This window comes from Acromyrmex echinatior, chromosome 3, assembly GCF_024713525.1.
Source record: "Acromyrmex echinatior isolate Ae372 chromosome 3, ASM2471352v2, whole genome shotgun sequence".
Taxonomy (NCBI): Eukaryota; Metazoa; Arthropoda; class Insecta; order Hymenoptera; family Formicidae; genus Acromyrmex; species Acromyrmex echinatior.
Genome location: NC_141854.1, coordinates 19,147,066 through 19,270,406, shown reverse-complemented (window position 1 = coordinate 19,270,406; position 123,341 = coordinate 19,147,066). Strand labels below are relative to the sequence as shown.

General features: G+C 35.1%; 1 protein-coding gene across 3 annotated transcripts; it reads left to right on the top strand.

Annotated features, from left to right (window-relative positions):
* Positions 1-2,757: 2,757 nt before the first annotated feature.
* On the top strand, positions 2,758-89,308 carry LOC105148914 (transcription factor hamlet). 3 transcript variants are annotated; one of them, XM_011060964.2, is made up of 8 exons: positions 2,758-5,579; positions 56,534-56,893; positions 57,275-57,471; positions 73,696-73,827; positions 75,935-76,061; positions 82,322-82,421; positions 85,087-85,243; positions 85,325-89,308. In XM_011060964.2, the coding sequence occupies exons 1-8, from the start codon at positions 5,543-5,545 to the stop codon at positions 87,335-87,337; spliced, it is 3,123 nt and encodes a 1,040-aa protein (XP_011059266.1). In that variant the 5' UTR covers positions 2,758-5,542; the 3' UTR covers positions 87,338-89,308. The 3 variants fall into 3 exon arrangements, with proteins under 3 accessions (XP_011059266.1, XP_011059276.1, XP_011059257.1); XM_011060974.2 differs by lacking the exon at positions 2,758-5,579 and adding an exon at positions 50,616-51,261 and having other exon boundaries at positions 85,340-89,308; XM_011060955.2 differs by lacking the exon at positions 2,758-5,579 and adding an exon at positions 50,616-51,261.
* The last annotated feature ends 34,033 nt before the right edge of the window (positions 89,309-123,341 follow it).

The window sequence follows — 123,341 nt, the reverse complement described above, 5'->3', positions numbered from 1 at the left end:
TATTTGACAAAGTTATCAACTTACAGACAATCTTTATTACCTTCTTGTCATTCACTCGATCATATTATCCATTAAATATACGGACAGTTTATAAATATGGATATTTAATGTCACCATGCGCTACCGCACGTTGATATCTATCAGTGATCAAGACTTACTCCCGTTTCTACGCCACTGACAAGCGCGTATTCAATTCGCGCATAGAACGTACGCGCTCTCGCCGCACGCAGATACGCACACTCGGCTGCGATCGCACATGTGCGTGAGCTGACCCTCACCAACACTAACAGCCAACACCTGCCTCTCGTCGGCGAGAATGCATAACGCAACCAGCACGCACACGTAATACTATATCCATTTGAATATGGATGCCTTATGAAGTCACACGTATCCTCCTCCCACCTGGTCCACCCTCTGCCGTTCTTTCCTCTCTCTTTTTTATGCCTTTTCTCTCTCTCTCTCTCTCTCTCTCTCTCTCTCTCTCCGTGTTCGGTCGTGTTTTTTACCATGCACGAGCGCGGGTGGAGCACGTGCAACGGGAAACAAAGAGCGCCTCGCGAAGAAAAGAGGTGACGCGAGAGGTGACCGAGAGAAAGAGAAGGTTTATGGGGTGAAGAGAAAAATGATGTTGCAGGAGGAAGAGCGCGGAGACCGGATGAGAGCATGTGAAATGGTCTCCGACAGTTGAGTGAAAGAATAGACGACGAACTGGAGCGAAAGTGAAAATACGCAGAGATTGTTGATGAATAACGAGAAGATTTGGCTAAAGATTGAAAACTTGGCTGAAAAGTAATTGCGATAATGCAGTCCTATTGCGATTTCTTGGTGACTTTAGAATTATTCATAATGCGCTACCTTAATAAGGTAAAGGTAGCGCATTAATGTAAAGGTAGCATTAAATTATTTCTCATATAATTAGAAAATATATTTGATACAAATTTAAATTTAAGAGAAGCGGGATTTATGACTCGTTAAATGAATCACAATGAAACGGCGATCCAAGCAATGTTCGAACGGGTGGCCTCGATTAATCCGACGCGAATCACCGATCAAGGATCTAAGAAGCGAGTCCAACCGCACGTAATAAATATCATTTGTCTCGCTTCCGATTCTGCGCTGGATGGAACGTTTGTCCATAACGAACGGCTGAGTATTCGAGTCCGATACGTACGTACGTCTCCTTGCATAATCGATCACTTTCGTAAAAGTATCTGTGCGATTGTTCGATTCATACAAATTCAATCATAGCTCGTATTGTCGCGCGCACTTGTATCGATAGAAAATCCAAATTCTTTTGCACCATATCGCGAAGATGGGAATACTCATGGAAATCTCATTTGGTGCTATTCGATCGAATCTCAATGTGTTTGCAATCGTTCATAATTTTTCCGGCAGAATCCTGCGCGGAAATAGAATCGGCGTGAACGAACCGCACGATTGGATCCTTTGATCTAGCAGCAACGAGTCGCGGCGATAACCGTAACCCCTGGAGGCTGTTGCTCGTATTCGTCGTTTCTACAACGACGTGGGATACGGTAGCGTTCGGCAGTCTTTTATGATTTTCCAGGATGAAAATAAACGCGCGACGCGACGCCGACGGACGGTCCGCGTCGCGGTTCGCCGCGATATTTCTGCATCACGCGCGCGCGCGCCGTCATTCGAGAGCCAAGAACTTCGGGCGAGCCGTCGACAATAAGCGTAGTTGCCGTGAGTTGCAGCCAGTTCTCGTTAAAATAACGAGTCCTTACGATTCGAGAAGCTCGTACAGCGCTCATACGCGCGTAATTATAACGATGCACATTTCGGTTATTCTTGTTTCTTTAAGTCTCGGTAAGTTTCGGTAAGTCGACGCCATTTTTGCCATACGTTTAAGTATTCATAAATAGAAGCACCGCGATAAATCTGTATTTTATCGAAAAACCGGTCTACATATATGTGTAATATTTGTGATATTATAATATTGCGCTATGAAGTATACTATAGGGTTCGCGACTCAAAATACTATGGTCAAGATCGTGAAAAATTAAGTAAAAATGTGATTTGTAAATTTTTATTTTCAGTTGTAAATTTTTGAGATAACAAGGGTTTAAATATGACCAACAGACTACCTTTAGATGGCCACGTGTCTGTAAGTCGCGCGTGCAGTAGTATTAATGGCGCACTTCATCAGCGTGTTCATTAATGACACAGGTGACTATTTAAACGCAGTCTATAATTAGCCATATTTTAACCCTTATATTTCGGAAACTGTTAAAATAAAAATTTCGTTTTCACTTAAATTTTTGAAAATGTTCTTGCTAAGTATTTTGAGTCACGAATTTTGAAACACCCTGTATAAATAATAATACTGCTATTATTGTTAAAAGAGAAAATTTTAGAAAATTATAAAAACAAACTTTTCTTCTTCGAGAAAAGTTACAAATTTATATAAACAACGTTTCTCGAAACTTATATGTGACTTCTGGGTCAGTCGAAATAAACGTAATTTCTCTAAACGACGATTTCACCCTCACCTAAAGCAGTTGTTTTCTTGAAATCCGCGGCGAACGCAAATCCAAACGCGCCAGCTCGGAGGGATAAAGCAGGAGGAAATGAAAAAAAGCTGGATGAGAAGCAGCCGATCCTGGGTCGAAAAGGACGAAGGAGCAGGGCGGAGCTGCGCCCGGAAGGGTGCGCGGGCGCGTTTCGCGCCGAACGACCGTGGGGTCGGAGGTCGCATTCAGGTGCGACGAAGACGGAGAGGAGGGAACGCTTAGTCGAGCAAACGCACCCAGAAATGCAAAGTCGAAGTGCTGGCGTGAAGCGAGTTACCCGCCGGAGTTCGACGTCGTCGCGGCGTGACTTCACCCCGGGTGGTAGTCTCCCCGATCTCCTTTCCGCCTGTTTAAATGTCAAACTGTTTCGCGAATCGCGCCGTTAAGAGATAAGTCATTTAACCGGCAAGGGTGGCTGACGCATAATTCGAAATCAATGAGAAATCGACGCGCGAGGATCGCTCAACAACTGACCAGGTGTGCTGTATATTATACGAATACCAGTGCTGCATTCGCGCTGTAAACAATAAATGCAACGTTTCGGGCATCGACTGGAATATCAATCGATATACTCCCCGCTGCCACGTGTTCACCGACAGCGTGGTTGTAGCTATCTTTGGGATGTAACCACGTGTAAATTAGCAACTGCGAGAATGACTTCGATATTGGGACATAAACGGCTACAAACAAAATTGCAAAGTATCGTACATCTATATATCTCGTTTGATTCTCATTTTTTTAATTCTTAGATTATCCGATTATCTAAGTCATCTAAGGTATGATTTTAAAGATATGTGTTAAATGATACTGCTACTTTATACAATTATTATACAAGTTTTATTTTCAAAGTGTCACATTATTACTGAAATATTTGCTCGAAATGATGATTAATAAAGTTACTAATTGAAATACAATTTGAAATTAATATTAATCAAAACTTTTATTATTGCTGTATATTAATATTTGGTATAAAATTATGTTATAAGCAATCTTTATTGAACGATTTTCACACGTAAACTGCATATGCTATGAATTTTTCACATGTTCAAAAGATGCAATATGCAATAAGAGAAAACTGTGATATGTGATGTCGTATAATAATGAAAGTTTTTCATTTGTATCGTGGATAGTAAAAGAAAAACTGTAAATTGTTAGCAAAAATTATAACCAAAAACTTATAAAATAATTATATAAACAATCCATATACTGTGTTTTATGAGAAAAAAACAATTATTCCATGTTGCCAAATTGTTAATAGAATTTCTTTCACGGACGTGGTAATTTGAAACAAGAATATTCGCAAGCTACGCGATAGCTCTTTATCGAACAAGAATGTTTATAATCTGTGCACGTGGGGAATACTTCGTATCGGAGCGGTACAGACTACACGTCAGCAATCGGCAGCGATAGCGGCTGGACACGAAGGCGATCAGTAATCAGCATCGTCAGCAAATGAGAGAGCAGCCTGCGAACACCTGTTCTCGAACGGATGCTGCGTTCGAGCAGAGAGATACGAACGTAAAAAGAGATGCGAACGAAATTAGATACTACACGAATATCGGGAAATTGAGCTATACGATATACGATACTTTTATCACATAGTACAGACGTAGTACTTTCGTAAAATTGAGTCTATAGTGGAAGACATGACGCAGGTATCTTTATCATGCGATATCTACGAATCAGCAGATCAAATTGGACTGGTTACATCAAATTTTTCCATCGCATGACGCAAACAATAAAAGTAAGAGTGATCTTTACGTTGCTACTTTCTTCACAAAATATTAGAATTCAGATAACAATAATTGATTAGATTTATTATAGGTTTCAAATATATCAGGAATTACATTGATTTCAAATAACACATTAAATTTCATTGATGGGGGGGTCAGAGTCTTAAATTAAGAAGCGTCTTAAATTAATAGCAGTTATGAAAGACATGAATGAAAAGCTGTATACGTAAAAATGAAATTTCCGTGAGAAATATCGATCGAGAACGCGATACTCGTTATTGACGAGTACGCGGGACGTAATCAAACGGCCTCCGGCATCTTCCGCCTCTGACGAGAGTGCATAAGCGACCAAGAGAGAGGCAGGTAGGACAGAAGCCCAGGAGCAAAGAGGCGAGAGGTCGCGAGAGCTGCCGTGTGCACGATTCGCACCGCGGAGGAGAGACAGCCGCTGATCATTGGTGGACAGCGAAGCCGGGTCGCCTAGGTGGTGGGGAAGCCACCAGGTCGACTCTGCAGGTGGGGAAGGCCAGGAGAAGGCGGAGGAGGAGGCGTCGTCGACGCCGCCGCGGCGGTGGTAGTGTCGTGGACAGTGGTAGTGGTAGCGACATGAAGAGGAGGCAGAAGAGGGCGGAAGAGCAGGAGGTGTAACGACGGAGGTGGTGTAAGGAGAGGAGAACAGGCAAACGGCGGGGGCGGCAGGGTGAGGGAGAAGGCGGTGGAGGAGGCCTCGCGGGGGAGCTCGGCTGCGGAGAGAGGGAGAGCGTCGCGAGGGTGGAGGACAAGGTGGTGGAGAAGGAGGAGACGCGAAGGACAGGAGAAGCCTCCTCCGCGCACTGTCGGAGGACAGATCCGACGTGCGTCAGGATCCCAGTCGGACGGACGGACCGACCGCCCGACCTCTCTCTCACCGCCGTCGGATAAGCGGAGGAAGCGGAGGAAGAGGACGCGACCGGTCGCGGTCCGTACCGGAAGCTGACCGTAGCACGGACTACCCTCTTTCACGCTACCGTCGTCCGATATGCATCCGGTACGTGTTTCACCGTTGTGAATACGTTTTCTCGATCGAGCTTTCGGCTTTCGCCGCGATCGGCCGAGAGTGAAGTTGCCACAGTCGCGTGTCACAACAATTGACAATTCGAAAAGGGAGGGGGTGGACAGCGTAAATTGATCGACAGGATAATAAATCGGTGCATAAACTCGCATGGCTCGGAGGACCGTTAGCGACGTTCTTACAATTAGTGTTTTGTTTTCGAGTTCGCCACCCGTCGTGCAGCGATGAGATCCAAGCCGGTGGCGAGGAGACTAGCACAGGGTGAGTAGAATGATTTTCAATTATCATTTTATTAACGACAAGTAAATACAACAGATGTTTTATATTTGCCTCGAAAAAATATCTAAAGGAGATAGAAGATATATTAATTATAATCTCTTATCTTTTACTTTTTTTTAAATTCTATTTTCGAGAAATAATTAAACATATCTTTTGTAAATTTTATAATATTCTTTTACGTAAAATTTTTGAGAATCTGATATTCACGCAACATCATGATTATTTATATATTTTTCATTTTTTAAAGAAATTCTTGATATTTCAATGACATAAGTAAATAAATATCTGAAAGATTTTAAATAAATGTTTAATAGCACTGTATATAAATAGAGAACAAAATAATGTAATTTTTGTAACATTTTTCTTCGATCATTCTCTAGATTTAAAAAATAATCTACCGATATATATATTATAATATATTATGTACTATTTTGTACAGAGCTTTATAATTTTAATTACATGCAGGAAATGCGGATGAGAAAATGCATGCGCAGAGATTATAATTACTGTTTAAATTGCTTGATGAATAGGAGCATTTAGAACGCTTTCAAGAAATATGTCGCGGTTTTTTAATTTCTCATATAAACTTTATACGCCACAAATAGTACATGACACATTTTCTCATTACGAGTAAACAATAATTATGAAATATTTTAAAAATAACGATACAATATTTTTCTTTTTTTAACATGCAGTTCTGATATTGTAATTTTAATAAACTATTCGTTTTGTGTGTGTGTGTGTGTGTGTGTTTGGAAACTGCTTTCTTACAATATATTTACAATTGTTTAATGCAAAACATATATTCTTCTTCTAAAGAAATGCGTCCATTTGATTAAATATTTCCAAGAATATTTCTCTTCCGTTATAATAAACCACATGCATAAGATTCTTATAATACATTTTTTTCGTTTATTAATATTCATCTCCTTGTTTCATATTATTTTATTTTAATTAATTATTAATTGTTAATTGTTATTATACACTTTTTGTTAGGTTTCATCAATATTTATCTCAATTATTTCTTTATATTATTTATTATTACAGAAACATTTATATCGGTTAAATTATCAAAAGTATTATTAAAATTAATCAATTCTTAAATTAGATATACATCTATCTTAAAGAATCGAGAATAGAAGGAATGCGTTTACTTAAAGGATTGTTGCAAAGACGAGTCCAATTTAAATAAGTATTTATCAATTTTCATTAGCAATTCGATGCAATTGCCTGCGAATCTTCATGATCAATAACGGGAATCAGAAATGAAACTCGATTCCATCGCGCTCCTGGAAACTGCTATACTAGAACGGAAGACATTACGAGTCTTTCCGCGGAACTTATTTAACGAGGCAATAAAAGCATACCATGGCATGAGTACTATATAAAACTCATTTTCGAGACTCCGCCGTTGCAAAACGGCTTGTGTCTTAGCCAAGTCGAAGCTTCGCGATATTACCTGCGATCGTTTGACAGATTTTATTTTTGACAAACCGGTCGCGTGACAAACGCTGCGTATACAATGCTTTTAATCTTTTTACGCCGATAATTGCAATTAGCTTTCTCCTAACCGTTTTAAACACCTACCAAAGAAAGCATCGTAATAACTTTTGTATGATTGATACACGCTTCTACTTTCAATCGTGCCGATTAGAAACTGTAAGTCCTATGAATTACCTCATCACTTATTGATTTTATCGAAAAATTAACAAGTCGCACATAAATCGAATTGATATGGTCTACACGAAAAGGATGATTTTGTCAAAGCATCTAAAAATAATTTTGTTGACTTTTAAAATAATCCTTAATATTATATACGATGATTTTTCCGGTTCTTTATTACACATGAGGGTCATTCGTGGGTTAATTTTTATCACTTCAAATATACATAAATTATTAAATGATTGTTACATATATACTTTAATATCTTTAGAAAGTTATAAAGTTATAAAGTATTTCAATAAATTGCAGGGTTTTGGCAAACGTTACTTTTCAGTTACTTTGTCGTTACTTTCTATAATAAACAATTTAATGTTGCATTTTTTATAACGCTAAGGTTGTGCTAAGGTTAGAAAAGTCATTTTGAAAAGTAATTTGTCATCATTATGCGTTACTTACTAAAAAAAGTAATAACATTACTCGTTACAAGTAATGTGAGTAAAAAAGTAACGCGTTACAAATTAATGGAAAAAGGAGTTATTTTTTTCAAGGAATAACTTTTTCAACCCGTTACAAGTTAACGTGTTACTACCAACCCTGAAAAATTATAATATATATAAATGTTATAACTAATCACTTGATATATATATATTATCACTCCTACTTTTTCAAAGAAAAAAAGTGCAAGACACGAATGATCATGTATACTAAGAATGAAATTATGATGTTTAAACTGGTTGCTAGAATATCAAAATTTTTGCAGCATTCTTCATTATGCTTGAAATTTCTACATAATTATTTCGATGGTCTAACAAAATTATTTTCACAGATTTAGCTAAATTTTTAGATATTTCAGCAAAATCTTCTCCTTATGATTCTCGCCCGAAAAGTGATAGCTTTCGTATGGTGACTTTCGGCAGAAAACGATGAAGGAATATAAAATTTCGATGAGGAGGTTTGTTGTTGTTCATCTAGTCTTATCCCCCGTGTAATAATGGCTATTCGAGAGATCGGGGACGCGACCAACCGATTGGTCGCTCGCAAGATCGACCGCGACGCAAATTTCCGATAACGACGTCGCGAACGACAAGCGTGTCATTGTCCCTGATGCCCCCGATGGTGACACAACGAGGACAGTGTGGAAGAAGAGTAGGCGGTCCTCGCGCTGGCGCACCAGCGCAATGTCGGTATCATTCCTTCTTTTCCTGTCTTGTCTCTGCTCGTCCTCTCGCCTCATTCCACCACCTCGCCAACGGAAGTCCCGCCCATCGCTGGGTGACACAATGTTTGCAATTCCTCCGTTTTCTCATCTTACGCGACGATTTTTAGTGAATAAAATCTCGACCGTAACACACAATCGCGCAAACGATAGACTTTTACTATGAAAGCATTATTGATTCGCGACCTGCATTTAATTTGGCAACGTTGTATCAATTTTGAGAATTTAATTAAAAATCTTGCTATTACTTTCGGAAAAATGAAATTTTGGAAAGAAGTAAATATTGGATCAGCGAGCTTGTCCGACAAAAATGCGAATCAATCTCTCTTTGTTCGCTGATTAACAATGCAGCATCGTTTGGTCTATAAAAGATTCCCGCGTCAACATGCCGACATTAATTTATTGTTATATCGTGAATGGCGCAGAATAAATTTTCAACGAATGGTTATAACGAGATTCACTGGTATTTTCTCTCAACACGACGGAAGGACAATGACAGTGCAATGCATAAAGACGGAAACATCAAGCCTGCTTCTAGCATGAACCGTTGACTTGCATTTATTTCTGGCATGTTGCTGCGCGGAATTTATTATTAACCTCGCTTCTGGCTCTCTTAGGGCGACTAGGTGTAAGAAACGGAAAGTAGGAATGAACTTTTACTAAATTGATCAGTTATTTTTATTACATAAAAACGTAAAATATATTATTTATTAAATTATTATGCTTTATATCTTTTACTATTAGTTATAAATTTTTAAAAATATATTGTCATCTCCTTATCGATTTAGGACATTATTTTTAAAAACATCTACTTTCATTTAACATAGTTTTGTGATTAAATGTTTATAATGTTTCACTAATAAACAGCAACGCAGTTTGCAATACACTGTCGTTTTCGGCAGCTAGCTGTGCATACACGTGAGTTAGTCTATAAGAGCAAAAGCGTTTACGTTATAATAAACTCCCTTCCCACGGCTCGACGATTCACTGTAAAGGTACGTGCTTTCAACGGATCTCATAATCTATAAGACCTAAAATCCGTTAACGCTTGACTCACAAGTCGGCGAAACAATAGCCCAACCATCGAATCCTCCGTTGCATCGAGAGCGATTTTATTAAGGGCGGTATTGTGAGAGAAAAAAAAGAAGTGAGATATGAAGATTTATTCATAAATACAAACATTGAAAATTAATGAATAAATAAATAAAATAATTTTTAGTGACATGTAAAATTGGCTCTATTTTACTTAAATACGTGTATAAAAGTGAGTACATTGAGTTGCTCTAACACACATTTTGATCAACTTTTTGTTTTTCAACAAGTAATGTGTTTCTTTCTACACTGAAAAGAATATTATACATACAGAAATATATAATATATAGAATTTTTTACACTGAAAAAAAATATAAAATAAATGTAAGATTAATGCCTAATTTCTTCACTTTCAGTTTAAGTTGCGGATAACCTTATCCAAGAGATATCTCTTGGATAAAGTTATCTAGAGGTGAAAAAATTGGATATAAAAAGCTCTATTACTCATCAATGTTAAGGAATTAAGAACTTTATTTTTTTAAAAATTTCACAAATTTTTAAACAATTTACAACATTTTTACTTTCTTTACAAAGAACCTTTGTAAAGCATTGTAAAGCAATTTTTTTTACATTAAATATTATCAATTAATTTTACTTTCTGAACATATAAATGGTAATTTTTATATATTTTATTTCGTAAAATAAACGAAGAAAGTTGTAAATTATTTAAATTTCTAAAGTTTTTTCAAAAATAAAGTTTTTGATTTCTCAAAATCTATGGATGATGAAACTTTTTTAGCCTTATTTTTTTTTTGCAGCTAAAAATAAATACATAAGAATTACCATTTAAATGTTGAGAAACAGAAATATATTTTGTAACACAGTATATTATAGATATATCTTAGATATTAAATAAAAAAGATGTTACAATTTTCGTAAACAGAAATATTTCGCAAAAGAAAAATTATATATATATAATTTTTGTTTTATTATATTTTATTGTTATTTTTATCTTGTTTATTTTTTCTTTAGTATAATAACTATTAAAAAGGAAGGTACACAACAAAAACTTGAGATTTATCTCGTTCAAGATCGAATCTCTCTCTCTCTCTCTAAAATGCGCGCGACGTATTGTACTCGCAAGACAAACGGGAAATCCATGAAACTGATAGGAAGCGGAAAGAAGAGGACCCTCTCTCCAGACCGCAAGAATAATCGTGGAATCCACCTACCTACCGCGGGTTTGAAAGACGCATCATCCCATTGAGAGTCGCATCTAACCGCGGCACCGGAAGTCGTATCCGAGAGGAGACAAAGCCAAAGAAACACAACGCACGGAATATACGTGGGAGGAGTAGGGGGTGGGAGTTCTGTTTCATCGCCGCTTTTGTCTCGCATCCTGAGAGAGAACACGATTGAATGAGAAGTATGAATAGATCGGATGATCCTAAGGTAGGTCAGTCCATTCTCGTTCTGCGGGAGACTCCAGCTACCATAGATCCCACCTCTTCTTCTTCTTGTTCTTCTTACTATCCTCGCTGCTTCTACTTCAGACAGATTCAATTAAGAATGGTTTCTTTCTTAAAACATGCGAAATAATCGATATCGTTGAATTGCGATTTCTCTATCTTAATTATATCTGCGAGTTGATAAAGAACAAATCTAGTAAAGTTAATGTATACTAATCATAGAGATAGTTCACTAATTAATCGGTGATTAATTTTTCAGAAGAAATTTCAACTTTAATTAATTGATAATTTCGATTTATAATTTTAGAATAATATCACAAATCGCTGTTAATCAGCTTATATGTTACGCTATGAAATTCTATAGATTTATGAAAGAGCTGTTGTATATTTCTAGGCTTTACTAATGTTAATAATTTTATTTAACAAGAAGATTATATAGAGATCTCTGTTTAATGATCAAATTACAATACTAGTAACACACATTGTGACAATATTTAAACTATTTACTGTAGCATACCTACATTTTTGTGTGTAGAAATGTATATAATAGTAATTTACAGTCATGTGAGCGAATTATTTTGAATCTTGAGATTGTCTCGCGCATCGAACGAAGCGATGGGACAATTGATCGGTTGATCAGTTGGTCATGGTCGTGCGATATCTTCTCTTTTTCCATTACAACGGACGAACTTTTACGGCGTATTATATCGACGTATGCGACGAACATATCGAAGACAAAGCGATCACGGAGAGACGAATGAAAATGAATCAGAGAAGCTGAATAGAGGATCTAAAAACTTGAAGTTCAAGCATCAAGTCTCTAACTGTGGACCACCCAATTTTGTTTGCAATATAAGATCGCCTAAAAATATTACACCATGCTAATAAAGCAAAATGTTCTCCAAAATTTTTTTATTTATTGTTAGTTTTACTCCTCCTATCGGAGGCGCTCGTTGATTTCTGATCTTTGAAATTCGCAAGAGATCGTCCGTCTTGGGACAATGGCGTAACCATCGTACAAGTCTGATGCTGAACAAACTTTAGGGTCCACGTAGCATGATTAAGAATTACGGCGCGATATATCATTTATGCCAGATCACAGATTGTCTCCCGTTTCGTTTCGCTGGTACGGCTTTTAATTGGCAACTGCGTGTATGCTATAGCCTCAGCTAAATACTTTATCGCGGTTCGCGTTGTGTCGTATGTGACAGGCACGTCAAGCAGCTCATGCACTCACGTTTTACGACATGACCTGATGTTAATAATACTTAAGCGAACTACTAACGGGAATGGCCGATCGAGAGTCGATCGCCTCGTAAAGCCGAGTATAATGAGATGATGCTGCCAAGCCGATAATTTTTGTTATTTATCGAAAACATTTTTCAAGCGGAATATTTTTGTATAAATTTTGATAGATAATTGTGGAATGAAATGACAATATTGAACGGGGCAATAATGAAATATATATTACGATTGAATAAATTCAAAGATTCCTTAAAGAAAAAAAATTATATTTAAATTTATGTTTAAATTACACAGAAACTAATTTCTTTACAAATTTACTGACATTTTCTCTTGAAAAAAGTAAATAACATTTACTTTTCTAATTTTTCAATGTTAGATATATCTACAATTTTTTTTATGAAAGTTAATACTTAAAAAAGTTAATACTATTTAAAAATCTAAATATCACCATATAGGGAATTAATTAAAACAGTATTAACCCTTTGGAGCTGATGTAATATATACTGACGTATGATCTTTTTATACATAATTTGTATAAAAAAGAATAAATGTTAAATATATTTTAATAATTAATAATCTGCATACGAAACATAAAGATTGAATTTTTTGACATTTTTAACAAAGAGATTTATAATGAGACAGTCCAATAATGAGACCGTACATCTTCTGAGGAATTAAGATACTTTTAAAAATAAATAAATAAATAAATAAAAATATATAAAAACAATTAACAATATAATTAAATGATTTAATTATTTTTTTTTTCATATTAATCAATATTATAATTGAGTAAGTTCTCAGTATCTCGAAGAGAAATTAAATGTCGTAGATAAAATTGATGCTGTAAACAGAAGCCATCCATTGAGTGTTCGTTAAATCGTGCAATGGTATCGATATCAAACTCTAATTCGACGTGACGTCACTTCTGAAAGAGTAGCTTAAACATTCATTGGCGAGCCGGACGTGATCAATTCCAGCGACGTAAGCTGGAATACCAACACAAATGCTTCCTCGAAAAGGCGAGCGTAGTTATGCAGAATCCGATAACAGAAACTTGGAACAATCATTTCTACTCCGCGAATTCTTTTTTACACTTTCTTTTAAATCTCCTCCTTCTTCAAACTGCTCGTCAATATTTTCACGAGTTCACGTCGGTTTTCTTTCCTTCCGCGCATTCATCGTCACCAATTAACGTTCGTTTTGCTTGCGTCTGTCATTTGTTTGCCATTTCCGGTAGGGAATGCAATCAGTCCGGCTGGAAACAAATGCAGCCAATCAGGCATGACGGACAAATACGCACGGAGGCGGCCAGATCTCTATACGTAGTGCAAACGCTTTCAACACTGACGTCGATAATCGATCGTGCGACGTGGTAGTATTTTCAAAGCGGTATGCTGTGTATACAATCGTAGTGTCTAGTCTAGCAACGTAAATTTGTTTTATAACGAGAGAAGGAATTAATAACAAAATGAATTAAAAGAGCATGTAAGAATCAACGGGCGGAACTTGTTGCGCAAAAAAATATAAAATATATAAGAAGTTCGATATGATAAAGTTTCGATTACAGAATAATAAATACGTTAAACTTCACAATATTACGTACGTTGAGAATACCCTGATCATATTTTTCTTAAAATTTATTTATTATTCGTTATGTTTAATAAAGTATGTTTATATACTATATATATAAAATTATACATAAAATTATACATCAAGAGAGAAGGATTTTTATTTTTAGTCAAAACAGAATTTTTGTATTTAATAATGTTTATATGTAAATTTATAAAAATTTACATTTTTTAATTCAATAAACAACTTCGGATTTTACGCTATCGTAAAACGATATCATAAAATGAATCTGAAACTAACATCATAAATTACATTAATCGTTAGTTTAATAAATAATGCTAATATTAATAAGCATTTTGAAATACTACAAAGAATTTATTGCAAAAAATAAATCTTATCTGGAATTAAATCTTCATTTTATGCTTGAGTCTTCAATTCAAAATCTTTGATTGAAAATAGGAATACTTTTTTATTTAATTTCTTATTGATCTAAAATTTCACTTACAATCGTTTATACATATTTATTATATGCATAATAATGACAGCATAGTTATAATAATAGTTTTTTTTTACAGTTGCGTAAATATAAGATATTTTGATTTGTGTTCTTCTTTACATTACAGTCATATTTGCTTAGATTTGAATTCTCTGGGCGATATTAATTCAACATAACGAGCGTTGCTATTGGGAGCACGTTGGTGATAAAACGCCATTGTTGCTCGCAAGTTTGCAATTAAACAATTAATCATCAATTAGACATTCTTGCATCTTTTTCCTTTATGACAACTGATTGTTTGATAAACATACGTTGCCTTGCGAATTGCCTCACGTCTTATTCTTAGAAATGTGATTATTTTAGAAAAAGTGTAGAAAACAATTAAGAGACGAATGCATTAAAAATGTAAATTAAGTCGTGATTTTTTATATGAAAGTTGCATGAATTGCTGGCCATTTTTTTTTTAAATAATTGACAGATTCAAAATACGTTGATTTAAATGAAAAAATTATTTTTTGAATATTGATAAGCACAATTATAGAATATTTTAAATAACCATATACATTTTATTACAATAAAATAATTAATTCGACGAATAATTAACTATTGTTTGCTATAAACAAAATTGTCTTTATGTTGTCATATTAAATTGTAGCATATATTAAGTTCATATAAAGAGACATCTTATAATTTCTTATGTACATATTTAATAAATAAATGCACTATTTAGGATCACTTTTTGAAATAATAGTTTGCGCGTAGCCCCTGGATACATGCTTCACTTCGCACTATTGAGTCATAAAATTGCTCGAGTGGTAAAGTAGGCGCTTCCGTCTCGTCGCCCTATAAACACATAAATAATAAAATTAGCTTATTTTTATATATAAATTTAATTTATTTAATTTAATTAATTTGATCTCTAAATATATCGAAAACGTCGATATTTTATATTTAAAAAACAAAATGTTTAACGTAATGTTTACAAATAGAAATAATTATAGAAGTAAACAAATTAATAAATGTTAATGCAAGGTTTAATTTAAGAGGCGATTAGAGCTTATAATTTTTCTTTTTACGCAATTTAAGAAATAAAGAAAAGAAAAAATAAATGAAATAGGCAAAAATAGAAGAATATATGAATAAGTTTTTTAGCGGACAAAAACCGGTGTTAATTCATTGCGTTGTAACTCATAAAGTGGTACCACTCGGATCGGGACTGCAGAAGTGTTGACTGCGCCAGCTTCTGAGGCGATAATGGCGTCGATAATGACTGTAGAATTAGCATCGACGAAGCCGATGGCACGCTTTAGCCATGTCGCGGTAATGGATGCGCATAATGCGTCGTGTCAGCGTGCATTATTGTTGACGAGGTTATTAAATCTCGGAATCCCCCTTTATCTCGCCCGATTCCCGGTACGCCTCTCGCACGGTGAGGACCATGAAGAGTGCCGCGAAGAAACGAGTCTCGGGCGAAGGACAACGGAAAGAAGAAAGAGCCGAACAAAACCGTGGCGGATGAGCACGCGTGTCCACGCATGAGCCGCCAATCGTTAAAGACGATCCTCGTCGTTTTGTCTTACACTCGAACGATATCTCTCCTATATCCGTCTGTCTTTAGAAATATCAAATGAAGAGGTCCATTCTTTGATAACTTTTATCTTCGTGGCTCTTGATCAACATATCTCGAATAAATTTGGAATAGCACTTATAGAAAAATTCTCCATGTTAAAAGACAATGTAAAGATGGACTGTAATTTATAATGAAAATTATTACAACCACACGCACAATCATCTTTAGACAATCATTTTTTTAATTGAATGTGTACGATTCATCTTACATATACAGGGTGTACACAATAAACCTTCGGTATTTTGAAATTATAAGAGATAAAAATGAATACAGATATATATTTCTAAATACTTTTTTCATAAGAAGTGACTTTTGTAAAATTTTCCTTTGCAAAAAATTACTAAATTTCCACATGAGCATCTTTAGAGCATGAAAAATATCGAGCAAGTATTTCATTTCACGCCAAGTGCACTGAAATATGTTACGGTGGTCACAATTTTATTGCGCAAAACATTCACGTTCGGTACCTTGATGGAGTAAACTATGTCCTTCATATATCTCCAGAAGAAAAAATTCAAGAGATATCAGGAGAACAAATGGCCAGAGGATGAGTCTTTCTCGCTTGATTCAACGATCTGGAAAAGTCACTAAAAGTGCTCTGGTAAAACTTTGATAATTTCTTGTAAAAAAACTTTTTGTTATTCTTTGCAAAAGTAAATATGTATATGTGTTTGTATTTCCAACTATTTCAAAATACCGGAGGTTTATCGCGTACATTCAGTACATACAATGTAATGTTTTATCTTTTTTACATATCAATAGAGAATTAATTGAGATGTATTCTTAATAGCTCTGTCTCATTGAGATATTCATAATAATTTTTTTTTTTCATTACATGAAATGGTAATATTATGCTTATTTATTCCTAACCTGTTTATGCATTTATAAATTCATACGCGTTTATCGGCGGATTGACATCTGATCGGACGATAAAAGCATTTGACGAAACGGGAGTAGAAGGCGAACGTATAGAAAAGCGTTGTAAATGTACGAGTATCTTCAAGTTATAGAAGGGAGACTCGAGCACCCTTTGGAGTGGCTCGCGTGTCTGGCGTAGCTTTACGAGTCTCATTTCCCGCGACGTCATTCCGCCACGACCACCACTATACTTATACCCATCAACGTTGCCGTCGCCTACAACCGACGGCGATCTCGCTGAACTGGGCCAGAATTCCGGAGATCGCGATCGAACCAACGCGACGCCTCAATCGATTTTATTGAAAAATGACAAACAAATGCGCACATACGTGAACGTCAGTCTTTCGTGTATATTTCAACAATGCATCCTACGTGTCCGCTAAGTTAACAGCAATTCTCTCTCTCTCGGAATATTTTTAAGTAAATTCATGCTTGCTTGGAATTTTGAGCAGGAAGAGAGAGCATATCTAGCGACAATAAAATCGGTCGACCGTTGTGTCGTGTAATTTAATAAGTCCGGTTTTTGTGCCTCTATCGATCGACAGTATTATCCAAGACGCGCGTAAGATTTTCCCGATGACAATCGGGCCCGCGAACGTGTACTCGGCTCTCGTGCAACATAAAAGTGTCCCTACGGAATACGCGGACCCGGACGGGGTGCCGCTCGTGCCACGGCGGACTCGCTCGTGGTGGTCGGGACCAAGAAGTAGGTAGTCGATGTAGGAATGACATGAGCGGTTATCTCAGTGGCCACGCGATATTGTCATCAGGGGTGAGAGGGCGTAAAGGTAGTTACCGCAAGGGCGGGAAAAGGAGAGGGCGAGCGTGAGAGAGAGAGAGAGAGAGGGGTGGTAAAGAGAACGCGGTGAAAGGAACGAAGGTGGAAAGGAGAGAAAGAGAGAGAGGGCACGATAAGATCATCTTACCACCCTCCGGCATAAGTCGACAGTGGCCTTTCCCTGCCCTGACCAACTCCCTCCGTGACTCGACGGAGACCATTTCGACGATAGCGCACACACCACTTCACTCGACCGGCGTGTTATCTCGCACGCGAATTAGCTCTACAGATTTTCTCCTTTTTTTTTTCTTTCTCCTTCTTTCACTCCCCTCCCCATCTCTCTCTCACTCTCACCCCGCGTCTTCGACGAACTCGCCCCTGCGCTGCCACTTCTCGTCGACGACGTTGCGACAACGTCGAAGAAGGAGGAAAAGTTCTCGCGCGCGCTTCATGCAATCCACCCGCATACAACGCCAGCCTCCTCCCTCTTCCAGCACGTCTATCGCATTAGCGCACTGCCACGTTGTCGGCTGCACCGCGCTGCACCTGCATTGCATGGTGCGAGGCTTGTGATTTACGCGCTGCCTTGGGAGAATCGCGGCGTACCGGCGCATGATGCCGTTTATTGGAAACCGCAGTGCCTTTCTTTTAACCGCGATTCTTACCCTTTTGCTAAATCACGTAACGCGACTGAATTAACATCGGCTTGAACAAAAGTAATAGTCATTTAAATGTCCTACCTTAGATATCAGCGCTCTACGTTACCGTTTCTTATAAAATATAAAATTTTCTAGATACTTAACGATAAAATTGCAGAATTTAATGAATTGTGAAAAAATTATCGTGGCAATTGCAAGTTACTGATTCAATAGATTGAATGAAATATTTATAAATACTTTAGGTGATTGATTCAGTTCATAAGATAAAAAAAAATAAAAAAAAAACGTCTCAATTCCCAAATTTAAATATTTTCATTGATAATCGATTTTTTTATCAGCGTTTACTGTGGATTAACGATGTGTTTGGAAGAATGATGTTCATGTTGTCGGATAAAATCTCGAATTTTAACTTTGGTTGAAAAAAAAATCATTGGTGCAGGGTCGTACGTAGATCGTGTTTAGACAAGTTTGAAAGATTTATCGATAGCGACGCGATTTTACGATCAGTTCAGCAGCGGTATGTAACAGTTGTTTAGGTATCGTGACGTCCGAGGTATCGCCTTTACAGTTTTGGAAACGTAAACAGAGACATGAAAAGCATTTAACTCTCTTGCAACTAATATTATCTAAAAATGTAGTAAAAGGTGTAAGAACGTTTATATACAAAAAAGCACGAAATAAATTCGATGAATAAATTCAGAAAGTAAAAACAATTTAATATTTTCTTACCTTTACGAAGAAGATTTGATATAGGTACTTGATAATAATACATATAATTTTAATATATTATATATAATATTATATATATAATCTTAATATATTATACAAATAAAAAAATATTTTAATATATGCTATTAATAGTTCAAGAACTTTCTTCTCATCATGACACTTCAGTAGTCTATGAGAGATATGTCAGATCTTAAGAGCCCTTTTGATCTAATATTCAGTATGCTTGTGTACTATCTCGAGTACTAACTTCATTAACTTACAAGGTATTACAGAAATCAAGAAGTGGATGTTGAGACTCAACAAAGACCTCTTTCTCCATTACTCTCTTTAATTAATAATATAATAGTTACACATAAATAATTATCTTTTTACGAATTAATACATACTTTAAATATTACGCTTCATCCCTTTCACAGTAAGTACTGTATTTTTCACATCGTCGAGTTTATAAATAAAGTTCAATAGATATAATTACAAAAATAATAGTAACTTTAAAACAATATGGAAATGAATTGTTAGATGATAGAATGTATTTCTTTTTTAAATCCAATTATTGCTAATAACATCGAAAACTTAGGATCCTTTAACGTCCGAATATTTTGTCTCTGATATCCCGATAGTTCGGAACTTCACGCATCACATAATATTTAAAACGGTTTAGGATGACAAAGAAACGAACAAGCACGTGGCCACGAGAAATATGTTGCCGTTTCGAGGCACGTACACCACTGTTGCGTCTATTTTATCCTTGTGGAGCTCCGCGCAAGAGGGTAATGCTCTTCTAAAGCGTTAGAGATACGCGAGCACCGTGAAATTTGATTTCGAGTGTAGTTCGTCGATTTTTATGTATATCTGCATCGAGTGAAAACGTTTACGATTCAGCAATTCTATTCGCACGTGTTGCGACACAATCGCGTAGTTGCGTAACATTATAACGTAATTATATAATCGCGTGCGCATGTTCTTATAAAATATCGATTACGTAAATGGAAACTTGTACGAGAAAAATATTTTCTTTTGAAAGACGAAAGAGAGAAAATTATAAATTTGTTTTGTGTATTTGTTTATACGTTTTATATAATCCGCCGCTGTCGAGAATTTACATTACTTTGAACGACTGCTTGGTCTGGTGTCGCGTTCTGCTTCCGATGACAGCAAACGTGTGAAATTATATGTATATATATATATATATATATGTATACATCCTTCCGTCTTCCGTATATATTACAATAATGCACCAGTCACATTGGATGACTCTTGTTTCTGCGAAACATTTACGTATATACTCTCTCAACTATTATTCCTACCTGTCATGTCTTTACATGACAACCGAACGGAAATCGATATGCGTGGCAAATCGAAACAAGTTCGGAACAGGTTCAAACGTCTCTCTTTACAATCTCAAATATTCACGCACATGCATATATTTTTATATTTCTTTTGAGTCTTACGTCTTGCTCAAACTTGCTTAACCTTAGAACGCTAATATTTATGTACATGTGAGCGAGATCATTGAGCGCTAAACTATGTCCTTAATGGTCTAATCTGCTAAAAGTTTATAGGAGACAAGATTTTTAAAATTCTGTCATATCATAGTTTGATATAGTTTAAATAAATCTTTTGGTCAATGTTATAATAGAGAGTGAGATAAGTGATTTCAATTTTTAAAAACACACACACAGTTTTGTGTTATTTTTTATTTAAGTATTAGGAGATGACATTGGATTATATATCATTTTTATATTAAAGAGATAGTGCATATTCTTTCTTTCTTTATAAATTAATAATTAAATTATTTATAAAGATTCAGATTGTAAATATTTTGCCATTAAAAGAGTATAAAGTGTATGAAAATTTGATTACATTAAGTGAGAGTGACTTATTTTCTTGTACGTAAAATTGATGTATCGATAGTTATTATAGATATTACTATATCACTAAATATCGAAAGTGTTCTGAGGTTAAAAATATATTACATATATTTTGTAATAAAATGGAAAAATTATTAAAAAATTACAGATTTTTTAAATATTATTATATAATATTATATTTGAAAGTATAATAATATAAAAAGTTTGGCGGAGATTTAGAATCTGGATAAAAAATTATTTTAATAAAAAATCGATATGTTTTTTAAAAAAGAATTAAGATGAAAATGAGAATCTTTTCATTTGAACTTCTTGTAGAGGCCATATATTTGATGTTTAAATTTGTTTTGTCATTAAATCGAACGTTTTCACAATATGACATTTTGTATCGATGAATATATTAGACAACATCATAATATATATATTATAGTTGAAAATGAATTATGAGTCGTATGCATCGAAACTATATTTTATAAATTGCAAAATATCTATTTTATTAAAAAAAAAATCATTCGAAAAGATTACATTTATATGTATGTTACATATATATATATGTATATATATATATATATATATATATATATATATATATAAATGTTGCTGTCATGAAAGATAATAATCATCAAGTAACATATTCATCATTTCAATTTGATTCCTAATTTACGGTTGCATTGCAGGTGTGCGTTGTGGGAAAAAATTATTACTGTATATGTAATCATAATCACAAGCATATACAAATGTAGGAAGGCCAACAGGGGAGGATTAGAATTCGCATAGCGGCCGTAAAGATATCCAGTTTATCGCTTGGTCGACCACTAAACGCCGTTCAATTGTCTCGAGTCATAAAACAAATGGTTCTTCGTGAATTCTTACACGAACACGGCCGCCCCATATGGATCATGTCTGCAAGATTTGATCGATCATGATTGCGAATTGTAAAGAGAGAATATTAACCTTTCACAATCATAAAGTTCATACATTTTGAATGTTATTTGTAACGATTGCATTGCTTTGATAAAAAATGTACATACATATATATATATACACATATATGTGTGTGTGCTTTTCATGGTGCGAGAGTGTTATATTATTTTAAATATTTTTAATTGAATTTGAAGACAAATTTTTCTACTAATTTTAATAACTATGATTGAAATATCATTTGATTCGAATTCGTCTCACGATTCTGTTCACACGCCCGAGAACTGGCCATTCTTGAAGAGAAAGAAACGTTCGTCGTTTATTTCTAGGAAAAAAAAGAGTATCCCGTCGCGTTATCGAGTAACTAATACAAAGGAGGTGGTTTATTATCTTCCGAGCGGATTCCGCCGGACGCGGTCTCGAATGTCTTTTCTAAGCACTCTTCTCTTTCCATTTCTGAGTCCTATTCTCTTCTCAATAGCGGTCTCCTTATCTTTACGGAGATTCGCGCGATTCACTCTATTGAATTGAATCCCGCTATGGGAATCGTGATCGCCGGTCTCTCGCAGTTTCACGTACGCATGTTGTGTGAAAAGCATCCGTATGGATGCGCTTTGCTTATTCGCGATTCGTTTTTATGTACCACGGACATCTTCCGATTTATTTAGACTTTTAAACCACTGTACTGCATTTATCGATAAACATTCGGACGTTGATGTATCTTATTTGATTGATTTAGCAACAATTCTATTAATTTAGCAACAATTCTATTGATTTAGCAACATATACAACGCACACATTTGCTTACATGGAAAAAAACAATTTTACTGAAATATCTAAAAATTTTGCTATACAAAAATATAGTATAGATACAGAATTATGGATTAACAGATACGTATTATGGAATTATTTGATAATGGATTTCGTTCGGAATTGTTCAATTATTCCTTAGAGTTTCATTGTTTTCTTGGGAAAGTGACATAACTCCGATCGAAATCCATTCCAAACAGTTCCATAATACATACAGTCAGAATTATCAAAATAATTACGTAGGCTATGAGCTAGTTATTCGAATGTCAAAATTTTTTGTTTAGCATTGCTTATTATATTTGAGTTTCTCACATAATTATTTGGATTCAACAAAATTGTTTTTAAATCTGTATTTGTAATAATTATATAAAGCTTTAAATATATTTCAGCAAAACTGAACACTTTTCCTAAGTATAGTTTTTATTGCTGAGATTTGTTCAATTTTCAAAGAATATTTCATTGAATCCTTTTTTTGCGAGTTCTCGAGTTTTTATCAATTTCACGTATTTCTAAGGCAACAAACTGTCCCTGTCACGTATCTTTCGTATACCCTAAAACGCGTGCACGCACGATATATTCGCCTACGCGTAGCTCCGAAATATTTATGCGCTTCTCCACACGTGCACGCGCGTGTCCGTTCCTGGTAACGCATCTGTGCGCGTGCACGTTGCTTTCATGCCGTTTGTTCTCCGCTTGGGAACGAGCGGCCTGAGACAAAAACTCGCGGTTCGAAAGAGCGAGAGAGAAAGAGCAGAAATGCAGGGAAAAAGGAAGAGAAAGCAGAAGAAGAAGAAGAGCAAGAATCGGCTGGTGGCGCGAATCGAGTTTAGGACTGTGTCAAATGACACTGACCAGGACACGACCGCCGCGGTGATGGTCCCGGGAATACTTTTACCATTACCGACATTTCCTTTCTTCTCCACGGTGAAGTCTCGTATGAGCTCGGGATGGAACTTCCGAGGAGATTCACAAAGGTCACAGGTCACTCGGGGATGAAGGGAGCACCGTGAGCTGAGAGACCGGCGGCGAATTACACGCTTGCGCGTATATCTTATGCTTCGTGATCTTGTTTCAAAATATTCTTCGGAATTTTTACCCTCGGGAATACTCGTATTGGCAGATAATGAAAGAATACGTGAGATAGCTTCGCCAAGTAGAAAAATTTAGCTTTAATGAAACTTCGTGGAAAGAACGATTTTGCTGAAGTATTTCAAAATTTAGCTAGATACAAATCTGAAAATAATTTTGTTGGATCATCAGAATAATTGTGTTTAAACGTTAATGACAGTGCTGTAAAAAGTTTTAACATTCTAGCAAAGCGTTTAAGCGTCCTGTATATTTATTTTTATAATCTTAATAATATTATTTTCAGATCTGTATATCTAGTTAAATTTTTAAATACTTTAGCCAAACCGTTTTTTCTTTAGCTTTAAAATTTTTAAGAATATACAATAAAATATTTAGATATTACCAAAAATCTTTAGTTATAGGATCATCGAAATCTATTCTTATATATAATATCTATTTTTTTTATAATATATCTTTTCACATTTTGTAACTGTAATTTAATCTTAAAATTTTACACCTCCCTTGAGCATCTATTAATGATACACAAGTGAGAATTGGGATTTGACATTTTTAATTGCAAGTCTCTCTTGAGGATTAAAACAGAAATTTCTTTAAAACTACTCTTTTCTGAGGTATAATTTTCTCACAAATCCAATAGTATCATTCAAATTTAATGAAAAAGCATATTTAACGTAGGGGGAATAAATTTATCGCGGCAACTGTTTATGCGAAACTGTTAGCAAATTGAAAATTTTCGTGGTGCGATTCTCACTAGTGTATAGTTTGAAGGTTAAGTTTAAGTTTCAATGACTCTTTATATTGATTATTCTTTTATATAGATATTCTAAATACGATTTCGATTTTATTTCCGATATAATCGCGAGTATTCATATCAAACAAAGAGGAAACTTCAAATTATTACACGCTTTGCAATAACATTCATCCATTTTATCGATTAAATATCATCGTTTTGGTATTTTGTTTTATTGTCGCTTTTAAATAATGAGTTTTTTTTTAAATGTTTGTTTCACCAATCACGATGCCTAATCACGAGGATTACTTTTTTGAAATTAATTCGAGAAAATAAAAATTTATCTGATAAATATTTGGATAAATTGCATAAATTAAGTTTAAATTATATTTCTTTGTTCTACGTTTCTATCTACCGATGTGTCTGTTCGAATTAACAACTGCGCACAGTTGGAAATGTCAAGGAACGCAAGACATATGTACTGATCCTCCCAGGACACATGCAGATTCTTACGTAATCGTAAACCTCCGAGGATGTGGGCGGGATGTTCTTGCGTGACCGACGATCGTGTTTTGAGGCATTGCTTCGTCGGGTCTCGGCTAATCGACCGCGACATTCGAACAGATGTTAACATCTTCTGCGTGCAACTGTCCAACTGCTCTTCTCTGATTTTATTTGAGCATCGTTAGCAGCTTCCAGAAACTATAAAAGTAGTAATAGATTTTTATCACGTCCGCATAGTAACATATATACAGTATATAGTTACGCATATATTATTCCCTCAATCATTAATTTCTTATAAATTAACTTAATAATAATTTCTCTTATTAATAAACTTAATTATTGCTGCAAAGTTTATATATCAATTTGTAAAAATAATGACAATGACCGTTATTCGAATATCATCCTGCGATGAAAGAATCAATCTTTCATCGCAGAGTAATAGTTTCATATTATGTCACACGACACTGTCAAACTCGTACGTGAATGGCGTAGAGCGGGCGGACATGTGTGAAATTAGCTTAATCTTCGAGCTCGGATGACAATGGTGATACAAACGCAGTGCGTGTACGACACGTATCGTCCCGTGCACAGGGTGACAAATCTCACCCAGTCGACACCCCTGTCCCGCTGCTGTCTCCCCGTGTAAATACATTAGAGGATGATCCTCCCATTGGCGTAGATGGTTTCGCAAGATTTAATATTTATAATAATTTATTATTGAATTGCAATCATTCATAAAATCTAAATATAATTTTAATATAAATTTTTTATACTTAATCTTTCTTGCGCTCTCTCTCTCTCTCTCTCATGTTGCAATTAAAAAGAAAAATCAATATTAATATAATACGCAATATTTGATCAGTAAATAATAACATTTATTTGAAATATTAAAAAATCTTAAAATTAACTTTGTAAAATTCGACTTCTATAAATGAAAATCATATTTTCATATCTTAATAATATAATACATCTTAACACCTTAACAGTATCGTGTATTTATTGTATGTATACATAAATAAACATTTATTATTCTGAAAGATTTTTTATTCATTTCAAATATTCTGTTCTAAATTATTATTTTTTCTTACATTCTCATCTTATGCTTTACTAATTAATAAATGCAAGAATTACAAAAAAAGAAAAACCTCGTCAAAGCTTGTCCAGGCAGAAATAACCGCGATATATATTCGCGATTGATTCCGACGCCATTGACGAGCAGATATCGGCGGTGCAGTAATTTAACAATGAGCCAGCTGGCGCGTGCTGCAGGGAAGGTTGCGACCCCTAATGTAGTTATATAGTGTACTTTCCAACACGGACGCACACTGACACTCATAGCATGCACTCACACACTCGTAGAATTTCACGCGGCACGGCCGACAATGAGCGGGGATGCCTCAGCCCTTTTGTCACGGTGGTTCCCGCGTCAATGCACACCGAGTCTCTCTCCTACTTTTCGATCTCCCTGTCTCTTTTCCGTTCCTTTACGTCTTCCGGGTTCCATCTCTATCGGGCTAGGTCCCGCGCCACAAACTATCCCTATTTATCGGGTCTAATTCGGATCATCGGCGTTTTCTGATGAACGCAATATTTTACGTTTATCTTCTGACTTACGCGGAAATCTCAATTAATTTTATAAAATTTTTCTATAAAAATTTTTCTTCCGTACAATATTTCAGAAACTACTTTGTACAGTACATTTTGAGGTACGAAATATGATACCCCGACGCTAAGAAATACCAATGGATAAGTCCGAGAGAAAAGATGCGATCTTAAAAAGGGCGCGTTCTGTGCAGTTGCTTTCCGATGCCGATTTTATTTCGATATTATATGTATTTGTGATCTTACCGTGGATATTGCTAGAGAAGTATGAATAATTGTCGTCGAACAATTCCACTGTATGTCTCGCCCTCCCCCTGGCTTATTTCGTCGCCCCTTCGCGTTGCACGAGCGAGAGCCGCTTCCTACACCCGCTCCGAGCGTTATGATTAAGTAATAAAACATTTAGAAGCCCCCTTGCCAAACTGAAAAACATCCCCCGATTCCGACTCTCCCGTGTACGTCTCCATTCGATCGACCGGCGTGCAACTTCGAGCGCACGCAGACTGCGTACGCGTGTGTGCACGCGGTAAAGGGCGTGACGACAGATGCAACGGAACATATCTACCCCCCTCTTGGCTGGGCGTTTCTTTCTGTCCCTCTGTATACTCCTCTGTCCTCTTCTTTCTCTGCTGGCGATCGCAGATAACGTCCGCGTTGGGAGCGGTTTGGGTCCAGATCACGATCGCGTAATTCTTGTGATCATTGCGCGACGATCGCGAATGGCACCCTTACCCCTACTTGCACGCATTGTTTATTGGAAAGCTAACTTCCGGTCCGAGATGAGAGATAAACTTTTAGATCGGATATTAAACAGCCGATTCGGGATAGAAATAAAGAGCGATGAATATTATTAATCGTGACGTTGTGGAAACATCGATATATGTACTTATAAGACATTTTAATGTTTGTATACATTATAATTTTATGTATTTTTTGTTGCTCTTGATACGTTAAAAGAAAAGAAATAGCCGTTAAAGCTGAATGCATATCTCCAGCTATATTTTAGTAGATTTCTGAAACAAATTATATTTATTTTTACAAGAAAAATACTAATTGCAATTGAATTAAATTTTTCATATTATTGTAATTATAATTATGATAAAATTGATTCTTTTTTATTGATATTATATAGGTATTATATTTTATCGATATCATGTAAGTGCTTATTTTCTAATCTGAATTTTTTTATCCGTTCAACATAAAGATCCTATTAAGATCCTGAAAATTACCAACCTATTTTCTTTCAATTGTTTTTTTTTTTTTTTTATTATTATTTCGTCGTCGGACGAGCATTATTGGCCCGACACGAGCGGCTGTCGTTGCGTGTGTCGAGACAATGGCATGAGTTACCGGATGCTCGTGCTTCCAAGCTTGATTTATTGGTCCCTCGAAGCTCGCGGATTGCCCGTAATTCCAGTTATTTCGTTCTAATCCGAAAGTTCGTTCCTGTCCAGCCATCAAGCTTCACCCTTTGCCTCCTAATCTTAACTCTTTTGATTCCTCATCTTAACTTTGGACTTCGCTTTCGATTTTTCTTGCACATATAACATTTCTGTTCTTCCAAAATAAGAGTTATTTTTTATAACAAACCGAGATATTTTTTATAACAAAATGTTGGATTTAGAATATATAGAATAGCCTTAATATTTTCTGCTGTTAGTAAACGAAAGAAATAATGCAATTATTTTATCAATAGACAAAATCGTTATTATCAATAATTTAAAGTACATTTATGGATATAATATAGCAGTGACTAAAAAACGTATTTGCAAGGAAAGACCGTTTTTTCTAACATTAAGTCCCCCTGATATCGTGTTCTTTCTTCGTTATGAAGACTCTCTTTCTTCTCCCATTGATCACAGCAAAGACGCTTGGTCGTAGGCGGATCTTTGCTCCTAACGTTACGCGTGTCTAACTACGTCAAAGATCGAATACAATAGCGTATGGTTACCAACATCTGACCTCGCGTACAATGTCGTCATTAGAATATGAATGCAGCTATACAGTTTGCGTGTCGTAACGGCACGCGACGCATTTCCATGCAGTCGGCTTGTGATTCCGCGTTATCTTGACTCTTGCTTCTGTCCTTCCATATTACACAAATAATATTAAAATTCTTAATCGTATATCTGTACTGTAGATAACTTTAATTATAAATAAAAGCAAAAATTATTTAATTTTATAACCCTGTATGTTTAAGTTATTTTTTTATATCTACTGAATTTTAGAATATCTAATCTATATAGTATGTTGTTATATATTTTCTCAATATTGTTTTACTGTTATTTCTATTTCATGTAATTAATTATTATATGAACTATGAAATATGAGACTAATCAAAAATTAAATCACACACTATTAATGCAATTTCAATTAAGTTGTATCAAATATTGAAATTTTATTTCGTTTTATGACACGAAAATTATCACTAATCCACCAAGACACACGCTGATAGGATGGGAAAAATAAACATGCCGATAGGTTTTTTTCGGCACATGGAAAAGAATGCAATTAAGGAAACGACAGATAGTAGCGTGATCGGTGTGGCGCCGTGCTGTCACTTCCGGCGCGGACGATAGGCTGACGCATAATTTCCGGTCCGAGACCCGAGGATCCATCGATCAAACACTAGAACTCGAAAAGGCTCGTCCGAATATTTCAGAGATACTGTCTGTGCCGCGTTCCACCCGAGAATTTTGCATTCTTAATTTGCAAATGATGAATTTGTATGGACAGTATCTATCTATTAATCGGAGGTATGAATCTCTACTTTGACTTATGCATTTTGATAATGTCTTGTTCTGCATATAATGTTCGATAAATAATGGAACAATATAGAAAAGAAAAATGAATAAGACTGAATAGAAATTATCAAAAAGAGAGAAACTTTTGTTTATTACTTAGCAATTATATTTATAAATTAATTTTTTTTAATAATTTAATTAATATAATTAAATATAATGCACTATTGATTTATAATTTTTAGAAATAAATAAAACACTATTAAAATATATTTTCGAACATAATTGTTAAAATTTACTTATAAAGGAGAAAAAATTTTTGTATCAAAATTGTTTTATAAAACACGTTTTCTGTACTAAGTCCTAAAGTTTAATAATGCCGATTGTTACATAGCGCTTCTACAAACGAGCATTTTATATGACGACTTTATTGATTTAGGGATGTGATATATGAGCAAAGAGCGGGAAAGGAGAGCCTCTCTATTCCCTTACAAAATATTTCACTAAGTTATCACAACCGCCGAGGTGGTACTTCCTTTGCCGGTGCATCTCCCCGACTAGACTGTTCCAGGCGGTAATTATTTGGAACCCTTTGATGGACGTCCAGAACCACGCTAGTTACGTTCTCAGGTTGCTTCATAAAGCATTGAGACATTCATTGGCCCGGGTTCCTTCTGTGTCACCGAAGAGACGAACTCGCCTCTCAAATTCGAAGCTTCATTTCACGCCTACTTGCCGAACAGCCGTCTCTTTAGGATCACTTCTAGCATTTTTACTTATGTATTTTCTATAAATCGTTTAACTGTGTGCGTGAGAAATATAATTTTGATTTTAATTGTTCTAAACAAAAATATCAGCAGAATATTTTCAAGTGAAAATTAATTAGAACAAAGAGGAAATAGGCGAAAAACATTATTCTAAAATTAATGAAAAAAATTTTTTTAATAAAATATAAAAATAAAATTAAAAAAATTATCTTCCAGTAATATATATATATATATATATTAGGTGTTGGAATTAATTCGTAGCGTTTTTTAATGAAAGAATGTTATTTATTTCACATGAGCATTAAAAAATACATTAATGAAAGTACTTCCCATCACTTGTAAAACGCTACGAATTAATTCCAACACCTAATATATAAAATAAAATTAAGACATGAATGCCTTGTTAATGCTTATAATTAAAATAAAAAAATCTTGAAAAATGTATGAAAATAATATAGACTTATTAAAGTAAAAAAGATTTAACAGAGAAATTTTAATTAATTTTATGAATGTAATAATAAGGTATTAATCATAATATACTGATCTTAATATTGTAATTTAATTGTTATTTGCAACCGTGTTTTTAGTTATTGACCACTATCTTGATATCAATTATATATGCAGAAATAACAATGTCCACATTACCGCCAGTTATTGATAGCGAAACGTGGCAGATAATGTAAGCCCCTAATGAATAGTATTCAGATAAATGTACAGTCGTCTGCGTCATTTATCCTCCCACAGTACTGGCGTCCCGAATATTTCCTATCTACAGGAAGGAGGAAGTCTATATCACAGAATGTCGATATTTTTTATAGAAGGGAGAGAGAGAAAGAGAGAACACGAAGCAAAGAAATAGTCCCAAAAATAGGGCAAAACTTTCATGTGTCTTATTGCATGATATTCTGATTATTTTATAAATATATTTTCTCAGAAAGGATATCTAATAACGAGACAAAAAAATTTTTTAATGTACTTAATTTTATCTTATGCAGCAGATTTAGGAATTTTCCTTTTAAGAATAAAATATTTCTGTCTTGATAATAAATAACCATTATCTTTATATCGATTATATTTCATGATGGATTGAAGAATAATAGCATTAAATATTTTCTATGAATATATATATATATATATATATATATTTATATATATATAAATTATGAAAAATATTAAAATTAATTATGCATGACACATTAATTATGCATATATATTATTTTTAATAGAAATTATTAAAAAAATACATATAAATATATTTGCGTGTTATTACCATTATTATCAGGCAGCATAGATATTGTTATCAATTAATAAAATAATATGCTAATACTCAGAGGATAATTTAATTTTCATTTATTTAAATTTGTTTATAACTCTAAATGTGCGGTCAACGGGGGAATACTAAATCTCATTAATGGTTTATCTTATTAGCGGTGCGCGATCAATAATGCAATCTCTATTTCTCCGATTAAAGTATTAAACAGCGCTGTGGGAAATTCATTGTCGCTATCGGTCACTGATATTTTGGGATAAGAATATCGTTCGAAATATGTTTGAATCGACACATATATTGCTTCAATTCTATCTAAGTCACGTATGTTCGATTTAGCCACTCGCGCACGTCAGACGTGCATCGAATTCCGCTTTCATCAAAACAAATTTTCCGTATACAACCTGTGCATTCTCAACATAGTGCCAGTTTCAAATTGGATTGCGGACATTTATTAATTCGTGCATCTGCGATCGCGCTATTATTGCGAACCTCATCTGTTATCACTTTTACGCATTAAAATCCTTCAATGAAATCTATTACAAAGTATATAAATCGATCTTTTTGTCCTTTGATTAATAATTTACAGTTTTTTTTCGTCGCGAAGCCTTGCGATATCATTAGACAATAACATTTCATTAGCTAAATAATCACCACTATGGGCGGTGGATGTAGGATCCCAAATGTCATTGCGATTGTGTCATCTTCCTCTTTATCTCTTCCTGTATAAACAAGGGCTATGAATATCTCGAAAGGCTTCTCGGAGCGGCTTGCCTTTATCTCGTCGATTGTTTAGGCTGCTGAAGCCTCTTGTGACACGTTTAGGTGCATCACAGTCAGGCTGATCTCACGCTACACAGGTGGTCTAACGATTAAAAGGCGCCTGTGACACAGGACGCCTGTCTACCTTCTGGCAAAGAATATCTTGCAAATAACCGCATAGCAAACAATACGTATTGTAATAACAATAAACATTAATTTGTAGAGTTTTGCGCGAAAAAATGTAAATATTAAAATAATAAGAGTAGACAATAAAAAATTATATAAGACAAATATGTAAATGTAATAATTTAATACTGTATATGTAATATTGTAATTTAATATTTTTAATGCAATTATGAATATTTTAAATATTTACTAATAAAATTACATATACCTATATATTTTTTAACGTATTATATATTACTTTTATGTCCGCATTTAATTGATGGATTAATTTCTGTAAACAGAATTCTATACATTCTACTGTAAAATAATTCATTTAATATATCTCTACTTAAATTTCAATAAACAAAGAAAGGAATTGTAAAGTATAGAATTTTTACGCAAGCGAATCATATCAACTACTCGATTACTGAACATTGAACAGTGATTTTGTCTGACGTAATCTTTATTTTTGTTAGTATCATTCGGATGCAATTTTAATCACATTATCGAGTGACACGTAAAAACGACTTATCCGATTTAGCATTAACAGATAAAATTAAATGAATAAAATTGAAGTGGATATATCGGACACGTGGCGCGCGAGAAAAAAATAAGGCGTGCAATACTGTCATTTTCTTCGCTATCATATCGCACTCATTAGCTGCCATTTACCATACCGTTCCTCTCTGGCAAGTTGCGGTTAGCAGCCGCGCTGCCGCGATACAATTTATCTTTAGAACTTAGATTCTTCCCCGACAAAGTTTTTATAGCGACCATCATATTATAATTTTCAAAGCACATTTTACACGATACATTTTATATAGAGCGAATTAATTACATGTAACATTAGGTATATAATTTATAAATTGTGCATTTGTGTTACGCATTGATGATTAAATTCATAAATTGCCGTTTACAAATATTTTCCTGTTATTAAATCTGTTATTAAATCATTTACCGTAAATTATTAACTTCTGTTACATTATTATTTGAAATATTTAGGAAAATGAATAAAAAAATGTTTTTGTGAGACTAATTTGAAAAAACAAAGAAAAATAGATGTTATTTTATCTATAAAAATGTATATGATTGTTTGAAAATGTAGAGTTATCTAAGAATTAAATTATAATATACATATTTCATGAAATGTTTTGTGAATATTTTCTCTCTTTTTTTTTCTTTTTCTCTGTTTCTCATACAATGTACAATATATACTATGTACATATAATATTATGTACAATTATATAAATACATATAAAAGTTAGGAGTTTCGTGAGTCATTCTAGTGATAAAGAAGGGTAGTTAAATAGATAGAAGCAGATATCACAAAAGTCTTGTTGGTAGATTTGATTACCATCGAAAACAGATTCGGTTGATTCAGTAAACATCGAGGCGTCATGCTGTTATTGCACATTCGTGAGTCAGACTTTTGTAGTGGATTTAAATAATAATGTAGTAAATGTGTGCACTGATATATAAAAATTATGGATATATAATACGATCTTCAATTTTCAGTCTTCTGCGGAGGTAATTGTGAGTAATCTACAATTTTAAAAACAATGACTTGAATAAAAAATGGAATTTAATCCATAAAAAGTACTTTATTATTATATTATTTTATGAAAAAGAATAATGGTAAGGGGCGGGGGGGCTCTTTATATCTGCCTTACGCTTTAAATTTTAATATTAGATCAGATTTTAATTTTTAAAAATTGAATAAAAATTATTAATAATAAAGTTTTTATTATAAAAATATTGATTTTGTTATATTTTTGTGAATGTAATCTGTCTTATAGATACGTACTTTGATTAACATAATGAAGGATATTAAGAGTTCAAAGTAGCCCGAAAGTTTGTATAAGACAGTCTTAAGATTCACAGTAATTTGCAAACTTGATAACGAGCAAGTCGCATCGGTCTTTCCTCTTCTGTGATTACTGCCGGTAGGCCGTAGAATAATAGCAGAGAGATCGAAACCGACAGAAAACACGGGCCGTAATTCGTGTCGTTTCTTGTTCGGCGAACTTTACGAAGTGCCCATTTGCCTTATCGACTCTCACCCTCTCAAGCTTTCTTTCTACGTCTCTCATTCTCGGACTTTTTCACTCTGCTTCTGTCGGCGCTGCGAGTTGTCCTTGCTATAGAAAGAACAACTTCTGGCACGCAATCTTGAGCAACGTACTACATAACTCGTATGCTTCCGTTCCGCATTTCGATGAAGAAAAGGAAAAAATCGTAAACGATATCTTGAGAGTATCTTGAGAGAAAGCAGGATATAATTCAATAAACATTGACAGGTTATTATTAAAAATTTACATATTCTCTCTCTCTCTCTCTCTCTCTCTCTCTCTCTCTCTCTCTGTCCTATTTTTGTATATAAATGAGTTGTGTATATTGTACAAATAAAATTTCGTAATAGTTTATTGTCAAGTAAATAACTTATCTTGTTATTAATAATATTTTATCCATTTTTTAGTAAGATTGATTTCTTAATTTATTATTGTTTAATTAGAAAATATATAAATTAATATAATTAGATATAAAACCTAAAATTAAAAAGAATTTGACAATTAAAACATGATATATATAACTGTCATGCAATATATTATATTAAAAATGGAATATCCAAAATACAATGCAAAATGTTAAAAAGCGAATATTTTCTATTGAAAATAAGACGTTTGTAATTTTAACGACAGTTATCTGATGAATCTAATGATGTTCGTCTCGGTCTCGACAAGACAGTCTCCTCAATCTTGTTGATAGGATCGCATGTCCGTCACGATTGATAAGATAAGTGCGAAAGGTTCGAATCAGGAAGTGAGAGAGCAAATATCTATCATTTCTACGTAATTAAAGATGTGCCACGAAACTTGGTAAATAAATTGCGCGCAACTTAAAAACAACTTGAAGAGCTCTATAATTAACTTTGCGAAAAATAATTGCTACTTAGATTATCAAATATATTTCTAATTATTATATATCATAAGTCTGTAAATTCTATGATTTAAACTAAAAGAAAATTATATATTACATAGATTTTACGAAATTTGTTATGTCTAGGAAAAGTCTCGCAAATATTTTTGATAATATTTGTATTTTTTGTATATCTTACAATATCAGATAATTTAATGCGTGGAAGATTAAAATGATCTTCATAAATATAATAACAAAAATTTATAATTAAGAAATCAACTTTTTCAAGATGATTTATTAACAAACAATTCATGTCATGCAGCCAAATTTATATAGAATACACTGACATTATCAAATGCGATAATATACGATATAATCATATTGTGATAATATTGCAATTGAAATTATGGAAATTTATAATTCTCGAGAACTCTATTTATGCTTAAAATCTTCTTTTTTTCATGTAGGCTAATTATCTACTTTTATTTGATGTACAATTATATCATAACATTTACGAATCATAATGTTCTATAATTGTATTCATTAGTTTTGCGTGTTATTTTGTATATTATACTTTAATATACAAAATGGGAATTTTAAAGATCTTCCTATATTGTTTGTTAATAATAATAAAAAATTATTATTATCTCATTATTATTGTTTATTAAGATTAAAGTTTGTAAATGTAGTGCATTATTTTATTCTGAAATTACATTATATTGAATAAGTGATAAGCATCTTATTCTCTCTCAGAACTGGATCACAATACTTACTGATTAATTTTTGTGAGTGGATTTAAAATAAGGGATAAAGCTCTTTCCATTTATTTATATCGTTTACATATCGATCGATTTTCAGTTATTGTTTATATTTTTAATATTATAGATTAGATAAAAAATGTTTGCGGTACTTATTGCAGTGATCCATGATTCTCTAATAAAAAAACCGCTTAATTGTAAAGAAAAAAGAAAAAAGTTCTGGATGATAAATCATAATTTTCGGTCGAAAGGGTTAATCAACGCGAGCAAATGAGAATCGAACGATGTGCATCTCTTCGCACTTTTATGAAAAGAAGGAACGAGTAAACGAGGTCTTACAGCGAGGCTGCCCTCAAGGATCTCCGAGATACTTTAGGGACTGGCGTTGGTGACGTCGGGGGGAGAAAAATGAGTGAAATCCATTAGAGGGGAGATTCTGTGGCTCTGACCTGTGCCGATCTGCGCTTACATTCACGACGTTACACATTCACACGCGGGCGTGTCACACGAATTCTCCGTCGGTGTTCGAAGCGCGACAAAGTAGAAATCCCTCGCTGTCGTGGTGTTCCAGTCGCTGTGTCACGTGCATCGTTAATGCACTTTTCAGCTTATGCCCGCTGCTGACGCGCGATATGCGCGTTAATTAGCAAGATGCTTGTCTGCAAAAATGTAAACTCGTATATAATTGGCACAATAATGTAATTCTTGTCGGTACAAATTTTAATATTGCATTTTAATTTTTCCCATTTTTCTCTACGACTCATTCGAATACTTATCTTCTAAAAAGTAAAAGGAATTATTATTGTTATTTTTCTTTTATTTTCGAATTTTTCTATGTTTATTTTTTATTTTAAGTACATGAAAAAATTTGAGAATTTCTTTGATAAAATTTTCTAAATAAATTAATATTTTATAAATCTTTAATAAATTTGAAACAAATAAATAAATCTTTATATAATTCATTTTACTTAGTACTTCTTAGGTTTGCTGAATGATTAGATAGATTGAATGTACATTTAGTAATATTATTTACGAGTTACCAGCGACAGATGCTAATTATAATTCGTACAACGATTATATCCCCAGAACAAATTTTAGCAATACGTACTTGCAACAAAGATCGCTGCATACATTCGTAGCATTCGGCAGAATGACTATACGATTATAATTATTCATGGGTCGCGTGCTGTGCCAATCATTTCAATATCATTCTCTTGATAGCAATTCCTTTTTGTTTGGACATGTGGTACGTGCTGCCGACACGAGATGATGTGGTCCGATCTAGGACTTCCTGAACCACGGTGGATCACCGTTTCTACCCCTACCGCTACCTCTATTTCCAACTACTCTTCTCTTCTCCTTTTTTTCAAAGAACCGATCGTCGAGCCGTTTTGTCCCAGTAATGCGACGATTGTTGGCGCGAGCCTTGAAACAAAAACGCGGCCGTACCATCTGTCGGATCGAAAGAGGCGGACGCACGTGTATGCGTGAGAAAGAGAGACGGGCGAGCTGCGGGAATAAAAGAAAAGAGCATCCGTAAATGCGACTGAGGGATTGTTTTCTAGTGGCTCGTCGTTTAGCCCCCGCCATGACCCACCCTTCGCGACGAGGGCCACCTCCCTTCCCCTTCCAAAGGGTCGTCGATAACACCGTTTAGGATTTCGATCTTTGATCCTTTGTTGCCTTCCATGTATCAAGGGCTTCGTTTCTAAAAAGCAAACTTCTCGAATGTGTTAAATCATTAATCGAGCACACAATATTTAATCGGTAATATTTGAACAGAAATAATGAAATACATAACAAATTGGTATATAAAATAAATAGTATTAAACTAATAAATTAATGAAATAAAATTAAAATATGTAAAAATTCTATGTTTAATAATTTTTAATAAGAAAATATAGATGTTCTTGAGAACATAATTAAAATTAGCAAATAAGATTCTATGTCAAGTTTAATCTGTAGTGACAAAAACACGCGTGAATTTCTCGATACTGTACGAGCCGCCAATTTTGCGATAGCGAAGTAATTTACGATCAGAAGCACGACTTGATGAAGTTCGCGGCAAGCTGCGGTTTGAAATATATGGGACACCCAGTAGGTGGTCGATCTGTGCCTAACACGCACCCCGCATAACGCGTAAATGCGGTGTAGTAGCAGGGTCGTGGATTCTAGCAATTACACGCCCTCAAGTACCCTTAGAGACGGAGCCCCATTAGGACGAGAGTCGAGGGATGTTTTAGCACGGCTCGATTTTCGAATTCGTGTGGAGTACTTAAGTCCTTGCGATACTTCCAGACCGCCATTTTGATTCTTCCTAAACAATGTCTTCCAATATTCTTCGGTATGCTTCTTTTTTTAAATTTTTGTATCACTAGAGACAGGCAAAACTTAAATATTTTTAGTATCTCTTAACATATATTTATAATATATTTTTAATATTACTTAAAATAATTTACATTTGAATTAAATTTATTAATTTATTAATTTAAATTTGAAATGTTTAAATAACATATGTACATGTAATTTTAACTATTTAAATCGTTTTATGGAACGTAAATACAAATTACTAAGCTAAGTAATACTTTTTATGTACATGTAATATTTATTAAAGATTAATAAAAAGTTCTTGAACTCTTTTTATGTATAATTTTAAATTATATTCTTTCGTCGAAGAATAAATGTATACAATAACGTTGACAATGATAACAACAATTATATAAAATTGTTTGATTTATGTTTGATAAAATTGATTGCAAATTTTTTGCTGATGGTTTACTTTCGATTACGATGTAGCAAGAGTCTGTTGCGGAAAAACATCCATTACGACCGGTCATGTACGTGTCCTTAGATTGCTGTAACGGCAATACAGCGGCAAGAAGCTGCCATCCAAGCTTCTTTATATCGTGTTGTCTTACGTAGGTAGCGAGCAAAACCGGGAAACCCTCTCTGAGTGCTTCGCTATGTAAGCCATTTCGCCGAGCGGTGGGTATCGGACATTGGCATCGTTATATCCAGGTACACGTTCATGGTATTCGGTATATATAGATATATTATATCACGGTCATGGCTGGAAACGATTAATCCTTCACGTCGAGACGTCATTGCCATCTTCGGTCCTTTAATCGGAAGTCTCCACGACGAAATATATGGCGATGACATAACTTGATATCACAGTACACGGACTTGGGTGCTTTAACTTATTAAAGTAAATTCATTATCAACGTACGTACTTTATGCAAAGCTTCATCTATTTTTATTTATAAAAAAGTAATTTTTTAAATAATTAGAAAGAAAGGTAAAATTAATATTTTCTCATGCTTTGTTATCTTCATTAAACTTCGCGATTCAACCTTCAAAACGTTCGTCACAGCTCGATGTCTGCACCACAGAGAAAACAACTATGAGACGAATTTTCATGCATTTCCCTCAAATGTTTAGCGGCGGCTCTTGTCGTGGCTGTAAATTCATTTCGAGCATTACAAAACGAAGAGGCGGAGTAAAATGTGTCAGTTGCGAGGTGCGCCCGGGTAACGAAAACAACGAAAATAAGTACGTTCCTCGCGTTCAACATGTTCGTTACCCGCGTCGCAGCAGGTACGTCTGTTACAGCGGAATTGATTTTGCAAAGGATGAAAATGTTTTTCGAAGAACGAGGCTGAATGCCGTGTCGGACTGAACGCGAATTGGTATATGATGTCGTGCCATTGTCGATGCCATTGTCGATGGCACGATAATCAGTTTTTTAGCGCCGCTGCCATTTAGCGTCGATCGCGAGTCCCGCTCGTAACGCGACAGGAGTCGTCAGAATGACAGAGCTTGATCAAAGGACCAAGCCAGGCGTTTGATGTCTGATGCACGCGCTCCCGTTTCAACGGTCAGCAGCCGCCGGCTGAATTCAAATTCGCGATCGAACTTCGGATTTCGATAGGACACCAGTCGAATCGTACCGCAGGTTTTAACGGATATTTCGAGATCCTTTGATATTTCATATTTTTCCAGATCGATGTCGGTTGTATGACATGGTAATGAAATTTTCGAAAAACAACGAAAAGCTCTGCAATTGAAGTAACACTCGAAACATTATTGGGAATATATCCATTGTAATTTATTCAATTTCAAAATATTTCCTCTCTTATTTCGATGTGTATGTATATGTAAACGCATATCTTTCCAATTCAGGAATAATTCAAAGAAGGGTCGTAAACAATTTTCGCACTTTACTTTCTTCCAGATTCTAATAGAGCGAACGATTCGAATTTGATGACCATTTATTTTGCAACGGCAACGAAATTGGATCTTCCGCCGCCCTCATCGCGATTCTCTAATTTTTTATCCTTGCCATTTCAATTCCCATCAGTTATTTATGATTTTCTTATTATTGTTCTTCCTTCTTGCGAAGAATGTCGCGACTATCAAAATCGAATTAGAACAAAGGGGAAAAGAAGAGTCTGTTGCGCACCCTCTATCCTAACAATTTCGAGTGAAATATAGATTCCCGCTTATTGGCTGCGAGATTTTTTGAAAGCGTCGTGTTGCAATTTCTCACGCCTCGCAGATTGATTCTCCCCGCCTTCAATTGAGACTTTCAAGAAGTGCGACGGGTTAACCGCAAACAATGTCTTCGAAATGACGCGTGAGCCCTTGAGAGAAAATAAGAGGAAGGTCCTGCTTTGAAAACCGTCGAGGTTTTATGACATTTCCTCTATTTTTTGCACAGTGCCGCAATTTAGAAAAGGGTGCATCGACTTTTCGACGCCGGGATAAGTGTTTTTTTCAGATACGGCATGATTCTACTCTTTTCTTCAAATGATCTCACCGAACGGTATTCGATTAGTCTTCAACTTGTTACGTGATGTAGCGTATATAAATCAAACGTAACGATTTTTTAGGAAAACCCAGCAAGCTTTGCTTTTAATCTTCAATCGAATTTAAATGTGATTACATTTCCAAGTATGTCTTTTTTACACATTAGAATACACATTAATAAAATTAAATATAAAAGTAAATATTAATAAAATAATTACACGAATAAAATTTTTCTCAACCATTTTATTAATCAAACACCCAACGAACTATTTAAGAATTTGTTTTGAATATTATTAGAATTTTATTCTATTTTACGTATAAGCTTTTATTTTTCTTTTTTGCTCAATAAATAATTTAATATTGTAACGCGTTTGTTCTTAAGAGACATGATTAAATTCTGCCAGAATTCGGCGAGACGATCTTTATGAAATTTCAATTACAGTTCCATCGATGTCACCGCAGGGTTCCTTTAACCCTCAGCCCTCCAACTTCACGCCTTTCAGTCTCCTCCCTTCTTACTCTCTCACCGAAAATCATAGGATGCAACCCGTAGGTTACGAGACGAGTGCGATGTTCCCGAGATGAGAAACATCTTACTACCTTCGGCGCCTTTTCAGCCCACCCTTGAAGGTCCCAAAGGGTGACGAGCTTCCCCTAAAATCCTCGCGAGGTATACTGTCCATCGATTACTCTTCCACAATTGCGGATATTTCGACGGAGAGGTGCCGTTAGATCGAAGATATTCGATTCCCAGATGGCTGTCGTACCTTCACCCCCCTTTCGCTTTTATCCCCCTTTTCTCTGTTACGCCAATCGAAGCCGCTGTCGGACGTAGCCTCTTTCTCGTTCTCCTCTTTGAATAGAATCACGGAGCTATTCTTCCAAGCATTGTGAACGGAGTCGGAGGTAGTCTATTCGTATGTGATGAAACGACGATTGCCGGAGATATCTGGCCTCTTATCTCTGCCATTGCGAATCCGTTTGTTAGCGAGTGATGATCTCGCTGATTTAACGCGAGGATTCGATCAAATCTTTATCCATCCGTTAGCCAGCAGAATAGACATGTGAGAAAATTGTGAGATAAATGAAATCCCTTTTAGTGTTTTTTTATTTATCACAGATTTATTGGACAATGTTTTTCAACAGAAACACAATTGCCAGACTTGGCAATTATAATCTTACAATACTTTTCTGAAATCATTTCATGAACCATTAATTTCGCTATAAAGAACATATTAAATCTAAATATATATTTGTTCTAAGAACTTCGTAATTGAATGCTATCGGATTTCAGTCTACGGATAAATAATGATCGCGGCGTTAGGTTGAGTGATAACGATCTCGACTATGCGATTCGGAGACGGACGTACAATCGAACCTACATTCTCTGGCCGGATAAGGAGAGCGTGATGATCGTCCGCGGAACGGCAGCCCTCGCGAGCTGTTTCTCGTATTTCCATTTCGTCGTCACTGCGGGGATGAAATGGGGGTGTAAACGGTCAGATCATATCTACTCGGTCGAGAAGTGGCCAAGCCGCCCTTCGGCCGTAATTCTCCTCGCTTGAAGGGATTCCCCCCGCGGGAAAAGTCGCGCATCGAGACGAGGATTTAAACTTTCGAATTCGCTTTATCTCGCGGTGGCCCGATCTGCCCGAATCCGAGGAGTGCGGGCATCGCAAACTCGAGAGATGCGGTGGTAAATGCCGAAGGGACGGTCAAGCGGCGCGCCATTGTCGGCCCCTTGTTTACGAGCCGGGCGTGAGATTCCGCCGTATAGATTCGATTCTTTTCGCGACGATTTATTCGACCAAGGACCTTCGCGCATATACACGCGAGGATTAACTCCGGCCGATATCCGGGGCCACGAGATTGGATTACTCGCCTGCGCGTTTTTCCCGCGCCGGCGTTCACGACCGGTGATGTATTCTTCTGGGGGTGGAAATAAAAGAGTGACTTTTCACGGCACTTGTGAAAGACGATCCGAGACGAACGAATTTCCTGCCTCTTTAAAAAAATTGTTACTCGAAGCTTTTGATCTCTCAGTTAGTCCGTTGCTGCGTTGATAATTAATTTTTGCTACCGTTAAACGAAAAAATATCCTTGTAAACAGCTATGAAAACCCATGAAATATATAAATAATTAATTTTTCACATGCCTATGAAAATTTTAAGGATTAGGAAAATTATCTTTTCTTAATGAAAAGTAACCTTCCGTACTAATTCACATTTTAATAATTTCATCATTTCTAATTTATATTCTTAGGTATTTAAAAATTTGCTGCATATTATTGTCACATTTAAAAACATCATTTATTAGGTCAAGTGGATTAATGTTTATAGTTTCACTAAAATCTGTAAAAATCGAGTGTGAAGGAAGAAGAGAAACACGCGAACTTCAATTTTCCTTTAATTACGATGTTGCGGAACATAGATTATGACGTTTGTTCGCGCTCAAAAACATCTGTTCCCTTTCCTTCCTCGGACGAGTTCTACCCTTGCATAGTTTGCCCCCGCTAAGGACCGATATCCGCAGGGGTTTCACCCTGCTTCTCTGCGCGCGAGAAAACGTTGATCGTCGAGAATTCGTCAAGAGCGTGCGCCTCGTTTAAACAGCCCGAAGGATAGGATGCTAGCTAATTAGAAATTAATCGTCCTTATTGACTTTGTGACCACTTTGCAGATAAATTTCATGTTTCTAACCGCTAAATCAATTAAATCTCAATTAATTTTTACTTTTATATATATATATATAAAATTCAAATGTGAATCAAATTTTATTTATATCCATATATCCATATATAGATATATAGCCATATATCTATAATATTATATGTAAGTACTTTATAATATTATATTTAATAATTTTTATGAGATATAATAATTTTTATGAAGTATAATATATTTTATATTTTTATAAGATATAATATCATATACATATTATATGTATGTACATATATCACGTACAATATCATATATGTACATGTAATACATTTTTATAAAATTATAATATTTATAAAAGAAATATAGATACATTTACATGATTTTGTTAACAATATAAGTTTCAATTTTTCAATTTTAAGTTAGTCAGATGAGAACTATATTTTTTATTTAATATTATGATATTTCTACGAAAAAATTACGAAGTAACGAAGTAATGTGTATGTTTTGGTAATTGAAGAGAAATGAAGGCTTGCTACGTGGCGAAAAAAATCCTCATCAGCGGCACGACCTTAATTACTATGAGCCGCCTTACCAGGGGCTTGATTAAAAACGTTGCCAACTTTTTTGCCTGAAGTTACGACGGCGAATCCGCGCCGTCATCTTTTTAAGCTTTCGCTCGGACATAAGAACAGATGAATGAGTGGTCGACCGGGGTGGACAAACCGGGACCGCCGGGAGATTCAAATTTAATGACGGACACGAGATAAAATTAATTTAACGGCGAGTTGCGGCTGTGAACTACCCGGGGGCTGTGTGCTGAAGCCTTGATCACAATGGCGCAATGGCCTGGCCGGTGGGCACAGCAAACTCCGCACACCAACGCTGCCTCGGCATCGTCGTCACCACGTTGTATGCCAGCAGCATTACCATCGTCAGCACCACTACCACCGCACGCTTCACCACCATCAACATCACCGGGGCGCGCGCGGGTAGGCCACGCTCGAACCAAAACATAATTAGCCTGCATTGTTAATGCATCAATATTTGCACGCTGTCCTGCCTTCCAGCCGCGGTGCACGAGCTCCGCGCTTTCCAATAAGCTCGCACTTTGTTACACCCGATATTACGCGAGTATATCGCTGTTGATTACCGGTCGATTTTTCCTTCTCTTGTTCTACCTCCTCCCCCTGCCCCCTCCCCTCCCCCCTCTCTCTCTTCTCCATCTCTCTTTCTCCCGCTCGCTCGTTCGCCCATTTCGGTGGACGCTTACCTGGACATACGTTAACCGGTGTGCACCGCCACCCCGCTTGCGCGTGGTAAACTCGATGCACAAACCCACCTGAATTAATCGCGGCGTAGTTGCGAACTGACGAATCGCGTGCTACTCAGGATTAATTCATAAGCGAATTTTCGTTTGCCACGGAAAGATATATACTAAGCGGCCAGTGTAATTTGCAGCATTAACTGCAAGTGTTTCTAATGTAACATTATAAGAATCAACTGTATATACGATGATAGTTATACTTTGTTTGCAACAGCGTTTAAAGTGTAACAAAATAAATTGGATGAAAGTTATCTGAGTAAATAATGGATAACTTTTGTTATTTGTAGTATTTATGAAAACATGAAAAATATTATTTTTCACAATAAATATCAAAGCCATATTTGGCGTTAAATTTAAGGAATTTAGACTCAACATTGATACTTGTGAGTTTTGAGCTAGAAAAGTATGGAGTCTGTAACTTTTTAAGACGCATACAAGACATTCTGCGAAGCCAGCAGAAGCGATGAAACGAGGGCGTTACACGGGTGAAAGAGGGCTCGACATATACCGGATTTTCCCTACTTCACTGACTTCCGGTTGCTCGCGTGCCGCAATTCTATCGTCTGCATCTGGATCTTTCCTTCTGCCGATCTTGGCCGCGTAACCTAATTTTCCATAATACAAATCTTTCTCTTCAATTAATTACGTCATTATTAAGTGATTGATAGCTTATTATCCTGTGAAGAATTTGTCAATATCTACTAACTACGACTAATCGGTTTATTAATTCACTTCAATAGCTGTCTAATAAATATTTTTTAACCAAATCACGTACGTGTAATACAAGAATTTTAAATAAAATACGATTCTTTCGTTCTATTGAACGTCATGAATTGATACAGCCCGGCAATAGAAAATATATACGAATCATACAGCATTTTTATAGTAAAATTTAATCTTTATATTAATCTTCATAATAAAATTTCACAAATTTTTGAAACAAAGTATAAAATCATATTAATATAAATATTTAATATTCTGTGTATAGAATTTTTCTTTAAGTTAGTTTTTTTAAGTATCATTTTTTGCTATTGTTCACAAAGAGATCTAAATGTTGATCAATCTGGAAAAGAAAGCTTCTATAAAAATCATTGCGCTCTATCTCGAAACGATCTTCATTCGACTCTGAAAATCGTTAAGTCGACTGAATCTCTCTAGGGGGTTGACGACGACAAGCTGCTGAATCTATCGAGACGGGGGGCGTTCCGCGCGCGAACAGGAGGAGCCCCGCGGTACAGGGTCTTCCGTTAGTTCATCGTCTTCCGGTGACTTCCGGTGGCCTCTAACGAGGGACAATGCTCCTGGTGCATGCTGTGCACGCGGCGCACAACAATCGCGTCTCAAGTTCCTCCAGGCGGGAGGGCGGTACTGCCAGTCTCACTTTCCTCGTCTCCGCTTCCCATTCTTTCTTCTTCTCGACTACTTATGCCACGTAACGTGGTCCTCAATGACACATTAGAAGCCAGCACTCCAAAAGGCGAGGCGTCGTGTGCGTGTACAACACTGATGAGACGAAAGAGAAAGAAAATGTGAGAGAGAGAGAGAGAAAGAGCGATACGATTCTCCGACTCGAACACAAATTATAGACTCCCCGATCGACCGTTGACTCGGCAACTCGTAGATTCGCCATTCGCTATTTTGGCCACTCAAAATATATGGGCTTATGGCTATGTACTTGTACTCGTTGTTCGCGAGCATGGCAATGGCATTCACGGACACGCATGTCTTTCGAATCTCGATCCTTTTCAGCGGATCGCGCGCCTGGCCCGGCCTCGACTCTCATTCTGCTCGCTCGATGTCTTTGTAGGGAGACGCGTCACTCGCTTCGGGATATATCAACGAGTCGACCACGTGAATTTACAGGAGGCCACTCGAGCGCGAGACAATTGTTTGGTCGCCTCGAGGATTGACTTCTTTCTCTCTTTTTGCTTCTGCAATGAGCTACTTCTCCTTCTTTTCTTCTTTTTTTGTCTCGATCAACCAACTTCATCCCTGCGCGACCGTTAACGGTCGACTCAGACGTCTCGTCGTCAAGCAGGCTACTCTCTATCTCGACAGATTCCCAATCGAACTATGGAAGCGCATAATGAGATATTGTATACTTCAAGTGTCATGTAAAAATCAATCTTAAATATTGTATTTAGACAAGGTATTGGAATTTCTTCAATTTAATTCTCCATTCCGTACAATTTGTTTTCTAATAAAATAATATCATTCATATAAAATTATTTTTTAAAAGTCTACGATAAAGATTTAAATGTATATGATTAGAATGTGTTCGAACAAGAATAAAAGTCTTGAACTTTAACAAATGTTAAAGCAAATAAAGCAAAACGTCAACAGTGAATCTAAAACAGTATCTTATATGATAACTATAAACGCAATAATTATAGTAATTATATAGCACTTAGTAATTTAATTATGAAAAAGACAGATTTTATATATATTTTGCAATGCTGACTGTTCATTAAAATATACAATCCAAACGTGTCGTAAACGGCGAGGGAAAAGCGTCTCTCTATCTGTCGCTCCATCCTTTGACAGTGGCAGTGGGCGACACGCCCGCAAAATTGCTTCTCCGGCATGGAAGCTGGGCTGCCGCACGAGAGAGAGACAATTTTTCGGGGGTTGCGAAAAATATTAATAACTCCGGTGTTGCACAGTAAAGGACGAAGGGCTTCCCGAGTAAGGGATGGCATATTCGAGGGGGAGGTCGTGAGCGGCGGGTGAGGTGTGGGGGTGGCAGTAGACCGGGGGCAGCGACGAGGGGGTGGCAAGTGTTTCTGTCAGTTTAATAGCTTCGCGCCTACCTACCTCCTCATCCCTCCTCTCTCGCCCGATCCTCCCTCTTTACTCGCACAAACTCACCCTGCACGCGTACACTTTGCCGTCGACATTACAGCATCGTCACTCCACGTGTCAGAAGTTGCGCCAGACGTAGGAGGTCTGCTTAGATCTGATAACCCTTTGATATTCCCGTTATTTATTGCCCCCTCGTAGTTAGTCGCCGTCGGCATCGTTGGCGACGTCGTCACATGCGTGAGAATCGATCGATCTTCAGGTTACCTGAACCCCCGCGTCAACTGGATAATATCGACGGTTATGATATTCGATGATTATTGGAAATAAATGAGACGTGAGGAATTTTACATGAATTTAATCGGTTAAAAATAATCTTAGACTTCGACTTTAGCCGTAACGTGTGACTAATATGTTTGTAGATAATATTATGAAGTATGAGTAAAATCAACATATCCCCCTCCCCCTCCCCCAAACATCTAGAATTACAGGTCTTGTAGTTTTACGAAATAGGACTCTCTGAAAGATTGAAAAACGAATAAATGACACATCGATAGAACGTGAGAGAATACATGATTATAGCGGCCGATATTTTTGCAACAATCATGAAATTAAGCGGCATTACGTGTTTTCGCAGAAATGTGTTTTATGCAGGTAATAATAAATATCTAATTATTATTAAAGCTAGAGTGTAATAACATTTAATTTTGTGTAATAATATATAAATATTTTAATTATAAATATATATGTGCAAAATTTCTAAATAGTACACACTATATAACATAGAAATAATGCATTACAAACAAACGTTATATAAACATGTTACATAAATGTTTCAGAAATGCCGATTTTTACTATTTAATTATATTTACGTTATTATTTACAATAATTATATCGACGTGTATAATTAAATTGTTTAGCTGTACTTCTAATAAATTTATTTTATATGTTTTTATTATTTAAATTTTAAATTTTATATATGCGTTTTGCTAGTTTAATATCGTATTTGAAAATTTTATTATTTCAATTTTTTTGATTATGTATATAAAGAGTCCGTATAAGATAATAGTTTCAGAAATTCGCGAAGAAAAGCGTGGCATTTCCGTTTTATTAAATGGTACGATTTTCTTATCGCGCTGAAACGAAGGTGCGCGCAGTAGGTGATATCAACATCCAACGTTAGAGACATTTTTATACCGGTGTAAATCAAGCCCCTCCAAATATTGCGCGAAGGACAAAGTCGACGCCGAATGAACGAAGGGTACCAGCGTTACCGGCCATAAAGAATGATATAACTGCACGCGACACATGTCTTCCCGGGTGCGAAACACAGTCATATCGTCGTTACTGCCTCCTTTTTCCACGCGCGCCTTCGCCGGCCAGAGAAATGAAGATTTGTTTCGCCGTCTTTCGGCTCCGTTATATATTCCTGCGCGGCTTTATCCGCGGTCGTCCCGATTTTATGGCGTTCACGCGTAGGATTTAAATCATCGTGCTCGCTCGCCTCGGAAATAAACCAGGCAGGGAAATGTGCACTAATAACTCTCGATTATCTTCATGTTTCTTAAAGTCAAGGATGACAATCCCAAAAAAGAAAGAAACGCAAATAGAAACTGATTGTAGTAAGATGGGAAAGGAGGACGTAGATAAAAATCAAATAAGTTACTTTTATATAAATACATTTTTAATAAAATTATTTTAATATTATAAAATATACGTTTATTTCTCTATATTGTATTTGCTTCCTTTTTCTGATATTATATTACATGTATATATTCTTTGGTTTTGATTTTTCTGAGATGAAAGAAGAAACAAGATTTCGTTACGTGGAATATTTTTATAGGTCACCTATAAATAAAAAATTTAGAAAAAATTGGATTCATGAGAGAATGCAACTGAAAAAGTCTGCTTCAACCGTTTTTCTATAACTGTAACGATTTTTGGGGAAATCTCAAGTCTCTTTTCTTAACTAAGACGTTACATATAGGAAGATATTTTTTCCATCAGAAAGTGAAGCGCAACAATATACGAGATTGGCGTTTTCGATACTCTTATACTCTTTCGATTGACTTTGAAGTTGAATCGATGGACAAATCGCGGCAAATTGTGGAGTGTAGTTGAAAAAAATGGAGAATTGACTGGAAGATTTGACAGCGACTTTTCGCAGTGAAAAAGTGGCCGCCCTTGTCCAATAAGGACTTTGGTGGCTGTCCCGCTGACCTCGTCTCTGCGTGGGGTCTTTTCTTCCCTGCGTCTTCATAGAAATGCTTTTCGATAGAGATTTTTTGCGATAAAAAAATCTTAGTGCGTTGACATTTTACCGCTGACTACTAATGAAGTCTTGCATTACTCTGCGCTTATTCGTGAATTGTTAGTAAGAAAAACTGTTGATGTAGGAAATATAGTACAACATATTTGGGTATTCGTTAAATTTGAAAGCAGGAAGAGATTTAAATGGCCGACTGTATAAATATCTTTGTCAATATCTAAATTGTTATAGTTTATAAAAATTCTTAAAATTTAAATTTTATACATGTAAAAACAGTTTTTTATAAAAGTAAAATACTTTTGTAATTATTTTATATTTTAAAAATTGATATATGATATAATAATTTTTATACACTTTTTTTAATAATTTTTAAATTTCATTTTTCTGAAATTTGTCTTTATGATTTAATGTAACGTACAGCTTAAGCTGACAAATAATCTAATAAAGTAAAAGAATGTTTTAATTTATTATATCAAAAAATATTTTAATTTATTATATTTCGTTAAATTCCTTGTTTATTAGTGACATTTATAAATTAAAGAAATTAATAATTAATTATTGACATTAATTAATAATACATTAATAATACATTAATTTTATAAAAATAAAAAAATGCGGTTTACACACACACACACACACACACACACACACACACACACACACACATTCTTTAGAGACATCTCTCTTTATTAAAATTGATTCCCGGCTTTTGAATCTTCGGAGAAAGAATCCCATGTTTTTTCGACTTTGACATTCAGCTACCACGAAATCTCTCGTTATCAGCGTCACGTTACGTTACCCCCTCCCCTGTTACCCCCTCTTCAGACATTCTCTCAGACAGTCGCATTACGCTCCACCGCCGAAGCACCACATTCCTCTCGCTCGCTCTCCCGAGGGATGCTGTAGTCGCCTTGGTGGGGACCCCGACGCGATAGGGGTGGCTCCGCCCGTGAACCAACCAGAGGTCCCGCTGGAAACGACCCGCCACACCCCGTGAATCGTCCCTGGGATCCCAAGAGAACCCTCGTCGTGCCATCCTCTTCTCAACAGATTTTGGATCCTCTAGTCCGCCAAGGGCCAGCTGACACGGAGCAGCGCTCTTTCCGTTGTCCGTTTCTTCCATCAGTCGCTCGTCCGAAAAGGTTCGCGCTACGCGGGCTACCCCCCGCGATCGCATCCACCCCTCCGGTGGCCTCGGGTTCTGATCGGAGTATCGGTCGCGTATCTCAACCGATCGATCGCTCGATCATGAAGACAGTCGGCCCGTCGCGCGCCGACGGATTTCCATTGACGTTGCTCGTCATTTTCGTGATGTTGACGTGATATCTCGTCGATGACGTGAAGGGAAACTCTTGTGATACTGATGTGTCGAAAGTGATCCGAATCCTCATCTCGTCCAGAATCATTTGGAAGATCTAGGATTCCGGATCCGGATCTGAGACAAATTACCGATGAACGGTCTTGATCTGTCTCGATCCGCCGTGGATTGCAAGATGAACGGTAAGTCAAACAGATTGCGTTGTGTATGTGTGTGTGTATGTGTGTGACGATGGATCAATATTTAAAAATATCCACGATGATTATATAATTGAATTTTTGTGATTGTGACGATTTGTGTCAACACGCAGAACGAAATGCATGAATTGATTGAAAGTTCTTGATATGCTGCATCTGTACGGAAATAACAATGACAGACGTAAGAATAATCTTGATCCAAAATGTTATTAAAGATAATTTTTTATTAACGTGAATACAGAAATAAATTTATGTCAATTTTTTAATTTTATGTCAAATCGATATTTAGATAATCGATTCGATTATGTCTCACCACCAGCCTATTTTCATAAATTGACATAACATAAATAAATTGATTTTATAATTGTTTATGTCATTCTTGTTTATTAAAGTTGATTATTAAATCAATCTCAAAATAAGATTAGTGTAACCAGCTGTTAAAGCGTAAACATCGTTACACAGTTGAATAATATTCGTTATGAGAGTTCGATGCTCTTACAAAGTACAGACGAAGTTGTTGACGAAAAGTACCCTTCCGTTTGTTTTATTACATGCAAATATCGGCAAGGAAGCTTAACCGCAGCTTGTCCGGAAGCCAGACTCTGCAGATTCGATCTTCTGTCCAATTTGGCCTGCCTTGGCCTGCTAATTCTGTGACATGCTGATAATCTTATCGACGTCTCACGATATTGTTCCTGGCCACAGGATCCGACTACGTCGTTTTTTTTAATTAACCCCAATCGCCAATCTGCTTCTCATGGTAGGGAGATCTGATACTGTCAGCGAGATTGGTCATTAATCGTACTATCTGCAATGGAGCTTTCGGAAATACCGGCGTTGCCTCTCGCCACTTCGTGTTCCATAACATGGTACATTAAAAAACGTCAGTGTTCTCTAGAGGATCCCCGTATCACCAGGATGTCCTGTGCGGTCAGTGCTAACGCGGTCTGCACAAGTGCGAACGTAACTCGCGGTGCAATCGCTCTTCCGACATCTCTCTAGTCGCCAATTTGTTTAATTATCTTTTCCGGAAGTCACACTTGCGTTTCTTGAACCTCGTGGTAATCTCCGCGCGTGTCCCGCTTCTTTACCCTCGAGATCCATTACTCTAGATTTTGTTTTGCTCAACGATAATCATTTTTAAATATCTTATGAGAATTGATTGACACTTCAAAATGCATTACATTATGTTTAAATTATATAAAAGGCATTATATACCCCACAAAATAAGAAATTATGTAATTATATAAATAAAATTACAAAGAAATTAATTTTGACTATTATATGTAATAGTAAATACTAAAAAGTAAATACTAATAATAGTAAATACTAATAAATAAAATGCCAATTTAGTAAATACTGTTCAATGATTATTTTTTAACAAAGAAGAATATATGTAAGAGTATATTTTGATATTTATAAACTTTGTTTTATTTTATTTGTTTAGTTTCTTGTATCAAATATCTATTTGCTTGACAATGTTTGGATATTTACATTTGGCTTCGTGTATCTACTTAATGGGTAGATTAATCGATCATTGAGTGATCGTTTGTTAAACCCTTCGATCGTGAAACGTTAACTGCCTATATATTTGGCGCATGCAACTACCCAGCAATCAATAGACGAATTCACGAAGTATCGCACACGCGCATCAATCATCGATCACAATAGACTCGTGCGATGCAAAAGAGTCATTTGCTTTATAACTCGCTAACTACTTCATCGCCATTGGCAAACATATATTATTATTTTCACAGTAAATATCATGTGACACACAATAGCAATTGATAGAATGATTTTCATTAGCTGCCTATCCACCATTGCCAATAATATTCTAATTATTGTTTACTGGTTATAAAACTCATAATGACCCTGTAAGATTCTACATATAAGTTTGTAATAAAATAAAACCTGATTCTTTTATATTAGGAACATAAAAAGAGATTGCTTTTTCATGTTAAAAAAGAAAATTTTTTTAAATAAAAAATAATTTTATTATAAAGATTGGTAATTCCATATTCTTCAGAATTAAAGCTGTAGAGATAAATGGAAGTTCCGTATACGTCTGCGGAGGAATTAATTTATAAATTAATATAAAAAAAGAGATTCTTCCCACGATTAATTCTAGGTGTAAGCCGCGCTAAAGCGGTACTACGTTCTAATCATCTTCAGAGCCTCTCGAGCCGCTATCATCAGGGATAATGTCACGCATGGTTCAACAAGTACACTCGTATTTCTCTGTCAAGGGAGAAAGTATTCTGGCACTTGGATCCCACAGGAGTCAAAGACCCCTGGCTTTCGAGGGTTTTCCAAATATTGTTGTTGTATCATATCGGCTACTCACTGTGATGATTTGAAGTGTATATCCCGGGTACCCTCGCGTGATCAGGTCTCTTCTTTACGATCATTTCCGACCATGAACGCGAAAATCCGCTAAATCGTGTTTATTCTGTCGATTAAGATCGAATTTTGGATAATAATACTAGCACTCTCTAAATTTCTTGGAGTGAAATCTCACTCCAAAAGAGTTAATACTGTCATTATTGGAAAATTTACACTCTTGAATGAGAATAGCAAATTTTTACTCTTGTTTTTGGAATGAGATTCATATCTCATTCCTTTTTTGAAGTGAATCCCATTCCAAAAGTGTTAAATCTTACTTTAAAAAAAAGAGTGAAAATCTATCACTTTTATTCAAGAGTGCAAATTTTTTACTCTTTTTCAATGGTGACAGTATTTTAATTCTTTTGAAGATTTCACTCCAAGAAATTAGGAAAATATGTTACATTTATGCTTCTGCGTTGTTTATTTTATGATTACTGCTCGACTTAATTTTAATTTTTTAATAATTTAAACAATAATAATCTAAACAAATCAATATTATATATCTAAATTCAGAAACAATACAATTGCAATGTAAAAAATCATTAATTTAGTGATAATTTAATTTTTTGATAATTAGTAGATTGACGTAAAACGTAGGATAGAGACAATGATCTAGATTTTGATTCTCAAGCATCCAGTATTATTAAGATTCAAATATTATTAAGATTCATGTTATAGTATGTGACAATGCAATAGATATTATATATAAAATTAAAGTGAAATATATTGTCCATAATACTAATCGTGTAGGTAAAAATACTAGAATGATTGATGCGTACTGTCAGTATTACTGATTCAATATTACTGATCAGTATTATTGACCGTGTAGAATCACCTTAGGAATCGAAGTCTATGGATTATTATATGAATGATTTATTTCTTTCCATTAACTGTGACACATCGATATCGACACTCGTAGACATCCTGTCTCTTTGAGCTTCGTGTCGACAAGCACGCCTTGCAGGATCACCGTTTTCTTTTACGACTCGCCCGCACCGTCGACATAAGTCGACGGATCCTTAAGTCTTTGTTTACTCTCTCGATTAGAATGGAATTGAAGCCGGCACCGTAAAATTGATATTTTTAACGTTTTATTGCGAGTATGGACGAGTATGGACCGCTTTTTATATATGCAGTCTAATGTGTAGAAATATTTACTCCTTCTCTATGTCCTATTTAAACTTTTCAGAGGGAGACGTGTAACAAAATCAGTAATCTTAATTATTTAATAGCACCGTTGCAAGATCGAAATTAATCGTGAGAAAGCTTTGATCATAAAATTATAGTGCTTCCTTTCTTTCTTCTCTATCTCTCCACAATTTGTCTTCCTCTTTGATGCACCTGCCAGCTCGTCGCTAAAACGATCATTTGCTTAGTCGCCGATTCACACGGAACTCTCGCTGTTTGCAGAGGACTCGATCTTCGCAGGTTTCTCGGCTGGCTCGAGGACGCGCATAAAGTTCATAGTTTGTTTTTAGATAGCCGATACACCCGCGTGGATATCTTTCGATTCGGAGATAAGGTTGCAAAGAGCCCGTCGTATCCGGCTAAAGCAAGTTGTACAAACAAAACCAGATTTGTACGATACTTCTTTGTCACTTCGAACGTGATATAATTGTCACGAATAGATAATGATGCTTTTATTGGGAATGTGTGCTTATCCACAATTTTTTTTGCGTTTAAAAAACATTTTTTGTATAATACTTTCTTATGCTTTCTTTAATTTAACTATTATATTATACATTGCATCGGATTATTTTTTTTATTATATATTTTTATTATAATATATTTTTATATTTTATAATATATTTTTGTCTATAAGCAACGAATTGCATTTGCAACAAAATATAATCGCAATTTATTTAATAATACATGTAGGATAGATCCCCTTTATCCTCTTATATCTTGCACTGTATGACATCACGACGCATCAAAAACAGCCGACAAGAGGACAATAAAATTCTTATCACGACAAACATCCTCGGCTTGGGTGTCACTACGTGCACGCAGCAGCTGCGTACGAAGAAACGAGCCGCAGATAGCGCATACTTCAATTGACACTTGTCCTTGTGTGCCTAGGATTCCGTCAAGTCGTAAAGGAGAAGGGAAGAGAGAGCAGCGCAAACATAAATTTACTTTATCTCTCTCGTGCAAAACCATTCATGATTTTCCGACACCTTCATCGAAACGCAAAGTTTACACGAAACCACGACCTTTCCTGCAACAAAACGCTCGTACTTGCGTTTAATATCACGAACTGCGACTTTATCGCGGGAACAACTAGCTACCACTTTCTCAGAAATGACCAATCAATACGTCACTTTCCAGAAAATCGTCTCTCATCAATGTTCTATAATATGCGAACCGTTCTTAATAAACGTAGTTTTCGTAAATGGCCAATAATAGTTACTAGTTATTAGTGAAAATATGATAAAAATATTTGACATAATTTTTAGAGTAATTGACACATGTTAAATAAATATTGTCATGAAAGAGAAAAATCAATGATTAGTTTTAAATAATATAATTTTATCCTTACTCATTAAATTAAGAAGATATTATTTAGTCAGAACTATTTTTTTTAGTTTTGGAAAGCATAAAAATAAAAGAATATATACATAGTATGTGTGTATATATATATATATATATATATATATATAGACATCTATAAAGAAAAGAGTATATTATTGTAAATTTAATTTTTTATTATACACAAAAATTATTTTACTAAAAATACTAAATAGTATAAAATCATAATAAAAAAATTAAATTTACAATAATATAATCTTTTTTATAGGTGTCGCTTCGATATTTCCTTAAGTATTTATTTAAGATTTATCGATTCATAACTCGGTTCATTTATTCTTCCTAGGAAGCAGCGACGAAGGCGAGTCGACATCGGGCGCGATTGGCGGGGGTGGCAGCAGCGAGAACGCAGAAATGGAGGAGAACGGATCGACACGCACGAGCAGCAACAGCAGCAGCAACAATCCCGTTTACAGAGATTTGAAACTACTTCAGACCGGCGAAGTTCCGCAGGAGTATAATCCACAATCGCGGACTTCCTATCAGCAGCGCGGATACTCGCCGGGGATAGATCGACAGCGGAATTATGAAAAGGAGCAACTTCAACCGTCACCATCTTCTAGGGAGGAAGAGAGAAAATCGTCCTGGGATTATGAGAAGAACAGAAAAGAATATTCGAGGTCGCGGGATTATAGCAATGAATATCGTGAGTTTCACAGTTCCGTTAAAAAGAATCTTCAAACGTAGAACGAGATGTTCATTAAACACTTGTTTCAGTATTATCAATTACAAAATGAAAAATATTTAACCCTCCGTCGGCCATTTGAAAATTCTTTGAACTTACACTCAACTATCGTAGTAATTAAATTTCTATTCTCTAAATTCTTTAGAATAGAATCTTACTCTAAAGAATAAAAATTGAAATTTTATTCTTCAGCGTGACAATTCACTCTAAACGTTTTAAAGAGTAGTGATTTATTAAATAGACAGATTATATTGGGATAGCTTACATATTTTGCGCTTATTTACGAGCTAACGCTTTCTTGATAAATATTCGATAAATGTACTTTGACATTTATTTGCGTAGAGGATGCGATAAAACAGGAGCCTAAGGATCATTCGAGTCGCGAATGGGTGTCTCCCGTTCCGGAGGTCGAGGTCGGTGGTTCGGCACCCGGGGGTCCGTACGTTCGTGCACGTAAAGACATCCCTCGTGGCGCGAGATTCGGTCCATTCCTCGGCAAATGGGCGAGCGAGCCTTTCAACCCCCGTTACGCGTGGGAGGTGAGTCATATATTTCTTCTCATGGTGTGTACGTGTTTATCGTTTTCGCTCGCTTTCGAATTCTTGAGTGGAGGTAGTCGAAGCGATCGTAAAGCGAATAGGTCGGTGCTCGATCAGTTCAAACTGACCTTTTGAAGCGAAAGATGTTTGCTGCACTCTCAATGTTGCGAAATAGTCTTCCAACGCTGTGGAACTTTTTATCGGAGTCAATCAACGCTGTGGTATTTTTTTCCAATTTTGTTGACTAACGAAAAGAGCATTTGTTTATTAGTTTAGTACGAAGAATCAATATAGAAAAGTAAGAGAAATCTCTTATATAATACTTAGATATATTGAGTGTAAAAATAAAAAGAAATATATATATATATTTATACAATATATTTATCTATATATATATATTATATATATATATATATATATATATATATGCTCCATATATGATAAGTGAATCAATAAATAGCTTTAATTTAAAAAAAAAAATTAAAGTGATATATATTAAGATTATTTATTGATTCATATATATGTATATAAATATATAGATATCTAATATATTATGTGTTTATATAATATATGTGGTATATAAATATATATACATAATATTGTTATCTTTTTTTTTATTTTTTCAGATAATAAAAATATACTTATATGTATATGAAAAAAATCTATAGAATTTCTTTTTTTGCTATATATAACTAATGTAAAATCATTAAATTTAATTTCTTTTACGCTCAAATATTTATGACCTTTCTCAAATAAATAGCATACGTTTACATATTTGATACACAAGGATTCACACGCGAATCTTATTCGATATCATCTCGATTTTAGATTGTCGTCAAACCGTTTGAAAGATGATCGATCTGTTTATAGTTCGAGTTCGGCGCAGGAATGTTTCATTCCGCGTCCGAGCCGATGTCAGTGGGTTTTCTATCCTACTGCTATAATCCTGGGTATTATCCGGCAGATGCCGGTAACAGTAAAGGAAAAAGAGGGAAGAGCAGATAGACAGAGCCGTCTCCTCGCTTCGACAGCAGACACCTGGTCGACTCGTTCGCCGAAGGTGTCATCCACGTTGACAGATCTGTCAATTGGATCGTCTTGCCGGACAACTTTCTATTTCAGTTCCTCCGAAATTTTTGAATTCCTATGGAATCTGTTGGAAGTGCATACGGTGGACCGCACATTCCTAAGTCGACCGTAAAATCGATGTTCGAAGTCAGGATCGGGGAGTCAGCCCATGAAATCGTCAATAACGGATAATTCCTGCTCTTGCATAATGAGAGTATTTGCAATTTATTTGTCTCATTGTTAGAATGTTATTAATTTGTTATTAATTTCTAACGAATTTTTTAAATTGCGATGTAATAATGTTTTACGAAATTAACGCGATAACATAATCGAGTGTGATTTTCACGATCGATTCCATCTTTGGAAATTTACTGACATTTGCATCACATTTGGGCGTCAGAAAAGATTTCCAAATTTGAACGGTAGGAAACTGATCGCGTACTGATTCAAAGGGTGTGATAGATATGATAGCGGCGGCGTTAGCGCATGTCGCACTGACAAAATGTAAATGGCACCATCCATCTAACTGCCGACAAAAAGGCAGCCGGGGCCAACTGTCGGACTGGCGATTACAGGATCGATTAAAGCCAAACTACCCCTTCGTTTCGTCGGGCTGATCTATCAACCCCACGCGCGTAAACGTACAAGCGCGCGAGAGGGAAAACATCGCGAGAAAGAGAGAGTCAATCGCGATTTCTCATGTCGATCTGTTTATTCTGAATGTCGTACAAACTGAGATGCGAACTGATAGAAAGTTTTCAAAATTATTCAAATTTTTAATCAAATTTTTAGAGAGAATAATACTAAAATTTAACATATCTAATAATTAATATTTTATTTTTTTAAATATGCTAATTTTATTGTATAAATTATAAAAATACTTTATCGCAAAAAAGACTTTGCTTAAAAGCTTGAATATAAAAATATTAAAATCATAGCAATAGGATACACCTTATGATCGAATTTCTACGACAATGTCGGTAACGAATCCTTGGGATCTCACGAACCTTTTTCAGAATCCGGTGAAGCAAAAAAGTTCCCTTTCGATCGATTCGCACGTTATTTCCCGATCCTAATCCTTTTCTCACATCCTATAGGAAACGGACTGAAATTCTCGAGATGCGAGACCAACGAAGGGAGAATAAGAATCTCGAAACCGAAATTCGCCCCAAATTTCCTCGGTGTTTATCTACCCCAAATTATACCGCGGAAAATCAAGAAGTTTTTATGGGATTGTCGGATTAAGGATGATCGCTCTGAATTAATTTTCCAGTCAATCTAGAATCTATTAATTTTTTGAGAAACATATACACATTAATCTGAGATCAATGATCAAAATAATAAAATAATGCTGGATATTAAGAAATAATTTTCTAATTTTCGAGAGAAAAAATTTATCATTTATTTTTTATTAATTTCTGAAGTGTGTCGCATATTTCCAGATTTCTATAAGAAAGACAATTAAGAGAAAATTCGATTTTTAAGCGATAATATTTTCAATAATGTTATTCTATCGCATGTGTAACTTCAGAATTCGCGAAAGGGAAATGTAACAGTCACCTTTACGGGGGTCTCGAATTATTGTCGGGATCCGAATTGCTTGTCGGTAGTTTAGGTATCACCATTACATCACCTGCCACGAGATTTCTACCTCATTTTCCCAATCTTTCAAAAAGGGTGAAATAAAGTATAAGAGGAAAAAAGATGGAAAAAAGGAGGGGAGGCGATCGGGATTCGTTCCTCTTCTGGTATATTCTGTTCGGTGACGCGTGATCCGCAGGGCAACCGACCTGCGGCGTGCTTGCGTGGCGACTAAACCAATCTAAGGCTTAAGTTCATTCGGCCGAGAGACCCCTCGCGTGAGGGCCGGTTCCAATTTGCCGAATGATTTCGAGAACTCGAGTTAAATGATCAACGCGAAATATCAGACAGCGGACGCGAATGAAAGGAGCGAGAGGAAGACATAACGAAGAAAAATGGAGATATTATTTTTCCTAGAAATTTTAGTAGAGTCAAGACTGAAAGAAATAAAAGGAGCATATAGTTTTGTCCTAGCAATAGTTACTTTCTTGATCGTCATCATTATCGTTATCTACAGTTATTGTGATCTACAATGATTGGCAATGTTGATATAAAGTACCAACTCCTTTAATTTTGCAAGCGATAAAGAAATAGAAAATAGTTTCTTTCTCTGAATTATGTATTTTGCATGTGATTGATGTTTTTGGAAGTTGTTTTTAAGCACGCTTGAAAAATTTATAATTTTTCTGAATGTAGAAATTTATTTTTTTAATAAAATATGCTAAATGAAGCGCACGTAACTACTTTCTAACAGGAATCAATGCATTTATAGCAACAAACTGTAGAATATATTCTATATAAGACACGTAAAACAGTGTTTTATATAAACAAATAAGCTACATTTTTAAATGTTATTTATTATAGATACTAAGTTAGAGGCGGAAGAAAGGAAAATATTTTCATGTATATCATATTATTAAATGCCACGTGAATTATTATTACGTATGATTTTAATCATAATTAATTAAATTAATAATGGAATTAATGTTGTTAAATTATAATAATAAGAAAAAGAGAATTGGGTGCAGAAATTTATGTGCAAAAATAAATTAATATAATTTAAAATTGATTTAATACATTTAAAGTCTTCGCTTACATATTGCGGTTCATTTTTTAGCTTTTTTCAGAACATAAAAATATATCGAGCATAGAAATACATCGGGATTATTATTTATATTTATTATTTATAATTGATAATTTATAATTGCTCATCATCATGTTTGAGATAATGAATTTCTTATCAAATTCTTATTGTACATTATGGATTGAAACATAAAAAAGTTTTTTGTATGTTACATTAAGAATCATTCATGTGAAACATCAAATTTAAGCTCACAAGATTCTCTTACTCCTCCGCGGCTACTTGCGTATATTCTCTCTTTTCAACATTTTCCTTTTTACTTTTCTTCGTCTACATATTGAAACCAACGGCGTTTTTTTTTTCCACGCGGTTACCGGCAACCCCTCTCGAGGTCTCTTGACTCGGATTGGAGACCGTTTGCCTTTCGAAGCAACCACGTGGGAGAAAAGGAGGACCAGAGTACCGCTTGTTTTTCATGTTGAAGCAGCCGCACGCGCCTCGTCGCCCATACGGGGCACTTTTTCGGCAAATCGGTTGGAAAATTTCGCTGTTAGCGACGTATGCAACTGACAAATTATATTAATGGTGATTCTCGATGTAACGTGCCATCGTCAACCACACGAGTTTCATTCCGTGGTTGATGCGCGATATATGATGTTGTCATATTGATATAATTCAAACACATTCAAAATCAATATACATAGCCCTATACTATGATTTCTAATTACTTAGTAAATTACTTATAATATGAAGAGATTAAAAGAAAAAGAAATATACAGAAAATCTGTGCAGTTAATTTTTATGAAAGTAAAAACGACAAATTTATTCATATCAATATTCTTTCACGTTTATTATGAGACTGATTATGAGATTCGCTCTTTCATTCCTTATCGAAATTCATAAAATCGCAGCATCGAAGATGTATGTTTTCTTTATAATATTCTTTAAAAGCGTGAGTGGAACATCGATATAGATCGCGTTGTCGACATATTATTAAATTGTTGGTCCATCCTGAAGTAGGTATTTTAGACAATCCGCGCGTCCGCCGTTTCAAGCATATAATAGAACACATCGGTGTCTATTATTCGCAGACATTGTCCATGCGAACTGGTCTTTAGGGCGTTACTGGAGGTCAAGCCCCGGAAGTGATTCGACAATGAGGAACATTATGCTCTTCCACCTTCCCCTTCCTTCACCACCATCTTCTATATTCTTGTCGAAGGCCGATCCCCGTTCTTATTAACTTCCTTAGTGCACGTAAGTGCAACGTGATCACTTTTCGCTTGCATCCAGGGTTTCGCATTAAGTATTTCAAATCGATACTCGAATGGTCAGTGGGATTACGCGTTCGCTAGTTCTCAAGGCGTAGGGTTACGGTCCGCCTTGCGATTTCCCGTATTTGAATTTGAAATAGGAGAAAGAGGCGTCGAACGGCGAACTGTGAAGAGAAACCTACGCGGAATCGCAGTGGCCGAAATCGAAGAGAGAAAGAGAAATGGCAAGAAACAAGTGACAATCAGTGACGCGGGGATCTCCGGTATTGTCCGAGCTGTCACATGTCTGACACGCCAGGGTATCAAAGGATCCCCGTCCGGTCATCTATGCGAATATTATATACTGGTCAAGAAGACGTAACAACCATGTAACAGGCAGTTGCGGCACCCTGTGTTGCAAATTACATTTATTAATTTAAAAATTGATTTGATTTTGCGAGACAATATTTTAATGGCACATATGCTTTTTTATGAATCGTTATCTATGCTCAAATATTTAAATCCCGATAACTGTAAATCGGGGAAATGAGAAATTCGGTCATTTAAAAGATATGCCGCGTGAAAGTGTATCTTGCAAGATTTCGCGACGTATAAAAGTATAACACATTTTTTTACATTGTTGTTGTTTTTTTTTTTTTAATAAAATCGCACGAAGTACGGTCCTGAGATTGACCCGTGAATGTCGCGAGAAAACAGGAGCGGCGACGCGTGAGACGGTGGTGCCCAAGTGTGACTCGTGGAACATAATGTAACAGTTCCGAAAAAGTTTTTCTACAAAAGCGGCATGCATTGCGTGGCGCATACGTTATTTTTTCGCAAGGGCGCGAATGCAAGGGCGACCAGGCTAACTAGCCCTTTTCTCGAGGATCGGGTTTTTGATTGACGGGTTTTTGCCAGGTCCTTGCTTGCGCGGAGAGCACCTTCTCGCATTATGTTAATAAAGATATGATACACCTTTGTGCGACCCGTGTCGTTAAAGCGCATATTTTGACATTTAAATTTACTTGCTTTTAACTCCGAACAAATCTTCGGCGTTCGCCCTTTCGCTTGTTCATCGAGCCAGCGCTCGGTTGCAAACTTCGAATAAGCATGTGGCGAAAATTATGAACGCTGCGGCGTTCCTACATCGATTTACATTATATTTAATTCTGTCTTTCATATTTAATATCACACATTGTGTTTAATTATGCGTTACCTTCCGTAAAATATTTTGCATTTGGTAACAATAGTGAAAATTAATAAATGTTTGTGAAAATTAAAAATTCTTTTCGTTTATAAAGTATGATATAATTTTCAACATATTATAATATAATTTTGTATACATTTATGATACAGTAATTTGCCAATGTTTTCATTGTCGTTAATTAAATTGGCGCTCCTCGAAGAAATCATTTATGAGCGCGGGAACATTAAGAGGCCATATGAGACTCTGTTAAGGCTTAACTCACTTCTCTTTCTGCTAACTCAACTGTAACTCCAATTCTCCGCTTTGCACCCCATCGCACCCTCGAGTGTCCCGTTCCTCTGGGGTAGTAACGGAGGGTGATAAATCTCGCCTGCTCGTTACCCCGCTATCTGTCGATAATAGACATAACCGACACGTGTTGCCTAGTCGTCAGACTGACCTGGGTATCCTGTACAGAAGAGACGAGTCGTCAGCATCATCGGTGTCAAAAGACAGAGTTCTCGTAGCGTTTCTTTTATCCTTCCGACCCAGGTTTCTGAAATGATTGATTCTACGATCTTATTTTGTCTCAAATATTAAATTTAGATTAAAATAAAATATATCCATAAATCTAACAATAAAAGGTAGATTAATTTTGTCAATAGACATAGCTGATTTATTTTACTATTTCCTGTTTTGAGATTATTCAAGTTTAAAATATTATATAATTGAATATAACGTAATCTATATTTTTCTTATGTAGGAAAATATTTAAAAATATCACGTTTGTATCTTTTTGATAAAAACTGGAATATTAAATTCTTTTGCGTTTACAACGTTGAAGACAAGGCAATTGGTCTTTCCGCACCTTCATAGTCAATGTTCCACCCTCTCGCAACGGTTAGGGTGGGTTTGTAGGGTTGATGGTGCCACTCGATGTAGGATAAGGTCTCCGCGTGTGTAGGAAGCCGTCCTTCGTCTTCCTAGGCGTGGACTTAATTGAACTTGTTCGCCAACTCATAACGAGAAGCCGGACAAGTGCGCTCGCGGTAATAATTTACGTGAAACAATCGTCGCCTTTGATGTGCCGACGATTGTCTTGTATTCGCAGGAACTATTGCCCTTCGATGTTCGGGTAGGAAAATTTTCATGTGATCATGCGTATTCAAAGACAAACTTAAGAATTGTTAAGCAATTGCTGCTAACAGTCTTCACGCGAAATGGTTAATTGTTTTTGTGTGTATTTACGGAAACAAAATCAAGTGAAAAGGAAACGCTTATCCGCAAATCAAGATCGAAGCGAGCATATATATTATTATTTATAAATAAAGAACATTTAGAATCACAACTTATCTACATTTTATTTTACTATATTTAAATAATAACTAAATTTAAATCAAATTTAACTCTTCTCAGTTTAAAAGATCTTTTATTTCTTTTTTCTTAAATCAAAATATCAAAACGAACATATATTTATAAAATTAAAATATTTAGAACTGACTTACATACCAATAACTTTTTTATACATATATTTAAAAGAAACTTAATTTCTTCAAATTAATAGATTCCTTGTATTTTCTAATTAGACTTTTCCAATACCGGAATTAAAAAGGATAGAGGATAAGTTGAATTAAAATCCTAGTGTTAATAAATTAGCATTTGTGTAACCAATTACTTAGTAAATGACATATTAACTTAAAGTTAGAATATAAATATTATATGAAGTTAGAATATTAACATCTAAATCAACGTATACATATCGATGATTAAATGACATGTACAAGTATTGCAAATAGGATTCGTTAGTGAAGCTTCAGACACATTGATTAGAGAGTAATTTCTCGGCATTCGTAATTTCTATTGCGTCCGTGAAAATCTATACCATCGTTTAAAATGTAAACCCAATTTAACTCGTGAATCGACAACCAATCAATGGTGGTAATTGTTTTGTCACGGTAGAAAGGAAAAAAAGGTTCGTTCGTTAACGACACTTTGAAATGCAGGCCTGCCTGTTTGATCAGCCCAATGACCCTCGGCGCGGGCGAATGAAATTACGGAGTGCATCGGCTTGCCGGCGGCACTGATTGGAATTTTTTTCTAGCCCGGAGGCGAAATGTTCTGCATTGAAATTATAGAGTTAGCATCGGCTAACGATTGGTGATTGAATTTAATTTTTTGCCGCGCGGTGAGAATTCATTTGCCTTAGCGATGATCGTCTGCTCGGTGACGTCCACGGCACTGCCGACGCTGGACGTCGCGCGATCCGTGAAAGTATACAAAAACCGTCTCTTAACGCCGAATTTTGTTGGAAAATTCACGCGACCGCGGAATATCCGCCGCCTGGTTTTCACACGTAGATCCACCTAGACCGAGATTGGCGAAGCGGAGCTCTGGGTTGACAGATTGTGTGCATGCGAGCGCACGGGCTCTGCTACAATGACCGAACTAATCTGGTCCGGTATAGGAAGGTAGCCTAAGTTCAATATATACACAGGAATACACTGGAGCCCGCAGGCGTTCCATGTGTACTTTCGACTATTGCCCTGCATAAATCATACTGCTCCCAGTTAGTCCGGAACTTCGTGAATCGCGGCGTCGACTTAATTGTCCTGCATGCTGCGCAAAGGATAGAGAATCTCGGCCTATGAGATGCGCATTTAGCAATTTCAGAGACATAGAAACAATTTTTAATTGTTCCCGCGTTCATTTCTTTGATTGAGTGACGACTGAATATTCAGGTGAATTTAAATACTATAATATATAAAATTATATTGATCATTAATCTTAAAGAATAATTGTATAACATTTAATGATAACATTTATAACGTGTTTATTTAAAAAAACTGAACAAAGAATATTATATTAGGTGTTGGAATTAATTCGTAGCGTTTTACAAGTGATGGGAAGTACTTTCTGTATTTTTTAATGCTCATGTGAAATAAATAACATTCTTTCATTAAAAACGCTACGAATTAATTCCAACACCTAATATAAGTAAAGCAAAATTTATAAATTTCGGATATTACAAAAGAACATATCACATATAAATTAAGTTTACGATAAGATTTAATAGTAATGACAACTTTTAATTTTGAAACTAAATATAATAATGTTTCAAGATTAATTTTTGATAATTTGTTTTGAATATTTTATAATTCATTTACTTAATCTTTTTATCTACATAAAAGTCTATACATTGTTATACCTTAATCATAAATATGAAACACCCTCATGTATTGCATTTTCTTGTTAAAGGAAGACAAAATATTAAAACTGATTATACAAATAAATATTATTTATAAAAATGTATCATATTATTATCTACTGTTATAAAAATAAATATTATTTTTCAATAAAATTGTTTTTAATTTATTTTTTGTTAAATATAGAACATTTACATAAATTTGTGAGGGTGCTTTATATTTATTCCGGCCAAGGCTGTATTATCAAGAATGTTTACAAATCAAAATTGAAGGAGTTGGTCATGACAAAAAGGAGATATATACGATCAAACGTTCGTTAACTCGTTAAAAGTAAAGAAAATTATCATTATTCTTTGTTACATCAAGAGTTACAGCAAGCGGAAACTTGTTTTGAAGGGTCGGGCTGTGGATCGGCGAGTTTTGCCAAATTTTCTGGCGGGTCAGCCTCTCTAATGATCGATCATATAAGGGGCTGGCAGTGACGCGACTCGGATATAATTTATACCGCTAGATACACCGAGGGTAGCTTCCCTTAGAAGTTATATTGTAGAGAAGGCGAATGTGTATGCCGGGGGTGGCATCTGCTGCGTGTTAGATACGGGTCGGAGGGCACCGCTTGCTCTGTCATTACTTGCATTACTTTCCTGCCGCGAGTCAAGTGGGTCAAGTATGAGTAGAGAAATATGTATGCAATCAAGGAAAAATTGTCGGTGGCAACCAAATGTCGAACGTTTGATAGTCGAAATTATTCGGAGTTATTTGAAAGAGTAAAGATTAGCTTCCAAAAATTGACGGAATTTGTTTGCATCATCATGTAAAATTGCTAAATCTCACTTGATATGCCGTGCAAATTATAATTTTATATAGTATACTCACGTCGTTGCCATCTATAGTTAACAGATTTAGATTTTTTCCATAAATTTCTCCTAGAATTATACACCTATTACTCGAATAAAAAATTATTAATCTAATTGCAAACGTAAAATGTTCCTTCAGTTTTTGAAAACGTAACTCGACTTGATGTCATTTGTAGGAATGGGGTAATGTAATTATTCGTGCAAACGTGCACTGCTAAATCACATAATTTCACACACGAAACGCATGAAACGCGGACAAAGGTTGCAAACGCGGCTACGTCGATGAATTCTAATCATGCGGAGAAACGAATCATTAAACCAATTAACACGTCATCCGCGTGATCTCGCACGAGAGAATTCAGGATAATCGTTGTTGCTTCGAAAGGTTTGCGCGTCATAATAATTTTCATTGCTCTGGATCTGAGATTTCGTTATACGAGAATCGCGCGAACTTGGGGGATGAAGGCGATTCCTTGGGATTAATCAAGTGTTAATTAAGACTAGAGCGGCTGGCTCCTAAGGTCTCTTCTCGTCGCTCTCTCGCTCCTCGCAATGCTGGGAGGGAAATTAAGCAAAGATGTCGCAGTGCCTAATGCTTAGCTCGGTCGTAAGGATCGCGCCGGCGCTACGTGATGCCTAAACTCGTAAACAGCTCTGTTATTTAGGGGATGATAATTGACCGTTTCGCTCACCCCCGTCGCGCTTACTCCACGAATCTCCCGAAACAGTGGAAAGCGACGTCGTCGAGTCTGGGAAATTCGCCAATGCGCTCCGGCGCAGTTGATGTTTATGAGACACGAATTCTCCTTCTTCTCTTCTTCCTCTCTCCCTTTCCTGCTCTTTCATCTCTTTTCTCTTCTCTCGTGGAAAGGGGATAGAGAAATGAAATTCGATACGCCATTGTTGTATGTCACACGAGCATAATCTCGCTTATTCGCTCCCATGATGGATACATACGGTGCATTCATGTTTATTGCCTGGCAAGTCGATATTAATAACGGTAATCAATTATTTCGTCTGAGTATCGACATATTTTTAATAATAAACAATCTTAAAAATGAAGAAGTCGGTAAAGAAAGAAAACCCGTTTATTCAGGCCATAATATATGTCAATTTATTTTTTGCCTAATCTTATAATATTATAGTCTGATTATTTTTCTGTTATGCACCATGAATAAATTATGAAGCGCACAATTGTATATTTTTAATTTTTTGTTAACAAACTTAATTTTGATATATTTGTCAAATTAATTTTTAATTTCAAGATAATATATAATAGTATCTGGTTGTTTTTTAAGTTATAGGTACTTTACGATTTACCATTTTGATAATCTTTTTAATAATAGCTTTATCAAATATAAAAGTATCGTCTATATTCGTTGACAATCCTGCCAGTCGGCTAAGTTGCGGAATGGATTTTCTCCGCAAGAGAGGGAGGATACACTGTGTCGGCTAAAAGCATTTTTGCGTCGGCCATCATGGAGCTATCATCCACCATCGATCCGTTTTATTCATAACTTTCGCTGACCGTTGCTGTAGTCGAGGATACTTTCTTTTATCTGTAGACTAGCTTTCATTATATTGACGCGTTGATATAAATGACACAAGTAAAAAAATAGCATTTTTGAAATAATGAAAGGAAATCGTCCCTAAAAGTAATATATTTTTGTAGAAAATGTCATATTTGTCGACATATACTTATATAGAAATAAGAAAAGCGTCACAACTTTGATAAGGGATAAAATTTACACAAATCTATATTGTGATTGCAGTGTGCGAATTTTAAAAACTCATGTTTGACACAGTTTCAAAAAATATATTATAATTAGAAAAATAGTATGAAAAAAAATGAAATTATGCATATTCACTATTCTAATTGAAATATTGTTTCAATTCAGAAAGAATTTTGTAAAAATACTCTAAAAAATTGATAATTTTGAGATGTATCACTTTCTTCAATACGGCGATATAAGGTTTTATAATCTTCTATTATTAATGCATTCATATAAATTTATATAATTCATGTTCGCTTAGAAAATTAAATTATCTTTTTCATATACATATATTAAAAACTTACATTAATCAATTAATAATCTAGTAAAAACAAAATATACATAAAGTATACATGAAAAAAATATTATTTAGATATTTTATTATAATACAACATAATTTTTTATCATAATATATTACGAGTATATTTCAATATATCTTAAATATAAAAATACAAACGTTTATAATATTATAAAAATTCTTTGTAGTAAATATTTTGTATAGTTATTGAGAGAACAGATACAAATTTCTATAGAAAGTTCTGAGCGATAGATATCGATATGACGGTTGATACTACTACGTTTTTTGGTGGATCGTTCGAAGTTTCGACAAGGATTTTATGTTGCCGTTTAGAATTCATTGAGAGCGAGAATCTGTCCATTCATAACGAGAATCGTGTCTTGTCAAGCAGCTTCTCTTTCACAAGACATCTTTCGGTAAAACCTAAACGACGTAGAAAAACCTTTGCTTTGTTGAAGGTGTGAGATTACAAAGGAAAAGAAGGAAGGAGGAGCAGGCGATCTCGTGTTTTGTGTATTGGGACAATCCTATAAGCCCCATACCGAGCTATCTGAGGATTTCACCGCACGTCCTGTAGATGATCTGATGGACAATGTTACCATTTAGGTCTTTACTTACTCGATCTTTTTTGTCAACGCATAAATATCTTTCAGCGATCAAGTTTTGCAAATACCTTCTTGTTTCGAGAAAATCCGACTTGCGGAATGTTTGAATTCTATAGTATTAGTAGAAACGCTGTCAAACCATATTTTAAAAGACTTAAAATTTATATAATGACTTATAGTTGCTAATATATCAATTTACAAATATCAATTTTTATTATTAATTTTATTATTAATTTTTTTTATTATTTTATCTTTTGCTCAGTTTATTATTTTATTAAATAATACATTTATTTTATAGATACAATATGAACTTTATTACTAAAAATACAATAAATATTTTATTTATTTTATGCAGGAAAACGCGAGATCTTCAATATTATATGTAAAGAGATTTTATTATAACCCGCGTCCTTTTTTTATTAAGACGTTTCGTGCGTGCGACGCCGACGATACGAATTTCTAGCATTATAATTTTCTGTCCTGTCTAGAATAGTGCGGCAAGATTACGGGAGATATTCGACCAGACAAATCTGTCCTACGAATTGTTAGCACATGTCCGCGTATGCCGACAAAGCAAGCGAAACTTTCTCGCTGGGTCGTTAAAGCCAGTGACGAATCTCTCTTTCTGACTATCCGCATCTCAATTTTCCTGACAAACGTCAGAAACGTGGTCAAAAACTTTCCGTAGCGGAAATTTGAGCGTATACTTTATAAACAGTTACAGAAACTTAATGATATTAACATTTATTGAAATTTAAGATTTCTTACTATCAAAAAATTATTATCCATATCTGTTTGTGTGTGTTGTGCTTGGATTTAAATATATCTCTATGCTAAAATACTTTTTCAGATTAATATCCATTCTATCAACATAGTTTAATTTTAATCTTGATTATCTTTATCTTTTTCTAATTCCAAAAATTAGAAAAAGATGAAAAGTAAGATGAATCAAGATTAAAAGTTAATCTAAATTGATAGAAACGGGCATAAATATAACAAAATGCATGGCAACATATTTTTTTTTATGCGACATATTTCATAGATTTGTCTTCAAATTTCTATTCTGTAATCAATTTTTCTTTGATTATGTATCTTCTGACAGTTTTTGTGTAAATAAGCAATTCGTCAATCTTCGTAAAGAAATGCGCTGCTACGCCAATGAACAAGTTAGCGCATCATTGTCGTGGGCGAGACTTCGGGACAGATCCTAATCTGTCGTGTAACCTAGTAAGAAGTCCTATTGTATCGCTCAGGTTCGTGCCCATCTTCCAAAAACGCACGTTAATGGTCCCCGGTAGCAAAGTAGCCATTATGACCATCGAGAATTCGTACCGCTTTGATTCCTTTTCATCGTCTCTTACCAAACTATCCTGCTTCCCATTCGGTTATTGTAGATTGTCACGAGTTTTTCAACTGTACATGGACTAATATGTCAAGGCCCGATATTGAAAGTGATACATTCATTTCCATTCATGTGCTTATATGTGGACTTATTATATTTATGTAGGTATACTTAAGTTCTTTCTCTCTATTTTAATCCTTCTGATTTTTATCAAAATTTTAAATGTCAATACATTAATTTTGTTATGTCATTAATGTAGAAAGCTGAGCATTAAATTCCTTAATTTAATTCCAATTTTTAAAGTTTTATAACTTATACTTGCAAATCTTAATTTTTTTTATTCAAAATAACAAAGCAAAACAATTTACACAAAGCAAAATATAATTAAAATATAATTAAATATGTATATACATATATTAATTGAAGCGCACAAAAATAGCAGCGGAAATGCGCTTTGAGTTCTAAAGATTTTAACTAGAGATTAGGAATGAAAGAATCACAAAAGAATAGGAAGATGAAGATTTAAGTATGAATCGGAAAAGAGTGATGGTATGGGAATGAAAAGGAAGTGTCAAAGTGAACCAGTCTTCATCTGATATTTTTGAAATCTGGTAGGATTATTTATAAACTGCAATTCTTAAAGTTTCCAATGGAGAAATTTCTGTCATTTAAAAAGACGTCTGACTGGGATTATTTACCTGCAGGACCAATCCTTATCCACCTGTAAGATTTATTGATTTTTATGGACGCATATTAGTTGTACTTAAGACCAGCAGGTGGTGTAAGCTTATGGGTCAACCCATATTGCAAAAAGATATGAGATCCTAATACATTTGTTAAATTGCAAGAACAAAATTCAGAATTGTCTCCATCGTATCATTAATAATATAGATTTGCTTGCATAAAAATTATATTTTTCTACACTATGACGAATTCATTTATATCTCAACTTTTGATCGAGAAAATTCAATCTGTATGAATTAAGAGAATAATACCAAGATATAAAAAGAAAATATTTTTCTTGTACTAAACCTTGATAAATTATGCAATCACAGAAAAGAATAATAATTAGCTATTTTTATAAATTTAATTATTACTTTGTTTTCTAAACAAATTTTTAATTTAATAAGTTTTAATTATTTTTACAATAATATATATAATAATGAATAAATAGATGTTATATTTGTCATTGTTTAAAACCCGGCGAGAATCGTTAATGTATTTAGTTGTATTTTATTTAGTTGTATTTTATTTTTGAATTATATTTTTTATTTATTTAATGACTTTTATTTCGTACAATGATATTATTCCAAAAAAAAATTGGCGATTAATACAACTTAATGATCAAAATATTTTCGTAAATGGTGGAGACAACGGGTTCATGATAGAAGTGCAAAATGTGTTTTACCACATGAGGTGAGGGTGACGAGGAGAATATTCGTAGCTTCCCGTTGGCAAATGGGGTGTCCAGGAACGACGGCGACGCATCGGGGTGAGACGCTTGGCCGGCCAAGTGTCGCGGGGCGTCGAAGTTGCGCGCTAGACAATTGAAAAAAATCACTTGTCTCGCCCTAAAAGTAGGGACATTTTGTGGATGCTGGAACGGAAAGTCAGGGCAGATGCAAAGGCGATGAGAGGATGATATCCGTGAGCGTCAGTCCGTTAAACGCAATGTTCCGAGTCCAAAACATTGCGGTTTCTCATCGCCAAAAATGTACGGTACTTACGTGTCGTTTCGCGCACGTGCATCGATCCAGTCCAAAAATTAATTTTATTGACTTAGATATTTACAATAAAATTGTACATACTAGCGTAGAAATCAAACCAATTAATTTTATTTTAACAAAAAATGCGGGAAAATTGATTTAAAGGTTGTGAAATTTATTTATTTTTTTTTTCGTATTCACGATATAAACACAATTTTTTGTTATCAATTAGCAAGGAAAATTTTATGATGCAATGTTTACGGGTGTTTTAGGTTCGCATAGCGGGCAGTGGAGTAAGAGGCTGGTTGGATGCATCTCACGAAACAAACAATTGGCTGAAATATATACGAAGTACTGCTAGCTCACACGCAGTGAACATGCGTCACGTACTCATCGGCGGTCAGGTAAGAACAATTCAATAATGGAGAATGTAGCGTAATTGAAAGCTCAACAATCAGCGATGTAATATTTCGTTACGATACAAAGTACGACAAGTGAACATATTCTTTCTATTATGCGGTATTGTTGACTCCTAATTTAGATGTATCATAAAAATTAAAAACAAGAAGAAACTTACAAGTTATCGGCTAGAATAGACGACGTTAATAACCAATTCAAATCCATATTCGCTTGTTTCGTAACCTACTTTACAGCGGCGCAAAAACGCGTACAGATTAGCGGTAAGATAATTTTGCAGAGGAGTGAATTATTGGTATCACTAATCGACATCTGCGATCTTCAGCTTCGCGCGCGCGATTCGAGTACCTTGTACTAGTATAGAAAGAAATCCTTTACTTCTTCGCTTCTCGTGTGCGAGTGGCATGCACAAGTAAATATTCTGCATTAAAATTGTATTAATTGAATGCTAGAAACACTTGCAGTTACTAACAATTTAAAGGATACTACAATAAGTACGAGTTACGTACCAGATTAATTTATTTTATTTAAATAAAATGCAAGAAGGTTTTTTTAAATCTTTAATAATCTTCATAGTTTTTGATATTGGCTAGATTAGAATTGCTACATGATTATAAAATATAACAGAATAATCCCTTTTAGACACTTGGCAGCCACTCTCTGATTCACCCTCTGTTTAACTTTTCTACGCAACTGACATCCGATCGACAGTTGCAGTTAACAGGAAACAATAATTACACACTAAGCAGAATTCCAATTTATTGCACATATGCCATTGATTGTTAAAAAGCTTATTAGTACTCTTTACAAAATTATCATATTGTTTTCTACGTATTTAACTATCTATTTCAAATAACTGTCATCCTGTAATATATATACATATAAATTGTTTTTAAGAGAATCTACTTAGATTATAAAATGATGATTTGTTGTTCAGTAGAAAATAAATAATCTTTATTCATTAAAAAAAAATATATATAAAACTTATTTTATAAAAGAATATCGAAATTTTGTGTAATAATAAAATTAATCTTTATAAGTTTTTAAACAGATTTTAAATTTGAAGTGATCTCTTAATAAAAAAAAAATATAAAAGACAGATTTTTCTTCTAATCGTTAAAAACAAGGTGTTCATGTATGATTGGCCATCGAATAGACATATAAACGGAAATAGTGGAGGTCACGGTGTCAATTTAGGGTCGAGCTTACGCTTCTGTCCATTTGGCTCCTTCTCTCTTTCTCTCTGTGAACCATGGCACATGGCATTCTCGATGTTGTGGGCGCGACGTAAGCTACATGTATACAGGGTGTTTAGTTATTAAGTCACCCCACGGGGTCGTTTCTCTGACTTCCTATACGCCCTCTCGCAATCGCTGTGGGAATGGGGAACGCGACATTCTCTATCAGTGCCCTGCAAAATCGCCATCGTAACGATGCTTCATGGGGCCCTGTGACGACACTATAAAGATCGTTTCATGGCTTCCCGACGTTATTGAACTTCATAGAATCGTATGCAGATTATATGCCTCGTGTGAAGGGATTCTCTTTAATAAATTCTTCGGGACTCTCTTTAATAAAACACGCCCGAAACATCAATATTAATTACAACATTTACCATTTTTAGATTTCTTCTCTTCATATTTTTTCTGCGATATTATCACTAATTTAGTTTTACGTAAAGTAAGAAAAGAATTATAATGCTGTACAGTATATTATTGCTTTTATGCAATATGTTTGACGATTTTTTATCTTCGATATAAAAGTGCAATTTTTCTAGAAAAATCTAATAGAAAAATTTATTAAAATGTCACGCAACTAATTGTAGGACAATCCTTTGTACATTCACTATTTCATAAAAATTACATTTAATAATAATTATTATATGTTATATACATATATCAGTATTTAAATAAAAAGAATAATTTTAACATAACTTATGAAATACTTTATAAATTTACAATCTTGCAAAGTTAATTTTTATTTATTATTTCTAGCATTATAAAAATGAAGAATTTTGAAATTATTTTGAAATATTTGTTATGTTGCTGAAAGACTTAAGAATTAAGTGTTATGAAATAATAATTCTGATGATAGATGGTGTATGAGGCTGTTCGCGACATTGCAACGGGTGAAGAACTTCTTCTGGGCCTTCGGGAACCGCTTCAGCTGCAGGATATGTTGGGCGAGAATACAACCGAGGACAGAAGCGATCGAGAAACTGGTGAGCATATATAAGTCATAAGAATTTGAATCAAACATCTCTAGATTTATTTCTTTATCAAGTCTTGCTACAAATAAAGCGTCGAAGCTTATCTATTGGGATATTTTAGACGACAACGAAAGATATTGTTTTAATTTACTTTAATAACATTTTTGTACTTTCGTTTTGTACACATATATAAATGTAACTTTTAACATCGATAAATTGGATAATATTGTTATTTAAAAACGTCAAAACATCGAAGAAATTCAATTTGATGGTTGAACAAATAATTAAATTAACAAATAATTGAATTAACAAATAAAAAATAAGCAGTGCACAGTATGTTTTATTTTTGAGGAGTAATGTCTACAAAAAATGGAAGAGAACAGAAAATACGATATAAAATAATATTCAGATGGTCAGCAAGATATCGGCGTCACGATCGTTTCGGCATGGCTTTACGACTTTCAGTGCCGATATACATCGCACGATACACGTTAGCGGCTCGTGTGCGTACAATTACGCGTATGAACGCAAATGAATGGCAGGGGCAGGTGTTTTCCGAAACGACGAATCGAGGGCGGGCAGAGGGTAAATCGTGGATCGTTGTGTGCACGAGCTGCTCGTCATGCACCCTTGACTTTGGCGTGATTCACCTGGTCGGCCGTTGCGTATTAACCCTCGTCCGGTAATAAGCGCTGATTATTTGCAGATAGACGTGTTCGAGTCACATGTCGCCGTGCCCCGTGTCGCTTCGAGTTTTGTCCGAAACCATCCTTCTTGTTCGTCACTGTGCGAACAATACCATTGCGCGAATAGTTATGAAAATTTAAAATTACCTTTCATTTTTTAATTAAAATTATTATTATTTAATATGTTTATAAAATTGCACATAAATTGATAATGTACATATTTACTAAAACATTTACTAAACATTTACTAAATGATTTTTTTAAAGTCAACTTTAAAATTAATTTTATCGTGTCCGTTTAATTTAGTTGATCAATCGTTGGATTTTATTGTATGGACAATTGTATCATTAATATATTCGGGATATATATTTACGAAGAAGGATAACGTCTACGTGCCTCACTGCTCGACAATTATCTGGTTGTAACTTCTGCACGATGGTCAAAATCTGGATGATGACTTGGTAGGGCTGGAGGGTTATATGCGATACCCAGATGTCGCAACAATTAAAACCGGGCTTATTGTCAAAGTTCTGCCGTTACAGCGTCTACGGTTAATTCGCCTACAGTTTTTCATCATAATTTTAGGAAATGTTCGTACAATGCACCTTTGCGCGTGGAAGATACACCGTTCGTATTAATAGGTTTATTACTAAATTTTCCTTCGACAAAGCCAGTGAAGATAAGTTATTATTAAATACATACGAAATATCTTTCTTAGTAAATTATATCAAAAAGAAAATCGATATTTAATTTAGAAAAAGCTCAACAAAGTTTAGAATAAATAACAGCCTACAAAGTGTAACACATATTTCTGATAAAAATATAATAAAATATGTTTTTTAATAAAGTGCAGAGTTCTGCTTGAATTTTTTCAGGCATGCAGATGAATAAGAAATAACACATAAGAATATGCATAAGAAAATAGTACCATATGTTGCCATTTATTATTCATTAACATATATATATATATATATATATATATATATATATATATATAACATCTATATAAACATTTAACAAACTAAATTATATTTTTTTTCACAAAAAAAAAGATAATGGTAATAAGATTGTTTTCGTCAAACAACAAAATTAAAGAAAAAAACGTGCTTAATTTACATATATTATATTTAAATTGATTGACTCCAAAAGGGAGAGGCAGTTTTATGAGATAGCTTTAACAGCTGAAAATTAGAGCCGTAATTAAATCGTGAGCCTACCGATAATGTTACTTTCTTTAAATTAATTTTGAAATTAGAAACTTTATTTTTACGATAATGGGCAGATTAGGTCGCGGAAGAAATTGCATCAGCATATTTCCTTTACTTTATATTAATATTATAAATCCTCTGTTAAGTCTTTATTCGTCAATAATAAATGTGAAACTTTAATATTTATGCAACAATTTATATTTATATAAATTATCCGTAAATTTTGTAATTATTCAATTTTAAATTGAGAAAGAAGCATTAGAATAACTTATCATTATTATTATAATGTATAATGATTCCGATTCTACATTCTACATTTCGGTGGACATGTAATTTTACAATTAATGCATTCAAAAGAGATTAATGTTGACTTTAAATGGCTTAAGAGTGATACTGGTGTTAATCCAGTAAAGCCATTTTTACGAGGAATCTCCTCCAGAGAACAAGCTGGTGCGCGCAAGCAGGAATAATGATGTCAAACAAACGACGTAGGCTCCGTATCAACCCTTGCGAAGGGCATCTGCGCCGCGTTTCTCCCTCGGACGGATCATTTTTTTTCGCGGGGAAAGAGAGCAAGGGAAAGCGAAAGAAAAAGATGCGAGGAATCATTTTAACACGCCTACGTGGGGTGCGCGTAGCGAGGCATTCAACTGGAGTTGTATGTTAACTTAATCTCGTAGACGTACATACATGTATCTATTATTGAATATTCATTCACATTTATTAAAAAATTTATATTCTGCTTGCACGTGACCCGTTCAATTCACCTTCAATATTAATCCTTTATAGATACAAATCTTTTCTTTTTCATTGCGATCTTATACTTGAAGAGAAAATATCTAATATAATTTAATATATATTAAAAATATTTCATTATTTCCAATCTTATCTGCTATTGTAAAAATATTTTAATAAAATGAGGATATAGAAATATTAAATAAATTTTTTAAATGTTGTATTTTAAACGAATTGAAAAAGAAAGAAAATTAACAAATATTAAAATAAGATATTGCAAGTAATTATTACGTATGACGATAATGTAATGTAATGTTTGATCAGTTAGAGAGAGGAAGAAAGATAACTGTTTAATGTTATATGTGTATGTATTTGCCGGTACGATGCGATTACTTGTATTAACTGCAACATTATGACCTTTCCCAGACATTTTTGGACTTTACCACGAATTGAATTGCGGTAACATGGCAGATGCAATTGGGGCATTTACGATGACTTATGACTGTGCTTATGACTTTTTGCGGTGCTTGTTTTTTTATCACCATTTTCCCTTCTTTTTGCGCCCGAGAAACGCGTTTGTATCATCGGCGTGTTTTCCGACAGCTCTATTAGGGCAGCGGATAATTTATAGCCAACTATTGTCGATTAACACGCGCATAACCAGATCTCAGGGATGACCGAAAAAAAGGGCACGGGTCAGAATGAGAAAAAAGGGGTATACAAAAGGGCACGCGACACTCTTTTCTGAGGGGGTGGTATACTCCGAGATAGGGAGGTGCGTGTGACATGTTACAACCCCATCTGATTCATCGGACTAATGACACATTTATTTGACGTTTGATTTCAAATCGCTACGGTCGCGTGCAACAAATTTTTACTGGAAGATGCACGCAGATATCGATTTTCTTTCATCGGTTTATTTTATCGAAGAAAATATATATATTTTTTAGTTGAATCGTTAAATATAAAAGAAATGTGTATCGTAAAAGAAAAACTTTTATTATTTTAAGAGTAAGAAAGCACCTCTGCAAATTCGTGTATTGTGTGAATCGCTAAACAAACATTTTTTTCAGTTTCTTTGATAGTTACGTTATATTATTCAATATTAATATTTCAGAAAAAGAAATATATATATGTAACGTTTCAAATTATATTCATAAAAAAATGATTTATGTCATTTCAGCAGTGATTGCAAGAATTTAATGCAATTTAGTCTTATCAAAGTCTTATAATATTGAAGAAAAAAATATATTTTTATAGTTAGATTTATAAAATTTTAAAATTTATAAAAACAGAACAGCGTAATAAAGTAAATGACTCTTTCTTTCTCTCATAGATAAAATAGATTTATTTCGATATTTATCGATTTATTTTAATGATGTACATGTCGTTTAAATTGTGGACGTCACGATGCAGCAAGAACATTGATTTCCGTTACTTTTTCCCATGCAACTGCCAACTGACTACTCGACCGCGGGGGGTGTTACCAGTGGATCCCACCTGTTGACTTTCCGCAACGTGACTTTGCTACTCCTTCTACGCGATTAACATAATACTTTTAACCGTCTTCATAAATTTTAGAAAAATGATTGTTTGATAATATGCAATATATTTAATTACGATCTTCCTTTCAGATCTTTATAAAAAATTCTTATTACAAAAATATTAAGAAAAAGATAATCATGTTTATTATTATATTGTATTTATAATTTATTTTTATATATTCATGTAAAGTATTTTACTTATTTCTATTATCTTTACGTATAAATTATTCATATGAAAATTTTGTGGGGTTAATTGCACCAGAAAAAAATGTATACACATATATGGTATTAAAAAATTATTTTTAAGATAAATTCCGTATTGTTTTTTATGTTCTTTTTATTGTACTTAAATCAGCATTTTTAAATCATATTATCATATCTGAACGTTATCTTGTACCGATTTCTTGATTATATTCTTATTTGTTGGTTATTAATTTGTTTTTTATTCGAATCGTTTTCTCACAATACTACGTTTCACTTCAAACGACGCTGTCTGGAGGGTAACGGAGGTCGACCGCATCTTTCATTGTCTAAATTCACAGCGTGCCGCTACGAATTAGTCGTGAAGAGAGAAGCGATTAACGTACTAAGGGGGGTTAGCATGGCGTTGGGCGTAGTTGGTGGTACGGGGGTTGTGCCCGGTTCCCATGAAGGTCCGTTGGGGGCCATCACTCGACCATATGGTCGAAACAAGTGTAGCGGCAGATTTAAATAACCGTTGGAGGTCGGATATCGTTTAAATTTGAGCGGAATCTCACTTATTTCGTAATATAAGGATTAAAATGATTTTTCAAAATTATTTTTAATTTTTATTTTTAACTTTACAATCTACTTTATTTCTACTTCAATTCTTTTGGTTATTATTATTTACTACTTTCATATTTTCAAATATTTGTACATAAACAAATAATCAATAGTATAAGTAAATCAATAAGATAAGTAAATTTTTACATAAAAATTAATTAGTATTCTTTATGCGTCGTATTTTGTTAGCACTCTTATTAGTTGCGTGTTTCAATCATTGATAATCTCACTTTGTCTCCTTCATGGGTTTCTGATTTTACCTGCCGTTGCGCTCTGATATTGGGGGGTGAAATGCCGCTGGGGGGCTGTCGGGGCTCACCTGTGATTGGCTGGTCTCCAACGTCGCTTATACCAATAGCAAGCGATTCCGGACACCCCCGTTTGCGTTTGCAGTTAGTGAACGGTGCATCGCTAACTAACGAAAACATCATTGTGTCTATTGTCTTCGCGATCGCTTGTGTGTCGGATCGTATTTGTTGCAAAGAAAAAAGTGACAGTGTAGTGAAATAACTTGAACTGCGTTATAATCAAATCTATTTAATTTTATAAGCGTATTATAGACGATAAATGTTGATCAACATTTTGCAGAGAGATCATTAACTGGATGGTAAATATTTTATAAAATAATACTCATTTTTATTTAATAAATTATTTTATTTATTTTATTGAAACAACTATTAGAAATTATCGTATGTTTTAAATTAATTTATAATGAAAAAGCGATATGCGATTTTGATTACCTGAATTCCGAGAATAAATGTAATTCATGTTAAAGTCACGTTTAAACTAATTTCGTATCAAATTAATTAATAAAAATGAATCAATATTAGCGCAAATTTGTATACGAAAATTATTTAACAGCATCAAAAGCATATAATTACGTAAATATTGTAATACTAATTGAGTAGTTTGGCATTAACTTTGCGAATTTGTCGAAAATTATTTCTACTATTTCTAAAAAATTTCTAGTTAAATCATCGTCGAATTCCATAGAACACCGATGTCTTCGTTATGCAGATCAGACGATACTACCGCTTTAATTTAATAATTCAGAAACAATCCACGAGTCCACTTGTCACGCCACACTTGTGGCCCTCGCGCGGTTCTGGATCATGTAATTCACCCACAATGACACATCACGTATCATCGTTTGCAAGGGGTCGTAATTTATAGAGCTATACGACTACTCATATGTATACATATACAAATTGCGAGAAAATTGCGAGTTTTATTCACGCTATCACTGACGTGTCGAGAACACTTGTAATCTGTATTATCGTATTCGTCATTTACAGCCTCTCAGCATAGTGGAACTGTCGATGAGGACAAAGAAGACGAAGAGGAAGGAGAAACGAGGTGCACTGTCTGTGACAAGCCGTTCCAAGATATCGAATTGTAAGTTTTCTTACGCTATGATCGTTTTATTTCTTTAAATAAATTAGAAAGTATAAACAAAGATTATTTTTTGTTTGAATCTCAAAAAGATACATTAGAGAACTACAAACACATAAAAGAAACGTAAAACATATCTGAACATTTAAAAAAAATTTATTTATTATTAGAATAATTATTTATGAGAGATTCAAAACAATCTGTTCTTTTCATTCCACATAGAGAAAAAGATCGTGTTTTATAATAATAACAGCTTTATAATAATATTTAAAAAATAGAAGAATAATTTCTAGTTTCCAAAAAAAAGAGGACCAATGAGCTGAATTGGTTTTATGTGTTAGAATATGTGTATGAAAACAAAATATAAATTAAAATAAAAATGAATATTATATGTGTAATCATCACGTTATTTCACATTTAGATATCTCGGAGATATTATCACACGTACACGTGCAATAATTAAAATTTGCGTTTATGTTTATTTGTTCAACATTACTATATTCTCATATTATTACTGTTTTTAATTTCCTCAATGCACTGAAGGATGACCTTATTATAGGTCGAAATATTTTATAACTTGATTTTGATTTCAATTTATTATATTTTGTTTTTAATATGTATTAGCACGTAGAACCAGTTTGTCTCATTAATCTTTTTTATTATCATTAACTATTATATTTATATTTATTAATATTATATATTTATGCCAATTTTACAGCTTATATTATTTAAATACATTCAAAATCTTTATGATTTTTTGGTAGGTAAGGATTGTAATTTTATTATATACTAAATTAAATATGGAGCAATTGTTTTTATTTATCAGTTGCACATATCCTGTAAAAATTCTATAATCATGGAACTCCTTTATTATCACATTTCCATACATTATTCGAAGATTATTATTATTGGCGCGACAATACACAAAGCGCGACTCATCAAGGATTCATGGGACATCATTATGTGCTTTTCAAATCAGATGAGCGATGATTATGTGCTCAGTAAAGCGACACGCCGGATCGAAATCGAAAGATAACAGCTCTGCCGACATTAAAGCGCTCACCGCGTCCGTCGATTTTCATCATCAATTATTAATTAATAGATGGAATCCAGAGAGTGGGTGCCACGTAATCGCCTTCAAATCTCGAGTTAGTAATTCGCGTTCGCGAAAGCCTTTTGTCACGCAAGCGACTTCAAGAATGCGCTTTGGAGGCCTGAGTATTTTGAGACTTCTTGGGCGATTCAAAATGATGCTTAGTCAGCCTTCGTTTTGTCTTGGAGCCACGTCATTGTCTTTAATTATAAAATAATTAGCATAAAGTTACAGAAAATAATGTTAAATGCATATATTTAATAAATTATTTAAATACATTTAAATACATTCAAATTTTTATGATTTTTTTTGGTATAAGATTTTGGTAGAGATTGTAATTTTTTTCACTAAATACTTTATATTTTATTAATTACAAACTTTATCAAATATTATGCATTTCACTTGAACATTAGTATTTTGTATCTAATATATGGCCTTTAATTGAACGTTTTTTCTTACGAATGAATTTTTACTGACATCTTGTTAATTGCAACAAGTTCAATTTTTTTAAGAATGTATTATGATCGAAATAATATGTTGTTCTTTTCTCTCGTTAGCTCTTTTCTATGATGAGTTTGTATCGCTCTTTGTTCAAAACTCTTATTATCTTTTATTTACAATCAATCGTTTATCTCATCAAATAATCGATATACATATACCTACCATTTTTTTTATAACCAATAAAAATAATTTACATTATCAAACATAAGTCAAGAAATAGACAAATTAAAATGTTGAATAAAGTTCTCGTTTTTGTTTCTACATCGATATTTTCTACATTTAGTTTTTGTTCTCTCAGTCGACATTAAACCGCATTCCCTGACGCGGCAGATTCACCTGTTGTGGGGCGTTAAACCCTTCACCGGGATTCGTAATCAGACGCGCTAGAGCCACCCCCTTATGCATCATCGAAGGCGTCGCGTGCTCGTAGCTCATCTAGCGCAGCACACCGTCGTGGCACCATGAAGGCACTATCTCATCACGAATGGGTTTCACACGGTGCGTGTGTTCGGGGGTGTAAAATCAATGCTGTGGCACACCATCCCATGTGACGATAACCCGTGTGCCTACCCTGTGACAATCCCCTTAGAATGCTTTTTCTTCGTGACGGCGTGTGTTCGTGTGTGACGACCGCCCTCTTCTTCATGGGTGTGCGACCGTTATTGCAGAGCCGACTCGCCACTGTGCAGTCGAAGTCACTTAGTCATCATCCAAGACTGCGCTCGACACAATCTTTGTCGGTGCAGGTTGGTTACTGTATTACATCCTGCTTGCCCGATGTGGTGTTTTGATTAAATAGCATTAAACTTCACGGACGAGGTATAGAGAATAATGTCCAAAGATATTTTCATATGACAGTGGCAATTATCGCCATTCCATCGAATATTTAATCCAAATGAATTTTTGAAAAAATATAGAAAAATACTAGTAGCTTTCTGCAAAGATATATATATATATATATATATATATATATATATATAATAGATTATAAACCATTTTCAGCTCTTATCTTCTTTTAAATGTTTTATTGTTTATAATGCAGTGGAATGAAATGTTTGCATTTGTTATTTTCAGATTGGATAGCCACCTGGTGACTTGTCATAGATACCCAGCGGAACAGCACCGTTGCGACAGCTGTCCCCGTGCTTATGCTTGGCGGCCGCTTCTGGTGCGACATCGTGCTATCGTTCACGGTGATCTTAGGAACTATCCTTGCGAGAATTGTCCGAAGGTAAGCTTCAAATTCGTGTTTTATTCGTCGAAACCAAACAATATTTTTCGATCTAGTAGCATCTTCTAGTATCGCTAAAAGTCGAACGTTCGGCAGGTCTTCACGGACCCATCAAACCTACAACGTCATATAAGAACGCATCACGTGGGAGCGAGGAGTCACGCCTGCACGGAGTGTGGCAAGACCTTTGCGACTAGTTCCGGCCTGAAGCAGCACACCCATATCCACAGCAGCGTAAAGCCCTTCCAGTGTGAGGTCTGTTTTAAGGCGTACACGCAATTTTCCAATTTATGCCGGCACAAGCGCATGCATGCCGACTGTCGCATGCAGATCAAGTGCGGTAAATGCGGACAGTCCTTCAGCACGGTAACATCATTATCGAAACATAAGCGATTTTGCGATTCGACGACTCCAACCGGTCCACCTGGAACCATGCCTCAATTACCAACGCCTGCAACGAGCCCCTTTCTGGTTTATCCACGGCCTCCCGTGAGCTTACCAGGTGGTTTGCCTTTTTATCCACCTAGTCTGATGGGTCCTTATCCAGGAATTTTCCCGAATGCTCCGAATTTTCTGAACACACCTCTACTTTTTCCGCCGAAAATCGAAGAGACCGAGAAGAGAAGCGACAGTCCCAAAAAGGAACGTTTTACTCCTCCGAGAATATTATCGCAACACAATAAGGTCTCTCCTTCCACGGCGGAGGAAGCCACTTCTACGTTTAGGCCATCTCCGGCTAGACCACCGGTTCAACCGACGCCAGAGAGTGACGATGATCTTTCAAAGAGAAAAGAAGCGGCTAGAAGCAATGAACGAAAAATGGAAATCGAAAGCACTTCAAAGGAGGAATCGACCGAGCAACCGTTGGATTTAAGGGTGCAGACCAAGAAACAAAATACCATTTTAAAAGTTACGAATAGAAAAAGCCGCACACCGTCACCAGCGCCAATACCGATGGAGGAAACGCCCGGACCTCCCGATCCCCCGAAACCGGAAGAAGATACTGCTGCGCCATCGCTGATGGAGCTTGATTCTAAGGACGTTCAAGGAAGTAGCCCGCATTTGAGAACTAGCCTGCCAATCGAACAACCGCCGACCAATACACCGCCCCACATGGCTTATCCTAGACCGATACATCCGATGTTCCTCGAAACTATGTATCGCAGTCCAGCAGGAACCTTTCCAGGATTTCCTAGCGCACCGCCACCTCCAGGCGGAGCTACCCCGGAATCTAGGCTGATACCTCCACTTCCACCCTTTGCTCCACCGCGCGGGCTTCCTTTTTTAGGCTCGCTTATGAACGGGCTCAGCGGCGCTAGGCCAGGAGCAGGATTCGACCTGCTTGCCCGGCCGCCACTGAGCGCGTTCCCTGGTGTGAAGCCATTTCAAGAAGCCGTGATGGCGCCCCATCATCATCATCATCATCACCATCATCATCACGTTCACGGCAAGATGAAAGATCGGTATTCCTGTAAATTCTGCGGCAAAGTGTTTCCTCGCTCGGCCAATTTAACAAGGCATCTGAGGACTCACACTGGTGAACAACCGTACAAGTGCAAGTACTGCGAGAGGTCCTTCAGCATCTCGAGCAATCTGCAGAGACATGTCAGGAACATCCATGACAAGCAAAGACCGTTTAAGTGCCCGCTTTGCGAAAGATGTTTCGGACAGCAGACCAATTTGGACAGACATCTGAAAAAGCACGAGGCTGATGACGGTAGCGGAGTGGTATCGGTGGCCGACTCGCCTGGAAGTAGCAATGAGAACGAGCGGGAGGACACTTACTTCGACGAGATCAGGTCCTTCATGGGCAAGGTCACTTACGGCAGTGAGAGTGGCTATGGGTCATTGCCGCATCATCCGGCCTATATTCCCAGTCGCTTGCATGAGATAAACGAGTCTAAGATGGAGGTCGAATATGACGAAGACGAGGACAGCGAGGAGGGTGTGTCTCCTTTAGAGGAGACAGACGGACTGTCGCCGATCGAGGTCAAGGAATCCCCATCGCCATCGCAGTATGACCTAAAGCTGAGAGAAAAACAGGAGATGCTCAATAATAATACCGCAGAACCGGTGATCGAGATTTCGACATAGCCCAGAAGTCAATCTGGATGATCTATGCGGTTTCTTCGAAAGACGAGGAGTACTCGTTTTTATTAATGTACAGAACTATTGTGGGATAAACGTTCGTCTTAGAACTCTCGATTGTAACGGCGTTTCTTCAGAAATAACGTCAATGCAAGATTACTTAGCTTAGAACGGTCCGCGTATTTCGACTTTAAATCGACTTTAGAATATCAACCATTTGCTTCTACAAGCGAACAATTCTCGAGTATAATCGGATTATTGTCCGTGATCATATTGTGACGATACCGTAAATCCATGGAAGACAGCCTATAGGAATAATTATAATTACACATTGATATATCCGTACCGGAATTTTTCAGAGAAGAAATTTAGTAAATCCCGTTATACTTGTAAAACAGGTGCTCTGTAAAAAAAAAAGAAACGTAAAGAACTCGACGAACATAAAAGTCCCCCAAAGATTAATTACTTATTATGCTATCCCTTTTTTACACTTCATATTTGTTTGCACTGGAAAAACGTATTGTAAAGATCAACGATTGGACCATTTAGTCCCCTTCTTACACATGCATGCCACAAGCTCTTCTATAATCTAGTTATATATAGTTTCTACAGATTCGTTATAAATGTAAACGCGCACGAAATTTAATATTATCCCAATTCCGCCCTTCTTTGTCCTTACCAACGATTAGACGAAGCGCGCATCCCAGTAATATTATTTATTGCTACAGTTATAAAATTAATTTATCGTTATTATTACACCGTCGCTTGGCAAAGGGATCGTACGTCATAAGCGAGAACGATCGAAGCGTCTCTGCGAAGCTTGAATTGTGAATTGTTAAACGGTTTGCGATGTGTATTCACCTCGATCCAATTACCGATGTTTTTAGATCTTAAATATATCTATATATGTGCGCGCTATTCTTGATTGATTTATTTTTTAACAACAGTGTTAGTTGCATCGCGTTTACAACGCGGGCATCCTTCGAGAGTTCGAAATTAGATTATAAAATTCCTATTATAAGTAATCGATCCAATCAGTTCGAATCTTGAAGACTTTCCCGAGATTGTTGGATTTTGTTAGAATATAGTTGAAATGATGTATTATAGGGAAAAAAATTCCATCTGCTGAATGCAGGATCTAGCTGTGAGATCTAGAATCTGCGAAATTTAATACATTTTCGCATCGTGTTCGTGTATCAAAAAATGATGTATGTTAGTCCGCGAAGCCAAAGCGACGAGGAGAAGAAATTAACTTAATTAACGCATCGCGTGTAATCATTTACTATGCGCGTGCGCGACAGTGTGTATAATTAAATAATTAGGAGGCAACAAAAATCCTTATAAAAAAAAATAACTGTACAAATTTCCACAATTAGGTGATATAACATTTGTAAAGATAAAAGAAAGAAGTTTCAACGCGATTTTTATTAATATATAAATACGATTCTAGAGCGATTTTTTTCTTGCGAATAGGCAAGACGGAAGAGTCATGTAAGTTAATAAACGTTCCTCGCTCGTTTCACTCATCTAGTAGAAATATTAAAATGCGTTTCCCTAACGTGTCATCGATGAAGCGAGGAAATTAATAATGACGAGAGATAAGCATAGTATACGCGTATACATGTGTACCAAGTACGCTCGCGATTAATAAAAAATGAGACAAAGAATATATCGTTCGTTTGTAATCACCAAGTTGAGGCTTGTTTTTTCACATAAAGGTTTTACGAATACACGTTCTACATATCTCTGTTTCTGTCTTTCTCTTTCTCTCTCTCTCTCTCTCTCTCTCTCTCTCTCTCTCTCTCTTTCACTCTCACTTTCATTATAGACGATAATAAACTTATAAAATGATTAAGCATAAATATATTGAACGAATTACTTAAGGAAAAACTATATTATGACGCTGTCTATCTATACATACTGTATAAAGGCATCCTGTAACTTCATTATGATTACTATTAAAATATTACACTTCAAGTTGATTACCTAAGCGATAATGTCACCTATCGATTTTCCTTTGCCTTATATTCCTTTAATAAAATCTTAACTTAATAATGTCATAAATTATGATTTGGTATATTACGCGGTTTTAACAAGTAAAGCTAACACAAATAAAATGTAAAATAGAAGAAACAATATTACATCTTTCTTGAATAATTATATGTATAATAATTGTTAATGGAAATACAAAAGAAAAAATAAATAAATTTAGAAATTCTACTTTAAAAAAAATGGACTTTTGTAAGACAGGTTATCTTTTAATGATTGGTAAAAATATTAAACATTAATAAATATTTAGTTTTCATAAATTATATAATTTTATTATTTATTCCATTGGTAAACAATTATGTTATTAAAATAAAAATCACAAGAATAAAAAGAAAAGTTAAGATATGTTCTATTTACTATACTAATTAAATAATTTCCAAACTAGCGTATATTTATATTTATGTATTTATCTCGTTTCTAACAAAATATGGCGTATTTTAATTTTTACAAGAGTCAACTACAACATAACATTTCTTTAGCGCTCTATATTGACTTGTGCTGCGCTCTGGTACTGCATACTTCGAGATAAAGGTATTTATTAAATGGTGATTTGTAAATAAATTACGAATTTTGTAAAAATATAAGATAAGTGCAATAAAATGCATCTGACTTATGTTTTCCATTAAAACAGTTCGGAAATTTGCAAAAAGTGCTAAGAGACTTCTCTTTTATCGACGATAAATAAGATTTGCTCTAAAGGCAAGATGCGCTGCAGCAGTTGATGTCCATTCATCCTTGAAACGCTAGATTACGCTTTATTCCATAGCTTGTATTATTTGGCCGTTATTATTTTAAAATAAAAAGAAAGTATATGTTTTAAATTTAAAAAAGTTAAATAAGAGAAATTCTGAATTATTTCTGTCTTTTTTTTTTTTTGGCAATTTTCGATAATATTGATCTCCATGATACATTAGAAGAACTATTTATAATTTTTATTATTAATTTAATATTTAATTTGAAAAACGTAAAACAAATGTTGTTATTAAGTCGAAAAAAAAATTCGATAATCTTTTTGTGATTAGATAAGTTAATTGACGAATAACCTGGCGTTGAATTAATGAAGGTTGAACTTTGCCTGTACGATCGTTTGAATCGATCTTTGACGCCCACTCGATTCGACGTATTATATCGTATACCGTTCTATCCCATTCAAGTCTGTCTGACTGAACAACAATGTTCGCACGTACACTACACAAATTCTTATCATTGAATCGCCCAAGAAAACAAATAAATGTTGTTGTGAGTAATTTGATGGTATATGTATAACAATTATCGCTCTAATAACTATTTAGTCTAATAATTATTTAGTTGAATTGTATTATAAATGGTAAGGCAATTTATTTCTCTATAATTATATTATAAATTAATAATTTTATACATAGAGTCTATTTATGTTTCTTTAAAAAGTTAGCACCTTCAGCCTTATTTATAAAAAATATATAATCGTTAATCACTTGTTATATTTTATATTATTGATATATAATTAAGTATTATTATCTTTTTGCATCCTCGCGTTGCACACACGGATCTTGGTTGCATGTAAGTGCCAAGGTGATAACATTGTTACGTAAGGACACTGCGGGAGAAACACGGATAACACGCTCTTTAGTTCACGCTTTAATAAAATAAAAAGTCAAATACTATTCAAGCTACGAATCTGTTTGGATTCTTTAGAGTTAATTACAGAGCGTTGGGTTTAGATAAGCATTATTTAGGTATCCTAAACAAGTTTCTGATCGCAAAACGTTTAGGTAAGTATTATTTAAGCAATCTAAACAAGTTTCTGATAGCAAGGCAGAAATGAACGTAGTTCCAGGAACAAATCGACCTATCAAACAATTTCACGAAATTCTACACGTAATTTGTTACAATTTTTTAAAAATAGTTTACCTATTAATTTGCGCAAAAATTTGATTTGATCGCAAGAAGAGCATCGTCTTCATCAACAGAGTAAAAAATTGATATCCATGCCATATAACTCATCGAGAGTATAAAGTCAAGATTTTTTTCGCCTGATGAAGGGTACTGACGAGGTAATCAAGAGGCGTAGGTAGAGAAAAGAAAGTACTGTAGAAATTCAAGACAAGAATTTGAGTAAAATTACTATCAGAAAGGTATGAAAATATCAATAATGTATTTATAATTTATATTGTATATAATATAATATTTACATAAAATTTTTAATATAATTATATTAGGTGTTGGAATTAATTCGTAGCGTTTTACAAGTGATGGGAAGTACTTTCATTAATGTATTTTTTAATGCTCATGTGAAATAAATAACATTCTTTCATTAAAAAACGCTACGAATTAATTCCAACACCTAATATAATTACAATATAGAAAAAAATAACATTTAATTTATTTTATAATAAAATTAAGTGTACATTTTTGTTTTATCAGAAAATGTGAATGTAAAATTCACCTATAAACACAGTCAACGTCAAATTTAATCCATAAATAAACATTAAATTTAACAGTTTAACCTGATTTTGTGGCGAAAGAATATATAATAGATCGATCACGTTCTTATTTTCTTCTGTCATGAGATGGCCAGCAAAAGGTAATGATAGGTTAAGCAAAACACTCGTCTTCGAATAAAAAAATCACTAATCGATCGTATTGAAAGTGTCAGCAGCGTCTTCCAAATCTGGATCTAGCGTGATCAATAAGATCGACGATCGCGTGAATGAAAGCTGGGATACGAATAGAAAAAAAATTGCTGGAAGGATAGGAAGGTACTAGAGGATTTCTTTGTTGCGAAAAGGAATCGGACAGCTCTCGTTTGTAGCTCAAGAATGGAGATAGAGGTATCGGCGATTGCTCCGAGCCACAAAAGAGCGGCTCGAGACAAGCGCGAGCGAACCTACAACGGCATCGATGAGGCAATAATTCTACGCGCCAACGAACATTATTGCCAACGTGACGTTGACAAAAACGGCCGAGCTAATCACAAAATTCCACGCGGTTGCCGATCTCAGAGCGGACCCGCACGTTTAGAAAGTGGAAAAAATCGTACCGGCTCGATCGATCGACTAGCGGTAGATCGATAGCACGTCGCTAATAGTGCTCCGCTATCTATTATCTGTGATTTTTGATGGAAGCTTTAATTAAATCTGCGAGACCGCGAAATTTCTTATTTCAGTTGCGCAAATAGGGGCGATTTACTCTCGACTAGATACAGATTAGATTAAGTGAGAATTAAAATTGTGTGTAATAATTTTAATTGTGTGCGACAGAGCATGGGTTTCAACTAATTGCACGAGCGTATCATCGCGTCTTTTAGAATCGCAAATTTTTCCAGTCGGTGATGTCTTGGCAAAGCAAAACAAAAAGTGAAGATGACGGCATAACTTGCGGCAGGTAAATGATTTATTTTCGACATACGAATTCCAAGAATTTCGAGACGCGTACTTATTAGTTGCGCTCGCGAATTAAATGAGTATCCACGAGCACACCGATCGCGAATTCCGTTTTGCTTAGAATACTCAGACTCTCCTTTTAGGATACCAACCGACCAGCTATATCGAGTCTTGCACGCTCATTTTTCTTATTTCTCATCTCGGCACGTCGCGCGTCTCCTTTCATTTTAACGCATGATCGCACACCCGATCTGACCGGCGCAACACACCCACCGATCTCTAATCCCGCCATGTGTACGCAGACATAGCTCGTTGGGCTCGTAGATCGTAAAATAGAAAACGAATAGTCCGGTTGAGAGAGATGCACGATTATCGGTTTACAAATAATTTCCCGGCCGATAAATTATGCGCTCGGGGACGAAATTATTTTCACCCGATGAATAACGGAACGTAAGTGATATCGTAATAATATTAAATTTACGGTTTGTCTGTCCAAAAAATCCTGTTAACCTCAATATATCATTATCACGATAATCAGCTTCCACATAGTTTCACGCTACTTGAGGACTCTAATAAGCTTGTGCTTTCCAACGTGAAGCTAAGCGAAGGATATATGCCGTCCGATATCCTTGAATATATGCGTGATTATTTTATTAACTACTTAAAGATGATCGTATAAACATCGTTTTACATATATGATTGTCACAAAAAGTTGTCGCGATCAACATCTTCTTCTACGTTGTTACATAATTAACTCGACCGCCGCCACCTACGATGTTTCTTAAGACGTTAGTAAAGTAAAAATTATATTATAGCTTCATAAGAACGACAAGATAATATTATTTTTATGTAAACAATTATGTTTTATTTTAGTTTATATTTTTGTCATATATGTATATATATATATTTACATTTTTGTATAATTTTTATTGTCTAGCTAGAAACTACGGTTCCTATTCAACTTAATGCACTAAAAATATTTGTAACAATTTAGAAGTTCTCTTTCTTAAATTTGTGTAATTATAAATTTTTCTAATTTCGTAGTTTGTGAATATATAAATTTTTTTTAAATCACACATAATTACCGAAAGATATAGCATCGTTGTAATTGTTGAGTAATGAATTAACGTAATCAATTAACTAGATCAAATAAATATTCTCTAAACATATTATCACTTTAAAAACAAGCTCTTTATTCATTTGATTATAATTACTTTTTCTTTATTATGTAACAAGAAAGAAACAGTATCTCGATCAATTTCTTCCTTTGTCTGTGAAAGATAATGAATCGCGTGTCAACCATATGATAGTATCGTGCGTCTGGACACATAAATATATGTAGGAAGGACATTCATATCCAGGAAGACAAGCTTGAAAGACTCTCCCTCTCTATCTTTCTCTCTCTTTCTCTCAAGACGCTTAGGCAAATCGATTTACATTACTTTCACTGTTCGGCGAAGTTCAGTCAGACTTGCCAGGACAGCCTTTCATTCTTATCATTCTCGTTTCCATCACTAGATTTTCTTGTAAAATAAAAAAAAAGAGAGAAAATTAATTAACATCGACAAGCATGGAATATTCGCGATTGCTTCATGATTGCTTGATGAACCTCCTTTAATATCAATGCTATAGCGAATAAGAATCAGATACATGATTAAAGGCTGTCAGAAAAAGATACTCGATAAGATATCGTCGCTGACTCAGCCAATTTGATAGTGGACGAATTTTCGAATTAATAGAAATTATTTTATTTATTCTATTGGAAGAATGTTATTTACATCGTACAGATATAGTGTTTCGATCTTAGAACTAATCAATTGTACAAAACATAATTAATCGTGACATTAATTCATCATTCTTTTTTTTCTCATAGCATAATTATAATCGCTATAAAAAAAGTTGTATTTTTCACGAAGGAAAACTTAATCTCTGTTCATTGTACACTCATCAACTAAAAGATTGCAACACTGTTTTTTTTTTCGATGAGTTTTAGAATACAGTCTCCTCCCCAAACGATTGATTCTTACTTATGGATCCAAACATTTAGATTCGCAACCTCTCTACAAACAAGACCGAATTCCGAAATCCATCAAAAAAAGTGTTACAACCTTTTAATTGATGAATGTACATGCATCATAATTTTTCCATAGAAATTAATGTTATCATTTGTCTATGTATGAAGAGATCTTCGCTGAGAACAAGATATAATACAAATGTGCCATATCGTACGTCAAACAAACGTGACGATCGTATGTAGAAGAAAAAGTGCTTTATATAACTGATCTTTTTCCGGTTAGCAAGTAGGCAGATAGAGGCATCTTGACGATGTACCAATCGATGGTCGCATTTTCCGTGTATCGGAAAATTTCCGTTGGTTTTATCGCATGCTCCCGATCGATACAAATAATAATTATTATTGGCATACCGCATCCGCGCGCCATTATCTTCTTGAGAATCTTCTAACCCCCCCCCCCCCCCATCTCAAATGATCGTATTTGTCCTCCACGATTGACGATATCTGCTGCGTAGGTGGATTGTGATAATTGCGATCTAAAAAATTACAAAGTATATCTACACCGTTATATATGCTTATATTCTTATATCAGCAGTTTGGATAAAATATTGAATTTGATAAAATATTCATAAACTGTCATAAATTGTATATATATTTATATGTATGTATACATATATATAACATCTTAAATATTTTACGAATATTTTATCCAAAGCATCGATAATATTGCATACACATATGTATATATGTCACACTGTTATTAATGCTGAATGTAGCGAGTGGTCTATCAATTAAGAAGACGAATCGGTTACATAAAATGTATAAGAATATATCGCAATAAGTCATGTTTTTACTTTACATTTATATGCAGGCACGCCGTGGAGAACTAAGCGCATGGCGATGTGGGAGTCGTCGCGTTGGGTGGAGACCTGGCACATAGTCGTGTACATGTGATGTATGTATTTTGCACACATCACACACAGAGTGCAAATGTCAAGGGATTCCCCGATCGGACTGAAGCAGCAATTGAGTGCACATAATTAAAGACGTGACTTAAATTGTAACGCAATTAGTCTTGTATGCACGTGGCGCGCACACACACACACACACACACACACACACACATCTGCATCGCAAAGGACTTTTGTTTAAATTTCCGCCAGAAATTCACATGGATTTAATTTGGAGACTCAAGATGCACATTAATTATTAAATGAAAGGAATATAGTACAGTTTTATTTCCTATTGCTTTTTATTATCGAAAATTATTATTCAAATTATTTTTTAATTCTTAAAATAAATAAAGTAACTTATATCGTTAATCCTCGTTTCTCTCAATGACACATATAATATACTGTTAATAAAAAGATATTTAATTAAGTAATGCAGAGCAATTCCAGTTTAAACAGTTTGGATTGGAATTGATAAATTTATTAATTAGTGTTGTTCATTGATTAATATTCACAGATTAATATTCAGAGAAGTGTATTGCTAACAAATGTCAAAGGATACTTTAGATCGTAGAAAGATAGACAATCTCATTCACAGAGGCAGGCAAGAAAGGATACCTAACAAAAATTTACTATCCCCCTCTTTCTCTCTCTCTCTCTCTCTCTCTCTCCTTCTCCTCCTTTCTCATATATACGTATATAATTATACAATAAATATATGTATATATTCAAAAAATATAATTTTTACATACTTATATATTTATACATATTTTTAAATATATCTATTATATATCTATTATGTACATAATAAATAATTGTAAATAAAATATATTGTACAGAATTTATGCTTTAACTACAATCGATCTAACGTTCTGTTAGTTATCACATACGTAAATCCATTTCTCAGCATGTTCCAACGAACAGCGAAATATCAATCAACATCGGCGTTGTTTCTCCGCCATTATCCGCAAGTAATTTTAATTTTCTATCGGGCGCCTGTTACGCCCTATCACTGAATGGTGCGGAGAGGGATCAAAGTGGAAAATATCGTGAATAGAGAAACGAGGTTCTCGCAGACGCGTACATACTTATACACTATCGTGCACATTCACGTGTGACGTCTCGGATCGTCGACCCTCCCCCACGTGGGTATCGATAGGCAAATGTCAGGGGATCCCATGAATCACACCGCGATCAAGGAAGGGAGAGAGAGAGAGAGAGAGAGAGGAGAAATAGAAAGGAGAAAGACTGAAAGAAGCAGAGAGCATCCCATTCACACACAAGAGGAAATATCGAATCTCATCAGTGACATCTCGTGCGCCGGTAAAATGTCAGGGGAGATCTCTCTCGATAGGTGCACTTTGCCGAGGAGAGGCAAAGACGGGGGGGGGGGGGGGTTGACGGGTATCTCAATAGCCAAGAGATAAATCGGGGACCGCAAAACGGGTGACAAAAAAACATTGATGTCTTACATAAACGGACCACGCCCAGCTGGAGCATGTTTGCCGTATAGGTACATCAGATGTGTCATCGTGTATGTGTATGTGCGTGTAAGTGCATTTGCGCGCGCTCCCGTGCTGTCTATGCAATATGCGCTACTCTCGAAGCATGTTGATAGCTGCTATACGGTCAATGTATAGCACTGTGGTCTTTCCTATTCCGATACTCTCCGCAGCATTGCCTTACGTGGGTGTTTGTAAGGGCACCGGAACGAAAGTCTACCGGTTGCTTGCTAAATCCTCGAAATGCTTCTCGAGATTCTATCTCGACCAATCTAACAAGCCGTCCTAGTATTTCTACGCGCGCGAGTGTTCCGGTTATTATAGGAATATATGTACATCAAGAAACGTGTATCAGCGCTGATTTGTTAAGAACCGCTCCGAGGTCTCATTGTCTTTTATCAAACTGTTACGTTTGGATGTAATTTTATATCTTGGAAAACTCCGTTGCTCTAGTTGCGATGGTCTCTAATAGCAATTTTAGGTACTCAAATGCTCTATTACGCCAGAAACTAGGCCAAGCTTTTTTCTTTACACTTAAAATACAAAGTTAATTAAATTTTGTAAAATAACAAGTGTGCATGCAGAAGTGAATAAGAAAAAAAGATTGCTTTCCATTTCTATATTTATATGTCTATATGTATTTCTTATATATTTTTTAAATATTATTAAATTTTCTATTTTATTATTACATACATATTTTTATTGCTTTTAAATTTTTATCAAATAGGCTCTTATTAATTTTACAATATAATTACCATATTGTTTTACATAACAAAAATATTGAAACATGAAAAAAGTTATTAAAATTATAAAAAATATTACATTACGAGTAGTAGATAATTTAAAAAAAAATTTTTTAAATTTTAAACAAGAAGGAATAATAATTTTGCTTGCATATCTAAAAATTTAGTTAAATATAAATTAAGAAAATAATGTGAATTAAGTATATATATCAAAGATTTAAAATAAAACATTTTTAATATAGATAATATATCTCAAAACTGTCTATTAATAAGTCTTATCTCTATTATATCTATATTTGTTTACGACAATATAAACTACAACATATTGGAAAACGAAACCCATTTCTCTAAGATCCAATTTTTATAAACATAATTAGAGCAGGATCCTTTCTCCACAAAGAAGTTTTGCCGAAGTAAAAATTTATCCAGTTATAGATCTGAAAATAATTTCATTACAATATCAAAACGATTATGTAAGACGCTTAAGCATGAGTAATACAAAAACTTTTGATATTCTAGCAACTAGTTTGTGAGCGTCCTACATAATTATTTCAATCTAATAAAATATTATTTTCAAATTTATTTTCCATATATACAATTAAATTTTTAGATATCGTTCTTTCCATGTCCGTCTTGTTTCTCAAGGAATATAATTATTAGATACAAAATTAAGACGTTGCGTTTTTAATTGATTTTTTTTCTCGCGCAATTTAGTCAGGGAAAAAAAATCTCTTTGAGTAAATTTAATTTACTCTACTTTAATTTACTGATACCTTAATCAGTCATCTCAAAGAGAATTTATGTTGTCGCGACATGTCGACCTCGAAATTCGGCGATGTACACATTAATCCGGCCGTGGATTGCGAAAGCGAAATTAAAGTTCTTCGATCGTCAGAAGGTCGCTTCGCCAACTGCACAAGGTTTCCTTCTCGAGCAGCGATGAACCGTACAATGGCGGAAGATTTCCGTGCGATAGAGCGTGAAAAGTGGAGCATTCCACAAAATGTTTCTAATCATTCGTAGCCGCCGTGTATATAAATACGTTTTACAATACTGGGGCGTAGATAAACGATAACGTCAACAGCTGTCGGTAGATAATATTATTTCTCTTGGATTAATATTTTTCTGTGTAAAAGCCGATTCTTCCCTTTGACAGGAGAAAGGGGCGGCGTCAAGTATTCTTGGTATTACTTTCCTTTAATACCGATCGTTCTCTAAGCGAGAAAGACCACATTACTTCCGCGACGCGTACGCACGACGAATCTCTATGAATTATAGAAGGCAGCCGTTAGTATTCCCTCGTTATTATCGCCAACGTCTGTCAATTATGTTATCACTTTTCCTACTGCTGTAACATGGAAACGTGTGTTCTTCTGAAAACATCAGTACGGTACAGACAAACACTACTCTATCAATTACATGATCAGGTCAAAGCTTATGTTACTCGTAGACGTTTCCTCATAACTTACTTTCATCTCCCCCATTATTACGATCGCTGTTGTATTTCATTTTCAATTAGTTATGAGATCAAGAGGATTTTCTTTCTTTTCCGAAAGCAAGTGATCGTAAAACCTGCGAAAGAATTGACTGCAGGTGCGCTTATTCAAACGAAACAATTCTCGAGTTGGCCGTAATCTTATGATTATCGAACAGTATCTGATGTTTTACCGCTGTAAGTTATAAATAATTTCAACGTACGTGACATGAATCGTTCGCGATAAGTATCATCCTCCGACTCCGCGAACTCGAGCAAAATAAGAGCGACTCGTTCGTACTATTTCTTGTTTTTTATTCCTTCACGAGTCCCGCTTTTTGCGATGCGCGTTTATCATGGCTAATCAGGTATCTCGTAACTCCTGAATTCTTTGGAGTTGCTGAATTCGAGACTCTGAAAATTACCATCATCTCATCCTCCTGATAACTGTATCGGGCCATGGGGCTCACATTACCACCTGAGATACTTCTTTACTCGCTACCGTTACATTCTCGATAAAAGTTTCCGAATACAGTTTGTACTCTCGTGCGCTTATTTCTATCGTGTACCTACGCATAGCCTCCTGGGCGATACGGCGTAGCACTTACGGTTCTTCGAGGAACCCGAGAATCCTGCGCGCGTGTCCGTTACAAGGAACGCTCGGACCTGGAAGCGAAACAAACGACAATCATCTTGCTTCTTTTATTATATAATAGTTATCGTCTCGACGGAAAGATAGTTCGTTCTAATGGTTTAGCGCGAAAATATAATAATAACAGTAGCTCTTTTACGAATGAAATCTAGTAAAGTTTCAAAGATGATTTTATCATGACCAATATCTGGTTCAAATTAATAAATTTTAGAGATATGTGACAATTGCAGTAATAGATATGAAAGACACCAATGTTATAACTTATTAATTTTTCAATGTCGTATTCTATAAAGTACTTATATTTATTAATAATTTTATCGTACGTAACACTATAATGATGTTAAAGTATGGCCATCCACGATTCAGAGAGAGAAAAATTTGGTTTTTGTGACTATAATTACATGATAAATAATTATGGTTAGGAGCTCTATTTTTACAATTATTACTATATTAGTAATATATAATAATTATATCTATCCTTTATACTAAAAGAAAAATAAAATTTATTATAAAAAATATCAAAAACTTTTCTCTCAATGTTTAATTTAGAATTTAAAGGTATGATGCTTGAGAGTTCCCTAATTATTATTACAATTTTACAAGCGTTTTCAAAATAAAATTAATTATATTAATAATAGAAATGTCTAATTCTAACATTATGATAGTTCATCATTCAAATGGGCTTCTTTATATAATTTTATAAGATAAAGGACATATTTGATAAAAAGAGTCTCAAACAATATGCCCAAAAGAAAAAAGATATTTTTTTTAAGTATTCCAAAAGACATCTTTAAGACTTCCTATGTTTCGATTTTGGACTTTTTGTTATCTGGATTCTTTTTAAAATATGGTTTTATCAATGCATTCCTATATGTTTCTTCTTCTTTGATATCTGTCGTATGTGATATGTCAAAATAATAATTCATGAGCGAAACAGCAATTAATGTATGCTTGGTCCGATCGCGAGTCATATATGTTTCTAACGACCGTGTTGCAGAGTGTAAAATGTTGCCTTCTAATTATAACAGAGCTATATAATTACACAAGCGACTATAAAAGAAGCAATATAACGTCATAGATTCATTTAATATAAATTTCAGGTATACACTTGGCTATATGTGTTAGGGATTATCGATAACGGCCAGTACATGTGTATGTGCTCCTACTCATCCGGCGTAATAATATGCGAGACCATAAAAGTAGGCATAATAAATCGAGCACAATTAATAAAAATCTTCGCATCGTACATATGTATAGACTCGACGAGTCTATAAGCGAAATACCAGTTATGACGTAACCATAAATGGTAAACGAAACTGTCGTCAATTAATAAACTCGCGAAACTGGCACAAGTGAGAGGAGATAATTAAATAGTTATTTTTATGTAAAAGATAAAAATCTATAGAACAATATGTGATAAGAAAGCTGTCTCTCTCTTTCTCTCTTTACATGTCTACAATTCCTGCAACATATTCTTATATATATATATTTCTATTTGCTTAACTTAATTTGAGTAGAATAATGTAGAAACTCATCAGTTTACCGTAATAAAAATAATAAAAGTATCTCGTTTGACGCAAGACCGCCCATTTTGCAGTTGCATAAGAACAGCATAAAACGCATCTACTTCTTCCTGCGTTAATCCACGCTTGCTCGTAAAATACAGAAATGGAAGGAGATATAAGACGAGAAGCATAGACGAATAAGCGGGATATGGTACGTTAAAAGCGGGTAGTCATGCAACTGAAAACCCGTCCTGATCTCTAATGGAGCGCAAACCGACGATACGGATGCTGAATAAAAATAATAAATCTTTTCCTACGTTCGCGAACATTTAATATTCCGGTCGAATGCGTCTATGCGTGATTCTGTCGTGCGTTACGCGAAAGTGGAAATCCAATACATCTTTACTCGCATCGGACAGATTCATTCTCACTCTCTATATAGTATAAACGATATTTACAGCGAATGCAATTGTAGAGAGAAATCTTAATATATTGTATTAAAAGATTAAAATAAAATGATAAAAATTTGTAAATGTCACTATCTTAATTTTTTTATTAATTATACATGTATTGTATATAAAATCTTTTATGTACAAACAAAACACATAAGATATGCACGGCTCGATAATAATGTTACAGTCTGTTACAAATTTTTATTATATTATATTAATTTCTATTATTATATATTTTTATTTATAATTTCTAAAATACTTTTTAGAATAAATCTCACTCTTAAGGATTGAAAACTAACCCATTCTTTTTTTTTTTTTTTCAAGATAAGCTTAATTTTCATTCATGGAAGTAAGCTTTCACCCTAAAGAATTTAGAGATGAGTATCATTTATATTATATTATAAATATTTATTAATAATGTATTTATTATATTATGTATTTTTTTATAATACAATTTCTTTACTGAAAAATTAACAAAATGTCATGGCTTGTTTCGAGCTATTATTAAATTAACTTTAAATTAATATAATTAACAGACCGTTTCGGCTTATGAAGCCTTCTTCAGTGCTACAACGCAGAAATACAATCTCACATTAATAATAAACGAGTAAAGAATAACGGATACAAAATTTAAAAATCCTCTATGATGAAATGTCGAAGTATAAAAAATATAAAAGAATATAAAAAAATATAAAAAAATTCTTTACTAAATTATGGTATTATCTGGAAAATGACAAAGCTACACATCTCTCCAAGCAGCCTTGTCCGAGCGGTGCACCGACGTCACCATCTGATCGCGGGGGTTGCGCAATCCCGACGAGTCAGGCGTTCATTTTTCACCGCGTCAATCCACCCTCGCTCGCTAACGTGCGAGCGTAGAAGGCGGCGCCAGCAGCGGCGGCGACGGCGACGGCGATGGCGTGAGGTATGAGGGAAAGGGACGGACGGACACGCGCGATGAGGTACGCTAAACACATATCACTTAGGTGGTCGTGGCGTCGAATAGAAGAGAGAGAGAGAGAGAGAGAGAGAGAGAGAGAGAGAGACTCGTTCTGGATCTCGATCCGGAGCGCGCGGACCAGACCGAGCATTACGGCGCGGCGGCGGCCATACGGACGTCTCCTCGTTGCGACTATCATCGGCCGCGATCGGGGAGCACACCGACACTCTCCTCCGACGATCGGTCTCTGGCTTAACGCTCTTGCAGATCTCGGCGGGCGAGAATGTGTTGGTCGGGCGTGGTCCCGGTGGCCATGGAATGCGCTCACTTTCACCGGGAGCGCGGCTCGACGGAGACGCGGAGAGGCTAGGGTAAACCCGGAGAAGCGAAGAGAAAAAGAGAAAGAACGATACGGCAGGGGGAAGGTGGGGGGTAGAGAGGACATGGTGCACCCAAGGTGCACGCACACGAAACACGCGCCGCCGCGAAGCGCATAGAGGTAGAGCACCTCGAGATCTTGTGAAGTTGATCTGTTTGAATATTCTAAAAAAAAAATCCTCTAAATATCTGCAATTACAAAAATCAGCTCTAAAAAAGAATTCTTTCTTTTTTTAAATAAAAAAAAATGTATTATTTAAAGTATTGAAAGATATTGAGATGATAAAATCGGCTCCAATTATTGCTATAAAATAATGTTCGACAAAATATTATTCGACAATTTGTCTTCATTACAAAGTTGCAGTAATGAGATCTATTCTACATGTCCGTCAATAGACGTATTAATCCGTCATACGGCTGATGCATCTCCTTACGTAGCGATAGATACTGTCTAATTATCCCATGAATTATGGACGCACCGGCCAATCAGACAGCTAATATGGTACCCTACACTTCCGTTGTATTGAAGTTTCTATAATCAAAACTTCTTCCTCGTTGAAGTTCTGACCGTGTCAGGTGCAGCTGCAACGTGCCTCTGAAACCACAGAGTCCAGACTCGCGTACCGCAAGTTGAACCGCGAAATGAATACAGTTCCTCCGATGAAAATTTATGTAAGTCACTTGCCGGCGCCGTGCCACAACGACTTGTACAGCAATCGTATGATCTTCATTCGTGCGTTGTCCAATAAATCGATTTACAATTAATCGGCAGCACGTCCTCTCAAATTTCCCTTCTCCGAGAACGGTAAAGACATTCCATGAAGATGAATGGCAATTTCACGAAACATTAATTCGCAATTCATGTTAAATTCATTTCGCTGTTGTTTTTAAGGTGCCATTTAAAGAGAAGATTATTAATCCTTTACACGGATGCATATCCAACCCAATTTTTATTGCTTATAACTTTCATAAAAATGAATACATTGTAACAAAGTTTTTCTCAATTAAAGCCTCAAATACCAAGGAATATAGCGGCAAGCAAATTTATGAATAAAAAAAATTATAAAGCAAATGTATAAGTTTCGAAGAAAACATTTAAGGGTTAATTAAGTACAATGTCTCGCAATTCTCCAAATAAAGCGCGAATTATATAATAAAAATAAATTCTTATTAGCGATCAGTTTCTTTCGTCATATACTGCGTTATATACTGCGTTTCAACATAATATCAAACGAGAAATTAAATCATCCATCATTCGTTTTTTTTTTCCATTCGCCTCGGTCAATTTAACAATGGACCGATGTGGCGTTTCTTTCAAACATAAATGCGTTACAGATCCCAGACTGCTACTACCTGCCACATTATTCGCCGGACTTGTTTTTCGCAATTACGTAAATTCCCGGGACGAATCCTCCGCTGATTCAATGGCCCGAACGTTTTTGGGGTCTCGGATTGTCAAAAAGGAGAAAACGAGGAAGAAACTCGGCACGACACGGCGCGTTACTCGGGCTTTTATTGCACCGAGATATAATGCTTCTTTCATGCATGAGTCGTAAAAAAAGTCGAGAATTTATGAGTATCAGGGGTGGGCAAACACGGCGAAAAGCGTAATTAATTGTGGACTACTTTGCGAGAAAGAATACAAGGATGATCTGCCTGACTTAATTGCGTGAGTGCGAAAATGCTCGCTTGCAAATTAGTGTCAAGTTAAAACTTGAGTGACAGCAACGAGTCAAGTATGCAAAAAGACGGACAGGTGTAAGTTTGTTGCCAATCACGGTGAAATTTCGTTACATTTAAGTACCGTGAGTTACTTTCGAAATGAATTTTATTGCACCGAAATTTTCATGCGGCAATGAGGGGTCGAAGAGGAGAGCTATTATTTTTAATTAAAACAACTTAATTAACCTATCCTTTTTAATGATTTTAATGATTTTAGCACAAAAACAGCGTATATTCACTCGAAGTATTCGACTTTAATTTGTATCCAATTTAACCTCCAATTCTATTCACTCGCCGTTGCTTTCTAATTGGTCTTAAATTGATGTAAGCGAAATGCTCATCGATGTCCAATTTCATTGTGCAGATTCTATTTTATCATTATAACGGAATCCACATTTATTACTCAATTATCGCAATCGAGCGCTTTTCGATGAAGTAGCCCGCGCCACGTTCGCGTTTTAACGCACGCGAAATAATCGGAGCGAAAGCACCGGTAGGCGCCCACAAGCATTGTCCCGTTTTATGTCGTATAATTAGTCGCTTGGTTCGTACAATCACCCACTTGCCCGGTGTAATCAGGTACGAAACACTCCCTTTTCCTTTTGCTCTCGCTTTTTATTCTTTTTAGCGACGCGCCAGGTAGATACATGCAGGAACGTGCATTTGTGCCGCGAACGTTCCGCCGATACCTGGCGATCGGTACCGTATCTGATGCACGACTAACCAATTGGTATTTCCCTGAAATAATTGCATATTATATAGGGAGTAATTTTCACCCGCGGCTATTCAACCGTGAATACGAAATGATCGTTCTCTTCGGTGCTAAAATGCGATTAGAGGAGGGAGGAGAAGCGGTAAAAAGAAATAAGAAACACGTTGCAACGAGATGTTGCAACATGTGCGACTGATAATTACTTTCGCAGTTTTTCGACAGTAGAGAGCATCAATCTTTCGACGAGAACGAGGCATAAGTTTTTCACCACTCTATCTACGATAATCGACTTTTTTCGTGTCTACAGGTTACACAACAAACACCTTGCTTTTTACGTGGCGTGTTAACATGGGTAAGCGAGCTTTCGTGCAGTCGGTAAATTGATTGAGTCGTTAACGATAAAACGTGCACGATAATGATGTTTACTCGATATGAGCACGAACCAATTCTTGTGGTACACATCGCCGAAATTTGTGTTACAATCTGACTATCTAAATTTATTTCTTCACAATAATCTTGAATTAATTTGAGAACTAAATCTTTGAACACGAAACTAAAACCTTCGTAATTTATGCATATTCAATCAAATGGAAAATAAATAAAAATTTTTTTGCGTAGTAGCGTATACAGGTACGTATGCAGGGTACGAAACTTTTTTTGCATTATAATTTATGTAAATAAAGTATTAAATAATTAAACTAGAAAAGATGATGAATTAGGTAATGATGAATAGCTTTTTCGTAAACTGCTTAGTTAAATATGAATAAAAAAAAAATGTAAGAACTGCAAATTTTTATGAATTAGTTTGGAAGATTTTCTTTGATTTCAAATTTCTTTTTTTGTCTTTTTTTGTCATAGATTTAATCTGCACTCTTGTTAATTTTTCAGACAAAATATTATTAGAATAATAACAATAATTTAAGTTACAACAATGAACAGCAATTTCTTTGATACAATTATTTGCATTTTATTTAACATAATCAGTTACATTTTATTAAGAATTTTAGAAAAATATCATATTCTACGTAGAAATACATTAATGAGAAAATATCATCAAAATAATAATATTAATAATAATAATAAAAGTGATAAATATAGTACAGATTATTATTATTTTCTTATTATTTATAATTACTTACAATTGCATGTTTTTTTATATGATATAAGAAAGTAAATAAATAATATTCGTCTTATAAACAAGCTGCAATTAAAAACATGTTATTTAAAAAAGGTACAATTTTGTCCGTTTCAAATAGATTCTTTACGTAAAAAAAATAGGAGGAAAATAAGTTAACTGTGTCTTACACCGGACAACAAGGAATCTTATCCTTTCCGGGGCGAAACGAGGCGGCTGCAGCTGCAACCAGCCGTGGCCTTCCCCAACGTCATCGGCCAGCAGCGCGGATACTTGCACTTTCCTGCGGTGCCCCAGTCGGAAAGACTAATTAAACCGCAACAAAGAGGAAAGGAGCCGCGAGTGAGCCCAGAGACCGGCCAGGATTATTTATACGACCCGCTCCCGCAAAACCAGTTTCGTATAATTCGGTTCGTCGTCGAACGAACTACGCCGTACTGCATTTGCGGCAGAAGGATATTGGGAGAAGCAAATGATTGCGTACTCATTTAACGCTTAAAACATGGGTTCTCTGATTTTTCGTACGTTCTTTCCTTCTATTTCCTTTCATCACGAAGACAAATTTGAATAATTGGTACAAGACTAGTAAAAATATTTTAATTATTTTGCTGAACTTACAATAAACTTTACTCATCTAAAAGTGAAAAATATCGGAGGTAAGATAAAGAGTTTATTACATTTATAGTAAATCCATTCAAATGATTATTATTTTTACAATAAAGTAAATATCATATTCTTAAGACTGTAAGCACGAAGAATTATTAAAACTGTACACACTTATATTTTTTGGCAAAAAATACTTGTCAATAAAATTCTATTGAGACGTATAATGACTTAGATTTATTTAGAAATGTAAAAAATACTAATATAGCTTTATACAATCGCTTATTTATCAGAAAAATAAAATAAAGGGAGCACCAATTGGATCTGCCAATTCCATAAAATTTACTAGAATTTTAGCGCATGTATTACTTTACATTTTTTTTTCCGTGATCAATTAAATTCTTAGAGAGATTACGAAGGAATTATTATAGCCACAGAAAAATATATATATGTTACATTTAAATAACAAAAACTAAAACATATGTCATTTTCACAAACCACCACTTTAAATCGTATTTACGGTTTTAACTATTCATGTAATTGTATTAACTGGTTACAATACAGTAAGGCAAAAGAAAGCCTTCCGAGGATAAACTATCGGTAAACCAACTCGTCCACTTTGATTGCGCAACTAGAACGCGTAACGTATAATTTTCAAGTGAACTAATTTATTTGTTGATCTTATTTATTCATCGATATCCCTCGCGCTCTGCGATTGTTATTGCGATGAAGTACATACGCGAACGGGCAAATTCCCGACATTTTCGAAACGCGAAGGCCGTCTGTCGTGGACAGAACACGAGGACGGTGCTCAAAAGTGATGATCGTGCTCAAATGTTCGTTGGCGCACCGCAAAAACCTATGTGTGCCAACGCCTTTCTTAAAATACTCGTTCATTACGACGCTGGCGTTATTGAATTACGAGACGCGAAATGTTGCACACACATACACACATACACACGGGCTGCGAAGTAAAACTTCAATTTCGTAAGAAAACGTACGTTCGCTTCGTACGTTCGCTCGAGTACTTGCCCGAGCGAGTACCGGTACACGCCTCTACATATATAATAGTTACAACGAAATCGATGGAGCCCGATCGCACCGAGCCTCCGACATCCGACCGATGAACCTCGCGCCGCGCGTTTCGCAAGGCGCAATAAGTCTTCTCTTAATTTTCGCCGCTCCGCGATCCCATCGGCGATCCCGGGCCTCCATCCAACGCGATGGGCGTGAAACGCAGTAATTGCGGTCGAACCGAGGCGGGTTTACATTAACGGCGCCTCATTGCGATTCGCGACGCGTCCGATTACCGGCACGGTAACGATTATTAAGCTCGCGCGCGCGGAAAAGAATCCGTACGATTAATTATGACGAGCGAGCCTACGCAGCAGAGGATAATTAAGGGTGTGATTGAGACGCATTCTCGAGACGCCTGATTTGTTTTCAATCAAACGACAAACCGATACAATCGATTTACATTTTAAATATGTATATACTTTGATCTTGCGAATAGATACCATACTTTCTCATTTTTAGTTATTGTCTGATTAAAATTTTGTTAAATAAAGTTCCGTTTTAAATGAAATTGAATATAGTACAATAAGTTTTATTGTTGTTAATCTACTTGCGTTGTCGAAGTTCAATTTATACATACGAAGGTGACAACTATTCAAGTTTTATATTTAGAATTAATGTACAATAATGTACATAGTTGATTAAACTGTTTTATAGTTATTGCAAAATTAATCACTACTGTTAACTAAATTATATATAACTATTATATAATTATATATAACTATTATAAGATAATAAATTTAACTATATATAAATCATAACATTTTTCTATACAATATTCTACATATAAAATTTGTATAATCACTTTTATAGTCGCTACCGCTACGTTTCTCTCTGCCTGTGCGCAACGTTACTTCGCTGCTTTTCCTAAGGAAAAATCAGTAACTGGAAAATAAAATTCATACACAAAACGGATAAGGCGAGATTAATGTAAGAGATAGCTCATGAGTTATAAATACGTATGCTAATAAACGAAATTTATGGATACGCAAGAATTCATGAGCGCATACGGAACGAAAGCATTTCATTAACGCGTACATAGTATCTCCGTAGTTCGTACGGCTGATTCACTCAAGATATTCGAACATTATCGCTCGCTAAGCCGCCAAGCTCCACTCGTAGCTCAGCTGGAGGAGTGGATGAAGTACCGTTATGATTGCGCCAGAGCTGCGCGCGCGCGCGCCAACTACTGTCCACTGTTGTAATAATCGCAGAGTAGGAAGAGATACCGCGTAGCGGAATTCGTGCAGCCCCTGCTCCTCGCCTTCGCTCGTTCCCGCAGATACAAAAGGGACACGAATGACCATACCTTCATTTCCGGCATCGCTCCGTGTCCCATGCGTCTTCACGCGAATCCATGCCTGCTGCGCAGGCAGCAAGATTTACCGATCTAAGACGTGGTCTAAGACGTCCCCCCTGTAGATCCTCCCGCGAATTACATCTCTACTTGTTTTCTTAGAAAGTAAACAGCTGTTCCTTAATCCTTGGGATGGCACCGTAGTGCAAAGTTTGCTCTGTTGATTTTTATTTAATCGATGCTGCTTACTATTTAAATTCTTTGGAGTGAAATTTCACTCTAAAAAGTGACGATTGAGCCAGCCTTGAAAAAAAAGTCTTCAATCTTTAAGATTTATTCTAAAAGTTTTAGAAAATACAAAATATATATGCAATCAAGATCAAATGTAAATAAATGTTTCATTTCTTTTATTGGCATTGTCGCTCAATTTCTTATATTTCTTTCTTATATTAAAAAAAGATTAGATTGAAATGGATTATTTGGTAAATTGTTATAAGCCGGCAAAGATCGATGATGCAAGTTTGCACCTGCGTCTTTGGTATTTTATCTTTCGTCAGATGTATGCGATCATTAAGGGTTAAATATCCCAGACAGCATATATGTCCAAAATTGTGATATGAGAATTTATGGTACCTAAAAGATATCTCAATAAGACCTTTAAAACGTTTTATGTCTCGATTTTAAACATGATGTTGTCATACAATTTCTACGTAAAAAAATTTTCGTTCCATTCGGTTAGTTTTATTGTAACTAACTGTTAAGTTGCTTGTTTGATTTACGATCTCTCGAGCTTTGAAATCCGCTACTGAATTTACTATAATTAGCTGTAGAGTTGATTATCTAAAATTTATATCTTATTAACGTAACTTTATGTACATTGTTAAAGCGGCGACACTTTGTGATCTGTTTCGCGCACTTAGTAAAGGTTATTAGAAGCATCTGCCATGACGGTATCAATTACTTTCTCGCACACTTTTACCTCTCTTTTTCATAATTGCATGTGCAGCCTCCGCTTTGAATGATTGCATGGTAATCATGCCGTCTCGGCAATTATCACGCGAGAGAAAACGAATTGAATATTTGCCGTTAGAGTAAAAGAAATTGCACAAATAATAATAATAAATATCGATTAATTATAAAATTTTATCAGTCAATTTTTATATGTTGTATAAAATTTATTTTTTATATAGGTACAATTTAAGACGTTTCTTCTGAACTGAATATAATTGTATCGCTAAACACGAGTGAATTTTCCGCGCGAAGAATCGCAGCCGAAAGATTGCAATTTTTGAAGGAAGTTTCTTAGATATTTGAGAAGTGATTATTATTAAAAAAGCAAGGATAAACTAAAAAAACATCTCGTTTCTCTCTTATTCTAATTATTGTTTTTAAAATTCACAATTTTTATTTTGCAACGATTTAGACATAAATCTTTCATAAAATTATTTTGCAACTTGTAGCTTAAGACTTGAGTCATGTTATTTTTTGTTGAGTCCTGTTAAATGCGCCAAATTATCACGATCGATCCCGAATCCCTTCTTCGACATTGTACTTCACAATTCGAAGTAACACTTTTTGCAGTTAATGAGACAAGACAGACATGTTCTTTTAATTAACCTGTTTATCGATAAAAGTTGACGTATATGCGACTGTCGGACGAATGTAAACAGCGATTAATTAGCGTGTGCTGCATTCTGCAAAGTATAACTATACATATATAGTCATGAAACAGCGCTCAAGTGAGTCTACTTTGTTAAAGAATTTTACACAAGGTCGTAGCGTAGGTAGGTCTTCGATATTCACAAATCCATGATAATATTTATTTCTAGAAGAAAATTTGTTTAATATAAAGTAAAATAAACTCTTAACTCAATACGTATTGACACTGTTGACAATGTTAAGAAATATTAATAATATTCCCTAGTAGTATCAACACGTATTTGTATTAAGAGAGTTTATACTTTAATTATATTTTAATTTTGAGTTTATATTTAATTATATTTTAATTCTGTTAATTAATTTAATTTACGTTTACGTTAATTTTTTAATTTTTTAAATTTATGTTTTTTGTTTAATTTTGTTAATTGGTTTAATTTTTGTTAATTCGGATTGTAAGTGATAATGATATTTATTAAACAACACTATTACTTATAATATCTGCTATTAAGTATATTTAAAATCATTACTGTTGTCGTGCCCAAATACAGATACGTACAGAATAAGAATCATTACGAGTTCTAGCTACTCTAATCGACGTCCCCTTTGCGTTGCGCAGGAAGTTCCTGTTAATAGCAACTGATTCTTCGAATGTAAGACGATGCTTAAAGTGTATACGCCTAGACCGGTCGTACGTCTAATATGGAAGCGAGTGCTGCATTGAAGACACAACTGGATCGGCGTTCTGCCGATCGAATCATTTCTTCTGAACGTTAAGTCGTATCTGCAACAAGAGTAGTATGATATTCAAATTAATGACTTGCATTAATAGAGAGTATCTTTCTACATAGTTATTAAAATTAAAATGAGCTACGTAGAGAATATATATTATACCATCTTAATTATGGACGATAAATAAAGCTAATTAATCAATATTCTTTTATATTGACAGAAAAGAATTAAAAAAGTAGTCGCAGAATTATAGATGCAACATCAAATTTGGTACAATTACCCATGTAAAAATGCCGAATATTGATATGTTAGATTATTATAAATTAAGATATAAATGAGATAACTTTCTACAGAGAAATTAGCGATTATCGTTTTGAGATCTATAATCGCTTGTTAAAATTATTTAAATTGGTCGTAAGATCAAAGAATCATATAATAAAACGATCAAGGAAATTTCTAATCTATAATAGTATTTAATAATTAACTCTCTTTGAAAACTTCGATGGAGAAACAATTTTATAATCTAATAATTTTCATCAATTGATTTTGGCGGTTTTTTCGAGACTTTTAAAACTTGCGATCATTGTCATTGCTGTGAATCATTGTCGTAATGTCACCTTTTGTTTCATTCAACAGTTGACTAATTTATAACAGTTGATTAATTGTAGCAATAATTCAGTGTATTATGTTCTATAGTTGTACTTTAGCCGAACATATATAATAATTTTCTTCGTCATTTTTTCGTTGACAGTAGATATACTGTACAGAACCAATCTGGTTAATCATATCAACCCATAAAATGTCCGGAATGCAAATAAGAACATATTTTATGTCAGCTTGATTTTAGTACGCGGCACCGACGAATTACTGATCGAGAATATACGATTGCACCGTATCTTCGGTTTCCTTTCATTCGGTTGTTTATGAAGCATCACCTGAAAATTTGTTTCTTCTGTTTTCAATTACGCGTCAAGATATTTAAGCTGTAGTGATAATAAACGATTACATAAATCAGAATATATATCTTAACCAATTTATCTTTTTCGATTGTTTGTCGAATAATCAGATAGGAAATCACCCATGAAATATCAATGTCGCTATACAAAATATTCTATTTTAATATTAATATGTACAACACGAACAAGTTTACGATTATCACTAGCAAACGCACGTGCAATAGACATTATATTTACATATTTAAAGATAAAATGGGAGTACATATTTCTGAGCTCTAAAAGACGATTTACACCTCGTGCTACCGATTTCCATATTAACGACATGGAAATGTTGATCTGAAACAAACATTTTCTCGCGGCATACCACTTCATGAATACGAAAATGTTATCTTTGCGTGTGCACGTTTGCGTGGCATAAATCGCAAAGGTAGTTGGAGAAATTGGTGCCGCGGCAAAACGACGCCGAAATTGGCGTTGCAGTGAGATAAAGGTCAGAACGATCGTAAAGTTAACGAAACGCGTAATAATATCTGTCAAACGTAACACGGCTGAATAATCGACGTGAATGTCGAAGGAGAAGATCCTTTGCGATTTTTCGAATACCAATTCATGATTTCATCCTCGAAATATCCTTTTTGGGATTAATTTTTCGTGAGCTATTGCGAAAATTGCAAAATGATAAAAACATCTGTATACTTTAAATTATTTTAAGTATCAAGAAGAAATATGTATGTGAAAATAATTAGGCAGCAAAAAAGTTAAAACTTCAACTCTAATTAATCTCTGTGACAGGAGAAATAATAAAGAAATAAAAAATGATTTCAAAGTATTCATTTTGATGATCTACTTTTCACTATCGTTTTTCTCGCGCACAACCGCAACAGCTCGTTTTACCAATTCTCGCTGCTGCAATTTCTCCAGGAGCACTTTTATGGATCCATCGGTTCGCGAGTTGTAACACACTATCCTATCATGGGACAAGGAAGAGGCGCGCACGCCTAGCCTGCGTTCTTCTTAGCGGGACTTCTTTTTCTAATGGTTATGGTTACGAGAGTGTGAGAGAGGTAAGATGATGTCGATGCAATCATCCGATGTCATGGAATGCGAGACCTCAACATCGGAGGCTTCTGGGAACGTATCCTCTGCCGACACGTCGACCTGGTCCACGTATCTTCTAGGAAGAATCGCGAGGTTTCGTAGAAAGTGACCCATCTAATAGCTCGGATAATCGTGTTTACCTCGATGGCTAATTGTAGCCGGCAATTCTGCAGGCTTTCGACATTTCTAATTATCAGCAGCAGCTGTGCACGAGATCGTTATCTATTTCGACCGATGTAGCGGGGTGATTTTCTGCGACGTCGCGACTGAAAAGTAGGTGCATACCGCAGGTAAAATAACCCGCGCAATTACGGTAGCTAAGAGAAAAAATTTGTTCAATGAACTAAATACATTTAGCTGTTTACAGATTTGCTTAATTCAACAAATTTGATTTAATTGAATTTAACATTAAACAGTTTGTTAAACAGACTACAGTTAAAGTCGATTAAATAAAATTTATTGAATTAACCAAATCTGCAAACAACTAAATGTGTTCAGTTTGTTGAACAAATTTTTGTCTCAATATACATATTATTAAATGTTCCAGTAAAATTAAAATTAATTAAAAATTCTTGAAACGTAACTAATTCAGTTATAGCCATTTTTTGTAAAAAAAAAAAATAAATAAATTTGTTATTAGAAATAATTCATCGGCCACATGGAATTTTACACTTTTTGTCAACAATCTAGGTTTTTCAGTTTTATTACAGACATTTACATTCTAGGTTCTAGATGGTATAAAAAACTTCTTCATTTGTGAAATAATAACAATAAGTTTTTATTAATAAATAATCGAATTGTATTATATACTTATTTTTTACATATTTAAATTTATCTACAAAAATTTACAATCAAATATCGACCGCGTCCTCAAAATCTAATTTTGGCCGACAAAGAATGAAAAATTGTTAAAATAATAAATAACAATCTAAGATTTCAGATACGCTACAACACATTATAAACGTCAATGTGGATCAATCTTTAATTATCCACTCGAATAGATTTCCATGCTTGCCGGAACAGAATACCGGAAGCCGACATTTATATCGGTATCTCATAGCATAGAAAAAAAAAGCACAATATCGAGCATCATTCGAGAACCGTTGAAAGCCTGATATGCCGATACGAAACCGCAGAGGCGGCATCGCTAGAACTTCCGCGCGGTGCGATGCATATCGGACATGAAGTAGCCCCGGAAGCAAGCTCACTATCACGTTAAGTTTGCCTGGCGGGAGGTAAGAATTGCCGTCAGTGCGTGAGCCTCTTCCTGGTGGCGGACGTGTTAATAATTTAATGCTATCTCGAGCAGCACAACGACGAAAAACGATAAATAAAAGCATACATGATGATGAGGAGACGAGAGAAAGGGGCGACGAAGAAATGAAAACCACCGCGAGGATGTAAAGAGAAAGTTCCGTGGCAATGCAAGTGTACTTGCTGATTATTCTAGCCCCCCTCCCCCTCTCTCCCCTTCTGTTTTCGATAACAATAATATTCTTTTAGCATTAGTAAAATAGGAATGATAAATTTGTTAAGTTATTACCGTGTAGCAATAAATATTTTTTAAATATCACAAATATCAACAAAGTAACCTTTCATTTTTTAAATGTAATAAAATAAAAAATTCTATTCATATGATAATGATTTAACATTCTTATTATAATTCATTCTTTGTCATAATAATATTATTTAATGATATACTGTAGTACCCATAATGCACATAATAAGCATAATACATATTTCCAAATTCTCGCAAGATTTCTATTTTGTATTTAAAAATTGTCTTTGCGGAAATAGCCGGAACTCCTTCCGGAAGTCCATCGCTATTACAAGCACGCACGAGTCTCTTCCTGGAACACGACAAGTATACAATGTCGTACGGCGATGACAAAAAAGAAAACGAAGCGACTATGCGTGTAAACTTCTCCGGGGAGGAGAAACTATCATCGTTCCGATGATAATGGTGGTGGCAGTGATGGTGGTGTCGGTGGTGATGGCGCGCCGGGCAGAAGGTACACGGAGAAAGGGGAGGAGAAGGAAGAGGTGGTGAACGTCGAGAAACCGAGGCGTAATCTGAAGCATAGATGCATCGATAGCAATCGGCAACTATCCTACTCGACCGGCGCTGATCTCCGGGGCATGTCCAGACTGGTAAACGTACGCAGATACTGTCCAGCGATTCCACCTCCACCCTTCATTCCCTCCGTTCCGTACGCATACAAAAGCGCTCCTCTCCTCTCGAGAAGTGTCCACTCTCGCCGCCCCCTACTTCTTCTCTTCCTCATATGTGCACACATTATCTAGTCTAGGAGGAGAGAGAATGCGAGCGGACGTATGGGCGGTCTGGTCGCTCGACGGTGGCCGATGTCTTCAAAAATGTAGGGAGCGTACCGTCATTTGCGTCGCAACTCTGCGCTGATTCCAGGGGATCGCAATTTGCGAACCTAACTACGAAAGAGAAGTTTAAATGAAAACTGACAAACCTGAAAGAATAAATTTATACTTGTCGGATAATATGTTAACGAATTAATTTTCTATAATTATAAGAAACAAATTCAAATTTGTTGAGCTATTATACTTAAATAGTCTTGTAAACTAACGTAAATTATTATACAAATTGTAATGTTCGCTATTATATTAAAAACGAGAAGTAGTTATAATTACATTGGTTATAATTAACTTATTATAACCGTTATTAATTTTTTGAACGCGGTATAAGATATGGAAATACATGTACACAATATGTAGTAAAAACGACATTCAATAATTGTGATAATGGAACAAGAATGGTAGTATATATTTTAATCTATTAAATTATAAATCAATCTTCGAAAAAATGCTTTTGCATGATGAAACGTTAAGTACCTCGGCTTTCTTATATGTCGATAATTTTCATAATTTTCCGCAGCGAAATAAGGGAAAGGCGGGGTCGCAATGAGAACCGCTGCTCGGGAAGCGGACTCTTGAAGCACTTTATCTCCGGAGTCCGGGATGTGGGTCGCGACTGCCGCCCGCCACGCGAACCCACAGCATGCACTACTACTATCTTAAGGCTAGTCCACACCTGGTTGCACTCTCGCGATCTGCAAGTGCGATGGACGCGAGCGACGTCACGCTCGGGACACGCTTCGCGTTTCCTCGAATACACACAAGATTGTGATCATTTGAATGTGAGTGACTATCGCCTTTGGTGTCCAGATCGAAGATAATGGCGATTATTATCGTCGCTATCGAGATATCCGTTTACCGAATGGTGGATAGATAAATTTATAAGATTTAAAACTTAACAGATTTCTCTTATTTACATATATCTAATTCTCAATTAATCCTGATGCGTCACAGAAGAATTATTAAACGGTTTCATTGCTCGGTGCAATGGGTCGTATAACGCCCGGGGAAAGATAAGAACTAGGCACGCGACACGGCAAATGCTAAATGTTAATGCGCTGTGCCATGCGAAATTTACATGAAAGGGCCATTTTCATGTTCATTTAACGTTCATCTATACAATCATCTGCGACTTTCGCGGGTATAATCGGTGCGCGTGCGATAAATTTGTGCGGCGTGTTATGCTCCCGATTGAAGAAGTTTATACCGCACAGCTTCCCACTTTCCATCCTCGAAACAAGGCTTGAGGAAGCTAATGATCGACGATCCATCGGCCGCCGCCGCCATCGCCGACGGCGCAATTCGCTTCCCGCAGAAAATGCGCAACTTCCTTCGTCCCGCGATGTCGAGGAGACTTGCCGCAACTTACAATCAACGGTTAGAAGCTTGCCGATTTATGGACTGCCGCGTAATTCGCGGCAACGATACGATTCGTGCGCACCACCGCTCCAGATATTTCGAAATTTATGTGTCCACGGAAGACGTTGAGGAACGTCGCGATCTCCGCTGCGAGAGAGATTTCTGAGAATTTTAACCCGTTGCTTTCCGGAACCTTTACGACGCAGTAAATCGCGACGATACAGTTACGATTTGTATAATCGCGAGGCAATGTCTAAATCGATTAGTCATACAAGTTTCTATCGCTTTGCCGCCAGCATATTAGAAAATAATTTACATACAAGCCTTACGAATTTTACAAGTATGTTACATTCAGATTTACTATTTAAAAACTTTATTATTATTTTAAAAATATATTTTTTAAATTGGTATATTTTTCCTCCATTTATGTTTAATTTAATAATTAGTACAATTTATTATTAATTTTTAGAGGACAGGATTTATTTTTTAAATCTTAAAGTTTTCCCTCCGTAAGATTTATTATCTATAATTTATTATTGTATTCTATGTCAAAAAATACAAGGCTGTTTCAGTGACTTTTCTTGAAAAGCTAATATAAGCTGTTACTGCTTTTTATACAAGCTATTAAAAAAAAACCATTTAACATTTATACGGTTGATAATACCATACTGATTGTGAGTAAAAACTTTAGTAAACATAGATCAAAAGTTCAATCGTTTCTAAGGTATAAATAATTTTGTATGTTAGTATCATAACTGACCTATTGTCTCTCATATGTATTGCATATAACGTGAAAAGAGAAAAGTTGAGATAAGTAGCACCTGATAGTCTATTTAAGAAAATTACAAGTTCAATGAGGTATTCTTCCATAATAAGCTCATCTAATCGCTGGTTGATGTGACTTACTGATTCCTGGTGAAATTTTTTATTATAAAGTGTGTATGGAAATTGAATTTTTTATATATGACACGTAAAAGCCAACAAGTTGGTTGTGCTGACATACAAAATTGTTATCTCAGAAATGGTTGAGCTTTCGATGTATGTTCATTAAGGCTTTTTTATTCAGTGGCTTTTTTATGGTGTGTTTTATTATCATATAAATACTAAAGTTTTCTTTAACACTCTATACATAGCGGATTAATAATTAAAATATGTTATTACTTATACAAATTAAATGTAATTAAACATAAATTGAAAAAATGCATGATAATATTACAGTGATAACTGAGTTTCTGGCTTCATATTCTAGCAATATAATTGTTATGTTACGATAAGAACAGTATCACATATATACATATGTATCGCTTAAAGTTATTGTCAAATTTTTTCTCATTGCCGTTCTAAATTTCAATAGCATGAGTACATATTTATACACACATATATATATATATATATATATATATATATATATATATGTAATAATTAGAGTTCAGTCGTTTAATGAACGGGTTACAAATTGCCAGATTGTTAGATGATAGCCCAACAATGATTATCTTCGATATCGCTCACATTTAATGATTGAACACTCATCTTAATGAGTAATTACTAGGAAAAGATTCTTGAAGGATAAAAAGATGTAATGAATGTTATCTAAATAACTAATCAGTATGAGATACAATTATAAAAGAAACGGTATTGTACATCAATATCAAAATAAAAATTAGTATTATAAAATTATCGAGTATCAAATAGCACATGATTTATGTGACAAGTAATCACATTTCTACACAAGAAAATATTGTGCACGTTTAAATCTAATCATCTACTCGGACCTTAAATGGATCTATTTAGACGCAACCAGTATTAAAGTTCCAATCACGACTAGTTAAATAGCTACCATTACGCGCGAATTCGATCTCGATTTTATCGGAAACTGTCAAGTCCAGGTAGCCAGGCTGTCCGCTTTCGAGCGATCTAATAGGATGATCGAGGAAATGGACGACCGGATCCGGAGAGTATCTCGTATTTTTTGTTGGTCGTCGGCGGCTTCACTTTCGATATTACTTTCGTGTCCAACGACGTATACAGTATCGTCCAATCCTTCCACTACTAAACGAGAGAGTCTCTTCGCTTTCATCGCACGGATGTAAACCAAAGAAACTAGATCGACCGGCCGATCTACACTTCTTCGTACGCAAGTGCGTGTCTTCAAGGCGCTTCTTGATATTGTCAGTCGCTAGATAAAACCTATTTTATCCTAAACGGAATTCAACTTCCAAATGAATCTTGTTTTCTATTTCCATAAACTTTCTTCAAATCTTGTCTTGATAGAAAATGCGGATTAAATGAAATATATTGTAAGTATACTTTTTTTTTATTAAAAAGTATATATTTTTATATGTTGAAAGAAATTTTTTATTTATATGTTAAAAGAAATATTTGATTAATGTAATCATTTCTTATAGTTTCTTAACGATATTATTTATTGTATTATCACAATAGATATCTATTTATTTAAGATTATATTAAATAGTAAAGAGGTTATTTATTCGTAAAATTTATTTTCAATTTATTGGATTACTTACAAATGTACTTTAATTTTGTTTGATATACAATTCTTGAAGAATATTTCGCAATCTTAGACCAAATTTTTAAAAGAAGAAATTGCATAAACGTGTACTGGGTATCAATATTATGGCTTCTTCGTATCGCTGTTCAAGAGCTGACACGATTCCTTCTGAAGTCACTTGCAGCAAGAGCGCATAATGACGTTTAATTGGATGCTGTTGCATGTTGCTGTGTTCGCGAAAGAGCTACTTCCCTATTTCTATTTTGCTTGGAAAAAACTCAAGAATCCGCATTCTAACACCCATGAAAAATGTACTCAGTCAGTTGGAACTGGATTAATCGTTTATTATTAATCCGTTTCAAGGTATTAGTGTAAAAGATATTCATATCCGAGATATGAAGTTCGGCACCAACGCATATGATCAAGGATTTAAAAAAAAAAAAAACAATATTAAAAGAATATCTTAAACATTTTAGATTTGGTTTTGTGACTGCGTAATCGAGAAAAATCAAGGACTCTAACGAAAAAAAAACAGTAATTCTACTGCTTCTCGGTTTTACTATATCTAATAAAAAGATAATCAGACATTGAGCTTCGAGAAAAATAAAAAATAAATTGCATTGAAAATGTTGAATACAATTCCTCTCTCCATCTCTCTCGATCAAGTTATATTCAGTTCCTTCTATCACTCTTGCAGATTTTTCCTTCGGTCAAGTATCCCGAGTAATTAATTTTCGCATTCCGATTTAATGCTGCACTACGCTCTACGTGCAGCGTTTCGTCCGAGCCGATATCCTCGGCTTAGCGCGAGAGAGTGACTTCTCTCGCCCGTCCCGTCTAAAACGCGAGTAAAGCGAGGCCGAGAGCGGCCGCCAATTCCTACAGTTAAAGATAAAAAACGGCACACGCCTCGCGGTGGCACGGGCGTGTGTGTACGTATCTCTCTCTTTCTCCGTACGAGAGTAACCGAGAGCTCGTACTCGCGAAGCGAGTGGTCCGCGAGGCTTTCTCTGGACCACCCCGCCCACAATGTTGTATGCGCTCTATCTCTTTTACGCTCGTCGCGCTCCTCGATCGTGGATCCCGTACGGCTGCTCTCGATATAACCGATTCCTGGGTCCACTCGCCTCTCGGAATCAGCTCCCGATCGGTGCGCGACAATTTAAACGGTCCCGGTTTCGCGATCGTTTCGCGATCCAACGCAAACGATCTCTCGTCCGCTCGTCGTTCAAGCGAATCCACATTTACGATGATCGCATCGACGTACAGAATTTGCCGATGCGAAACATTATTATTTGTGTAAACCGATTGTTAATGTTTTTTTTTTTTTTTTTTTTTTTTTTGAAGAGAATATAGCTCTGCCTTTCTCTATATTATTTTATATTTATTTGAGTGTCCTCTTTTAATTAAAATTTATCGTGCATTCTTGCTAGAAATTTCATGCATTTTTTGAGCAGTTACTGAAGAGTTACGTATATTAACTCTAGTAGCTGAGAAGTAAAACTACTTAGTCTCAATGTAGATATAATGCTTTGTCTGCAGTTATTAAAGCACAAAAGGTGCACGAAATCTGAATCTATTTACTAAACAAACGAAACAATAAATAGACTACGCCATATTTTATAATTAATAATAATCAATATTAGATAATAATATTGGACAGGTGTCTACGCAAATTGTATATATTTTTCCCAAAAATACTGTTTCAGAGCTACTGAATAAAACTCTATCAAGTTATCCATTTTCTAAGCTGTATTGTTACAATTAATGAGAATACACTAATACTAGACTGAATGGATGTCTAAGAAAACTGCATGTTTAGTCAGAGATACTTATTCCTATACATATCAGGATTGATAAAAACCATGTTTTAAACGTGTTTTAAACAGTTTAAAACATGCTTAATTGATGTTTTTAAATATGTTTTTTATAGTACTGTTTCAAGCATATTTAAAGCATTAAAAACATGTTTAAGAAAAAACACAATACGTTTTATTCTCAAAAAAAAAAAAACATTAGTCTTTACCAACCCTGATACATACACAGTTATTATATATACGCGCTTGTATTTATATGTATATTTATATGTATACAAGAAGTATATGTATACTCAGAGCATCAACAAGAACTGCAAGGATTCTTTAAAAGGATACGGTCGGCTGACTCTTCACGTATCTATTGCGGATTGGGTGATCGTTACCAATTTGGCGCATCGGACGGTGTTCGCTTCGCGCTGCATCGGCACACCTAGAGTTTCACGCGGTATCAGGATATATCGAAGATAAAAACCTCGTTCTCGTTTCCTTTATATAGAAACTTCAAGCGCGGTACCTCCTGGCAAAACTTCTAGCCTAACTATCTCCCGCTTCTGCACGGAGAGCTCGAAACTCGCCATTACAGACGCACGCTCGCGATAGCGCGAATGCAAAATTCATTTTCCAGCCACCTGCCGAGATGACCGAACTCACTAATGGTGGATCAATCCACAAATCGGGTAACGTTCACATCGCTTGCAATACATATTTCCAAACGGCGGCGTTTTAGAAATAAATTCTATCGAGAAACCGTCCGACTTTAGCGTGATTCTTCGACGTGATCTGATGAAATAGAATTCAACACGAGAGATGTGAACCTTATTTATGAAGCGTTGAGAAAGGGAAGTAGATTAAGTTACAATTTCTTTTTAAACAAGTGATGTCATTAATTAATGATTATTTATACGACGTAATTTCTACTATTAAAAATATA

What these genes read in the sequence shown, in the direction of transcription:
- LOC105148914 (XM_011060955.2), top strand. Translation starts at nt 51,213, where the DNA reads ATGAACGGTCTTGATCTGTCTCGATCCGCCGTGGATTGCAAGATGAAC. An exon ending in CGTGGATTGCAAGATGAACG is followed by an intron (nt 51,262 to 56,533) that starts GTAAGTCAAACA and finishes TATTCTTCCTAG; the next exon opens with GAAGCAGCGACGAAGGCGAG. An exon ending in GGATTATAGCAATGAATATC is followed by an intron (nt 56,894 to 57,274) that starts GTGAGTTTCACA and finishes TTATTTGCGTAG; the next exon opens with AGGATGCGATAAAACAGGAG.